General features: G+C 39.9%; 2 protein-coding genes and 1 long non-coding RNA gene across 12 annotated transcripts; 1 reads left to right on the top strand and 2 right to left on the bottom strand.

Moving 5' to 3' along the window:
- Window positions 1-7,252: 7,252 nt before the first annotated feature.
- Window positions 7,253-19,449, bottom strand: LOC127395563 (uncharacterized). Its single transcript, XR_007891825.1, has 4 exons — window positions 19,367-19,449; window positions 17,953-18,052; window positions 14,881-15,280; window positions 7,253-7,656 (listed from the first exon to the last, which is right to left on the bottom strand). It is a non-coding gene; the product is annotated as an uncharacterized LOC127395563 (long non-coding RNA).
- A 6,960-nt stretch (window positions 19,450-26,409) lies between these two features.
- IL6ST (interleukin 6 cytokine family signal transducer) lies at window positions 26,410-62,999 on the top strand. Of its 6 annotated transcripts, none has more exons than XM_051641965.1 (16): window positions 26,410-26,540; window positions 33,295-33,375; window positions 34,482-34,793; window positions 36,566-36,698; window positions 38,453-38,613; window positions 38,944-39,095; window positions 40,887-41,046; window positions 47,656-47,738; window positions 48,915-49,134; window positions 50,026-50,202; window positions 50,905-51,006; window positions 51,418-51,564; window positions 52,467-52,607; window positions 53,809-53,905; window positions 55,217-55,298; window positions 56,986-62,999. In XM_051641965.1, the coding sequence occupies exons 2-16, from the start codon at window positions 33,309-33,311 to the stop codon at window positions 57,709-57,711; spliced, it is 2,760 nt and encodes a 919-aa protein (XP_051497925.1). In that variant the 5' UTR covers window positions 26,410-26,540; window positions 33,295-33,308; the 3' UTR covers window positions 57,712-62,999. The 6 variants fall into 6 exon arrangements, with proteins under 6 accessions (XP_051497925.1, XP_051497928.1, XP_051497929.1 ...); XM_051641963.1 differs by lacking the exon at window positions 26,410-26,540 and adding an exon at window positions 27,006-27,399; XM_051641966.1 differs by lacking the exon at window positions 26,410-26,540 and adding an exon at window positions 27,658-27,678.
- Window positions 63,000-72,824: 9,825 nt separating this feature from the next.
- On the bottom strand, window positions 72,825-111,337 carry IL31RA (interleukin 31 receptor A). 5 transcript variants are annotated; one of them, XM_051641970.1, is made up of 19 exons: window positions 111,266-111,337; window positions 110,479-110,671; window positions 108,030-108,079; window positions 106,713-106,873; window positions 100,872-100,953; window positions 98,804-99,100; window positions 97,327-97,447; window positions 93,207-93,388; window positions 92,259-92,410; window positions 89,767-89,932; window positions 89,089-89,171; window positions 88,323-88,539; window positions 86,692-86,874; window positions 84,547-84,648; window positions 83,092-83,238; window positions 79,211-79,351; window positions 77,796-77,889; window positions 76,709-76,787; window positions 72,825-75,904 (listed from the first exon to the last, which is right to left on the bottom strand). In XM_051641970.1, the coding sequence occupies exons 4-19, from the start codon at window positions 106,719-106,721 to the stop codon at window positions 75,272-75,274; spliced, it is 2,688 nt and encodes an 895-aa protein (XP_051497930.1). In that variant the 5' UTR covers window positions 106,722-106,873; window positions 108,030-108,079; window positions 110,479-110,671; window positions 111,266-111,337; the 3' UTR covers window positions 72,825-75,271. The 5 variants fall into 5 exon arrangements, with proteins under 5 accessions (XP_051497930.1, XP_051497931.1, XP_051497932.1 ...); XM_051641971.1 differs by lacking the exon at window positions 110,479-110,671 and having other exon boundaries at window positions 111,266-111,328; XM_051641972.1 differs by lacking the exons at window positions 110,479-110,671; window positions 111,266-111,337 and adding an exon at window positions 108,449-108,513.
- Between the last annotated feature and the right edge of the window lie 12,143 nt (window positions 111,338-123,480).

Here is a 123,480-nt window from a genome sequence, read left to right as displayed (position 1 = left end):
TTGCTATCAGCTGAGATGCCTCAAAAGAGGCAGGTCACATGCTGCAACTACATTTTTTCCTGAGTAGAAGGGAATCCTCATTGCTATTATTGGCTTGGAGAGAAGGGGTAAATTTCTCTCCTCTTTTGTGTTACTCTGCCTGTCCAGGGACCTAGGGCTGCATAATGGCAATCATATAAAAGCTGTGGTGGCACCCGTTTGCTGCCAGCTGTGGTTCCATGCTGGAGACAGAGATATGGGAGCAGTCTGTGTTGGCTCCCAAGGAAGCCTGAACAAATTTCAATTGTTTCCAGTATTACAGCAAAACAGAAAGGGAACGAGACATTCCCCCATGCCTTAGGCTTGACACTTCCATTCCCAGAAAGGAAGTAATCAGCTTTCTGGTTTTTCTATTCAGCAGTTTTTTATTAATGCAGCATGGGCAGACAAAGCTGAATAATGAACAATTTCTGATCAAAGATAACACTGTCTTTCAAATGAAATTCCTTCAAAAATGCAGAACTTCAAGTGCGGTCACTTGAAGCTAGAAGCACACATTACCACTGCCTCATCCCTATACAATCTGTTCGCAAGACAGAAGACATCAGCTAGCTGATTTTTTCCTATAATTTCTCCCTTTTTTCCTCATCTTTTTCTAGGAAGGAATGTTTTTTTCCCTTGGTCTCTAACCCAATAAATACACGTGTTTTAGTAAAGGAAAACAAATCTAATTGCCTCTTCAAAGGTAAGCATAGAGTACAGTACTTACCTAACCAGAGATAGTCTTAAATTAGTGACAATCTGAACCAGGATCCAGGTCACTTCTCTAATGTGTTTCTTTTGTAGACCATCAATAAAGAAATAGTTGACCATTTACCAATGATAGATCTTTGAAAAATTAATGCTTATAGAAAGCACTAAAACTTATTCTCAGAAATGTTCCCACCAGGAACTATTCTTATCTTTTGGGTTTGACAGACATTCTGCTGCAAATAAACAAGTTAAATTAAGTTTAAGTCTTCCACCTCTGGAGGACAGCAGACTGTTGACTGCAGCATACTGCATGAAAGATAACAAATGAACCAGTACCTTCTTAAACTACACTGACCTCTTGCTCAGATCTTTCCTGGAAGATAATGACAGGAGAGACAATAAAAGGCTAAAACAGCCGATTAGCAATTGCCAAGAAATGTCTGGTCAGTAGGTCATGACAGAGATGTTTCTTTTCTCTGTCTAGTGATTAAATATCTCTGGCATGTTGTTTTGTGGCACTAGCTGAGTGTTAACTCCTAGAGTATTGCAGTACTCAGGTGTCTGGGGACTTGGGCTTGGCACAGAGAGCTAAGAAAAAAAAAACAACTAAATAAATGAATGAATGAATGAATGAATGAATGAATGAATGAATGAATAAATGAATGTAGAGGGTACATTTTCTGACCAAAACACAATATTCTTCCCCACTGGAACATACTTTATATTTCATGTATCATTCAAACTAACATAGTTTTAAAATACTTTAAAAAAGGGTGTAGCCTTTATTCCAGTGGGCTTGCTTACATTGGTACTGAATGGTCTACTACATAGTAAACTATGCAGGAGGTTAGCAGTAGTCCATTATTTAAAACAGAGAAACACTTTCTTATGTAAAACAAAGGATCACCCAGTATTACAGGGATTTTTCAAAGGCTCTTCTATTGATAAGCACAGCATCTGATGAGCAGGCTAATTTTCTTGTATAAATACCTAAACAGGAAGCTATATCCTCTAAAATTCAGTCTTAATAAAGCATTTTAGACACCTCTCCAAGTGCCAAAATTGGAAATATCTGTCTCTTCACCTCAAATATACTGCATTCTTCTACCATCACCAAAGAGGAGTCTGCACAATCCATGTATTTTTCAGTTGCTAAACACCAGAAGCATCATAGTTCCCACCTGGGGACATAAAAGCATAGCAACTTTCCAAACAATTTAAACAGGGCTATAAGAGCTCATCTGATTATATTGTCGTAAGTAGATAGACCTGATACTCTGCATCATAATGATTTCGAAGAAGAAAGAATTATTGAAAGTATACAGTATTTGCCTTTGTATTTTATAAGTGGAAATTTCTTCTGTTGTTTTCATAGTTTTCCTATGTTTCTCAGTTTCAGAGAAAGCAAAGATTTTCCTATGCTGTCCCTATTGGTGGAAAAGCTCAACTTTAAGACAGAGGCATTTAGACAAGAGGTTGTCAAGCATCCAGAATCAAAGCCACTTCTAACTGAGAGCAGTGAGTTGTTCTTGATGTGAAGCAGCTGACACAGAGCCAAGAAATAAACTCCCTCCCTGCCAGCCAACACTGTCAAGGGCCTGCCTTCTGCAGCAGCTGCTGAGCCCAGTAAGGTCTGCAGACACCTATGTGCTAAAGCCTCCTGCAGTAATTTTCCATTTCCCATCTCACTGCTTGTGGTGCTCTAGGGTAACTGGCACATGGTGTGACCTTCTGTTGCTCTGCAAACACCAAAAAGAATGTGCAGAGTCAATACCTGTCCAAGAGGAGCACTTGACTCTTCCTGCACCTTTGTGCATGTTTCTGTGCTCAGCATGTGGGATCCCAACCTTTGGAAGAAGTATGCTGTGTAGTTCTTTGTATCACACAGGAGCAGACTGAAACTGAACACATCAATGCACTAACACCATCCCTGGATGTGTTCAAGGAAAGGCTGAACGTGGCACTTAGTGCCATGGTCTAGCTGGTGTGGTGGTGTTAGGTGATAGGCTAGACCTGATGATCTTAAAGGTCTTTTCCAGCCTTGGTGATTCTGTGATTCTGTGATTCTGTAATCAAAGGCTCAGGTCAGTGCTCCAAAGGTGTCTCTGTAGCCATCACTTCTACTACAAAAGACCCCACAGTCATAGACTTCGCTATCAAGATTATTTAAGGAAGATTAGTCTGGTAAGAGAACAAGAGTGTAAGGAGCAGGAGAGGCATATCCCCTGCTTACACAGTGCCACAAATTCAGCTGTACTTTTAGCTTGCCAACTGAGCTTAAAGTAGCTTTGTGCATATACTGAAACCGATGGAGGGTGACCTTCCCACAGTGTATTAATAATTGACTGCACTGAAATGATAGAAAAGCAATGGGACTGTATGTCTCATACGCAGATGTTGAGAGTAAACATAATTCAAGGAAGAAAAAATACAAGGTCTATCCAAAAAGTCTATACTAAATATATAGCTGTAAAGAGTTCATTTCCAGTTTTTAAAATATGCCAGTCCTGTCCTGTTTCTGAAGTGACTATTTGTAGTAAACTCTTGGAAATAAGGCAAAGATTTACTACTAAGAACAGCTAACCCAAACTGTAAAATTATTACTTAGCCCAGAGGCAGACTTTTGCCTCCCATTCTGTTCAGCTCCTAGCACCAGACAAATACAATTTTTTCTGACCGTTTGGAGCTTCTTCAAGGTTCATTCAGCTTCCAGCTCTCCAAAGAGACATCCTGTGTAGGGAATTTATCAGAAAGGTGTTGGATGACTTTGAAAATTCTAATACTTAAAACACAAAAAATAATTTTGCACTTCAGCCTCTCCTGTTACAGTGCCTCCTAATTTTTTTCATAGTTTGCTATGTTGTCATCTTACTGAGATTTTCCTCTCACTGTTGATTTAGGCATTTTTTTTCAGTATGTCCTAGAAACTATGGACTGAAGCAATCTGAAGTTTGTCATTGTCCCTGCAGTCTAAAACATTTTCAGAAGATTGATTTTCCTGTAAATAAATTTGCCATTTTATTGTCACTGTGGGTTCCAAGACATATCTTTGGAAAGCTGCTTCTGATTTGCTGTTGCTTAGGTTTCTTAATGAGACACAAAATCATGCCCACTAAAACATTTCATTACAATTAATATGCATAGACATTTCCACTAAGAGATGTAATAATTTGTTAGTGGCATAGGACATGAAAAATCTGTGCCCTTTTACTTCCTTCTGTTGAGGTTTTTTTTTGCCTAATGAATCGACATCAGAATTTTTTGTTTTCACTCTTACATACATGCCTACAGTACTAATCAAATGCTGCATTTATAGGCACTTTAAAAGCACAGATCACGTATCTCCTACACTGTTCCTGATGCAGAACTTATACTACTTAGTTTCAGAAATGCAAAAACCAATGTGTCAGAACTTTCAGCTATATTACTCCTTTTCTTGGAGTAGTCATTGAGAATTCAGACACCACCTTCTTAATCATGATAATTGTGATGTCCTAAGTCTCTTGGTTCACAATAGCGAGAAATGTGGTTCTGAATTCTTTCTCACAAAGAAAATGTCATTTGACATCAATGCTGTCAGATCTATCAGTGTCAGTTTTCCATGTTACTTTTGTAAATGAAAGATCTGCACGTCAGGCAAGTGTCAAAAAGAGACTATAGAGTTGTGGCAGGAACCAGGGTAACCTCTTTATCTAAATGAGAGAAAAAGCAAGCACCAGTTTTGCCACGCTTCGCTTCTGCTCTCTGGTAAGGTGGTAAACAGGAAGATACTCTGTTTTCGCAGAAGTTTTATTCTCCTCTCAGCTTTTATGTGACAATAGCACCTGGTTACTAAAATCCACAGAGATCTTGTAGCAAACTGGGGGATATTTTTATATGTTTTAATGAAATGTACTATTTAAGAAAAAGTAATCATCACTGAAACCTTCCCAGTAGGCTAGAAAATATTTCCAGTAGTGGCTTCAGAGAACTAGAGTTATAGGGTTATCTTCAGTGCTCAGCTGCTAACCATCCAAAATGTGGCTTCTTCTTTCCCTCCTTACAGGAACCTGATTGTGAGTGTTCAGTATTTATGACAGTCAGGTGGAGAAATGCCGAAAGCAAATTAAGGGCTGAAAAGATAATAAACAGGTCTCCTCAGGGCATAGCAGAGAGAGTCTGTCTGACAGCAGATCTTGGCCACTGATCTATGCTTATTCTTGGCCAAAAGCCACCTTGGCCAGCTTAGCTGCAAAGCTCCTTTCTGCTGGCGCGTGTGTAGTCGTCACAATGCTATCACTGACAGTCTGAAAATCAACATTATGGCTATGGACAATTCACACAGGATGCTGGGGATCTTGGCCAGGAACCACAGCACCAGAGCAGTAGGAAAGGACTGGGAAAGAGCCTTTATTTTCAGGAAAATTAAGTGACAACCTTCTTCATGGCAATTACTTTGTGTGATTCCCATCTAAGGTGGGAAAGGTGTAGAGCTGCACTGGATAAATTATCTGCTGGTTGAGATTAGCTCTTCCTTTGTCTCCTTGCTCCTTCTTGGTTTTCATACCTCAATCTCCTTAGAGGATGGAAGGGAATAGGCAAAGATTTCAGAGTCACAGTACCAGTCCGCTATCCAAAACAACAGAAAACAGATTAAACAAGCTAATATATAAAGAACATGTTTCAGCTGCTCTCCTGACAGTTTTTGTGAATTCTAACTGAACTCATCATACAATACCTACAGCAGGTTTTCTGCAATAGCCACTGAACACTTACTTTTAGCACATTGGAGAGATGGAGCTGTTCTCACTGAGAATGGTTTTGTTTAACAATCTCTAGCTAATCCAAATCTAAGTGATGCTGCCCTCTAGTACTGCCCTTACAAATCTGGTAAATGAGGTCAGCACGAGCATTCTTGAGCAGCATCAGTTGTTAAGCACCTTGGCACATCTTTTTCACCCACACAAGATGGTGGGTGACCAGCACTTGGGAAGGAGATGTATTTACAGGTTAAACATAGGAAAGGGCTGAGGAGGCACTTGCCAATGCTTGCAACTGTCTTCTGTGAGCTGAACCAAAATCATAAACTCAAACCATGGAAGCCACTGGAAAGTCATAGGATGAGTTCAGTTCTTACTGACACACTCTGTTTCAGCCAGCAGTCTACGCCAAAGTTTCTTGTATTACTCTGCCACCCAGATACATACAGCCACAGAAATAAAATTCACATTAGCGTAACTCCCATGCTTAATGTTTTGAACTCCATAATGCTAGTTTACTAACCTAAAAGTTGGTTTAAGTATCAACAGATAGGCCAGTTCTAACTAACAAGTACAAATTGTTTCAAGTGATGATTTCTCCTAATTTAAAACATGAATAAAGCCTATAGACTTTCCTCTCTGCACTAACCTTCACTTCTTTATGGTGGTTTTCTTTTAATATGACATTACATGAGCAGGCACTTTACTCATCTCCTGGCCCATCTTCTCAACTGTGTCAGAACACCAAGCTAATTCTCACATTCATATGCATGTCTGTTAGTTTGCAATCTGCAAGAGCCTGACAAATTCTGCATTCCAAACAACAGATTTTAGGGTGGGGGTTTTTTGTCACTTGCTATGCATAACCACATTGTATTATTTAACTACATAAACAGTATTAAATTGACAATCAAGTTTGTCAATTCCAAAGCATTCTTCAAGAAAAATATTTCTCAGCCACCTGAAGCTGAGAGGTGTCAGAGATCTGTGTCAAAATGTTCTCTAAATAGAGACCTTCCAAGAAGTGCTGCCACAGGTGTGAACTACTTCCTTTCAAGCATATCTACCAACAATCTCAATCCTAAATCTAAGAAACCAACTCTCAATCTATTTTCAAATACATTTTCACAACAGAAATACCTCAGTTCAAGAGAGAATTTTTAGAGAGAAAAACATTCTAGTGACATTTTTATTTGGCAGCCATCTGGATTTTTTCAAGAATCTGAATTCTGCTAGGGAGTATTCCTTTCTTCTGTTTAAGTGGGATTCTCTGACAGCAGTGAGCACTGACCCTCCAGATGTTGAAATGTTATCCACATGGTAGGATGAACTGTATTAACTCCTTAGTGCCATGAACACTCAGTAATATGATGCATTATTGCAAGAGATAATACACATTATATGAACTCTCAAACAGCCATGTCACAACACCAAATGGCTGTAATTAGTTCCAGTACATCAGGGTGTGGTGAACCACCTCAGTGTAATTAGATGTATTTGTTCAGGTGTTTGGGGTTTTTTTTTCTGAAACTGTCAGTCTGTCATTTTTCAACTGATTACCCAATGTTCCTGGGCAGGTCTCCCAGAGTGTGTAGAGTGTGTACGGAGAATAAGAAAACACTGAATAAGAATAGTTGGTGGTGTGGTGTGTTAGGTGTTTTTTGTTTTGTTAAGGGTAAAGAAGTGTGAGCTGAATTATGAAAGTCTAGGAAAACAAAACCAGCTACCTCAGATCAAGATTTTGTTTCTGCTGTGTACTCTGAAAAAAAAAAACACAAAACAACAACAAAAATTGCTTTCTTTATTAAAATGGTATGTCATCTTCACTGATTTCAGTGACATTCTCAATAGATTAGTAAGGTACATTATTTTTAGTCAGAATTTGCTGAGGCTTACACTTGCCACCCCAGACTTCTGCAAAGAGGAAATGGTAGTGCCTAGTTTGGCACCACAGAGTAGCATAGCAACAAAATGTATGAAAGATGACAAGAGTGTTGATCTCTGAGTCCTGTGTGCTCACACAAAGGCACTCTGGAAAGCTGGTGACAAGGGGGAAGGAAGGCACTGAGGAACAACCACATGATGCCATGTTTCCAAGGTGAAGCTCACAATGTGATCTGAGCTAAATCAAAAGCTCCAAGGAGATATTCACAGTAGTTCTGAAAGCAGCTGTTGTCACTAGATCCTAAGTGAATAGCAAACATATCAAGATAAGACATTCATGAGAGGCAGCAGCATGGTCTTGGACTTGATCTGATTATTTTTCAATTATATCTGCAGGGTTATGTTCTCTACATATAAAGAAACAACAGTATAAAGTTGCAGTTTCTGCATTCAAAACTGGGAACCTGCTTTCCAGGCAGAGCCAGAGAAGCTTATTCCTTTTCTTCCCACTGTCATCCCAACAGTGACTCTCCATTTTTTGGTGGATTACTGGCCACCCTCTGTTGTGAACTTAGATTTTCACGCTATCCATCCTTACTGGCCACTGCAAACATAGCTGGCTCAGGAAACACCTCAGGAATGTGTTCTGTAAGCATGCAAACCGTTTAGCATTGTACAGCTGTGCTATATAGTGCCAGGTCTGTAGTAGCAGTTTTGACTTTCTGGGAATACTCACCTAATTGAAATTAAGATCTTACTGGTCAGTACTCTTAGTAGTCTCTGACAAGAGTTTAAGAAAGTAGACAATAAATACATTTATGAGAGAGTGGAATGACGTTGAGCAGCGAGGCACATGGCAGTAAACTGTACTGGGGTTTAGAAACGAGAAACCATTTTGGGTGTGATTTGTGTGGTTGGCTTAAACAGCAAAAAAAATATGCAAATTCTATTATGCAAAATATTCTTTCACTTTGCAGTCAGCATAACTGGAAATACAGCTTGTGGCAGAAGCCAGCATTGCCTCAGACTGCAACTGTCCTCTCCCAAGCTGCAGACAAATCTTTTGCTATTCATTCTTGTTGCATTAGACTCTTAATTGCACTGAAGTCCATCTGTTCCACCTAAGATGTGGCTACTTATTGAACTGTTCTATTTACTTCTATCACAGTAGCACCTGGACATTTCAGTGAAGATTTAAATCTCAATGTGCTTCTTACTGTGCAAGAGTTTACAAGAGATAGACCTTGTAATCCCAAAATTCAGACCTGAAACAAGGAGGCTACATATAAGGTAGTAGAAAGAGTAACTGCAGCGGTGAAATGAAACAATTTGGTCGAGGTGATACAGCAAGATGGCTGAGCTGGTTTCTTGATTCAGCCATATGTATTGTTAGCAGCTTTCTGAAGTAGAAAATTTTATGCCTGTTCACTTTTCGTGACTGAAAATGGTGGTATTCTCAAGTCATTACCCCTTTGTATCAGTCACTTTGTTTGGTTACCAAAATGGCTCAGCAGGAAATTAAGCTTGCAGAGTGGCAGGGAGTGGTTTTCCTTTTATCTCCTTGGTTCAGATCCTCCAGCAGTAAAAGATATGATCTACAGAGAAAGGAAAGCTAAGCTATCCATTTCTGATATCCGTTAATCAGAACATTTGATGATAATATGTTGTAAAATTCACCCGTTTCTCCATAGAACCATAGTAAGAAAATCATAAAAGTAATTAACTTCATTCCCCATTGTGTTTTCTTTATGTGAACTCTGTGAAACAACATTCAGGAATGAAATTAATGGTGCTTCAAATGACACTTTGATGAAACCATTCAGGTGTGAAAGGTCTGCTTTCTCTTTCTTACACCTCTGGTGGCTGTTTTCCCTGTAGCACCACTGTCTTGGGGCCTTTTAATTCTCAAATAGACTGAAACCCTTCATATTGGTATTGCAACACTACAGGGTCTTCCAAGTAAGATGAACATCCTTGCTATTTGATTCTCATAAGCTTACGTTCACAAGCATATTCTCATGTTATCTACATGTGGGATTACATCAGTTTTACAGACACTGCATGTGCACTGCCTGCCCTTCCTAGTTATGTACTGTGCATACAACTTCAACTTTGTCTTGTGAAATTACATCTGTGAAATGATGGATCTATTAACACAGATACATGCAACCCTATAGTGCTGGTAAGCCCCTTTTAACAGTCACTGTGCTTCACCCTTGGAGAAGGCTTCAATTTAACAGTAGATAAAAATAATATTCACATATGCACAACTTCTTAGGCTTTATCTATTTTTTAAATTAATAACAGTCCATGCTCCTCCAAATATGTCAGCAACATCTATAAACTAAGAAATCTATGTTCTTTCAGTAGTTACATAGCCTCACTCTTGTGAAGGATCTTTTACACAGGGTGCTCCTTTAATCCTCCTGCAGAGCATCTCATAACCCCTTACCTCATTGCCATGACTACTTTTAGAAGCTGGAGATTTAAATGTATTCTCTCTAAAATGGAAGATTTCATTTGGTGTAGGACAGATACAACAGGCCAGTGGAAAAATGCGGCTTCTTGGATTCTTGCACATGCTAGTGTGAAATCACTGTAGAGCACATTGGGCCAGTCAGAATTAAATAAGTGATTTAGCTTCAAATGTTCCAGTCAATTTTAAAATACAGTTTGTAGAGCTCTGGGATAATGCTGGACCGCAAAACATAACAGCAGATAAAGGCAGCAGAGCTTTCAGAACTCTTTTTGTCTCATGTCACAAGAGCCTCAAGATATATTTAATATAAATTCTTGATGCTTTGTTAGTATCCTAAAGCATTTAAAACATTTTTATATATAAATACTTGAGATTTTTAGAATTTTAAAACTCCTTTTTCAGACTCACACTTCTGAAGTCAAAAGAAAAATGAAATACGTGACAAACCCATTTGCAACAGTATTTACATGAGTGTTTGTATTAGAGAAGAGTATGACAAGAAGAAAAGAGGAAATATCATAATCAGCACCCTAAAGCTTTGAATGATTTAATGTAGAAACTGAAAATAGAAAGACAAGTATCTTTTTCCCCAAGTATTTCTCATCTTCCTTAGGACAAACTCCAATTTTTATCTGAACAATATTTCCAATGTTGTTCAAGTGTTGATATTAAAAAAAAGATAAATATCACAAATATATATATTAGTGCTTGTAGAAAAAGTTTCTCTGTCACAGCTTGAAGCTGAAGGCCAGCTAGAAAGTGTAGCAGCTGTTCAACAGCTATTTGAGGTAGACAGAGGTACTTTTATACATGGAAATTCACTCCTCCCTTTTCAAACCAGAAGAACAGGCAAGATGCCAGGAGCTAGAAGTTATGAGTATGTTTGTGAAGGGGGAATTCACCTGCCAAATCAAGAGCTCCCTGAGAACTACACAACCTTCCACACACACTCTTCCAGAACACACTCTGAAACAGCTTCTGCCTGTGTTGCAGCCTGGAAAGATTAGACCATGACCTATTCCCATGGTCTGTTCCTGGACTTTCCACACTAATGTTACTTGAGCCTGTTCTGCGTCCTGCATAATAATTCTCTGCACACATACAGGGGGGCTTACCATATAGCTGTTACCCACAGCCTCTCTTACCATAGATGGAAAAGGTTAAGAAACCCCTATGGCAGCTTTCTTAACTACACTGACTTCACTCTATTCAGAACTGATGCAAGACCTGATCTGGATTAATCAGCTGATGAAAAAAACTGGGAAGGCAGACTTGCTGCTACCAATAATTATTTAACCATAAAGTTAAGATTAATATAGCTATTTTATTTCTTATCTGTACTTTCCAGGCTTGGTACCGAACTGTTTCACTGAAAACACAGTGATCTGTCTGCTGGGAACACTCCTTAAAATATATATGGCAAAAAATGTATAGTGAAAAGCAGTAGGTTTTCATATTTCTGACATTACATTACAAAGGTGAAGTACAGCACCATCCTCATCACACTTAACAGTAAACCACTTCGTTGTCAACAAAACTGACACAGCTTCACTGGTTTCACAACACTACTAAGTGCATAGTAAGTTTGCACTTTCCAGCCTTGCATAGCATTGATTCATCTACTTAGAATGTAAACCCTGTATATGTTGTAGCAGAGGGTGTGAAAGCCAGGCCAGTGACAAAAGCGATACCAAAAACATACTTAGTGTCTGTAATTTAAAGCTTCTAGAAGCCCCCATAGCATGCAAATTTGGCACTCTTCCAAAGCAGGAGAAAAACTACAGATAACATTGGTTTGTTTTGCTTTTTTAGCATTTACTGTCTTGGAATTGAGCACTATTTTACTCTTCCTGTAAGTTGGAGCAGTTGTTTGTTTTCTGAATTTTAAGTACCAGACAGGGTTAGCATGGTTTTCATGAATACAGAACTGTAAGAGGCAGTAAAGAAGACTTTGACTGCTTCTTCAGAGCAGACAGACTTTCCAGAATACATTTGTGCTTTTATGGCATAGTTGAAGCAACATGAGGTAAGATGATGGACAGTGACATCGAAGAGATCTCTGAAGTCACCAAGACGTGCGAACATCAAAGAAACCCCTTATGAAACATATTATTCCAGTGGTATCTTGTTCTGTTATAACCCCAAAAAAGAAATCAGCATTCTTTGGAAATGTGCTGAATCTGAGGAAAATAGAACACTCCTCCCCATCTCCTGGAAATACTCTAAAGTAAATAAGGATGCTAAGTACTGGGCAGAAATACTGGAAGTAATTTTTTAAAATAACAAAAAAGCAGATGCCAATGGAGGCCCCCAGTCGTCTTCCTAGGCTTAGCACTGCAAAGAAATTATGGTTTGGGAAACTAAATCTACAGATAGCTGCCAGACGGTTAATCATGGTTACTGGAGAAAACAAAGAGCTTTGCTTGATGATTTGGCTTAGCAAAATAACAGATGTCCCAAAAACCTGAAAATTTGACAGATTCTGAGAAGGTCAGGAGTCAACTAAATGTAAAGTCTAGCTTGCAAATTCAAACCCTTAATTTAAATGCATGACAGATCTCACTTAAATATCAATTCTTTCCTAGGAAATATAGGCTGCTAGGAAAAGTCTTAACAAACTTGTATCTGAGGGCAATAGCGCAGGGTTTGACTCTAGTACTAGTATCCCACAACCTACATTACACTGAGAGGATACAACTAGCAAATCTTACTCTTGTGTTACTAGACGCTGGGCTAGGAAGCATCTACCAGACCACCACCAGGCAACACAACTTTTGCTGCACCTACTATAGTCACCTCAGTTCTTTAGATGCTTTAGGCAAGTACTACCTTTGGCAAGAATTCAAAGAAGTAACCGAGGAAATACAGCATAACAATTATAGAAATAGGTTTGTTTTTCACAGGAGAGTGAGTTGTATGCCCATTTTACAAATGCAATAAAAAACTGGCAGAAGCCCCAGAGGTTTTAGTGTGAGAAATAGAGAACACTGAAATATTAAAATTTTATGGGTTTATAAAGCAATTTATTGCTTAAAGTAACTTATTTTAAGCAATTTTTAACATTCTTTGTGTAAGGTAAATAATAAAATATATTTTTTCTTGCAGAAGCTAAAATTTATACACTACTCAAAATATGTCTGACAGAGAAACCATGTCCTGTCTCTTCAATAATCTTGATACTTGCCTCTTCCTCCTTTTCACCTTGACAATTTTTGACCCTTTTCAGACAACTTACTGTGCTGTTATTATCCCTAGTTCTATATTTAGCAATAGGGTTTGACTCAAAGAGGAAGTGGATTTGCTGTGTTTCCTTTCCTTTCAAGCTGTGTATATTTCAGTCAGTCAAGCAGTAAGCATCCTGTCCTTGTTTTTCTGCTTTTCCATTTAACTTCACCATTATATCGGAGCTTCATTTCAGAAAGGAATTTACACCAACACTATCATCAATATTCCAAAAATCAGCAGTCACTGAAAAGAGACACACTATAGAAAAAATGTACTGTTAATGGCTCAAAGTGTAGAAGACCCCCATTACTCTGAGTTTTCTTTACATATTTTGTTAGATCTCGCTTACTCACCTGCGTAGCCTGTCTTTTAAAAACCAAAGATCAAAATTGACATTGTAAAAGACAACAGGGAAAAAAACAAAACAACTTCAGTGAGATCATAATCTCCCTCTACTTCTTCTTTTCTACATTAAGCTTTTCCAAGGAAACTTGTTCAGTCTCCATTGGTACACAGGCAACTTTCACAAAACATTCTTTGGGCATTATATTTTTTGAGCATACAACAGATTAAATTCTCTTGCAGAAAATTAATTCTGTCTGCCAGAAGGATGTAATTTTTTTTCTTCATTTTAGACTCATCTGCAAAACATTAGTTCTACAAAATAAGCACATATAGATCAACCTCCTTTAGCACACCTACACCGCATTAACAGTATAAAGTCTTATATAAGAAGGTTGCTGCTGTAGTAGGGATTTCTCTGACCAGATAGGCTTAATATATTCTAGAACATTTTTTCTCCTCAGTTAACCTTAATATGGAGTGGCTGCCCCATTCCTGGAAGTGTTCAAGGCCAGGTTGGATGGGGTTTTGAGCAACCTGGTCTAGTGGGAGGTGTCCCGGCCCATGGCAGAGGGGGTGTAACTAGATGATCTTTAAGGTCCTTTCCAACGTAAAATCAAATGGACGTAAAAAGGATACTACCGGATCTTTGAATAACATAATTGTGTAGCAGTATTTTATAAATTTTCTTAAATTGTTCAAGGTACTTTTATTATGATCCCATATGTCTGTAGGTAATTAAAAATGTCTTGCCTGTTACAATTGCAAGAAGTATTTTCTTCTCATTAATTTATGAGCAGCAACCTGTCTTAAGAGCACAGTGACAGGTTTATTTCCACCCTTTCATGAGTCTGAGTTTCATCCTCCCTGAAGTTACTTTGGAAGGGGATACCAACTTCACTTTAAGTATGGACAATAAGCTCTAAAATCTTTTAGCTGATTGATTAATCCAAGCTGTAAGTTAAAGTTGAAATAAGATAATTCTTATAACAATTTGCAGTCTTGAGTATTTTCCTCTAGATTACTATAAAGTCATAGTACTGATCACTTAGGTTCCATATAAACAAAAGAGGTTAGAAGATGTCAGCAGAACCCTGTAGACTTTGACAATGGGAGTTCAGTCCAACTCTTATTCAACTCAATAGCAAATTCCTATTCACAGAATCACAGAATTGTCAGAGTTGGAAGGGACCTCTAAAGATCATCTAGTCCAACTCCCCCACTAAAGCAGGATTGCCCAGAGCACATCACTCAGGGTTGCATCCAGGTGAGTTTTGAATAGCTCCAGAGAAGGGGACTCCACAACCCCCCTGGGCATCCTGTTCCAATGCTCTGTCACTGTCACCATGAAGTTTTTCTGCATATTTAAATGGAACTTCCTGTGTTCCAGCTTGTGCCCATTGCCCCTCATTCTGTCAATGAGAACTACTGAAAAGAGTCTGGCTCCATCCTCCTTGCACCCACCCTTTAGATACTTACAGGCATTAATTAGGTGTCGTCATGCGTGAGATGCTCCAATCCCCCAGTCACCTTTGTTCCCCTCCGCTGGACTCTCTCCAGTAGTTCCCTGTCTCTCTTGAACTGGGGAGTCCAGAACTGGATGCAGTATTCCAGATGTAGCCTCATCAGGGCAGAGCAGAGTGGGAGAACGATGTCCCTTGACCTACTGGCCACACTCATCCTTAGGCACCCCAGGATTCCATTGGCCCTCTTGGCGACAAGGGCACATGGCTGGCTCATGGATAATTTACTATCTACCAGGACTACCAGATCCTTCTCCTCCTTGATTTAAATGGAATCAGAATGACTATACATTCATATTTACATTTAACTTTCTTATAGTAGCTGGAGATTTAATTCCTCGGAGAGCATCCTTATCCTACAGAGTCAAAAATAAAATACTCATTAGCATTGCTGGTCTAGAATTTTAGCAGTGTTTCACTTCACAGTTCAGGAACTAAATCACTAGGCCTTAATATGTTGAAAATCTAGCTATGATTCTTCAAAATATTCATACCATCATGATGACTTTATGTTACCACAGTAAGAAGACTTAAAACATACCGGTCACATTGACTGACTAGTTTTGAGAAAAAAATATAACTTATTACCAATAGAATTTTTCCTCCTAAGAGCCAGCATCCATTATATGAAAAAGCACTCAAAACTCCTAAGTCATGATCTGAAAACCTAAAAAGCTTCTACTTAGATTTTTTGATTATTTTTTTTCACATTAACTGTTAGGGTATTATTTTAGGCTACATTCCTTTTCTCAAGAAATGCATAATTGATTAAAGAGCAGGCAAAAAGTTCTTTCTTCAGCTGGCTGGAAAAGTGCTTTCTTACAGCATAGTACATACTCACAAAAGAGATTAAAAGAAAAAAAAAAAAAGTATGCCAATTACCACTTTACAGCTATCAAGCTTACAGTGTGTGAGCCAGTAAGCCTAATGTCGATCTGGATCCAGCTTTGGATAATTAACTTCTTCCTGCATGCAAAATCTCCCTACAGAATCAGCTGGATGTAACTGAAGGCTTCACATTATTAAGCAATTGTTACATTCAGCCCAGACATGGCTGAATTCAATCCTCTGTAAAAGGGACTTATTACACACAGAAATGAGACTGAACTTTCTGTCTCCAACCCTGTTTTTTTTGGGGGGGGCTTTTTTTTTTTTTTTTAAGCTGTGGACAAATTACTGCTTATAAAGAAAAGAACTGTGTGAACACTGAGAATAGTTTCCTCTTACCCCTTAGGTACAAGGGTCAGCAATTTGTCATGGATTATATGTTGGATTGTATTTTTCTAAGTCAGTGGTTGAACTTTCTGGAAGGACCCAGCAGGAGCCAGGAACTGCTGCTTCCCAAGGGGCAAGATCCCATCACCATAGTCAATACCTCATCTGTAAGTGAGACAGTAGCCTCTGGTCACCACCAAATTCTAACTCAGGCCCTGAGGGCAGTAGCTTTTTAATCACACCTTCCTTTTCTTCCCTATCTGTATCCTTTGCTTCCTGACACTGAGACTTGCCCTGGACAATGCTAAATAAAGCCAGATACAAAAGTCAGGAGATGGAAATTTAATGTAGCAAAGAAGGAAGAAAAAAAAAAAAAGCTCTAAAGAAAGACAAGGCAGGAAAGTGAGAGCCTGACACCTAAAAACTCTGCAGGATATCAGAGACAGCAACTACCAGGTCATTCCTGAGAACACACAATGTTCTGAGAAACCTTGAGCTACAAATAACCTGCAAAGCAACATTAGACCAACATTAGACTGTAACTTGCACAACATTTGAGTAGTTTATCCAGCGTTGGGAGTGACACAGACAGGGCCTATAGGCCAGCTTTTTTCAAAATGAGGTATGGAATACATTTTTACACTAAACATGTATCCGCTCCTAAGTAGATGGGTATTTATTGTGTATATATTGCTATATTTCCAGGCATTAATGGCCAGCTGAGTCTCTATAAAGTATGCATATTTTCACTGATGCACAGTTAAACTTGTAGTAAGATATGCATAAATGTAACATTACGACAAAAAATGACATTTAATATATTCCAGTAACCCTATAAATAGTATGCATTGGACAGTACATGGACTAATAGTTTGATCTCCAGTGATAAGCTAGTGATTACCATAAAATTGTAAAATCATTTAGGAAAAAATTTAGAATGAAAGCTCTGAGGCACTGTCATCTAGCACTCCTCTCAAAGCTCATATTGTCCACCTTCATCTCGTGGGAGAACTGTGCATTCAACACAACCAGAAATGAGATTACCCACCTTCACACTAATGTTTTTCAAACATTTAATTTAAAAGAACCTGCATATGCTACAGCTGTTACATGTTGACATGCATGTAATATACAGTATGAACCTGCCAACAGGAAACTAGAAGGAAAATGTCAATGTAATCTGAGAAATGTTAAACTAATCCAGTGAAGTAAAATTAATTTGTTAATGGGTTCTTTTGATTAAAGCTTATCAGGCAATTCATGAGTGACATCATGAACTATAAGCATTTTTATTCACATTGCTAAGGTCTACACATAAAATATCAGGATAGTGCAAATGTTAATGCTTCTTGTTTAACAAACTATCATTGGTGAATGAATTATTCTTTAAACTTCTATTATCGCAAATAGTCATATAATAAAATTCAAGTAATACTTTATGAGTGGTAACTTTGGAGCATAAAGAATCTATTCAGAAAAGGCACTGAAATATGAAGAGGAGCAGCCTATGCGGTTCAGGATATATTGATATGGACATGACTTGAACCTGATCTTGAGTACATATAAATCTCCAAGAAGATTCTCCTACTGCATAACTTACTATAGAAACAATATACTGAAGTTAACCTTTACTGGCAGAATGACAAGTGCCAACAAATAACAGAAGACAGAAAGAGCAAAAGAAAAGTGGAGAGAAAGTGACAAAGAAAGGAGTATACAATGATAATGTAAAGAATGAGGGAGCATTAGTCTATGATTACAATAAAAATGTTACATCTCCTGCCACTAATACATGGCTGCCTTTTTCTTTAACCTTTTAGGATCTCTGATTCGGGGAGAAGGTCTGCATTCTTCCACATCTTTATACACCAGCAAGACAATGAACTCCTAGTCCAGCCTGGGCAATCTGAGTGCTGCAATAAAACCAAAAAGAAATCATAAAAAGTACAGAATTTTGTTCTTGGAAGTTAAAGATTGATCACAAATATTGATACCAGAGTTTCAAACAATAATGATAATTTCTGAACTGGGGCCTTGGCTCTAGAAAGAATGCTTCACAGGTCAATGTAGGAGATGCTTTCAAGCTATGATTCATATCTCTCCGATTTATCTCTTAAAGTAAGTTTCTACAGGAGTTTCAGTACTGAGAAACTGTGCTTCATTTTGCTATGCCTTATGCATGACCACTGTCATTTTTGTTTAATAAAATCTGACTGTAAAGCACTCATTACTGCAGGTGGTGAGAGAATGTTATTTCAGATTTTTGGCAGAATTTGGCTTGTTATCTAGCTGAGTTACAGTATAAATATGGCACACAAATACTCTTACCCAATTAGCCTTCTCCCTGAAATCACCATTAAAAGGAATTATTCTAATGGATTAATTCTGGACAAGTTGTAAAGGTAACAGTTACATGTAAGGTAACACTAAAGGGAGCAGAGGAAAGTGGAAGAGATACGAAAGTAAGGTCGGCAATAGAAGAGAAGAAAAAGAGCACAAAGAGATAAAAAAATAAAGAAGAACTCTTAATAAATTGTAGAGGAAGCAGAAGAGAATATACATCAGCAAGACAAAAAATGTAAAATGCAAAGCAGATCCTCAAAGGTAGTGAGGCATACGTGGGCAAAGCTCTTTATCTGTATCTTTGTACCACACAAAGTTGCAGTATGAATTGGCTAATACAAATCATATTGTTCCTTTTTATTTTCCAGTGAATGCAAAAGTTTCTTAGATACTTAAATACATTGTTCACTCCAGATTATTAATTATTTATGGCCTGTAGCTGATGGAAGCTATATTACAGTCTAGTATGTGTTAGCAATGGGAAATTACCACAAAAAGCCTATATTCTCCTTTTTCCTTTTTCATTCTGTTGATTACTTCATGCTACATACAACCCTTTTGGGCCACAATTTAATGTACAAATTCCTATGCTCCTTTTCATATCTCTTAACTGAACATTCACTCACAAATATACCTGGCATGCTGAATTTTGTTACTGTTTTTTCAATTGTTCCTATTCTCAAGTCTTCATTCCTTCATCGTATGTACTCTTTCTCATGAATTCAGTCTCTTGGTGGCATTATCAGTAAAACACTCAGAATTTAATATACTTTTCTATGCACAGCCTTAACTGTTCTGAATTAGCATCAGTCAATTTAACCGTAAGACAGCAGTGACAGAGGGATTCTCTAATGCAGAACTTAGCTTTAGTTTTACTCATTTACCTCCTCTTGAGTCCCACAGCCTTCACTTGTAGCACCAATCTCCAGCCTTTTGTGCTTCATAACAGCTCAAGCACAAAACTGCAAGCATAAAGACATCAAGATCCCTTTTTAAAAATGTGTCAATTTAAGGCAATTAACTATATATCATTGCTGATGGCTCTCCTCCTGGAAGTCAAGTGGTATCTCGCTGTATTAATGTCTGACTAACAGTAGGTATAGCATGGAAAAATACAAGGGAGGATTTGCCTGTAGCAGATTTCCCCTCTGTAAGCTCCACACACAATGTTTCTTCAGTAAATCTCCACCATTCTATACCAAGATGTCACAACCTGTAGTATCAGAAAGCCACTGTTTCCAACCGTAACAACAGCTTAATTCATACACATCATGCTACAACAGAACAGATCTTCAGAAGCTGGGTGTCACCCCAATGTGTACATTCACAGGACACAAATGTATGGTTGTTAAAGAATATTAAGATGAACTATTTTCTACTGCATACACGTTTGTATACCAGAGCCATCCTGGTAGGCACTTTCCAGTATTGGCATGGCTAGCAGTTATGAAACACACCAACTTAAAGCACAAAGTTGTTTGTTATTACAGCTTTTCTCTGCCCGGGAATGTGCTGGCTGGTACCTCACTGCTGAAGTTATAGCTTTTTTTTTTTTTTTTTGTATTGTCCTGTGATCCTGTTCTCCCTATATACATTAAGAAATACAACTTGCAGTTAGAGAAAGGATGAAAAGGCCAGTGATACCTCTTCATCTTTACAGTCCTTCCACTACTGAAGACCAACCCTCACACAAACGAGTATTAGCCTTAGTGTGGAGAACTCCATCGTGATGGAGTAACCACAGTGTAGAGCTTGGAGACAGACAACCCCTGTTCTGTCCCTGCTACATGCTGTAGTTGAGGACCAAAAACATGAGATCCATTTGCTGAAGAAGAGGTGACACAGTTCTTTTGTTTTGATTCTCAGGAAGAGGAACTGCCACACCACAGAGCAGCAGCAGGGCGTGTGGAATAAAAGAAGAATGGTTATAGCCCACTGAAAAATAATGGCACATCCGACAGAGAGCAGCAGAACCGAGCAATCTGCCTGTTTTTCTGAAGAGGATATTGTACAGCTCACATTATTTTAGACCTAGGCTGGAACCTTTGACTGACAGAACATGTTGCTAGGTGGTGGCTTTTTTTTCCCCACAACATAGTGGGCTAGACAATCAGAAAAAAAGGGGTCTGACTTTCACTGGAGGAGCAAGGCCAAAGCTGAGACAAAAAAAACAAAGTGTCTTCTAAACCAAAGAAAGCAAATACAAAATATAAATGAAAATAAACTAAAAATACTGAAAACTACGACAATCAAATGTAGAAAATGCTTATGTTAGAATGAGTAATACAGTGAAGTTGCAGTTCACTGCAAGGAAATGCTGATTCAGACTGGTAGCTAAGATGAGCTGAAGGCATTAGGACAGGCAGCAGCCACTGATGCCGTGTGTGTGAGCTGCTCATGAGTTTACTATACTTTGGCTAGCTACTAGAGCTAAAGTGCCTTTGGGGTGAGTCTGCATACACAGACCAAATAGTAGATGTGTTGTTGGACAAATGCTTAAAGCAGAACTCTTAAGACAGTGGTCCAGAAGACCTAAGTAGGAGTGGCACAAGACGGCTGAAAAGGAGAAGAGGGAAGCCTCAGAAAGAGTGGGATTGTCTTTCCTACCTGGCCACAAAGACTTTTATGAGCAGTATGGCCAATAACAAATATGCCAGAAAGTCTAAGTCAGCTCTTCATTGCCAAGGTAATCTAGCATTTGGACAAATTGAGGCCATGTGTGAAGAACAGCTGAACTGAGCCTGAATATGAGCTGACAGAAGTGAAATTGGCAAGAGAAAAATGTATTCTGAAAACTCGAGGCCATGGTTCAATCTCCTTTATTATAGAATGTATATTCACAGCCAATCTGTGTTATATAGATATAATTGAGCCAGTCTTCCTTCTATTCCACACACCCTCCTACAGTATCATGGTGCTGCTCCCCTTCCTGAGAATCACAACAAAATAATTGGGTCATGTTGTCTTCAACAATGAAAGCTTCCCTGTCAAGTTCATCACATGTAGAAGAGTCAACTATCCCCATTTCTAAACTGCTTCCAATGATTACAAGATTTACTTGAGCTGCTGAAGCACAGTTACAGCTCTACAGACACTGACTGAATTTTCCAAGACCTTGTCCTGAGACTCAGATTTTAGCAATCTACTGCGGACAGCAATGCTAAAGAATGAGGATAGCCCTGTTGCCATATGCATCATTCACTGCTTGGTGCAACAAGTGCCATCAAGTGGACTAACTCTGTCCTAGGTTGTACATATTTGTTTGGTTGCAACAGTGGCTGCTTGGCTCGGTGAAATTTTACCCCTTTGTAACAAAGACCACAAACACCTTCTTACTCCAGGGAAAAAGCAATATAATCCAATCTCCCTCAAAAGGAAGTAATGAATACTAACCCTGCTTTTTGCTGCCACTGAGCAGCTTGTGTGTGGTAAATTATAAAGATGGTAAATGCTGTAGCCCCCACTAAATCATTTCCAACAGTTACATCATCCATTTTTTCCTTGCAGCTGCTTCCCATCCTGCCTCCTCCCTTCTTCTGCAGGAGACTTTACCATAACTTCATGACCTACAAGACTATGGCTTCAACACAGAAGTCTGCTCTGGCCACCCAGGCCAAAGGACTAGTCCCCTCTAATCCTACGGAAAAAAAAAAAAAAAGTGATTATTCTCACTGTTATAGAATGTCAGAAGGTGGAGATCCTTCTTGAGTGTAAGGGCGCTGAACACCCATATTCCTAAGTTCAAGTACAGGACAGTGATACAAATTGAGATAACATCATCACTTCGGCAAGAGGTCTGGATGTGTCACCAAACCTCCCAGATGAATACTTCCATACAGTGATTCAGCCACCTCACAGAAAATATCTTTCACTTGTCATGGGTCAGAACACTGCCATTAAAGGGTCTTGTTCAGCTTCTTCATGACTTATAAAATCTTTCCCAAAATCCCTGTTCTGACAGAAACCCATTTCCAACAAAATAATGCTTCATGTCCGTATACCAAGGTAACAATACACTCCATAAAGATCTTTTCCTCTCCCTGGCATATCTATTGTAGTATTAAATAGATTTTGTATGGACTGTAGACTTTGTCACAACTTGTTACAAAAGTGCTACAATGATCCATGAAGAGTGGTACAAGTTTTGTCCCAAGGCAATCTGTAACAGCATCTCAAAAAACATCTCTGCTCCCACAGTACAGCAGCTACCCAGAAACCTCTGCCAAACAGAATGCTTTTGAAATGTTACTGCCCATCTCCATATTCCCAGGCTAAACCCTTATTCCTGAGGCTGAAAAAACAGAGGGTGTGAAGGCACCCTGTACCTACTTATATGCTAGCTGTGGATTATGTAAACTTGGAAACACACTGTATAGCCCTGACCTGAGCTCTGTGTTGGAACACAAAAGAACAGATAATTAATCTCAAAGACCTTCAAATTCCTGGCAATTTACTTCCTTTTATTCTTGTCCTCACATATTTAGTGAATTCAACAGACATATTTCATATATTGCTTAATACAATGTGAAGATAAAAATGTTGGCTTGCAGGAATTTTTTTAAAACGTGGCCAGAATTTTTAATATCTCTGGCTACTTGAAACTTAAAATTACTAGTGTTTATATTACCTACCAGTATACTGCATACACATATACAGTACAGTATACAGCAGTGTAATGTGTATCAGTAGGAAAGAATATAATGCAATAAATAAACCTGAAGTCTTTCAGTAAATCATCCATCTGCAGAAAAGGCACTTTACAACATGCTTGAAGGGCTTAACTCCTCTCCTTACTTGGGATATCAAATGCCAGTCATAATGCTATTAACTTGGTTTTACCAGCTTGCACCCAAAAAATGTCTAATGATGTTTTAAGAACAGTAAGATTTTTTGTGTGCCGCTGAAAGTACAGTCTATGTACTTTAAAAGGCCAAAGTCCAGACAATTTATTTTATACTCCAGGCTACAAGACCCCAGGCCAGAATGTAAGCATTTACAGTTCCCATGGACCATGTTGTTTATGCGAGCAGAAGTTTTGGCCCAGTGTTTGTGACCACAGTTCAGTTTCAAATTCATGAACAAGACTCAAAATGAAGCACTTATTACTAGATAAGATGCTGACACAGAACTAGAAATCACTGCAACATAAGTAAACCTCCTGTCAGATTGAAAACCTAGGTTTCATAAAACAGAAACTCAATCCACCAAGTGATGTAGCAAAATTGCCCAAAACATTAAGTCCTGCCTGCAAAAGAAGGAAAATATTAATAGGAACAATACGGGGGGGGAGATGGGAGATGGAATTTAAGAAAAATAACTCTTACCACATTTAGTTCCCACTTACTTCCATTTGCAAGACGGATGTCAAATTTCCTCTGAGTAATTTAAGGCAATACAAACAGCAGCTCTGACTGAGAATTACTGGACTAACAAGATCAACAAGATCAACTAAGTGATCAATAGGGGCTACCACAGCTGTCTGTAGGTCATCCACAAGGACAGTGACTACCCACCATTGCAATTAAGAGCTGATGGAAAATACAGGACTGACTTATGCCTGCTGCCTGATACCACAGGTAAATGGAATTCAGTCTGTCCATAGGTTTATCTCCTCATACCTTTGAGATATCTTTCGATGCAGCTAGACTTTGCAGAAGGTTCTGAAGGGGAGATAAGGCATATAGGCAAGCATGCAATCATCACTTGCCAAACATACAAAAAAACCTCTGAGAGAGCAAATCATCTTAGAAGAGCTTACGCAATACTGAATACAGCAAATGAATTGTTCTTTGTATTAATGGTATTTTGTCCCAATACATAAAAATTAAGTACTACTGCAAACCAATTGTTTTGCTCTGTGCAGCTTCAGCTATGTGGAAACAGTTTTACATTGAGTCTATAAATAGCCTGTGAAATACAAGAGCTCTTGCTTGTTTGAAGTATTACAATACATATCATATATAAGTGAAGCCTGAGACTGGATTGGTTTTAAAGTAGGGAGTGCCGTTCGGCAAGTTCTGGCAATAAACCAGGAATTGCTTCAGGCTATGGGATTTCGGAATGAGAATGTCACAAGAGGCTTTCTGCTGGCTGGGGGAAGGGAGGAGAGTTGACCGTCTACTCCTGGAATGTCTGTTGAGCAGCAGAACTCTCATGATCTTACAGCAATGGAAGATATGCTAAAACAAGATTTAAACCCCCCACATTATTTTTGCAGTCCCTCTAGTTGCAGTCTGCTTCCACTTAACCTTTTGTTGCCAAACACGTATTTTTTTTTTAAGGTACTGGAGATATCTGTACAGACTAAAAATCTACCAATCACAAATTATTCTCAAAATACAATCCTACATCAACATAAGCACAAACACACCAACCGTGACAAATTGTAATGCTGAAGTACTCTTCTTCATAATTAAAAAACTGCTAAAACTAATTCCCCAGGTATCAGTTGTCCTGATACATTAAGAAGGGTTTAACCATCAAAAACACTCTTAAGAAAAGGTGGACAGGGCTGGGTCTATTAAGTGTAAAGTCATCAGTGTGGGAAAAAAGCAGCACTATGAGCATCTAAGACTGCTAGAAAGAGCATCAGCTGTGAACAGAAGGACATGAAGTAATAAATTTAATCTGCAGGTTAGATAAATACCTATCAGAAACAATTTACATATAACCGATTTTTTCCTGAGAAAGTGGAGGAAATAAATCACCTCTGAAGTGCCCATCCGGTTCACTCTGTTACGTACAAAATACACAACATTCTGAGTATCAACACTGTTTTTGCTGGGAATATTAAGCCACGTCAGAAAGTAAACCAAACATACCCAGACACGTGACAAATAGGTTATCTCCCACTATCTTTTTCCAAAGTTCTTCATCTTTTTCTCATTAGCAGCTCATGCCTGCCAGCGTTTGAAACACGATACGGGGACAAGATGCTCTATTTGTCTAGCCAATCTGCCTGTTCCTCTAACGATGTAACTAAAAATATAACGCAGCTCATATCCCACTCAAGACCAAAGATAATCTAAGAAGCAGACGGGCTATAGCCTAAAGCACAGGGCAGGAAGCAACCTGGACATGCATCACCGATGTCTGGTACTTTCCCGAGCAGAAAGAGCCTCCTTTGACACGGAGCGTGCTGTGCTCGTGGGTGTGGCACTGAAACGTGTTCCTTCTCACTCCTTAACTGGGAAAAAGCTAATCCGTAATAACGCGGACATCTCGGAGCACACGACTGTGCCCCGTTTTACAAAAGTACTCTTTTTAGCATAGCTGAATCCAGAACGGGTAAGAACAAGGGACGCCCGGGCTTTGCCCGGACCCTGATCACACAAGCGATCGGTGCTAAGGACCATGTCCCAGCGCCCTACGGACCGCCGCCGGTAGCCGCCCGCCGCCCGCACTGCCCTCGGCCGCAGCCCGCTCCGGCCGCCCGCGCTTCCCGCCGCGCCCTGCGAAACGCTGGGAAGGCCGCTCAGCGCCGGGGCTGCCCGGGAGCTCGGCCCGCCGCGCCGGCAGGCCCGGCCCGCTCCAGCCTGCCAGAAGCTTCCAGAGGCCTGGCGGGCGGCGGCCGCCCCGGGCGCCTGGCAGCCCTGCGGGGGGCGGGAGGACGGCGCTCCCGCCCCGCGCCCCCCGCTGCGGGAAGCGCAGCCCCGCAGCCCCCTCGCCTGCTCCTACACACCTTGAGGGGGGAGGAAAAAAACCTCCGGGCAGCGCTTCTCCGAGGCACCGCGGCGGGGCAGCGAGGGGCAGCGAGGGGCTGCGGGGCCGGGCGGGGCACCCCCCGCACCCCCCGCCCCGCGCGGCGGGCTGCTGGCACGCGCCGCCGCGTTACGGGAAGCCCCGCCCCCTTTCGCTGGCGTCAGCCGCCCCGCGCGCCAATGGCGGCGCGCGCCGGGCGGGAAGGGCGCGGGGTGGAGGGAGGAGGGAGAGCGGCGGGACGCGGGGGTCAGCGCGAGCGGGTGCGGGGCTGCGCGTGCGGGCGGCGCGCGATGGCGCGGCGGAGCCGTTATCTAGGGTCTGCCGGCCGGGCGGCGTGAGGCGGCGGCGGCGCCGCAGGTAAGAGCTGCCGGGGCAGCCCGCGGGGGCGGCCCTCCGTCCCTCTCCCTTCCTCTTCCCTTTGCCCCCCCGCCCCCCCAGTCCTCTCCCCCCCGTGCGCCCTGAGGGGCTCCCGCCGGCTGCGGCCGCCCCGGCCCGTGCTTCCCCTCCGGGCCGTCGAGCGGGCTCGGCGGGCCCCGCGCCACGGGCGGGGAACGCCGGGGAGGGCGGGTGGGCGCTCGGCCAGGGCTGGCTGGGAGACGGGGGAGGCTGCGCCACTGGCTTCCCGGGCCGATCCCTCGCCTTCCCACCGGTGGCGTCAGGCTGCAGTCATTCCTGGGCCGTGAGCGGCCCTTCCCCAGGCCGGGCCCGGCCCAGCGGGCTGTGAGGGGGCGCGGGTGCCGCCCGCCCTCCGCGGCCGCGTCTCGCCTCTCCCGGGCGGCTGCTGAGGGAGCTGGCCCGGCGTGGGGCTTTAAAATGCCTTATGGCCTTGACCGCTGCCGGGCCGCCTGCGGCCTCCTCGCCGCGGGGGCCTGAGGGGCTGTCGAGTCCCTCCGCTCGCCGGTTTGTGCAGTACCGGCAGCTGCGGCTGCCCCGTCCGCCGGCGGGCCCGTCTTCGTGCGGCTTCGGGGATCCGCTGGCGTGGCGCGGGGGACGAGGCGAAGATTATCCGGGCGTTTTCTCTAGTGCGGTGGTTGTTAATGCCGATTGTCTGAATCAATAAAGGTGCTGTGATCGGCGCTGGACTCACGTCTTCCGGGCTTTTCCAGTACTTTGATGCGCTTCATGGTGTTCTCGGCAGGCAGGTTTCTTTGGGAAAGAGTTACGGTTTTTTGCCTTCGCCACAGGTGGTCTGTTCTTGTTGCCTGCAGACCAAAAGGTAGAAAACGTCTGGTCTTTGAAGTTGTCTGCGACTTTCGATGTGTTCCTAAGTTCCCAGTCATCTTTGCGTTGAATTTCTAACGCTCTTCGTAAAGAAAAAAGGTGTCATGATTTTCCTCTTGTAGATACTGAAACTGAGGCACAAAGGAAAGCGGTCTGCCAAGTATGTGGACTGTGCAGAGGAGAATAAATCCCAGTCTCGGTTTTCGTCGTTGTTTTAGGCTGATGAGGTGATTGCCAGCTGGTGGCTGATTCTTACTGCTGAGGAAGAAATCTGGTAATAGAATTATGTGCGAGTCATTAGCAATCTGTCTCTAAGAAGGGGGTGGAAAAGAGGGATCCAGAAACTTTCAGGAGCTAGGGGCTGCTTTTTTTTTCTTTCACCCTCTTTTCCATTACAAAACCTTAAATTGATCCTTTTCTTCCTGAGTACCACTACTTTAAGAGGAATAATCATAATCGTATGCAAAAGGTACTTAACAAGTACTGGACTTAACAAGCATCTAATCTGCATGTATGATTAAAAATTTGAGACTACTTTCTAGAAGATAAGCATTAAAAATAAATATTTTGATCTTGTTATGTATCTAGAAATGTGATTTCTTCAAGTAAAGCCTATGTATACTTTTTTGTGGCAGATAGGAAAGACACATGCATAAGTGTGTACACAAAATGGAGAAACACTGTCTCCCATACTCCTTCTCTGGAGGGTTAGCACTAGCACAGTGGTATGAAAATGAATAAACCTCTTGGTCATTTTTTTTAGTGATTGTTATATTAGCAAGAACTGTCAAAATTACAGAACCAGCATTGTTGGTTTTCTATCTTGAAGGTTTGGCTTCAAGCTGAGAACATGGAGTGCTAAATCAATATTTTGTATAAATTTGTGTTTTAGCCTAAATCTGCTTGCTACCTGCAAAAGAGAGAGTGATCTGCAGTTTAAGAAGGTACCAGAAAGAACCTGATTCTTGCAATAAAATATTTGATGCTGTTATCGAGGCCTTTCAGTTAGTTTAATCTGTGCTCCTTTGGATTTTTTATTTGTAAGTGCTATACTATAATCCTAGAGGTAGGGAGAAGCCTCCTTCTAAGGACAAAGAAGTGAGTAATATGACAAAATGACTTACCTTTAGGTGAAAGGGATAGAGATAATATTTATATGTAGGTATTTCAAATATTAAAATTAGTTTCCGAATATTCTGTGCCTATGATCTTATGTAAGATTTTTCAGGTGATTCTCTTAGAGGTGTTTGGGGGTTTTTGAGTCTCATAAGTATTTTCAAGAAGGAAGTGAGCTTGGAGAGAGGAAGGAAGTAAGCTTGCAGATTAAATACTCCTAATTAGAAAGCAGCTACAACTGGAATAATCAAAATACCTTGAGGATAGTTGCAGCTTTTAAATGGGCTTTAAGTACTATCTGGCTTGTTATAAAACCTCAAGCAGTAGCTGCTATGTGTACTATCACTGTTATGTATTGGTTCCTTGTGCTCTTTGCCTGAGCTTTGTGGATTCTTAGTGAGGGATTACTGCTTAAAGCTGTAATCTTAGCTGTTAATTTTTTTGATGAATTTCTGGAAATCCATTTGCCAGCAACCACTGGGCTTTTGTGATTGATGTTATGATGAGCCTAAAACACCTACCACCTTCCTGTGGTGGTTGTGGTGTTAACTATATTTCCTGCCTTTCAAGCTGGCATCGCTGGCAAGAATATGTTGTTTGCGCTATACCCTCTTGAACTGAAATTGTCATTTGTAGGTCACTTAGACAGTAATTGTCACTTCTCTGAAACTGAGAGGTGATAACTCATCATATGACATGAATCTGTATTCATTTGGAGGTAATAATTTCTGAAATTAGATTAATTTGTTAGACTTCTCTCTGTTGCTGGGAATAAGTAATAATGTCCCTGAATGCCTGAGCTGTCTTCAAAAACTGTTATTCACAGGTTCATCATTAAACTCAATGTTACTACTTTTTGTGTATATACTTGAGTTTAGGGTCTTTATTAGCTTTTCAGAAGCCACTGCCTGAAGATCACTTTAAGATTAGTGCTTTACTTTCAGGGTGGAAGCAGGATGTGAAGAATAATAGAAGTCTCATAAGACTTAAAGATGGAATGGGGTGATCTCATGCCGTATGAGTTTCCGATGTCTGTCTTTACGGAAATAATTTTAATAGGCTTTTTTCACTTTTTAAGATAACTTACGTGCTTTGAGTTAGGGACTGTCACCAGGAGCAGTTCTAAATCGACCATATTTTTTTACTGTGTTGTATCTTAATGGACTTTGATTCTTTGCAACTTTGGAAGACTTAACTATGAAAGTTACTTCACAAACTTCTGACATCAGTTTCTTTCTCTGTCTTCCTTTCCTCTTCACTAAGTGGTCCACATGATCTACATAATATAGATAAAATTTTGATTTGGCTTTAAAAAAGCAAACAAACAAAACCAAAAGCCTGAACTGACTAGCAGCTTCAATATTTGTTCAGCTTTATGTTGAACTTTCACCCTAGATTTCTAATACACTAATTCCTAGTACACCAGTCTGTACAGCAGAAGACTTCAGGCTCTGCTGCGTAATTGCTGAAACTATTGAGTTTTCTGTTGTCCAGACTTGCAACTTAATCTAACTTATAGTAGTTAATGGTGAACAATTGGTGTTTAGCACCATATCTTTTGAATGATGGCACTAGGTTTTGAAGTTTTGGTGTAGTTTATGTGCAAGGTTTTCTGCACCTGAGCATCTTTATCTGCTCAGTTTACAAAACAATTTTCCACAGAGGTGTCTTCCTCACTTCGGTCTGAAATGTAGGTCCTTGTTTTATTAGTTATAAGCCCCACCATATTTTTTTCTTATTTTTTTATTGTTTTCATATTTGCAAGAGGGATGAAAGTGCTTAGCCTAACTCTGGTACTTTCCTCTAGAACTAAATTTCAATTAAGTATCAGTATTATAAAAGCTAGAGAGACTAATGTGTTGTGTTTTGGGGTTTTTTTAAAATAGCACATATTAGAAGGGATTTCAGTAGCCTCTCTGTGGATTCAGTGGTCTGTAGCTTCAGTCATCTTCAAACTGAGATTTGGACTTCAGCTTTCTATGTGTGAAAGAAACTGCTCAGGACAACTAAAATGTTGTATTTGTTGGAAGATCGTTGAATACAGAAATGGCATTTATTTAAAAATGCAAAGTAATCTTACTTTGATTTCTTATGAAAAACATTAGAGCAAAATCTTATAATTCTGCATTATTGTTTACCTCTGTTGTGTTGGTTATTGCTTTTTCAAGTGTTGGCTTTTGTAAACCTTCACAGTGTTTCTTTATTAATCTGAGCCATACTTAATGTTTTTAACACTTGCAGTTCTTGAATAGTTTTGTGGAAGTGTCACTTAACCTGAAATAAATAATTACTAAAAAGAAAACAAATATTTTTTAATAATGTATAGCTTAGCTGACACTGACATAATTCTAATGTGGCACCAATCATGATACCACATGGGAGAGAAATGCTATATTGAGTATTCTTTTAAAACCTTTTGTTTTTACCTTTTAACATCTGTTCCACTCTGCTTCAGTGTGAAAGCTGCTTCTGCTGCTTTTCTATAGCCTTTGGCATGTATTATGGAAATGGAGGTGTTGCTTCTTTCCACCTAGCTGGTAGTTACCCTCAGGCTTCTCATGAGTTTCATTCAGATCTGCCAGGCTCAAATTGTTCAACTTAAATAGTTTTAAGTGGATCTTGCTTGACATAGCAAATCTGAAGTTTAATCCTTAACAGAGGACAGCAAGCTTTATGTAGCAAGTACTATTTCTGATGAATGTTCAAGTAAGTCAGGACACTTAAAATGGTTTCCTATGTGCTGGTTTTATTCAGTGTCTGAAGACCTAGATCAAAAGAGAATGCTCTTAGGAGTTTTATTGTATTCACCATGTGAATTTATTAAAATTTGTGAAACCAACTGGGGTTTTAAAATGCAGAAAGGCATGGCTGGGTAGAAACCCTGTTTTTCAGATATTGGAAGATTTTACATCTATAATAAGCAAAAATCTGCTGGTTTAGTTCTCTTAGTTTACACTTGTAATAAATATCTAAAGATGTATTGCACTTAAAACTGTATAGTTGTTTTCATATCCAGCCCAGTGAGAATATTTGAGTGTAACACAGAAAAAATTAGCATTTTGATTCTCAACTGCATAAAACTAACGTCTGATTATAAATAAGTCTTGATATTTAAAGAAAACTACCTCTGCTGACTAAAGTAAATGCCTGCCAACAGAATTGTCAAATCAACTAATCAGCAATATTTGTAGTATAAAATTTCTATATAGGAAATTTTTGTGGCCTTTGAGTAACGAATTTACAAGTATAGGCACAAATAAAGGTACGGCTGAATGATTCTGATGGCTGTTGGTTTAGTCCTAAGTGGAACATAACGACATTGATGAGTCCTACAAAGACTCTGCTGTAAAGTTGGTCATTTCTATTTATTGTGAATATTTTCTTTATAATACACTGTTCAACTTGATTTGTAAAAATAAACTTGGATGTGCTGATGCCTGAGGCATGAGGTTCTAGCTTGGCATTGATACGTCTGTGCTTAAATTTCTTGTATAGTTTTAGTGTTCTATATGAAATGCCTTGCATTTTTCTGCTGTTATAAATTCCATGCAGTCAAAGTAAAGTTGTACTCCTGTCATAAATTTCAGATTCTTTTCCTTCTGATAACGGTAAATGTAGCTTTTAAGTTTTCCTTTCTAGGCAATACTATTGAATTCCTTTAAACTTCTTAGTGAGTTGCCTTTTATAGGGGTAAAGCTCAGAATACCAGTTTCCAAAAGTTTTGTCAGAAGGTAAAAATAAAAAATCAGAAGCAATGCCAGTATGGGCAATCTCATTTCACATCTTAGTAAGCCTAGAAATTCTGTGCTTAGTTTCATGCTTCTAGAAATCAGATTGCAGACTAAATGCCTTGTTTGACTAAGGCAATCTACGTGTTCCTGTACATATGCATAAATATATTTTAAAAATACTATGGTTCATGTGCTTAGTAGAAAACGGTTGCTTGCTTTTAGTGATTTAAGGCTGCTTTAGAACTGCAATTTGAGAAGAGACTTAGTGGCTTCAATAGAGTTGGAAAGGAAGGTACTCTCAGTGCTTCGGTTTCTCTAAACTACTTTGTAGAATTTTCAAAATGGAACAAGTGAGCTCTGCTGCAATTCAGAAATAAAGAGGATGTTAAAAATCTCTCCAGCTTTATGAGGAATTACAAACTCCCTTGTAAGGTTGTCAAGAATTAGTTAATGCTTTTTCTGTAGTAGTCAACAGCTCTTGATAAAGAACCATTGTGCTTTATAATTCTCAAATGTACTTTAAATCACTTGTGTGAATGAGACACATGGTTTTGTGGTTCATTGTTCTGAATCTTGTGCAACACATTTATATCAGTACCTTTGAAAGCTAGGTAACTATTGTAATTCTTGAATTCATAGATTTCTCTCTTAAAACCTGAGTCACAGTGTTATGCTCTGCATTCTAACTGAACCTCCAACAGAACTACCAGTGAAAGTTTGTTTCCATATACCATGCAAAAATATTAAACCTGATGCATTGCTTAAATTTGTAACTAAAGTGGCTTTAAAATATATTGGTTATCTTAAGCAGATAGTGATTTTGCTTTAGCAATTAATTAAATACAAACAATATGCCCATTCTTTTTCTAGAGTGAGAAGTTATTAGCAGTTTTAGGAGAGTAAATGTGCATATCTGAGAAATTGTCATAGATCAAATACAAATCTGACTTTAGCACTAATCTAAATCTAATTTAGCAGTAATTACATAATTAATCTAAATTAATAGTTGATTTATTTATTTTTTTAATCTTTCACCATTACAGGAATTCTGTGCAGTATGTTTTCTCAGTGGAACTGGGTGGCCCATGGCTTGTATCTGCTGCTGAATGTTTGTTATCTTAAAGGTAGGAATTCTGTGCCTCAAACAGAAGAGACCTTTTGAACTTTAATTGGATGAAGTGCATACTTGATTTTTGTCTAGATACTTGTGGGGTCGGTGCAGATAGCAAGGTGTATTAGGATGGAGAGACCTAGTCTAGGCTTCTATGGTAATATAATGCATGTTGAACCAGTACTTGTGTCTGCTTCTATTCATTGTTCATCACTGTTCAGGGATAGTGAAGACTGTTTTGGTGGAAGGTTCCTTTTCTTCTACTGAAATCACTGGAGCCCGTCACTGTAGCAAACTGAAATTTAGGTTGACATATGCTACATGGTATCTAAATAAGAGTGAACATGTCTTGGTCTGACTAAACACTGTTGAAGTGATAAGGTACCAGCAAACTAGTGTAGTAGACTCTAATCAAGTTGGAGTCATGGGCCACTGCTGTTGTGTAGCAAATGGTCATCCTCAGTATGTTTAGCATGCCTATTGATTCAAAGCAGTATTTCAGTCATGTAATTTATCTTTAAAACTTGAAACTTTGTGCCTCTGTAGCAATTGCCACAGTGTTACTGTTGTGTGGAAGGTCTTTTACTGGAAGAGTACTATTAAGTGTGTAGAGTTCACTATAATTTACAAATATGTTTACAGTTTACACATGGAAGCTTCTGAAATGGACAGCTATTAAACTTTGCTTGCAATTCTTCTAAAACTAGTCCACCACAACAAAGGTGCATGGTTATTCCAAATTTTTTTAATTGTGAACATTTTCAACAGAAAATACCTTTTTTGGCTCAAGTGTATTACCTCGTTCAAAACATACTAAACATTTAATTTGTGACTCTTTTCTCTCTCTCTCTCTCTCTAAAGGCCCCTATTTATTAATAGAGCTTTTCTTGCTTGGTGAAATACTTTTTCAAAGCCTAGGGATCACTACAGTGGTTTTGCCCCTTAAATATACTTGGTGGTCCACTAATGCACTTGAGCATTGTAGCTGACAAGTAACTAATTCATTTCCTGCTTAGACACATGTAGTATTTTTAACATTACAGTAGTGTTTTATCAGCAATATTGATTACAAAATGCTTGGTAGTTTTTAATAAAGATGCAATTCTTTTTCTCTTTTAGTTTCAGGTGAACTTGTACAGTCATGTGGTCACATCATCCCAGAGTCTCCTGTATTGGCCCTTGGTTCCAATTTCACGGCATTTTGCATTCTGAATGAGTCTTGTCTTGACTTTGGCAATATCTATGCTAATCAGATTATCTGGAAAATTAAAAATAAAGTGGTACCTAAAGAGCAGTATCATGAAATAAACAGAACAGTTTCCAGTGTCACATTTAATGACACTTCTTCTCTGGCTACCCCTCTGACATGCAACATTTTGGCAGATGGACAGTTTGAACAGAACATTTATGGAATTACAGTTACAGTAGGCTGTAAGTACCAATTTTCTTGCCTTTTGTTATGATCTTAAGAAAATTGCTCTGAGAAACAGAAAAGAGAATGCAAACAATAGAAAGTGTGCACATTTTGAGACACTTCAACTCCTTCAGTTCTTGGGTAGTAGTATTAAAACATGGTCAAATTACATGCCATCAAAACTGGTAGGTATGCACAGAACAGTTTTCTGAAAACAAAAATATTCCTGAGTACTTTAGTGTTGAAATAGGAAGAAAACAAAACAACCAGAAACAGGAAAATGTTGAAGCAGGAATATTTAAACTACAGATAGATGTGACTGTAACTGAAATAAATGCTAGGAAATTCACTTTCCTTACTGCTTGCTTTTTTTTCAATGCTCAAGGAAATACAGTAAGGTTGTATATCCTGCTCTGATAATAACTCTATGAAATTAATGTTTTCTTCATTAATGGACTGATAAGTCTTTAGTACACCTCTCTCACTAAAGCTGACCTAGACTGCCTTAAGGATGAAACATCTCTATACATCACAAAATATTTTAAACTAGTTACAGGCTTTCCTTGTTCAAGCATGATGGCACTTGCATAATTCTGAGGAAGTGGTCTTTCAGACAAGACTGAGGTCTTAGGAAAGTAGCATGAGTAACTAAATATACTAGTTAATTATTTGGTGGACTGTTTGTAAAATAAGTGCTTAAGTGTCCCTAATATTGGGGTACGAATAGCTGGTGAATTATGCTTCCTCCTAGTGTTGGCAAAAAGTATTGCAGTTGGTGCATGGTCTGTATACAAAAGGCTGGGTTCACAAATTAATGTACTTCTAGCATGAGCTACAAAATGCTTTCACAGAAAAAACAATGTTTCCTCTTTCAATTTCTGATGAGTAATTTCTCACTAGAAAAAAAGATGTGGAAGGGTGAGGACAGATACAAGATCCTAAGATGATAAAATGAATGACAGTACAGATAACATTCTACAGCTGAAATTCATATATGAATCTTGATATGCATGTGTATTTAAAGCTACTGTATTTTCATATTGTCAAGTGAAGAAAAATCATGCAAACAACGAGGAAAAACAACAGGTTTGAGAAGAATACAACTATTCAGGAATAAAACTTCAAGGTCCCTAACATAGTTGTGTTGAAAATAGCATTCTGCTTTAAAGAAAAGAAGATTCTTCAAGTACATTATAGTTGTGTGAATAGTGATGTTTTAAAAGCTAGAAACAAACTCTTTGTATACTATGTTTTGGATTTAGGAAGGAAAAAAAATCAGTTCAGTTGCACTCTAAAAAGTTTCTTGCACACTATTAAAGTGCATTAATGAAGAACCCATATCTTTCTTCTAGGTGTTCTCAGTGTCCTTTTTGCACAGCTCAGGTGGAGAAGACACCTGTCACAGTTGCCTTAAAGTTTCAGTTATTGGCAAAGTCAGCATATGCCATTCCAGCTGTAATGCTCATTAGCATTTTTTCAATGTAAATTAAAATAGATGAGAGGTGGTTAATACCAGTTTTTCTGCCTTGAAGAATGAGAAATCTTCTGTGCTTTTCCTTACTGTCAGGTGCTTGTTCCTTATAGAGCCTACTGTTTCTGAGCAGCTGGTTAAGTTTCTTGATGTCCATTACTGGATGGTATCTAGCACTTTTTGCCCCCTCCTTTAGAAGTAAATCTGGCTATAAATACTATGGTGTTCACTGAAGTTGCTCTGATGGGTCACTTAGTGTGATTCTTACTAGGTTGAAATGTGTGTCTAAATTAATCATTACTAACTTTTCCTGTACAGTGCCCCCCGAGAAGCCCAAGAACTTAAGTTGCATTGTGCACCAAGTGTCAAAACTCACCTATCCTATGACTTGTACCTGGAACCCTGGGAGACATACATTCCTGGACACTCACTTTAGATTGAAATACAGATGGTAAGTAGCCCTCTATAGAATATCCAAATAATTCTGAAGAGTATTTGCATGCTAAATCAAACTCTGTTGAAATCCCGTGATACTTTGAAAGAGTCCTTAACTTAAACCCAGTTTCTGAAGCATTGCTGTCTATTTTAAGGAGAATGGAAGAATTAAAGTTCATATTTTAATTAATTCTATGTCAGACATGAAATTTTGTTGCTGCCCTTGTTTTGGAGTAACAGATATGTCATATTTTTCTATTCTTCAAATACATTATTAGTGTGGCTTGAGTACAATACTGCTGTTCATTAGGTGACTGGACACAAACTTTATAGTTTGTGTTTTTATAATGAGTATTTTATACCATTCTAAATAAGTAGATGATGTTCCTCCACACCTCAAGCCCTGTGTGCAGTCTTGGGCACTGCAGTATAGGAAGAACATTGAGGTGCTGGAGAGGGTGCAGAGAAGGGCAACTATGCTGATGAGGTGTCTGGAGAACAGGTCTATGGGGAGAGGCTGAGGGAGCTGGGGTTGTTCAGCCTGGAAAAGAGAAGGCTGAGGGGAGACCTCATTGCTCTCTACAACTACCTGAAGGGAGGTTGTAGTGAGGTAGGTGTTGGCCTCTTATCCCTAGTGACTAGTGATAGGACAAGAGGAAATGGGGTCAAGTTGCACTGGAGGAGGTTCAGATTAGGTATTATTAAAAAATGCTTCATTGAAAGAGTGGTGAGGCTTTGGAACAGCCTGTCCAGGGGGTGGTGGAGGCACCATCCGTGGAGATGTTAAAAAAAATTGGTGGACATAGTGTTTCAGGAGGTGGTTTAGTGGTCATGGGGCTGTAGGGTAGACTGATGGACTTGATGATCTTGAAGGTCTTTCGCAACTTTGATGATTCTATCATTCCTGCTCATTGTAGGAGATTTGGACTAGATGACTTTTAAAAGTTTTGTCCAACTCAAATTATGCTGTGGTTCTAAGTAGAGAAACCAACATACAGTGACTGGATTTTGTAGAGGTATTATCTACTGTGTACTTCATAAGAACTCAGAGCGGTGTTTGTCCAGTATTAATCATAACACAAAAGCTTCAGCAAAAGCATTTCTCCTGTGAAAGCAAATTAACTTCAGTATTTTTCAAATTCTTCAAGCGGTCTCTTGTGGTTTGAAATGGAGTAGACAAAACTATTTCTCAGCTCTGGAAACAGGAATGATTGCTTCATTGACTCCGTTCCATTAAAATGTTTCCATGTAGTAGAAGGTATGGATAGACAGAAAACCTCAATGCTTGCAAGTATCCTGATGCTAGGGTAGCCAAAGATGGTGAACAGAAATGATATGTTACAGCTCTAACACTGTACATTTGAAAGGCGTGCAGGTAATACTGACTACATCTTCTGATATATGAATATGCTTCCAGGTACTAGCCATATTGTTCTTGGTAAAGTGTATCAGTGTTGATCTTTATTTTTCAATCTAAGTTAGGTTTGTATGGAACTTTATAATTGCAATACTATGGCTTTTGCTTTTGATATGTGACTTGAAGTCAAGAGATTTTATTCTAGTATATATTCTGATGCAATCAGGCATTTGTGGCTGAACAAGCCATTCTGATCTCTTCACCTTTTCTTCCTGTCCCTCTTCCTGCAAAAATAATGGCAGAAGGGAAACATATAAGATAAAACAATTGATCATTCTGATCTACTTGAAAAATTATCTAAAGGAAGCCAAATTTTCTGCTTTATACCTTGTTTTTCCTTCTCTTTTATTTAGGCCACATGAGAGCTTTCCTGACTGTATACCAAAAGATGTAAACAATTCTTGTACGATTACTGATGTTCAGTTCTTTGTTAACCTGGAGATCTGGGTAGAAGCAGCAAATGCTCTTGGAAAGGCTGAATCTGATCCTCTTGTTCTTGATCCCATTGAGATTGGTAACTATATGCCTCTTAATAAAGCTTTAGTAGTGCATAACTGCTGCTTTTGTGCATGTTGCTGAATTGGTATGTTAATGTTTCTTCACTATAAAAATTAACACTGCCAAAATATTGTTGACTAGAACTCTGCTGGACAAACGTAGGGAAGATGAGAGATTTGATCACAATTCAGATAGCAAGTTCTTGTTAACTAGTCTGCTTTAGAAACTAGTGTCAAGTAGCAACCATTTGAACTTTTGAAATGCTGTAATAGTAGTGCTACAGCATAGCGTACCTAGAGGCATGGTAAAACACAGCTGTAGAGATGACTAACTTCTTTTCTTCTAGTTAAACCTTTGTCTCCACACAACTTATCAGTCAACTCAGGAATACTACCTACTGTTCTGAAGCTTTCCTGGGAGAATCGGATTTCAGGAGCTGTGATGAAACTGAAATTCAATATTCGCTATAAGATCGTCGGTGACACAAACTGGATCCAGGTAATACCACTGACACAGCAACGCATGTAATGCTAGAGGCTTAGAAAGCTGCCCAGAGGAAAAGGACCTGGGTGGGGGTGTTGGTCAACAACTGTCTGAATGTGAGACAGCAGTGCACCCAGGTGGCCAAGGATGTCAACAGCATCCTGGCTTGTATCAGAAACAGTGTGGCCAGCAGGGGTAAGGCAGTGATTGTCCCCCAGTGCTCTGCGTTGGTGGGGCTGCATTTCAAGTACTGTGTTCAGTTTTGGACTCCTCACCACAAGAAGGACATTGAGGTACTGGAGGGTGTCCAGAGAAGGGTAACAAAGCTGATTAAGGGTCTGAATAACAAGTCTTATGGCTGGGGTTGTTTAGCCTGGAGAAAAGGAGGCTGAGGGAAGACCTGCTCGCTGTCTACAACTGCCTGAAAGGAGGCTGCACCAAGGTAGGTGTTGACCTCTTCTCCCAAGTGACAAGAGATGGGATGAGAGGAAACAGCCTCAAATTGTGCTAGGGGAGGTTTAGAGTGGGTATTAGGAAAAAAATTGTCAGTGAAAGGGTTGTCAATCATTGGAACAGGCAGCACAGGGAAGTGGTTGAGCCACCATTCCCTTGTGGTATTTCAAAGGTGTGATGTGATGCTTAGGGACATGGCTTGGTGGTGGACTTAGCAGTGCTACGTTAGCACTTGAACTTAGTGATCTTTAAGATCTTTTCCAACCTAAATGATTCTGTGATTCTATAAGCTGTGGTTGTCCTGCAACCATGCCTGAAGTCTGATGCAGTCAAGGAGCTGGAAAAGAGTAAGACATGCACCTTGCCTATGGTGCTGTGTAGTATGTTCATGTTACAAAGAGTAGTGTGTGTTTTCTTCTGTATCAGTCTATGAACAGGTATTCAGTAGCTTCTCAGTTTTACCTGTCTTTAAGCCTTCTCTCAGAGCAACAGTGTTCCAGAAACGCTATTCATCAAGATCTTCCCATTTGTTGCAGTACAGGGGCCCAAAAGTGTTCTGAATTACATGACTTGTCAGAAGAAAGACTGCTTTGATTTACCAGAATATATTTAAAGCCAGTAGCATAACACAGCTGCTTGTGATTAGTGCAGTGTATTCCTTTGGAGGAACATTTGAGCTTTAGATGCAGAGATTAATTATTAAGGTCACCTATTTTAAAGAACACTGTCCTGCACAGCTTATTTTGCAACCCCAGGATCTGTTGGTATGTTGACCTATTGAGTCCTTTCGGCTTGGACACATGTTAAAAGAGCAAGACAAGACCATTGAAACAGTAGCTTCTAAAACAACTGAACTTGCTTAGCTGTGGTAAAGTATGACTACTTTGACAATTCCTTGCACTCAGGATTAACCTTGTCAGTGTCCTGCAGTCCCTCCTCTTGCAGGGTTGCTCACTATAAAAACCTCTTAATGGTAAGTGGAATAACATGGTGGAATCAGTATGTCTGTATGTGTGTGTACCTAAATTTATGTGCATCACACATCTGTTATATACATAAACAGTAAGAATATTCTCTAGCATGAGGTGGCTAATCTAAGATAAATGAAAGTGTTTGTAAAAATCAACTCATGTATTAGTAAAAGTAATAACTCTAAAACTATTTCCAATGTTGAATAAGAAACACTGTTCTGTATCAGTGGAAGCAATGTTCCTGAGTTCTCTAGCTTTATTGGAGGCTTCTAGCACAGGTATTTTGCAATCAATAATCAAACAGATAACTTAGCAACATTTCTGAAACATGAGGTGGGATCATTTTTTGATAATGCCTCTAAAAACTTTCTTCCTTTTACAGGTTCCTCCTGAAGATACAGCTTCACCTAGAACTTCATTCAGTGTTCAAGGGCTGAGGCCCTACACAGAGTATGTCTTCTCGATTCGTTGCATGAAGGAAGATGGAGTGGGCTACTGGAGTGACTGGAGTGAAGAGAAAACTGGGGTTACCACTGAAGACAGTAAGTAATACATGAAAGTAGGTGACTGACATTCTGATTGCTCAGCAATTCGGTAAAGGCAGCTGAACTTGTGTATCCTCCCTCAAGCTGTTAGACTATACATGCAGCAAGGCTCTCCTGCCTTCCTCTCAGTACTGGCTGACTTGACTCATGCATTCCAAGGAGCATAAGACCAGCTTTCTGTAATGCTAGTCTAGAGGTGCTTCCTAAAAACATTTTAAACAGGAAGTAGGAAGGAAAAGCTTTCTTCACAAAGTTGTGTTCTCAAAATCTTGTAGAAGAGATGCAAGCTGTATGCTTGGGTTTGTTTTGTTTTGTTCTGTAGGTTATCCTTTGTTGCAAGAGCTGCTCTGGTGTATGAAGGTTGTGGGGGTCTTTGGTAGACAGACTGCTTTAGTTTATGAACTGCTCTATCTGGGAGGCTCTTGGATAGTTGGGTAACCAAGCATCAAAAAGTATGAAATGGAACATTTTAGTCATACAGAGTATGTAAACTTTTAAACTTAGTAAATCAAGGATGTGAATTACTGTGGAAGCGTGGCCTCTTACACATAAAAGTGTAAAACACTGATTTAACTTATTCCAAGGAATTCTGCACCTTCAATACTTTCTTACCTGTCATAGTCACTTAGAGCTGCTTCTGTGCTGTCTTGTACCCCCTTGTTTGCGATATTCTGTGCACAATTACCAAGAATCCTACTGCTCATCACTGATGGTTGTCACTGGGGGAGGCATAAGAGTGCGTGTTATGTATCAACTGGTGACTTGAAGCAAAACGAAGTTTGTGTGGAAAATTGTTTTATTTTGGCTATATTTACAGCAAAAATCACTGTTGCCTTACAATTTCCCCTCTTCATGACATAATCATTTGAGTTGTCATCTGGTACATGTGGACTTGTAATATCCTGTCTGTTTGCAGGAGAAATGAACATGGAATTGTTGCTAACATGATGTTATAATGAAAACTTTCATCAGCATCAGCTCTTTGAGGACAGTATTTGGATCATGTTTAGTGTTGCACAAAAGGACCTTATCAAGCAAGATTTATACAGCTTCAAAGGATAAACTGATTACTAAAGACAGCATACTACTAGGTTGAGCTTTAAGTTCATAGCCTGGGGGAAAAAAAACTCCTTAAGAGACTCAGTAAAGTGCCAGTCTTCACTGCTTAGTGGAACAAATCCTCAGCATGACAAACTTGCTGCCATGCACCAAATCTGCTCACGCTACCACCAGCTCATTAACTTGGCTGGACTTTCAGCTCCTTGTGATGTTCCAGCCAGCTATTAACATTTTTTGTTTCCCTTGAACTGTATGTGCTGCAGGTGTGCTGCGTCACCTTGGACTGATTCCTTCAGGACAGTGGTACTGAGGATCTTACTGTGCTCAGTGTCTTCTAAGATCTCTGTCCAGTATATTCAACAGCATGTTTTTTTTAACTTGTTTTTTTTCCAGTTGCTCATGGGAAGATGCATTGGTTGAAAAATACTATAAAATTAAAGTAGCAAGAACTCATTTGCGTTACAAATTTCATTTACTTCACAAATCATGGAAGTCATTGCAGTATGACCCCACTAGGGAGCCTCTCCTTCAAGTTCTTAAATGCTGAGAGTGTGCCTTCTGCTGCTGAGTTGTGCCAAAACCACTCGTTGAGTATGTGTAGTGTTTTCTGTGACTGGGGTTTGGTGGTTTTTTTGTTTCGTTTTTCAGCATTTTATGACTTAGCAATTGTTGCGGCAAATGTAAACTTGTATAAAATAAAATTGCACAACAATAACTGAGCAGTAATTATTGGAACACTGACATCAATCACATCCATGCATTTGTTACAATATGAAAAATTCTATTCTCAAATAGTGGATTCTTACATTAAGAGAACAAAAAAGCATGTATGTTTATGCATGCAGTATCTATATAAACATAGCCTTGACCTGTGCTTTTGGCCCCTTAATTTGCTCACCAAATAAAGGCTCCAGGCTTTTATGTGTAACCTACCTTTCTGTGATCTGTTTTCCTTTTGTCATTAGTCTGAATAGCCCACTTAGACTGAACTGATACTAAATTAACATGTTTAATTGTAGAGGTATAGAATGGTTAAGACTGAAAGGGATGTTAAAGATCATCAGGTTCCAACCTCCCTGCTGTGAGCAGGGACATCTCACTCTAGACCAGACTGCACAAAGCCTGATACAGCCTGGCCTTAAATACCTGTGGGGAGGGAGCATCAACAACCTCTGTAGGCAATCTGTTCCAGCACCCTCATGATGAATAATTTCTTCCTAATATCTAGCTTAAATCTACTCTCTTTCAGTTTAAAGTTTTTACCCCTTGTCCTATCAACTATCTTCTCTGATGAAAAGCCCCTTCCCAGCTTTCCTGTAGGCCCCTTTCAGGTACTGGAAGGTGCTACAAGGTCTCCCTGGAGCCTTCTCCAGGATGAACAGCCCCAACTCCTGTCTTCATAGCAGAGGTGCTCTAGACCTTTGATCTCATCTTCTGTGGGCCCTGTCCTACAGCTCCAGGTCTTTTCTGTGATGAGGGCTCCAGAGATGCTTGGGAGGTGCCGACTGGCATCTTCTCAAAACTGAACCTCTGTTGGTGTCAGAACACCCTACATCAGTGTCTTGCTTCTTGCTGAAGGTCAAATTAACTCATTTCAGTGGGCAGTAAGCTTTTGAGAAATAGCTGTGCCATTATTTGTGATACACTGCAAACAGCTATACAGTCTGTTTTCTGCTGGTAGAGCAGCATTTTAACAAATTGTTGTAGCTGTTCTGCATAATAATAGGATAGTCACAGTTTTATGCCTTGCTTGCTTAATCAGTAAGCATTTTTTGCTTTTGTAGCAACAAGTTGACAGTAAAATTATTTCCTGTTGTGAGTTTGCTTACAGACAACTTCAAAGATATAGTCACCTCTTTCAGGTGTCTAATACACTTGCAAATTTACAGGATAATGGGGTAACTTAAATAGGAAAGGAGCTTACGAGGTCTGGGTTCTGATTCTTTTTGTATCAACTGTTGGGCTGAGACAAAGGATTTCAGGTTCCGATTTTGGCATATCTTTTGTCAAAATTTTATTGATTTCTACTGCACAGTTGCCTACTGTAAAGACTAAATGAAGCAAGCAAACATTGCATTCTTAAGTTACTTATACTATTATTATTGCCCTCAATCAAATTATAAAACTGACCTCTAGATGTTATGTTATGTGTTGTCCAAGACTGTGAGACCCTTATCGCAAAAGATTCCACATCTGCTTGCCTTCTGCATTCAGGAGATTTGGTGTTTGTCTCAGTAGTAAGCTACCAAATTACAGTTGTATTTGCCTCTGCTGTATTCAGAAAGGTAAACTTCTGTATTTCTAGATGGTTTTATCTAAATGTTTTTTTTTTTGCAAGTGTTCAATACTGTAACTATCAAGTGAAGTTTCAACAGAATATTTAAATGTAAAGGCACAGGTCTACAGTGATGAGGCTGAAGTGTAATCATCAGATTGCTTTGGTTGGAAGAGACCTTAAAGTTAATCAAGTTCAGCTATTAACATTGCCAAGTCCACCACTAAACCATGTCCCTAAGCACCGTATCTACATATCCTTTAGATATCTTTAGGGATGGTGACTCAGTCACTTCCCTGGGCAGCCTGTTTCAATGCTTGATAACCCCTTCATTGAAGAATTTTTCCTAATATTCAATCTAAACTTCCACTGGCACAACTTGAGGCTGTTTCCTCTCATTCCATCACTTGTTTCTAGGGAGAAGAGACCATCCCCCACCTCACTACCATGTCCTTTCAGGAAGTTGTAGAGAGTGGTAAGGTCTCCTTCAGCCTCCTCCAGACTAAAAAACCCCAGTTTCCTCAGCCCCTTCTTAAAAGACTTGTTCTTCAGACCCTTCACCAACTTTGTTGCCCTTCTCTGGTCATGTTCCAGCACCTCACTGTCCTTCTTGTAGTGAGGGGCCCAGTATTGAAGGAAGTATTTGAGGTGTGGACTGATACGTGGCCTTGCTGAATCTCATACATTTAGCCTCAGCTCAGCCAGCCAGTTGAGGTCCCTCAGCAGAGCCTTCTTACCCTCAAGCAGATCAGCACTCCCATCCAACTTGGTGTCATCTGGGAACTTAGTGAGGATGCACTCCTTGATCTCATCCAGATAATTGATAAAGACTGTAAACAGAAGCGGCCCCAATATGGGGTCCTGGGAATCACCACTTGTGACTAGCCACCAACTGGATGTAACTCTATTCAGCACAACCCTTTGGGCCTGGCCATCCAGCCAGTGTTTTACCTGTTTAAGTGTGCACCCATCCAATCTGCAGAAGCACTCCTACTATAGACTGAGGTGAAGAAGACATTAAGTATTTCGGTCTTTTCCTTACTCTTTGTCACTGTTTCCCCCAGCATTCAATAAAGATGGAGATTTTCCTTAATTTGACTTGTTGCTAATGTATTTATATAATTTTTTTTAATTGTCTTTTACTGCAGTAGCCAAATTAAGTAATGCAATTGTGAAGTCTTGGCAGTTGCTATACTACCAAGTTCTTACCAGGAAACATCTACTTTGTACTTCCAAACAGTGGCTGCAGCTAAGGTACTTGATATCCAGCAGAGAGGTTTGCTGCCTATCTGTGTGCATTACAATAATACTGTGATTTCTGGAGATTCTGTAATTCGTAAATCACCCTCAAAATGACTTGATTTGAAGACTTGTTTTGCCTCTTCCTGAATCATCAGTAGCAACAGCATTAGGAATTACTCAGTGATTTCTGACTTTAAACAGAATTAAACAATTTGACGATTTTACATCTTATTTTTCCAGGAACTTGGTTATTATCAGTTAGAAACTCTTCCAGTTCTAGGGTTGTGAGAAGTGAAACTTCTTTAGCTGGGTCTTGTTTCCATTTCATTTCTACTTCTATAGCCTGCAAAATTTGCTTTGTTTCTGGACTATAGTGATCCTACCCTATACGAAGCCCAGGAGTAATTGTGTGCTTGATACCCAGGAGGGAACCTACGACTGCGACAAATACTTGTAATTTCTGTTTAGCTTATAAGTCAGCCTTATTTTTTTTGTGTGTGTTTTAAAAAGTGTTTTAGCACTTCCTGCTTACACTCTTCCTGGTTTGCTTTCTCTACTATCCTCTTTGTTCCTTAGTGGCTTATGAGGTGCCCTTTTTCTTGATCAGTCTATTTAGCGCAGCATTTCAGTATATGTCTTTAAACAGAGTTAAATTGGTACAGGTTTCATTGTCAAAGCACCACTTTGTGCTTGCAGCTTAATTGCACTGGATCAAAAATCCTTCCTTATTTATCCTAATTGAGTTTTGAGTTAATTGAGTAATGAGTTTTGATTGAATTCACGTTACCTTATATTGGAGAAGTGAGAAAAAGATTGTAGATGTACCCTACTTGTTAAACAAAATGGAATTTATGTGAACCTAATTATATGGCTTCAGCTTTATGTAAAATGTACTTTCTCTGGAGGAGGTACTATAAAATACTCTTTAAATATTCTAGTCACCTCTTTCAACTCACTGTGACAGTATGGTTTTGTTTTCTGTGTTCCTATCTCAACCTAACAAATGAGGATTTCAGGACTGCCTGCGAATTTAGACTATGTTGCTGTTCTGCTGTGGTGACTGGCTTTGTGAAAATACTGATATCAGTGATTAAGTGCCCATGTCTTATATTAGCCTCTGAACAAAGATGTTCTAGTAGGAAATGGACATAAGGCATGTCGTGTTGCATTCATGATCTATATTAGGCAAGATGTACGATTCCATGTTTCATGTGAATGAAATCAGGGTACTCAGATGAAGTTTTTAAGAAAAAACTCCCTTTGCCTTAATTCCCAGTTCTCTTTCCCTCCCAATGTAAGGTGTAAGAGACAAGATGCATGCTGTAAACTTGTTAATGTTTTTTTGGAGGTAAAATGGCCAAAACCTCACAATGATTCATATAAAAAATGCAATAAAAGAGCTCCCAGAGAAAATACATTCTAGCAAGATTATAAATATAAATGCATTTTAAGATCATCTGTATTGTATTATTACACAAAAATACTGCAGTTCTGTTACCTGTTTTAGCATAGAGAATATAGGAAACATGGGGAATTCTAGCTGGAAGAAATTGGTTGTTTACTTCTCTTCACTTTCCTTTTTTAGGTAACTCCATATTGAGCAGTAGGGAGAGTGTTGCAGCTACAAAGCTGCAACATATAGCAAGATTTGCAGTTTACAGTTGTGTATGGCTGTGCCTCTGGACACAGGCTGTGTGGTGCAGTTTTGGTCATGTCTCATTCAACACTGTCAGCTTTAGCCCATTGTTACAGATGCTCAGACTGTTGACTCAGTTATTTTGATACTGTATGCTTAGAGCAAAACTGGTGTTCTATAGGAAATCTTTCCATGCAGGCATTCCACTTAATACACCAAACATTATTTTATTTGAGGAACTAATGAAGCACTTTTTGTGTATACTTTTATTTAAAAAAAAAAAAAAAAAGGGATAAAGGGATAAGCATGTAATGATAGTCAAAGGATAAATTCAGATAGATTAGATTAAATAAATATATTTCTACTACTAAGCTTGCATTGTTTCTTTCATCAGAACCATCTAAAGGACCAGCCCTATGGAGGATCATTGATGCATCTGATTCGCCAGCTTCCCGGACTGTGCATCTGTTGTGGAAGGTAAAGCAACATGATAAGCTGCAGGAATTTAGTATTCTTTTAAAAAGATGAGGTTTTAAGTGACAAAATTTCTCTCAACAAACTTGAGTAGATAGCTGGTATAGTAGAGGTTTTATTGATATGAGAAATTACTTTAGTATTCTTATTATCATAATTAGTTTTGAAAAATTGAAAGTAAAGATGTGAAGGCCTTCAGTTAACTGACAAGACACCTGTGATCCAGAGTATGCAGAATTCACTTTTACATTCCTGACATGCTGTGGAATTAAGCAGCCTATGGAACTGGAAATCTTCACTTGAACAAAGTAAACTTTCATGTTCTGCTTTCTGCTGTGCCCTGGAACTTCTGTAACCCTGTCTGGACAGAGATACTCCATCTGCAAATTCCATTAAACCAAACTTGCTAAATACAGCACTGTATAGTTGCATGCAGAAGGCTGCTGTGTCTAGTTGGCTGATTAGTCCAAAGCTGAGAAAGTGAATGCACTTACGGTCAGTCCCCATCTCCTGCTTTCTTTTGGTCTGTCACATTTGATCTAGCTGTCTTTCTTTAATTATTTTTTCCCTTCCGCTAGGTCTCTGATGTGAAGTGACATGTATATTGGTATGACATCATTTTTTGATGTAATTCATATGTCACATGCCACTTCTGACATTATTTAGCTTAGAATTGGAAAACTGGTGTTACTTTACAGTTTCACTAATTTTCTCTTAAGTTATCTGAAAACTAATATTGTTACACAGAAACATAGTGGTTTTCTGTGTTACTAGATAACAGAAAAGATATTTTTCCATGTGTAATAAAAGAAAACTACTCGGGTTCTTTTGCATTCAGGTCTCAACACAGCTTAAGATGTGAGATTCCTTTTATGTAATTATTGTAAAGTCACATAAAATGCAGATTTAATCAGGATATGGTCTGCAGTCTTTACAGAATAGCTTTTATTAAGCTAATAGGTAGGACTGTGAGCCAAGAAAAAGAGGATTTAAAATGGAAATAGTTCTGGAAGTTACTGCTTGACAGAAGTTAATGCAGGTTTTTTTCACTTTCCTTAAATGTGCAGCTGTTTGATTTATGTGACTTGTCTTGCATTCAGATCTTCAGAATTACGAGAACAATGAAAGTTAAGTTGCATTTGTTCAGTATCAGTCTAATCAAAGATGTGTTTCTAACAGGCCTTGGAGCCATTTGAAGCCAATGGAGTAATCCTGCAATATGAAGTGACTATCAGAGCTAAATCATCTGTCTCCACTCCACCAGAGGAATACAATGTTAAGGCCACCAACCTTACAGTAAAGCTGTCAAATGGAACTTATGAAGTGACTTTGGTTGCCCGTAACAGAGTTGGGGCATCCCCTCCATCAGTTTTACTTATCCCAGCAAGTAATTCAAAAGGTTAGTGTCCTAGTCATGTCACTTTCAAATGCATCTGTGTGTTTTTCTTGTAAAATGATTCCCTATTGTTTCTTTACTTAGCATAGCAGACATTTTGTTTTCTTTTAAAAAAATCGATGGGTTGGGAAAGCAAGCATCCTTTGCTTCGTGTGTATACTATCTCGCCATGGTTCTTCCTTCTACTTTCTGATATCCCCCCTGCCCGTTTCTTCTCTTGTCCCACTCTCCCATATTTTCAGTATCTTGCTTGTTTGCTTTGTTATCTACTTCCACTGTATCCCTACTGTTCATGTTCCTTTTGATTATGCTCCTTTCATTGTGCAGTAGTAGTAACAACAGGCTGGTTTCTCCATACTTGCCACCTTAGAGAATCCCAATCAGGACAGGAAGCAAAAAATAATTATATGGACAGATTCTGTTTTTAGTGTAAACACCAAGGGGGAGCCACAGGTTCTAAAACTATTAGATTAACTAATTAGGGGTATGTTTCAGAATTGCAGTCAGAACTACTTTGTAAGGTACATGAGCTTGCGTGTTAGAATGGGAATTTAGAAGTGTCTCAAAGGCATGCTTTCTCTTGAAATAGACCTTTTCTTTTGCAAGAAACATAGTATCTCTGCAGTAAGGCAACTGCCTGTGTTTAAGAGCTGAGAAGCTGAGTCTAATTTCCAGTTTTTAAATAGCCTAATACTGCAGATTTTGTATCTCTGATACAAAGATTCACATGTAAGCTTCCAAGTTCAAAAAATTATTTTACATTTGGTTTGCTTTTGTCAAATTGTCACCAGTGAAATCACTCAAAAGTATCCATATTTGACAAAATAGCTATTACTCTTTATATCTAGTTGCGGAACTGTCAATGTGTATCACTTTTGTTTTCTTTCATCACAGCCCCTGTGAGGAATGTTAGAACACTACCTAAAGATGGCAAGTTGTGGGTAGGGTGGACTGCTCCTAACATTTCTGTTCTCAAATACGTGATTGAATGGTGTCTGGTGTCCAACAGCTCAAACTGTGTCATAGAATGGCAGAACGAACCAGGAAATGTTCAAGGAACATATTTAAAAGGTATTTAGCTCAGAAGTTTATGAATACTTTGTAAAACACACTAAAAACCTATGAAGTATTTTCAAAGTGAGGAACACTCTTATGCTGACTGGAAGTGCATTGTAGGAGAGGGATCTGGGATAATGCTGTGTGCTTTTCTTAGTTTATCATCAGAGTGGAAGTACCTGTATGTTTTTTTCAAATATGAAACTATCTAAGCTTACATTTTGAAATTAATATTACATAACAGCAAGGGCTTTATCTGCATCTTGGTTTTAGTTTTCTTATTCTTGGAAGCCAATAAAATAGTGAGAAGGCTGAGTTTCTTCAAAATCAAGTTTAATAATCCCTCTTTCAGTTCAAACAGTGAAACTTGATCAGTTTTACAGACAGTTCTTTCCAGGTAATGATCAGTAGTTAAGATCAATAATTTTGAGGTTCAGTGCTGCAGACAAAGGCTTTTTATTTAAAATAAATTAGAAAAGAACAGACTTCCATGATGTCTGTTTATTAAATTTAGCATATGACTATGAACTGTTATATTGTTCCTTTCATTAATATTTTGAAGTAGTATATCAATGAGCTCTAAAAAAACCTAGTCAGCTGCATTAGATATAGGTGCATCTAATAAAACTGCCAGAACCCTGTGTCTGAAGTAAATGAGAAGAATGATGATGAGTTAAACTGTCCATGAAACAATGCATTTTTAATTCCTTTTATTAGGTGATATAAAGCCTTTCAAGTGTTACTTGATAACTGTGTACCCTCTGTATGCTGATGGTCAGGGAAGTGGACAGTCTGTGAAGGCTTATCTTCAGCAGGATCGTAAGTATGAAGTAGTTGTCTTGGAGCGCATAAACTGACTTTCTTTGCTTTAATGTGGTCTACATTTTCAGCCAATCAGATAATTTGGTATGAGTTTGTTGTTATATTGGTTTAGTAGTATTCCTATGCTGATTTATTTTAAATTTCAAGTATGAAGCCAAGACTAACTGACTTCAGTTGAATATTTCATGTGATCTGCTAGTTACTGTTTTCCATATCTTTTTTCCTGGACATTTCTCTTTTAAAACATCTTTAGAGTTTCTGTGTTGTTTGAAATAATGCATTGTAGATGAGTTAGTCCAGCTATTTCATTGAAGTTTTTACACAGTAGCAATTCAGTGAAATTCAGTGATCATTAATACACTGATGTGAAGGCGCCCAACAGAAACTAATGTTCATCTCCCATTGCAGGTCCTTCAAAAGGACCAACTGTTCAGACAAAAAAGGTAGGAAAAGCTGAAGCTGTTTTGACATGGAACCATCTCACAGTGGATGAACAAAATGGATTTATCAGAAATTACACCATATTTTACAAAACTGTTGATGGAAATGAAACAGGTAACAGAAAGCAGAGGAGTGCTTCGTGGCATTCCATCTGCCTCCTTCCTAATATATGTTCCTGAAAAACAAAATACAGAATTGAGTGTGGCAGACAGTCTGTTCTGATGGCATAAAGCTGTTGTCTGAGGCATAGCTGTCCTCCATACCAAACAGAAAACTCTCTAATAAAGAATTAAGAACATTCAGTCTATGTATAGCAGGGTACTGAGTTTAGCTTCTGAAAGCTGATTTTGCAGTCATTGTTCTCCCATCTTTCTGTCTAAATACAGGGTGAGATGATGGTATAGCAAAACGAATCAAAACCATGCAAGATGTAAAGGAGTTGACTGCATTTATCAATGCTAAAGCCTTAAAAAAAAGGGGGGTAGGATTTTTAATCCTCCTGGAGCTCTAGACAAGTCTGTTACTGATATAAAATATCTTGTTCAAAGTGTGTTTTAGTTCTCAGTAGTGTGTATGACCATCAGGCATAACATGGGAAGTTAGCACTATTGCAATGTTTTATTCATCTAGATTTGCTTAAATTGGAAGGCCCAATTACTTACGCCTACCGAACTTGATATTTCTAGTTAACCATGTTTTTTCTAGTTAGCCATGTATTCTGCTTATTGTAGAACTTTAAGCCTCAACTTTACTACTAGTTTAGTTTGTAGCTACATTCTGAGGGGAAAAAAAACCCCACAGGACATTAACATATAGATTGCCATCAATCAAGAGACTAAATTGAAACACTCATTAATCTTAGTGTTTCTTGTACAATTTTGTAGTTTTTCTGTGTCTGTTGCACTTTCCATACACCCATGTATTCTACTAGAACTATCTTGTACATCTGAAGACATGATGTTCTAATGCTACTGTGTATGTGGAGAAAAGTGGTATAATTTTTTCCCTCTCTTTAGCTGTGACAGTGGATCCTTCCAAGACAGAGTACACCCTTTCTTCTCTAGCCAGTGACACACTGTATACTGTGCGGATGATGGCATACACAGATGAAGGCGGCAGGAGTGGCCCTGATTTTACCTTTACTACACAAAAATTTGGTAAGAAGGAGTGACACAACTAGTAGAAGTAGGAAGTAATGTTGCAGCAGTTTAGCAAGGCTCTGTGCAAGACGTGATGGGAAAAGAACATTATTTTACTTAAAAGAAAAATGTTTCAGTTGCAGCCATACTTACGGGGTGCATGATACCCAGATAGCCTATCCAGTACTTAATCACAAATAGAATTTCTTCTGATTGTACAGAGGACAAGCTATCCACTGCAGGTCTCCTGGATTGCTCTTTTATGTTGGCAAACATGCTGATTTTAGATGTGTTTTTTGTATACTTCAGGTTATAGTATACTTTTGCCCCAACTTTGTGTGAGTCATTAGGATTTCCTCAGTGCCTTTGTCTTCCCTACTGGTGTTTCATGGCTCCTACCCTGGTTTTACGAAGTCCAGAGTCTTTGTTTTAATCTGAAAGTTGGTTGGCCTTGAGGAGCTACAGAGCTGTGCTGTCTCTGATCTGCTCATCTAACTCACCATAGGCCCTTTCTCAGGTTCCACATTCTTATTCATATCGCTATTAAAGTTTGCTACAGTTCTCTACAGAGACTCATTTTGAAGAGTTAAATTCATTATATTTTCAGGTTTAGAGCAAGAGCAGCAACATATAACTGAACTGCTTTGTGAAAAGCACTTCTTTGGATTTAGGAGCTTTTTTTGTTGTTGTGGGCTGGGTTGTTTGTTTTCTGTATAGTGTTGCTCTTTCCTAAGTGTTCTGTAAGGTTTATGGCAGAATGTGTGTAACATGGGAAGGAATGCATAGCAGTAATGCAAGCTTATGTGTTTGCAGGCAGAGGAATTTTATGTGTACAGAATGAACTGGTGGGTGATTAGTGACATTACTGACTTGACTGTGGTGTTGTTATGGCAGACACATCTCTACCACAGATGAATTCACATAGATTTATGTATTGTCATGTCTGCCCAAAGTGTAAAATTACTTGCTCAGTCAGTGTTAGAGCTTCAACAGCAGCCTGCATTTTTTTGTTGATGCAAGGCATTTGATTGTTGGGACAGAGCTTTTCATGTTGTCACCCACAGGCTCTTTTCATATGATTAAAAGCTTCTTGTGAAGGTGAAGCTTAAGACTGAGCTCTGTGGGTGTATTGAGTTTCAGATTCTCCCTATCCCTTTGGGAGTGCATGCTGCTCAGTTCCTTAAATGTCAAACTGGCTATAGCTGCTTCTCTTTTTCAGGGAAAGGAGAAATTGAAGCCATAGTTGTACCTGTGTGTCTAGCATTCCTGCTGATTGTGCTCCTTGGAGTTTTGTTTTGCTTCAATAAACGTGACTTGTAAGTATAAATTAAGTCTTTCTCCTATGCTTCTGATATTTCCGGGCATAATAGAAAGATGGCAGTAATTCAATACAAAAAGTAAATATTCTGCAGTTACATCAGAAAAAGAAGGTAAAATACACATTGATTGGTGATAAACACTTCTGTGTTTTCCTTGAGAAATCAGGACCTCTTCTGATACTAATTTTTTACTGTTAATGGTTAGCATACAAACTAAATGTTCCATGACTTGAGCATGGAAGAAAATTCCCCCTTTTTTAGCTAGAGTTGGTCAGGATTAGGTTTTGATCAGAATGTACTGTCTGTGTTATTTTCTTAGTCATCATTTGAGAGTAGAATGATGGTCCCTAGTTTGTGAAGCACAGATCTGTTTACTGGCTGTATTTGAGCTATTCAAGCTTTACAACCCCAAAAAATTAAGCAGACATCTTATTTATCTACCTTATTTATAACCTCAGTCAAGCTCTGTGCCTATTTACTACCTGCTAGGAAACATCCTGCCACCTTTTTCCCTCTGCCCCAGAGCTCTTGTCTGTGGCTTTAGCTGAGAGCTTATTGCTGAAGTGTTCTTTCTGAAAATGGGCAGCACCTCTTCTGTGTCCCCAGTCAACTAGCTTTTTCTAATTAAAGACAGCATTTTGTGCCCTTTTTCTTCTGACCTCACTGCTGCACTTAAAATCAGTTGTTAATAGATGTCAGTTGAAAAGCCCATATTGAAATGCTCTTCAGAGTTCTCTTACAGAGGAACCATTGTTGGAGCCTGTTCAAAATGCACCAGAAGTTTCAAAGTTACTTTGGTTGGGGATGGTTTATATACAGAAACTTCTCTTGCTAAGAAACGGCTATTACCTTCTTAAACTTGCTTAGTCTTTCGTAAGTCTGAACTCTCAAGTTTTTATTGAAATATTTTCACTTTATTTTCGCTCGTAAAGTTGGCTTGTCTTTGGACACCTGTAATATCCATGGTTGTCTTAAAGAAGCAGCAGTGTATAATTACATGCATCATTGGAGCTTACCTAAAGAATTGCTCTGTAGATTATAGAGTTCCTCATTAATCATTGCCATTGGTTGGTTTACCTTCTGTTGGATGGCTTTATCTAATGTTGGGGAAGTTATAAGTGCAGTGCTATGTTTTGCTAAGTAGTACAGCTTCCTACAAAGGTGTAAAGAAGTGCAGGAAGCATCCCTTTTCAGAAATAAACATTCTTGCAAAATTGCTGTGTAAGGGAGCAGAGTCTTGACTTGCAGTCAACATAGGATTTTGGGGAGTGCATTTTGAAATTTTATTCTGGTTTTAATCCTTTACAGAATTAAAAAGCATATCTGGCCTATTGTCCCTGATCCATCCAAGAGTAACATTGCTCAGTGGTCTCCTCAAGTTCCAGCTAAGGTAATACTCATCTTTCTGTATCCTTTAGCTTCCTTGTCCACACAGTTTCAGACAAAGTAACCAGTGGGAGTCTTCTGTGTTCTTGCACACATGTGCAAACTAGAGAAGTGGGCCCAGGTGAACCTCATGAGGTTGAACAAGGCCAAGTGAAGGGTCCTGCACCTGGGCCCAGGTAACCCAAGATATGAATACAGGCTGGGGGAGGTCACACTTGAGAGCAGCCCTGTGGAAAAGGACCTGGGGGTACTAGTGGATCAAAAGCTGGACATGAGCCACCAATGTGCAGTTGCAGCCCAGAAGGCCAACTCCATCCCGGGCTGTATCAAAAGAAGTGTGGCCAGCAGATCAAGAGAGGTGATTCTGCCCCTCTACTCTGCCCTGGTGAGACCTCACCTAGAATACTGCATCCAGCTCTGGTGACCCCAGCACAAGAAAGATGTGGACCTGTTGGAACATGTCCAGAGAAGGGCTACGAAACTGATCCAAGGGCTGGAGCACCTCTCTTATGAGTACAGGCTGAGGGAGTTGGGGTTGTTCAGTCTGAAGAAGAGAAGGCTTCAGGGGGACCTCATAGTGGCCTTCCAGCACCTGAAGGGGGCCTACAGGAAAGCTAGGGAAGGGCTTTTTACAAGGGCTTGCAGTGAGAGGACATGGGTTAATGGTTTTTAAGTTGAAATAAGAGGTATTTAGGTTAGAGATCAGGTGGAAATTCTTCATTGTAAGGGTGGTGAGACACTGGAACAGGCTGCCCAGGGATGTTGTGGGGGCTCCATCCCTGGAGGTGTTCAAGGCCAGGTTGGATGAGGCTCTGAGCAGCCTGTTCTAATGGAAGGTGTCCCTGCCCATGCAGGGGAGTTGGCACTTGATGATCTTTAAGGTCCCATCCAACTCCATACATTCTGTGATTCTGTGATTTATTGGTTCTGTATTTCAAGGGAAAAACCCTGCATGTCAGGTTTCATGACATTGTGATACAATGTGTTTAGAAGACTTCATTGCATCAACAGATTCAGCATTACAAATACAGGGCCCCTAACACAGCTTCATAGTGTAGAGCAGGCTTTAACAACGTGAATTATATTCAGGTTACTAGTTGGAGTGGTTGTCCTAATTATTTTACGGAATCATAGCATGTCAGGATTAAGTAAACAGAATTCATTATTCCCATTCTTAAAACCCTTCAGTGACTGGTTTGTACAGTAAAGTCATGAATGAGAGATAAAGCTCAAAGAGTTCCTCACAGATGAGGAGAGGGCAGCAAAATTTATGCCCCATATGGAGTAAAGGACATCAAATTCTGTTCAGTTAACTGGGCTAACTTCTGTAAAGAGGTGCTGTGATGTTTGGAAGTACTTCCGTTACTGGAAGTAATGTATCTATGTACTTAATATAGAATATTCTTGTGCTGCACAGCAAATGTTTCTATGTCTACAGCTCTAAAAATAATTAAAATTAGAGCAAAGTTGCCACACCCACTATGGATTTAGAATAGCTGCATGATTTTGAGATATTGTATTGGAAACAAAGCTACATCCTTCTTTTTTGTATCAGATACTTTGGAAATAGTGTCAAACTTAATAAGGAGAAAAGAAACTTGAAACAATTACAGAGTAAAAATTCAGATATGTATTGGCATTTTTTATTTTTAAAATAACCTTCTTAGGCAACATCCATCTGTTTCTTTCAGCATAACTTAAGTTCCAAAGATCAGATGTACCCAGAAGGAAGCTTTACAGATGTAAGCGTTGTAGAAATAGAAGCTGACGACAAGAAGTCTTTTTCAGAACAAGATCTAAAACCATTTGACTTGCTTAAAAAGGAAAAAAGTACTTCAGAAGGGCACAGCAGTGGTATTGGAGGATCCTCGTGCATGTCTTCTCCTAGGCAAAGCGTCTCTGACAGCGATGAAGGTGAAACTATGCAAAACACTTCAAGCACTGTACAGTATTCAACTGTAGTGCTTAATGGCTACAGAGACCAAACACCTGTACAAGTCTTTTCAAGGTCTGAGTCGACTCAGCCACTGCTAGATTCAGAAGAGAGATCAGAGGATCATGCTGGAGGAGGTGACAGTACAACACAGAGGCAGCAGTATTTCAGACAAAATGGTGGTCAGGATGAAACCAACATAGACAGGCCATGCTTTGAAAGAACAAAGCAAATTCCTTCTGCTGATGAGGGGGATCTTGTTGGATTTGCACAACTGCAGATCTCAGGTCAGAGTTCACAGCTGTTGGGCCTTGGGCTGGAAGGAAGTACCCAGGAAGATGCTCTGTCAGATGTTTTACAGGGAAGTACTGAAGGACAAGCTGTGAGACCTGGAACAGGAGAAGGAAATTCACTGGCAATTGATGAAATGCCAAAAAGTTACCTCCCACAGACTGTGAGACAAGGGGGCTATATGCCTCAGTAAGAGAAGAGACTGGCTCTGTTTAGGCCTTCATTAGTGCCTGTTCACACTTTCTCCTGTGTTTCTGATAATTTAAGCTAGGTATTTTTATCTGAATGCAGATTGAAATACTGAAGTTAAGTGAAGAGTAATTTGACAAAGTACAATAAGGACTGTGTTTTTGTGGAAAATTTGCAATCCAGACCCTCTGGAGACTTACTTTTATGCACTACATAAAATCTTATGTCTGGGTAGCCAAACAAGCCTTTGTGCTACCCTGTTTTTTTTGGTGTCTTGTCGTATCAGATTTATACATGATTGAAAATGGCAAGTTTCAATTAATCACATCAGCTGATAGACCTCCTAGAAGAAATACTTCAATTTGTGACAGTGTACAAGCCTAAAAAGTTGGCTTTAATTGCTTGGAGCATCTCTGTGCAAAAGTAAGACTGAAGCTTAGTATTCTAACATGGAAGAATACTCGCATCATGTACTTTTCAATAGTTTCATAGACTTCCTGAATTTTGACTTGGCCCAGTGTCCCTGTTTTCAACTTAACAGACATGGAAATCATGTTCATCCCCTTTTAAAAATTATAAAAATTAAATAGAACTTGGTGCGGTGTGCAAATAAGAGAGCACCATGATTGCTTGACTCTGAAGGCTACTATAGTAATTGATACTCTGCCTACATTTAGATATGCATGCACATGAACTATATTATGATTAGGCCTAAAAATGTGCCTTGCAACTTGATGCACAGCACATTCAACAATTTAAAAAATCCAAATGATAACACAGATTAACAGCTATTTAAAGGTTTTGTACCCAAATCACTGTCTGATTATACCATACATCTCTGGTTATATAAATTGCCTTTGTTAATATGTGCATCTTTGCTGTATAGAGGTAGAGAGGCAAGTAAGGAGCTCTTAAGTTTTAAGCATTTTTCTAACTGCTCTGGAGAAAAGGGAATACAACCTCCTTCCTGATTGTCTACAAGCATTAGTGTGCTATAACCTCACTGCTAATGCCACAGGACCTCCTTGAAGCTGAAAGCAGCAAAAACCAAAGCATTGAAGTCACTGAAGCTCTTAAGAAGAAAAAAGCAAAGCTTATACCCTGAATTTGAACATTACTGGTGGTATGTATCCATTAACAGTCATGAGCCACAAATAACACTTACAATGTTGTTAAAATTCCTTATTTTACTCTTATGTCTCACTTCTCCACTCTTACAGTTTGCATTTTGTTGAAGAAGATAAATATCTTGGAGACTTTCTCTGCCCGGGTTTATAGAAAAATGAAATTACATTAAAATAAACCCATTCTCCAATAATAACTAGAATTTTTATGGCACTCTTGTAGATTTGTTTTAACCTTAACTTAGTCTAGTTAGCTTTCTAATCCAACACTAATGAAACCTTAATTCAAGACACTAAATGTTGTGCTGTGAGAATAAAACAAGGGTTTTGCTTCTCCTTCAGCAGAAGAACTATGTATTTAAGACCATCTGAAATCTTTTGTGCTGTGACCTCTGATGCTGCTATTCTGCAAAGCATTTGCTTTGGAAAGGCAGATTTCAGTATCATTTCAACTTGCCTTGTCCTTATCTGCCGGCTTGCATGAAAGGACAGGTATACAATATAGACGTATACATGTCTCTTCTGCATTTGTTACAAAGAAATTCAATGCTAGAATATGTTTGTAAGATTACCTCTTGAAGTTTGGACTATTTAAAGCTGATAAAGGATGCAAAATATTTAATAACATTTCAGTATTCCACAGTCCCTTTTTCCCAACGGTGTTTTTTGTATTTGAGCACTTTTTTAAACTAAAAGGCCATGTTGCAGCTTACCATAACTACTCCTTTCTTCAATCCAGTCCCCTTCCTTTTCTCCTCACTCCACCTCAGCACCTTCAAATTCCCTCCCAGAGGGCAACGGCATAATGAGAACTATTCTGTCACAAGACAGCAGAGACTGTCTTTTGGTATTTCAGAGGTTGACAGAACATTCCTTTGTCAGAACACATTCCTCTTGGAAAATAATAGCAGTTACTTTACTTGGGGATGGGCCACCTTCTCTATGCAAACCTCATACTGATAAGAAACTGAAAGAAAAAGGGAAAGTCTCCACTGAGCAGTGTGCATGCTTATTAGAACTGCTCTGCATTTAATCCACCTCCTGCTCATCTCTGAAATACTCTGTGGGCCACAACCTGGCTACTTAGTCTGAACATTGCTTCAAAGGCCTGGATGTTTTCAAAGTAATGATATTTTTTTAAAATGTTTTTTTATAATCCAGTGATACTAAGTTTTGGTAGCATGTGTCTTATTTGAGGGACAACTTCAGTTATTCCTGAAGTTGCTCTTTGCCTTTCTGTTGTGTAAAGGAAAGTAATATTGTTCTCAGTTGCTGTTAATCATTATGCTTCCAGCATTAAACAAACAGCATCAAGAGATTCTCATTTTTAAAGGTTTGTGCTAAAGTTCTGGCCTGTCACTTCTGGTATCTTTCTTTATTGTTTTTTGTGCCAGTGGTAGTAAACTCAGAAAGTTGTTCAGGAAGAGTATCCTAGAGAGAATTCCATCTGTCTGCCAGAGTTATGTTCTATCTTTCAGGATTGGGCATTTATCTAGGGCTACAATACTAAAGACTAAGCAGGAGATACTTGTGGGTGAACTGCTTGTAGAAGCCACATTACATATAACTAACAGGTTTACAGCTTGTTCATAAACCTATGTGCCAAATATTATATCAATGCAGTGTTCAGGGTTTAACTTGATTTTGTACTTTAAATCATAACAATCTGATTGTATCAAACAGTTGCATACAGGTTTTTAGAGTGTCTGTCATGTAATTATAGCAATCCACTGAAATTCTCTGAACTTGGCCCTAATGTAGTAACTAAAGAAGAAGCTTCCCCCGGCTCCCAATAACTATGGTGCACTTTACAAAATAAAGGCATTATTATAATAAAACCACACTTCAGTACTGACACTTTCATGTCCATCTTGATTACCTGGACTGGAATTTTTCAGGTAGGGGTGGGAGAACAGTTGTAAAGATCCTTTTACTTTGGTGGCAGGGAAAGGGGAAATATAAATTATTATGCAGGTATTAGCATGTTTGAAACATCTCTTCGGTGCAGGGTGACTAACTGCTCTTCTGTTTGCAAGAAAAGTGAATATATAGTTCTGTTGTGGTGGTTCTGTCAGAACAGGAGGTTGTTGGGGTTGTTTATGGGGTGTGATGGATCGCTTTCCAGGCCAGTTAGTCTAGGAATATCCTCTCCCACTGTAGTGAAAGTCTTGGGATTATGTTTCATATGCGGTACTGTAGTAAACCAAACTGCCTGTTAAGACATAACGTGGCAGCACAAAGCACAGCAGAGCAAGATTTTTTTCTAAACTTCATTTGGCATGTCTGTTACTATCATGTGCCTATTGTGCTACAGCAGCCTAGCAAAACGCTAATTGTCAGGACTGTGAAAAGCTTTGGCCCTTGGAGGAGGAGGGAGCTTGTAGGCAAAGGCTGAGTCCCATTCCTGCGCAGTAGAGAAGTCCCATGGCATGGGGTGGCATTTGCAGCTTCCACTTTGACTGTAAATCATGAGCACCACCAGGTGGTGCCCAATATGTGGCATTAGACCAGTGTGTGCTCATTTGACTTCAGTAATTGAACTTGTTTTAGTGCCAGGTCTTGAACATCGGAACAGCCACATCAGTGTGTGCTTCTGCAGTGCTGACTTCAACAGTGGGATTTGAAACTCCAAAGACTCTCCAGTTACTAGTAGTCAGCCCAACTCCAGGGCATACACATATTAAATTGTCTTTTATGTGCATTAAATGGGACTAAATATACTTTATTTTTAAATATACTTCCTTTTCCCTGAGACAGTTGTTGAAATTGAGATTAACTGTTACTTCAATATGTTTCTTTAACTATGTTAAAAAATTCTCTAGACTGATGGATTGTAAAAATTGCTTAATCCCCTGTAACCTCGTGTCTAGGATGGATACCTATAGCCATTTCAAATTCCCAGAGTTGCTTACGTTATTTGGAAGCAGTCAATAAGAAAAAATATTTAGTCTTTTGTCATGAAAGAGCCATTTGGGAATTACAGCCAGTACCACAGTCTTCAGCTTAGGTCTTGATCCAGAAAACTGCAGTGGAGGCATATGTGCAAAAGTTTGGGGAAGGGTAAAATTAAGTATCTTGCAGTGGATTCATAAATTCTCATTTCTTTAGAAGTGAAAGGATCAGTTTAAAAAAATTGAGGTAAAACACACGTCTGTCTGCTTTCACTGTTCTTTCCTTTGTATTACTTGTGCAGTCTGAGCCATTTCAAAAAACTAAAGCAGTGCTGTCTTTATGCACAAAGGTGCATTTTTAAGGCCACAAAATTTGTTATGAACAAATGTAAAATTAATGACTAAGGGCCAGATCTAACAACTGCCCATTTCCAAACCCCTCCTGATTTTAGTGCAGAGGGAGGGTGGGCAGTAAGTACCTCCCAGAATGCAGCCTTAGCCAGTGTTTGTGTTTATCTGCAAAGACAACTTTGAAGGGGATATATGCAATAAAGTCATTGATACTCTGCAGAAGCACACTTCTGTAACAAAAGATGAACAACACGTATGGCACAACTGTCGGCAGACAGCTGGAAAGCTCCATGCCCTCCTGCTCAGACTGAGGCATCTTCTGCACCCTGCACTGGCTGTTCTCCTGCGGCGACGGCAGGCGCGGCAGATGAGCCTTCTCTGCAGTGTTGAAACTGGTGACACCTGTTGCTTCTCTTCATACCGAAGCACATTCGTCAACGGATTCAATCAACTTGCTGTGGTTTTTTAACACACCAGTCTTGTTTACAGTGTCACATACAGCCTGGCACTTGGATACAGCGATGGATCGTCTAGTAACCAAGGGCTTTTATTTGGGGATAAAGAGTCTATAGTCAAGGTTACTGGTCACTGAACGTTGCTGTGCAGTTACATGCATCTGGGTAAGCAGAGGCATGGAACACAGGAACAGACATACGGACAAGGAAAGTGCCTTGATGCTGGATCATATGGCTAGTGAATGTAAACATTAAGTCAAATTTTGTATGTACTTTAACTATGGCTTTTTAAGCTACTGGTAATTAAGAGTGCCAGCTTTAAAGGGCTTGCATACTCCAGCCAGAGGTTAAACTTGTAATTGCTGCATAAGCTGTCTCTATATGGAAATGTGTTTTAATACCAGTGTGCTATCTTCATTCTTTTGCAAGTTGCATGTTTATTGTCATATAAACTCTACTTTCTAGAATTTACATCATGGTCGGTTTTGAATGCTTCTTTGTTATCCAAATGAGCCTCTGTGTTGCATTTGTCTAGTACCTAGTATACAAGAAGAAAACAAAAAGTTCATACTTGCCTTGTGTGCTACAGTTGGTGTTTTATAAGGCTAACCTAAGTCTGACAAAAGAGAGGAATCTGGGTGCTACCTAATAGGCAAAAAACAAAGAGACATTACCAGAGGGAGACAACCATGGTATACTAGGACAAAAGTCTGCCTACTTGGGTGTACTGGGCAAGTCCAGAAGAGATGAATTCTCTTCAGTCCTCCCTTTGTCTTCATGTAAGTAGGTGTTGGCTGTGACTGACTGACTTTGGTGCCAAGACAGGCCATTGTCTCAGGGACCCAGTTTTGTTCCTGCTGCTGGCCAGGGGTTTGTACATTCTGTGCTCCAGGATGTCACCTGTAAAGGGGTGTCTGTGCCTGCCTCTAGCTACGGGCTCTGAAAATACAGTACTGGCACTCCCAGTAGGATTGTTTAGGTCTGTTTAAAATTAAGAGTGCCCAAAAATCCAGTTCTAAGGAACACTGGGAGTCAAGAGCAGGGTATAATGCCGCCTGCTGACACACTCATTTCCAAGAAAGGAATCGGAGATCTGGCTGTGTCTGACATAGCTCTCAGTTTTACCTGGTGTTGGTTCTTTTGTTTCTAATGGGTGGAGAACCCTTGCAGGCCTTCGGTTAACTTGTGTCTCAGTATGGAAGAAGCACAGTTGGATCTTCAGAGGACAGTCATATCTGCAAAAGGCTTCAAGGGTGGCAGCTGAGGAAAGACAGCTTCTCCTTCCTGGCTAAAGTTCTCAGATTCAGGTAGAACAGGTGGGTGGTGGGAGGTGGATAGGAGTGTTACATTAGGTGTCACCTACAGCACAAAAAATTGTTTCAGTCAGTGCCGCAGAAAAGCCATTCCAGACATCAAGCCAGTTAACACTTTCTTGTGCTAGATTAAGTGCAATTGTAACACTAGACTCCTTTTCCAAACTGTTATTTCACTGCACAGTAGTTCACTTACCACCGTTTTATGTAAGGCCCCTGAAGTTTCTACAGAAGTATGGGGGGTTTTTTGCATGTCCTTATCTGAGCTTGCAGCTGCTGAGCATCAGCACGCTCGTGCTTCACAGCAGCAGGGTGAAGCAGATGCAGAAGAGGCCTGCCTCACTGCTGGCAGAGCAAGATTGCTGCCTGTAATGTAAATACATTAAGGAAACAAGGCTGGATATCGAATTATGGGAATGCCCTGCCTTCCACAGGAGACACACTTCAGCAGTGTACTCATCAGCATACCAGAAGCTGCCAGATTCCCCCTAGCAGCTCTACATCCCCACGGCCAGGGCCAGCAGAGCCCACAGAGGAGCTGTGAATGCATCTAATTGTCTGCTAGCCTGGGGGCAGCCTGGGTTTGTCCATCCAGGACAGGGCTACAGATCTGCTGCTCTCAGTGATGCAGCATGGCTCCACTCCTGGCTTTCCAGGTGTGTTTCTGGGAGGTCTTGGCCCCAGCACCCCAGGGTCTGTTCAGCCCACTGGGGCCATGTTAAGAGATGACAGCAACATGTTGCCTTTAGCAGCTAGACAGGCTTACTGCTCCAGCGCCAGCTCTACCCACAGCCAAATTACTCCTGTATTTCTTTTCTGACAGATGAGCAAGTTCCCTTGGCTTCTCTCCTGCTTCTCCCTTTGCCAACAGAAGCTCTGTCATTTCATACTTCCATAAACTGCAATCCTGAGTGGGACATTAAATCCAGTTCTTGGGCAGGCTCAGTGCCTGTGTGCTGCCAGGCAGGTCAATGTCCCAGTGTCCTCAAAGGCACATTCCACACAATAGCTGATCCACATGAAGCATGCCCAGAGTACTGGCTGTGTCCCTGTGGGCTCACTAACATGCTGGGAATTGCTAACAGGAAGCGTGTTCTCACGCATGGCTGCGGCCTGTTTGTTACCAGTACACATGCCATGGCTTTGAGAACAAACACGAGGCTCCTAAAGACCCTTTCTGGACCAGCCCTATGGCAGCAAAACTCTTCCTGCTTGAAAGGATGCAGCTTTTTCCCCTGTTCTGAGGACATTGATGATTTGAGAAAAAACATGCTTGGCTGCGTGTGCACCAAAGAGCCACGCCAGGGTCACACGCGGCGCTGCCTCACGGGGGAGCGGCCGCTGCGGGACGTGTCTGAGGGTGGAGGTTAGAATGCACCCCCACCACGCTCACAGATTGCTACTGAGATCAATGTCTAGTTTACGAATTAACTGGTTTATTAAGGTTTAGTACAAACTAAGGCACCAAGGTTCAGGAGAGGTAGGCTAGGGATATGTCAGGGAAATAATTCAAGGGTACTATGGTCTTATTAGATGTACAATCAGAGTGAGGGGTGTGGAATCGATGGAGTAAAAGGGTAGGAGCTGAGCCCGGCAGGAAAGGTAGACAGAGAGTGTGTGTGTGTCTGTCTGTGTCTGTCTGTGTCTGTGTGTTTCCCCGGGGGGCTCCTCCGGGAGTCGCTGCCGGCTCCAATCCCGGGGCAGAGCGGCAGGCGGACCGGGCGGGCAGCTGCGGCTCCGGTCCGGTTTGGCTCCGGTGTTGGGCTCGGGCAGCTCCAGCCGGGCTGGCTCCCCGCGGAGCGGGTACAGGTGCCCCCTTCGGCTCCTCTGGGCAGCAGGGCTGGGGTTCCAGGCAGCTGCTGGTGCTGCAGCAAGGTCTCCCCCAGGCAGGCAGAGAGCCTGCAGAACTCACCCTCCTTTATAGGTCAGAAATCACTGTTAGAATTAAGTACCGCTGTCAAGTTAGCCAGTTACACTGGCCAGGTACGTACTCTGTCAGAGACTTCTTTAACCTATTGTCCATTTTCCTGCCAGTTATCATAACCCTTATGCTCTTTTCTTGCTGTGAACTTATCTGGTAGAGCAAGGGGCCTGTTCCAGTCTGTCCTTGGCTACATCAGCAAAACACACACAGCAAAACACTCTTGCTTTGCTGGCTTGAAAGGCATTTTGTTTAGTCTTATGTGGGGGGAGAGAAGATGGACCGTTCCCCACACAAGGCAAGAGTGCTATCTTGATTCTAAAGCATATTTCCCTAGATGGGTGTACTGTAGTAACTTTTAAAACATATTCCAACTTCCATTTATCATGGATCACGTGAAGCTTACTCTGTGTTGAATCAGAGACACCTGAAGAGGCTCCCTCCTTACCTCCCCATTTCCCTCTCCCAGATATTTGTCTAGACCACCACTTGCCAACAGCCACAAGACAAAAGCAGCTGCCTCCAGAACCTTCTCAGGACTCTTTCAGCAAGTCCCTCTTACACTCCATTTGCTGCATACGTTTCCACTCATGTATTGCCTGGGTGTCTTCCTTCTTTAAGTGAATCTAGTAACACTCCTGTCTGAGTCAGAGAGCCTTTTCTTTTTACTTCTGCCATTTAGGTAGATAGAATTGGAATACGTAGGTACACATCTGTAAATGAAAGCAAATTTAATCTTTACCTAAGTACAAAAAATGAAGGAACTCCTATCGGCCTTTAAAATTAGCCTGATCACAATGTAGGAAAAAGGTCAGACTGTGAAAGTGAGTCATTTAAATGGGGAGTAATTTAAATAAGAGCATAAACACAAAAACACACACAAAAAAAACATACACTGCCAGAGCACAAACTCCTTTAAAGGCAGTGAAACTGATACCCATCAACAAAAGCTGGAGTAAACAGTCACATGACATGCTTTTTAATCCAGAGAGAAACTCAAGTTAGCTGGTCCTATCGCTAAAGGTCAGTCCTTACAAGAGTAAACCCCAATGGTGGGAGCAGAACAAGCACAAGCTGGAGACAACGCATCTGGGATTTTATCTGAAGATGTGGCAACAAAAACCACTCACCTCAAAGCAAGTGGGGGCACATCAGGAATTTTCTCTGAATGCCTATGCTCCTGTCTCATATTAGGGGCAGCAGTGACAGCTCAATTCACTGAGAAGTGAGCAACCTTACTCCTGTCCAAACTAAGATCAGGAACCTGGGCCATGTCTACAGACTACAGACCTACTACTAAGTCCAAGGATTGGGTAACTTTGCAACAAATTGTTCAGTAGTTTTGCATTGACAGTCACACAAACTGATGGCACAAGGAAATCACACAACCCTAGGAACAGGGGGCTAGAGAAGTGGGAATGTGCACAGGAAGGCTGAAGAGGGATGGGGGGAAAGGAAGGGATCACCTCTATTGAGATGAAGCATCTGCTCTCCCTTCACACCCCCCTGTATCAGGAGATGTAGTGCACAGCTTAAATCCAAGATTACCTTTTAGTTTATGTAGACAGTACTTACAGAGACCCAGCCTCATGTGCTTGAAGAAGGGTGAAAATTAGCCAGATCTAAACTCCTGTGTGTCCATTTTCACCCAAAAATAATTCAACCTGCTTTCTTCCCCTTGCAGCCCAGCATGAAACCTTGTTAGGTTCATAAGCTGCAGGTACCCTTCATCAGAAGTGCAAAAGCAATAAGCCCTTCTGAAAATGAAAACAAAAGAGAAATGCAGTCCCTGAGGGCTTATTCATGAGCCAAGCTATCAAACTGTAAAAAAAAGAAATTGCAGATGAAAGGAAATGCAGGTAGAGTGTTTGAAGGAGCCATAAACTCCATGGGAGAAAGCAGCTAGCACAGGCAGCAAGCCATGAAGGCAGCTGGATATCAGGGATTCTGGGCAACTAGTCAGGAAAATGCTTTACAGAAAAGCAAAGACAGTCCCCCACTTTTTAATTCTTCCTTTGTTCACATTTTCTAAGTAAATACCTCTGATGCTAGTATAAATTCCTACTCCTAAAAGAGTGTGGGGGGGAAACCCGCAAAAAACAACAACAACAAAAAACAGAAAGAGGAAGCAAAAACTAAGACCCCCCCCAGATCATAAAGAAACCAGCTAATTGCTGCTGGCATCGAGGAAAGTAACAGAAATATAACCTAGAGGCCATGCCCAGACTTAGCAGACACTGAGTATGAGAAGAAATTCAGAAGCAGACTGTGCTCATTTAGTATAATGAATAATAATACGAAATTTCTTGCATTCTCTTATAATTTGCCATAGTATTATTTTAGAAAGCCTTTGAAGCTCTTTTTTTTCAGAATAGTGCATTTTGTTTAGTTCAGTGATGTTCTAAGTGGATATCCCAGAGGATTTCCTCCAATTATAATAATATGCTTCTTGTTTCTGTCATCCTTGAATAGTTTTGCATAATTTTTCCATGATTAGGAAGCATGTTACTTCTTTATCAAACTCTATCAGACAAACAGTTACTGACACAACAGTGAAACTTCTGCAGAAGTTATGCTTGGCTAGGTCAGGACTGCACTCTGAGGATAACAATGACAGACCTACGAAATCTAAATATGGCTGTTTTTCTCAGAAATAAGTACTCACTTCAAAACTTCAGTTCTATCTAATCAGACACTGAAAACTAGATAATACAAAGGTTGGCTCAGCAGGCTTTTAGCAATGATAAAGGACTTATAGCTCATCAGTGTGGGGCTAAGCAATGCCCAAAAATCTAAGACACTCCGAGAGGCTGAGAAAAATGCTGGTGGCAGACATTCAAACTTGAAAGTGTTGACCTCCTTACTCAGTAGGTGTTAAAACAGCATTTCTGAAATTGAAAACACCATATCGTGAAGAAACCGTAGGTTTTTTGACTGCTCACTTGAGGCTTACGTGGACTATTCTTTTACTGAGCACACATGGGGCTGCAGCAACTCTCCCAGCATCCTCATCTGCAGCAAACGACCAGCAGGGCAACCCTCCTCCACATTCCAAAAGCTCACCCTAACAACCCAGATAACTCAGGACCATTAGAACAGGCATTATTAAGCTATAGTTGGGGCAGCTCAGGGCAGCCTGTGTGCTGATGTACTAATCTCTCAGACAAACTTAGATAAGTAACTGGTTTAAAAGCATTCCCCTTCCCATCTGGGGAGAGCAGTTTCAACAAATGCCTGGTATTTTGAGAGCTGGAGAAAGCAGAGCATAGGAATTTGCAGCATGAAATAATCACTCTGTGCTTAGTTTTCAAGTGTCCTGTTCTAAATACTTAGGACAACAAGTCTACTTCACACATATACACACCTGTTTCTGCTCATGTTTTAATATTCTGTCATTTCACAGAAGAGTATGTTGCTAAAACATCTGTTTCACAGTTTGGATTCTCACCATGTTTATGTTCTGAGTTCAAAAAACCTAAATAAAAAAAATAGTTTTAGTTAAACGGTGAGGTGGCAGTGAAATTATTATTTACTCTTGGAAAAAAGGGCAAACAAAATAATTTCAGGAAAGCCTGAAATTTGCCTGCTGAAAAGAGCAGGCAAATTAATTCAAGTTCACTAGAATAATTACATTTCTGTCAAATACTGAAAACAGGATTTCTGCTAAGGAGGAAAACTGATGAAAACTAAAAGATATGAAGGATTAAAAAAACAGTAGTTTTCTTGATGAAGTGAGGAAATAGACTCTATAGCCCTGTGAAGCTATAAAGCAGGCATTCTTTATTGCAGCACTGGGCGTGCAGGGGATCGCTCCTCCAAACACACACGCCAACGGACAAAGACAGTACGTATTTATTTACTTAAAAATATACATATGCATTACCTAAGAAAGAAACAGGCAGGATTAAACAAATTAGTTCCAAAATTTCATTATAATATTTAAATCATTTCCCAGAAATCATTAGAATAAAATAACACCCACTCCCGCATGCACAGGGCCTCTCGGTGGTCGTGGGCAGGGGTCTCTTGGAGGAAGGCTCACAGTCTTTCTCGCTGTGCACTTTTCACCTTAGGCCATATACTCCATCACTCTGGCAGGTTGAGTCCATCATTCTGGCATATTGACTGATGAAGCAGGCATGGATAGGCATGGACAGGCACAGCCTCATCTGGATCCTGTTTCATGGGCTCTCCGGCAAAACACATCCTGTTCCTGCACAGTATCTCTATTAAACATTAACATTAGTAGATTCTACTCTCTAACATTATATTAATCTTAAAATGTTAACCCTTAATTCATAGACCCCTAATATTAAAAATCCCTTAATCAATAGGTTCCCTAATATTATAAACCCCTAAACCACTAGGCCCCTTTAATCATGAAGCCTCCATCCAAGTTAGCGGACTAGGAAGCATACCATACACACAAAAAAGGTAGAGTGGTATTTTGTAAAATATATGCCTAATAAGCATTATTACTAAGAAAAGTTTGTACTACGAAAAGAATGCTTAATATTTTTCTGTTGGCTCCATGTAGAGATGTCATCCTTTGTATACAGAAAAACACAATTGCTTTAGGTACACTCTGGTTTTCAGGCAAGGGTAGCGTGTTTTCTGATAAATAGCCCTATTACAAATACACCACAAGACCACTGTGTATTTTGCTTTTGTCTTGCCTGGAGGCAGAAGAAGTTGTTGTTAACAACTACCTGAACTTGCAGTCATTCCATACATTTATGGGCTGAAAACTTACCTACATGGAGGGTGTGCCCTGCTTGCTGCTATCAGTTAGGTGAACGTCAACACCGAGGAGCAAAAAGAGTATTTCACTATCTTTGCAGTAAATTTGAAACCAGAGCAAAGCAACTTCAAACACTAGCTCAAATTAATACATATTTGAGCTGTTAAAAGCAAGTTTTGTATAATTTTGAATAATTTGTGGTATATAAGCTCTACTTACTATGAAGTTGCTGGAGGAGGGGAACTTCAATCCATCCTACTCCAACCAATTTGATGCCAGTGTCAGCAATAGATGCTAAGAGCCTGGAGAAGGATCACATGTCCAGTGTGCAGTCAGCTCTTCCCTATTTTGTATTTTGACATCTAGGTTACCAAAGTTAAAATGTTACAACCTAATATCTCAAACCTCCGTTCCAACAAAGCCCATTCATGCAAATTCATCAAGGGAGATTTCAAAATTAAAACGTTTGGTGGGTTTTTTGGTAGCAGGGGAAGGGCCCCAGGAGTGGCTCCAGTAAGAGGGGGAAGTGGCTTGGTGAGCACTTCTGCCAGCTCCCTCAGTACCTCTGGCTGGATCAAATACAACCCCATAGACTTGTGTATGTCTGAGGCTTGTAGCAGGTCCCAAACCATTCCCCCCAGGATTTCATGGCAATGGCAAATGGCAGCTCCATTCTTCTCCCTGTCACTGCTGTCCAGTTCAGGGGGCTGGGTGCCCAGAGAGCAACTGGTCTCACTACTAAAGACTGAGGCAAAGAAGGCACTAAGTACCTCAGCCTTTTTCTCATCCCTTGTCACTGTGTTTCCCCTGCATCCACTAGAGGACAAAGATTAAACTTACCCTCCTTTTGTTGCTATTGTGTTTATAGACCCCTTTTTAATTGATTTTTACAGCAGGAGACAGATTAACTTCTAGCTGGGCTTTGGTCCTTCTAATTTTCTCCCTGCATAACTTAATTACATCCCTGTAGTTTCCTGCCCCTTCTTTGGGGCCAGGGTTTATCTTCTATCTTTGGAAGAACATAAACACTCCCTTTCTTTATGAGTCCCAGCAAATCTCCCTGTTCACCCAGGCTGCTCTTCCCCACCAGCTTGTCTTTCAGTAGAAAGGGATGTCCTGCCCTTCTGCCTTTAAGATTTTATTATTGAAGTATGGTCTGCCTTCCTGGACTCTTTTGCTCTTTTTGCAATGATAAACATCAAAGCAACACAGAAACACTAGGCCTCTGGCATCACTGTGCAAAACTATTAAGTAGGAATAGTAGCAGGACTGTTGAAATTACTACAAAGGTGGCATGAACCCATTGGCTGAGCAGGAACAGAAGCTGCAAGTCCATTGCACACACTCCGTGCTCTGATTAGGACTCCACTGCATGCCAACATTTACCTCTGCTACATGAGATACCAAACTCGGACTAGTGATGCAGCTCTCCCGTGTAACTTGTCACTCGTGAGCGGAAGTTGAAACACCCATCTTGAGAAATCAGCAACCATCTCAAAAAGAGAGATCTAGTTATGAGTCTTTCAGAGACATTATCTGTAATGAAGTATCTTTTGTGGCAAGATAAGCATCAAATAGCACCAGTTGGGTCAGACCCTCTGCCAGTCCATTTACTCCGTTACTTCAGCAGCAGCTGCATCATCTCCGGGGAAGCATGCACTGACCAAGTGAGTGCTAACTGGAGGATGAAAAAAGCTTCCTTTTCTTCACTGCATTAACCACTAACATTCCTCTTCCCCCCCATCTGGGCAATTGTGCAGGACATGAGCAACACAGAAATATTATAAGTTATGTAGTATGGAAAATTTGCCTATAATATGTTACTCATATTGAAGAGTTTCCTCTTCAAATAATTTTAAATTCTGGAGAGTTAAAGGTAAACTCAAGTAATAAAAGGTTGAACATTTACTTTAGTTAAAAAATCTGGTAAGTGAAAAACATGGCCTATTAATAGTTTGCAGGGCATAAGCCATAAGGTCAGAAAATAGTAATTTGTATGATACAGGGAAAAATGACAACTGTGAACATGCATCAATATCTTATTGAAATTATGCCAGAAGCTGATCTCTATTAACCTTGCAAAGACCCATACACCGGAGAGAATAATTTTCTGCATTTTAAGGAGTGGAAGGAATGGGAGTTTTTCAGATGTGTGATTATGAAATGAAATCACATCTAGGAAAACCACCCTCTAGGAATAATGACACCAGGTGTTCTATAAAAAAATATACCAAAAATGCTAAGGTATTGTCATGTCCAACCTGCCGTTGCCACTTGACATTATAAAAGTGGAGTCACTTTTCTAAATCAAGAAGAAAATCTAAAATGTCTAAATGGTGTATTTACTATAACTTGATCAAAACTTTTCCACATGCTCTCAGGTTTATTTATTTTCATGGTTCACAGCATTATTTGGAAAGACAAATTGTAAAAGGTCAGAAAGTACAACTTTGAATGAAAACAAATTCCAAGAAGATGCTGTTCCAAAGTGCAGGCAAAAGCCAACCCTAATTTCTGAGAGGTACTAAGCCCACTTATTGCATTACACTTTTTCAGAGAAAATAATGTGCAAGGAAATCAGAAGTGAGAAGCAAAAAGCAGAACAGCAATAGGGAAAGAACTAAAATGAGATGGAAAAGCAGGTTATTACTTACCCTACAGAAGCTAAGGAATGTTGCAGGGAGACCCTCTCCAAACCACCAAAAATATCCCCTTTCTAATGATTGCATTATTTTTATTTTTTACCTGACTCAATCATGCAACTCAGAGGATGCAGCTTTTGTATGGCTGCTAAACAATTTCTAGGCAGGCCTCAAAATATATCCATATCTATTTATTTTTCATCTTGTGATATTAAAAGAAATACTGAGATTTAGGGAGAAAAAGCCTGCAGTGGCTGAGGTGGTGACTTCTGAATCCTAGGAGACAGCAATGTAGCTGTGAGTCAGAAGCCCAGAAGGGATCACAGCAGGAGGACTGATCCAAATAAAGCTGTCCCCCATGCTCATTTCAGAGTACAACTTACCTAAAAAAGCAAGAGCTTCTAAGAACAAATGTATATTTTGGCTTAGAGAACTGTGGTTGGGAAAGTGACCCAACAAATTTGGGGAGGAAAGGAATGGTGTGTGGAAATCAGTGCTGCTGTACAAGGAATATTTGCAGGAATTGATACCTCATCCTTTCCTGGAAAAGGAACAAACATTGCCAGAAGTAAAAGCAGCTTCCAAACTATAGATGAAAAGCCTATTCACTTGCACTGTCTTCCCCAACACAGTGCAAGTAATAGCCAACACACCCAGGGTAAGGCTCAGCCTCCTCATTCCCTCTGGACAATATATTCTGCATTCTCCCACCCCTCTTCCTGCGCAGAAAAGAAAGGCTTTCTGTTCCTATTCACATTTGTCTCTCCTTTTTCTATCCCCACAACTCCTGTATCTTTTTCACCCCTAAATAAGTTTGTAGTTATGCATAAACAAGACTGATGATATCAAGCCTTTAAATACTGGGAAAATACTTTAAAGTCTTAAAATTACTATATGCCACATGTAATACTGAGCATCCCCTTTTAACACATTTTACTTAAGAGTTGACTCACCCTCTCTTTTTCTTAACTTGCCAAAGTAAATATTCTGATAAGAAATTTACAGTAATTGCCTCTGTTAAAAAAAAAAAAAAAATAGTGATGAATAGTTTCATGCTTAGCTCTTGCTGTATAAAATGGAAACTACAAGTACTTTTATGACATCAAAGTCATAAAACAAATGACAGAAGTTATAGCCTTCATGCAGAAATCGCTAATCCTAAATCAGTTACTAGAGGATCTCTGGGATATTTTGTAGATTTAGTGCTTTTCCAATACCTTCCGGAAAATTTTTTTCCTAAATAAAAACTCAGTCCTTATTCCAAAAAAAGATGCTCTACTTAGTTGAATTTTTCAGTTCTAAATTTCAAAAAATTAGAACTCTGGGAAACAGAGTTTTAAATTGGGAGAAATTAGAGGCAAATAAAGAAGAAAATAAGAAGATATCCTGCTGTAAACAGTTTTTAAAAGCAGCAAACAAATAGGAGACAAAAGTGGCACAAAATGCAGACAATTATTAAAAACACAGGAGAAAGGGAAGGAAGCAACAAAGCAACTCTGTGTTTTCCAAAATGCAGATAAGTCAACAGCACACACATAACAAGTATCATCTCATTAAAGACAAAGAAACTATGAGCCAAGCCACTGATTCAGGAGTCAGGGTGCAAAACGACAATTACTGAAATCTACAAAGGACTTGCAAAACAGGAGGAACACTATACATAAAACTAGATATAAAACAATTGAGGGAAGTAAGAACAGGAAAGTGTTCTACTGTATGTAGCTTAAGGAAGGATTTGGTGGATCCTGGTTCTGCTCCAAGTTGGTCCATATATCCCCAGCAGAGTTCAGACAGGGAAACTGATTGCCTGGTTGGAAATCAGTGAGCTGCTTGCACAGCTGGCTACTCCCGCGGTGAAGATCAGCTTGTTTTAGCAGACTGGTATGGGAGAACTAAGAAGAACTAAGAAAAACTACTTCCTTTGCCTCACTGCTGCCACATTAATCTGGTAAAAAAACCAAACCCATTCCACTCCACAGTGAAAATGAACCCTGATGGGTACAAACACAATGAAAAAAAACAGCTTCACAGCTGTTCAAAGAAAGGGGCTGTTCTCATCCAAATTAACTGAGATCAGCCAGAGTGGAACATACAAATACATATGAGCAGCAGGGCCAACATGTATCTCACAAGGGGACTTGACAAAGGAAAGGTTTTTCACACTCATGAGCCGTGGCCAGCCCAAACATGTCCAGTGTTACATAGGATTGTCCTGCAACATTTTGTTGAAAGGAAGGTAAGACAGCTGACTGGCTTTTGGGTTCATTCTTACTGTGTTCTGGCAAGTTGTCAGAAATAAGAAATTCCCTTGTTTTAACAGAATTTTTTAGGTATGGATTGAACCATGCTTTTTCATTGACATCTTCCAGCTTTAAAACTTCTTCATTATCATCTTCAGTTTTATCTGAAGTCTGTTGAGATTCACATGAATCACCTTCCAACATTTCGATCGGTTGGAATTTCTTCACTGGCATCAAAGCCAAATGCATTTCACTTCTGATATCTTGGTCAGTAATCACGTAAGTCATGGATGGTGAAAAACCTTTATCAGCTTCTTTTTTTTTGCTAAATGGTATCTTTATATCTCCATTAGTCATGCCTTTTGTATTAATACCACTACATTCAGAAACATAGTTTTCACAATTCATCAGCAGGAGCCCTTCCTGACTTTCCTCAGGTGAACAATATTCCAAGACACTTATGTCTTCAAAATCTGTGATTTTAGCCTCAGATGGCACTCTCTTAAAAAATGAATTATCCTGTCAATACAAAAAGATACATTGGAAAGTTATACATGAATATATAATGTATTAATTTGGGGGGGGATTTTTATTGTACAAAATATTGTCATTCGGACTCTGTCTGACTCGATTTTATAAGTGCATTAATAAACAGTTCTTGTGCACTTTGGCTGGGATGTATTTGTATGAGACTGAGTACTAAAAATGACAATGCTATTGTGTCCATTTGTTAAATACTTTTATATTAGGTTTTCTGTGCTTAAAAAATTGAAGGCTTGGAATCTGGCTCTGGCTGTTTCCATCTTTTCCACTCTAGCCAGCCATTTTTCAGACAAAAGTTTAAATCCTATTCTTCACTTTCTGTGTAAACCTGATCACCTCCATTTCACTCAGATACACATCAAAACTTTAATATGGAATAATTATCCAACATTTAAAAAGACAGAATTGTTCACATACTAATTTACCAAATCATATTATACACTGCATTATGTGTTTTGTGGAGAAGGGGGTAGGCATCCAGATGTAGGAATCTAACACAGTAGACTTGATAACCTGAGCAGATTTAATTGACCTCATTTAATAAACCACATCCACCAATCAACATGTAACTATTAGTAATTATTGCATAAGAATTTAATTATTATACTTTATTCAAATGCATCTTTTCCATTCGTTTGAAATAAAATGAAGTGCATTTCCTAACACTTCAGCAGAAGAATAAAACTCAACAGTTTTTTTCATTTAGTCATAAAATGACTGTCAGAGAAGGACTTGTCTCCATTTGAACCTTTCCTTAATACATAAAACTGCAACTTTTACCTTAGGTGCATCAAAAGGCCATTCCACGGCAACACTCTCTGCAGGATTGGGTATATCAGGCCAGCAAGCTTTTTTAAACCTAGAATTGAGAAAGGAATTGTAGTCAAGTCATGAAATAATTACATTATTAAAAATAAAATCAACAAATCTCCAGAAAGCCCAAGACAAGGTTGCTTGAAATTCAATCCAATTTCTCCTTGAATACTTCCAGGGAGGGGGCATCCACAGCTTCTCTGGGCAAATTGTTCCAGTGTCTCACTACCCTCACATGAAATAATTTCTTCCTGGTATCTAACCCAAAACCTTCCTTCTTCCAGTTTAAAACCATTACCCTTTGTCCTCTCGCTACACACCCTTGGAAAAAGCCCCTCCCCAGCTTTCCTGTAGCCCCTTCAGGTCCTGGAAGGCCACTACAAGGTCTCCCCAGAGCTTTCTCTTCTCCTGGCTGAAGAAGCCAAACTCCCTCAGCCAGTCTCCATAGGAGAGGTGCTCCAGGCCTTTGATCATCTTCACAGCCCCCCTCTGGATTTGTTCCAGCATCCTGTGAAATGCTTTCACATTATGTAAACTCTAGTTTCTTCATTACTTCTTTACGGCTCAAGGGAAGTGTCACAAACCAACAAAAGCAGTATAAATACAGCTAAGATAAGCAACAGGTATTATGTGAAATCTGTCCTAGTGTTGTACTAACATACTAAGAGAGTACTAACATACTAAGGGAAACTTTATTTTTGGTATTACTAACTTTTCAGGAACTGACTTAAAGTACGCTCACCTCACTTGGCCAACCACAGAACTGCAACTGGCATGTAGTGTTTTCCATAAACTGAGATGGTGATATGCAAAACTCTTTCTCCTATTTCTCTTGTTCTGATTTAGTGCATGTTTTAAAATTTACTTTTGTGCTACAGCACATTAACTTCAGTTACAAAATAACCTGTACGCATACTTACTTCTAACTCAGCTAGCTTATTTTCTTTATTTTACATTGTTTTGGAACCCAACAAAAGATATATTAAAAGATTGCCTTTTACCAGTTAAAATTAACTGATTGAATTCTGTTTTAGAAGGTAGAAAATGTACTCACATGTGTTTTTTCAAAATGCATATTAGCCAAAGGCCTAGCAGGAACAACATGCTTAATCCAAGAGGCAGAGCAATGAAAATAATATCTTCTTGATCTAAAGGGGAAAACAAAACAAAACCCACTGTTTTTTTCAATTTCTTCATGTAGTCCCTTAAGACAGATAATTTTCAACATCTAAGTCACCTAATAAACACAATTCTAAAGATCTCTGTCAAAACCAGGCAAATTTACTCTCAATTGTGTATGGTGCTCATTGTACAATGTGTCAAAAGATGAGTACTCTGAACCCAACAAGTCACAGTTACTGAGCTAGGAAAGCAGCTCATTATAAGACTTCTCAGGGTACCTCAGGAATAGATGTATAAGCTTTTAAAAATTCCTCTATTTCATAGAATCACACAATAATTTAGATTGGAGGGGACATCTGTAGGTTATTTTCTTCAACTTTCACATTAGAATCAGGTTGCTTAGGGTCATACCAAGCCAACCTTTGAAAGTAATGTAGGATGAAGAGTCTACCACCTCTCTGGGCACCTGTTGTTCAGCTGTCATGAAAACCTGCCATATAGTGCCACTTCTAGCTGTTACTACAAAATAAAGAGTAAATTGAATGCAGGAGATTTTAAACACACAAAATTACAGTCACTCTGACAGAAACAGTGCAAAGATTTCTGAACTAGCTTCCTGAATATCTACCAGAGGTAAGTACTGACAGCAACAGAGACCAGACCTCAGCATAGGCTAGCTTACCTTGCATTTGAGTAGCAAACTAGCAGATTACTTTATAGCTAAGAATTAATTAGCTTTAAGTCCCATGACAAATCTGAGGACAGCTCATGCGCTTTTTTTGTATTTCAGTTTGGCCACCACTATGACAATTTATATATGTATTGAAAACATTCTTCCAGAAGCAGAAATGAGGAAGTGTCTGAGCTCCTGACCTGCAGCCATCCTACCAACCCCCTTGGTGAAATCTGGCTAGAGCAAATCATAAGAAGTAGGAAAAGATATTTACACACACAAACTGGCCAAAACCTCTGCACTCATTAGTTAAGCTTATATACCCAAAAAGATGCAACTCAACACAAAGCTACTCTAAATCTAGTATCTCAGGTGGAAATATCTACTTTTTAACAAACTGTTGGGGACCCCATCCCATAACAATTGCTCCCACAAACATACACAGTATTCCACAGCATACTTGAAAGCAAAATAAAGATGATGGGGATTGACTTCTAAGCTTAAGGTTTCAGTTTGCAAGATGATCAGTGAAAGTGAGTTAAATTCAGATAGTGTTGGTTTAAGACTAATTAAAAATAAACAAACAAACAAACAACAAAAAAACAACTAAAAATGGTTGCTTAACCCCAAACCAGTTTTTAAAATATTAATAACAAACCTGGCATATTACTTACTGAATTTCAAAGTTTTAAAGGTTTTTGGCTCTCCATTGGTTCCACCAGCTTCATTGCTTGCCATGATATAGACAGTATATTGTGTATTAGCCTGCAAGGATTTCAGTCTGTATTGCAGAACATCAGAGTTCACTGTTTCATCTTTTTAGGAGAAGATTTATGTTAATAAACATAAAAATTTATGTTAGGGAACTGTGCGCTTATTTAGCATCTTTTACAATGATTGCCCACAAAGTATTTTAAGACAAACTGAAATATGAAGCAACTCTATCAGCTCTTTGAGAGAGAAAAAATAAATTTCCAAACAAAGTTTATAAATGCTCCTTAAAAGGTCAGGGGGGGAAAAAGTACACTGTTATGTATTTACTTTCAAAAAGAAATGCACTACTTTTTTTTTTTACTTTTTTTTTTGCTAATACTAAGGCAGGCAATTTATTATCTCCTGTCATTTATTTTATCATTGAAAACAGTGCCTTGAGAATGTTATTTCTGGAACCTAGGCTAAGACATTAAGAACATAAAATATCTGGCTCAGGAATTAAGAATTTAAAATAGTTTCTGCTGCTTGTGAACTTTGACTTTTAAGACACTGATCGTCCAAAAGTATGTGACCTGCCGGAACTGGCATACCGCCAAAATAAAGTCAGATGAAAGCCACAATCATCAGAAGTTTTTTTCTAAGTTTCAAAATGTTTTTCTGAATGTCACTCAAGTTTTCAAATACCTTCTCCGTAACTGTAATTAGTATGATGTTCTTCACGTTCAATTTTTTTTCAACAAGGGCATTTATCATAACATTCTACATCTACAAACAGTATTAAAAGCATGTACAAATTATGAAACTAAAGTCACTAACATTTTCTTTTGCATAAAGTCAAAGCCACCTCATGTCATCATTCAGTTCAGTTCAGAAATACTCACAGAATCACACAATGTTTGGGGTCATCGAGTTCGACCCCCTGACAGAGTAGGACCAAAAACTAGGGCAGATCACTCAGAAAGGCATCCAGACAGGTCTTGAAAGTCTCCAGAAAAGGAGATTCCACAACTTCTCTGGGGAGCCTGTTTCCCCTCATGGGAACCCTCACATGGTTATAGAAGTTCTTCCTCATGTTGAGGTGGAACTTCCTATGCTCGAGTTTGAATCCACTGCCCCTCGTTCTGTCACAGGGCACAAGTGTAAAGACCTTGTCCCTGCCTTCTTGATGCCCAGCCCACATGTATTTATATAATTAATTAGATCCCACCTCAGCCTTCTCCTCTCTAGGACTGACAAGCCCCAGGTCTCTTAGCCTTTCCTCATAAGGCAGGTGTTCCAGACCCTTAATCATCCTTGTAGCCCTCCATTGGACTCTCTCAAGTAGATCCCTCTTCCTCTTGAACAGAGGAGAACCTCCTTCAATCTGATGGAGACACTTCTCTTAATGCACCCCAAGATACCATTGATTTCTTGGCCACAAGGGCACATTGTTGTCCCATGGATAACTGGTTGTGTACCAAGACTCCAGGGTCCTTCTCCACAGAGCTACTGTCTAGCAGATCACCTCCTAGCCTGTACTGCTGCATTTTGTTGCTCCTTCCCAGGTGCAGGACTCTCCATTTCCTCTTGTTGAACCTCATCAGGTTCCTCTTTGCCCAGCTCTCCAGCCTGTCCAGATCTCGAGAATGGCTGCACAGCCTTCAGGTGAATCAGCCAATCCTCCCAGCTTCGTATCATCAGCAAACTTGCTGAGAAAATGCCCTGTCCCGTCTTCAAGGTTACTGATAAAGATGTTGAGCAGAACTGGACCCAGCACTGATCCCTGAGGGACTCCACTAGTTAAAGCTCTCCAGCTGGACTCTGCACCATTGACCACCACTCCTTAGGCTCTATTGTGTAGCCTGTTCTTAATCCATCTCACTATCCATTCTTTTATCCCACATATCCTGAGCTTGCTCACAAGGATGTGATGGGAGACTGTGTCAAAAGCCTTGCTAAGATCAAGGTAGGCTACATCCACTGGTCTCCCTGCATCTAGCCATTCAGTCACAACATCATAGAAAGCCATCAGATTAGTAAAGCATGATTTCCCCTTGGTAAATCCATGCTGACTACTCCTGATAACCTTCTTCTCTTCCATGTCCTTCAAGATGACCTCCAAAATTAGCTGCTCCACCATTTTTCCAGCAATGGAGGTGAGCCTGACTGGCCTGTAATTTCCTGGAAACAGATATGCTGCAATATGCCCCAAGATTAAAAAATTGAGCTTCTCTTTAATCAAGGAGGGGAAAGTGAAGTTCTTGAGTTAAAAGGCCATCAATAAAGTCACTTTGGCACAAACTCCTTGATCTATTCCTATAAAACAGATGTGACATCAGAGAAGCCTCAAAAAACATCAGTACAGTAGGGTTTTTCCTTTTAAATTTAACTCACTTGAATTGCTGCTTAAAACTAATTTCCTAAATAAACTAATCTGAACCCTAAAATGGGCAAAGTCTGTGTTACATTATTAAGATGGAGACATACGGCTCCATAACACGAGGCTCTATGTCTTGAGGGTGACACTGCACAAAGCAGTCAACAGTAATCAGAAGCCAATATGGCAGGAAAAGCAGCATGTAGAGGCCTAAATCTGACAGAAATAACCAGCTTCCTCTTTCCAATTTAACAATTACCAAGAATACTCTTGCCCTGGGCTCCAATCTGGGTAGTCAGGAGCAACCAAAGACATCACAAGATTTGTAAGTTTGAGATTTTTTAAAAAAAATATTATATTAGGTGTCTGCTAAGTGATGTCTATTTATGAAGCACTGGATGATCCAACAGCATTCTTCATAAACTATACAGGAAGAACAAATTTAGGGCACCAAAATACTTCTCATAAAATACTGATGAGATTGAGGCTAAAGAAGTTCTGAACTGAGAGAATTATACTGAAATCTTGTATGAATACTACTTCTGAGGCAGGGGATTAAGAATATGCTCAAAAAGTTATGTGATCAGTCTCCAGAGCAGAAAAGCAATACCACACACAGAAAATCAAGCATATTTGAAGAAATTTATCTAAAAACTATGTCCAAAGAATCTACCAGCACTTTATTTTAGCTTCTGGGCTATTGTTTGCTGTTTTGTTTTTGTTATAAAAATGACTATAAAAACATTTTAAGGAGAAAATTTCCACCACACTGTTCTGGAAACTGAGGGGATGGGAAAGGTATCCTCCCAAAGACATGTGTGGAACTTAAAAATTCACTGAGCTCTCACAAGCTTCAAATTAATGACTTGCACAGGATCTACAACTCTCCAATATATTTTAGCTACTTCTGGCCATTGGTTCCAGAAGTGTGTCATGATGGAAGAGAGGTTTGAAGATGGAGGGAGAGTAGTACTAATGTAAAAGAGGGAAATACCAATTATCAGATAAATAATACTCTCTAATTTGGCATAATCGTGCAAAAAAAACCAAAACATTTTTAAACTCTTAACAGACAACAATCTGCCCTAAACTGACTACATTTATCACCTGGAGGTCCATCAGATTTGCACCCAAGAAACAAAAAGAATTATGTGGTCAACAGGCATGGCCATACCATAGGTAGTACAATACTAACAGTAAAACAGGTTGAGAGCAAGCAGTGCTGTACAAAATAAGTTCAGAACAAAGAAACTGAACAAGTATACATGTAGCATTAAAGCAGGGACTATTCACTAGAACACCCCTTCATTTTAATTAACTCAGAAATTTTTTTAATCTTTACATGAGCCATATTTTAGTACCAGTATTTTCAGCCATATTTATAACATACAATAACAAAATGTGCTAATAACTATAAAATAACTCTCTTCAGACAGCAGATTGTCATAACCCTGTTGAAAGTGTTGATTTTTAATGTGTACTTACTCAATTCTTTTCCATCTTCAGGTTTATAAAATATTGTGTAGTTACTGATAAATCCATTTCTTTTATCCTTTGAAATCTCCTTCCATTTTATTGTAACTTCATTTTTCCCTGGAACACCTGTGTCAACCACAGGTCCTTCTGATGGCCCTACATAGAAGCATTATAAATCAGAAAAAGTAGTAAAATAGTCTGTAATGTACTGTAATGTTATCCATCTGTGATACTTCACACATACCAGCAACATTAAGCCCAACAAACATACAAGAAAATCTATCATTTTCATGCTCTGATAATGCCCTTAACTCTTCTCAACCTTCTTGAATGGTGATTTCTTCTGATAATACTTCCTCTTCTCTCTTCTGATGTTTGCACAGTACCCAGTGTTACCGTATCCGTATACCTCAGGATCATTAAAAGGCTCAGAGCAGAGAGAGAAAAAGAGGTAAAACATCCTTATGTGCTCATGGGTGCACTTGGGTGCAGTTACAGTGTCTGCAGAACATCTCTGGCTAAGCTGAGATTCAGCTGTGGTCTTCAGCACCCACAGTCTTTGCCCATTACCTTAGACAAAGCCTTTCTACTTACACAACACAACCTCCCATGCATTGCTTGTAACTTTGAATCAATAGTTCTCTGTGCTTCAGTTTTAAAACAATTCTCTTCCCATTCTCTAACAACCGTTAGCACTGTCACAGCTCCCTACAAACAGGAAAGCACTCAAACCAAAAGTTCTAACTGTGGTAGGATTTCTCAAACATACAATGCTCCATTACTTCCTCCTAATAATTAGAGCAGTTTAGCAGTGCACTGTTGTACGTTTTTGTGCACGCTGACATACACCTGTGCATGTACACACACACAAGTTGACACTTTCATCTGGAATCTTAAAATTACCAGTAAAATACATTCCTACAGCTGGCTCTATAATTCACTGAATTCACACTGAACTTTCTACCAATAAAGAAACCTTCCTCCCTCCCCTAAACACTACTGCATGCCGTTTCTATCCTATCTCAGACATCATGGCTTATTTCCATTTTTTACGTGCAGGACTGCAAATATTTTGTTACATTATAAAATTTAACAAAAAGCCAGCTTTTCAAATAATCCATTTTATTCTGTGGGTAGAATTTCCTCATATATTAGGACTGATAAATGCAGTCATGCATTAAAATCAAGTCAATTTCACGTTTGTAGCCATACTCTTTCCAAGTACTTTGTACACAGTATGTGAACTTCTAAAAAATTAGTGTATTCAAGTGTCAATATACCTCTCCTTACTGAACAATTCAGTAGCTGATCTATGAACTGAAATCAGGAAGCCCAAATCCTGCTCTTTTTCGACATCTACATCTCTCGTTCAGTAATGCAAACACAACATTGCTTGAAGATAATACACCCTGAGAGACAGATTACAGCACACCTTTCACAACATCATTAGTTTAAAATACGTACTTTTTTCTTGAACATAAGTTTGTATGGAATATGGAGCTGCTACTTTATTTTCACAGAGAGGATACACTGAGATGTTATAGCATATAAATGGTTTAAATTTTTCTGTAGAGGGAAAAAAGGAATATTTACATACAATTCTCTATGCGAGATTAATATAATAAAAGTAGAATAAACTACAGAGCAGTTTTAAACTTGCTGTTACAGACCTCTATTTTCTTCAGCTTTTTAGCAAGTACAACATATATTTCTTGCCTTGAAGGCTCATTACTGCAATGCATTTGATTCAGTAGTATTCATAAGAGCACTTGGTTTCTGACTCCCACGCTAGAAGTACTTGGATTGGGTAAATATACCTCAGCCTTATAAAGCTTCCCTGCAGCAAGCCACTTCCTTATCTGTTACTTAAACTAACAGCTTAAGGTTTTGGAAGAAGTTTTTATTTTCAAATAACCAGTATAAAATGATACTTCCAGAAATATATTTTATTTTATGTACCTTTCGGTTTCCTGCTCTGCAGAAAAGAGTGTTGTCTCCTGCATTAAACAGCTTAAAAGGCACAACTGAGCCCCAGCTCTTAACCATGTTGATGTTTCAGTTATGCCAACTGCAGATCTGCTTCTAAACAGCTAGGCTCAAAAGTACAATTGCACAAGTGAAATCTCTGAAGTAGAATTTTGTATGTTTCAAGACATAGTTCAAGATGCTGGAAATGACATTTTGAACACTGAAAAATCCAGAAGCCAAGTAATGAACAGGGTGCACCCCCTACTTACAAGCATCTCTCATCAATGCTGAAATAACACATCCATGGTTACAACCCACAAATGAAACAAGTGCAAAAGGTTTCCTCCTCCAGCTCTGCAGCTTGTTCAGCAAGAATAATGGCCATCAACAGATCCCTGCATCCTACCAGTTCTTGGCTGCTTTTTCAGCCCCTTTCACCTATTACAACCCAGCAAAAGTCAAGATGGCATCTGTTTTGTCCCTAAAATAATTCCACAGACAAACGCCAGAATCAGGCCAAAATAACAGGAAGCCTGAATCTGCCTTGACATTTCTAATGTCATTTGTACTTAGGGCAAACAAAGATCTACTAATGCTGAGAAGGAAATGTTTTTTATATATATTTTTTTGGGAACAGCTATAAACAGCATTTATTCCTCACAGTAAATTGCTGAAATAGTGCAATTTTCAGCATAAGATTCAAGACTCACTCATCTCAGTTCAATGTGTAAGAAACTGCTCTTGAATTTTACTTCAAGTAGATTTTTTTTTTTTACTATAGCACAAAATCAGTATTTTAATCACTATTGTTTGAGCTAGTAAGAGAGATTTCACAGGCAAACTTAGCTATATTCACCATTAATGAATTAAGTGTCCTTTTCATTTTAGGAAATAGAGCGTACTTGTTTTCTGAAAACACAGAAAAATCTTTTCCCTCAATGTTGGCTTCAGAAAAATCCTTACATTAACAAGAACTGCTTGCAAGAATAATAACTGCTTGCAAATTTGATAAATTTCACTTCACTAATGGAAAACCAAAGAACTAATAATCCAAAATTCATTTATCGCACATATTACATATTTTATATTAAACATTTTTGCCGTTATTCCTGCTTTTCTGGGGAAAAAAATCCAAACTTATAAATTAACGCAGATGCATTTCATTAACTAAAGGTAATGTGCATAGGATATGCACATCAACATTTACAGTTTTGCTTTTGTATGTATCTCTTCAACTCTGCATATTGTTTCGTTTTTCATTGAAACTACATGCACAAAGCTGAAACACTATGTCTTAGAGAGATCATCTGTTAAAAAAGACAGCCTCTAAAACAAAAGTGTGAGCAGATACCTAAATAATCAAGACACAGAAGTGCTTAAACATGAAATCTGTAGCCCAGTCTTATATGGGAACAAATGCCATCTTGCATGTTGCATGAAAATATGAGAGTTAAAATTGCTATTAAATAACATAGTAATATTTCAATAAAGCATGTAACAATCCTGTTATTTTTTAAAATGGCCTGAGGAAAGCTGGATGAGTTAATATTTGTTTGTTCACTCTCATTTGCTATAAATAAATACAAACAAATACACATAGGTATGTACATTGTTATAGTTGTAACTGATAAATTAACATACTTTTGTTAGCTTTCCAGTTTGTAGAGTTTGATACATATTGCCATGATCTACCAAAAGGATCAGTTTCAAATTCCTCATACCACTCAACTACATATTTGGTTACTTCTGGTCTGGAGGCTATCCATTCCACAACCACTTCTTCAGTTGTTGTAAAGGTCCTCACTGTTTCAATAATCTGATAAGCTAAAAATGTAACAGAACAAATCAGCAATCTCATTGTCACAAAAACAACACCAAGAAAATTATTCAACTATATCAAGTTGAGACTGCTACTTTAGAAGAGCATGGAACTTAGTCAAGGTTTAAAAAAAACACCCCAAACTGAAAAGTTACTTTTTATCTATGTCCACATGCATGTACCCAAAATACTTAAAAAATTAAGTAAGTAAGAATTGTTACAATGAAAAGGGGTGAGGAGGGATGAGGAAACGATACTCAGGAGATTTACACATACAGAAGTCAAGACCAGTCTCTCCTTTAGGATTTTAATTTTAGTTTGTAAAATTTTGTAAACCAATTTACTACCAGTTTTGATGGAGATGACAAAGGCAATAGGAAAACAGTAAATCAAGCCAGCAAGGTCATGAATGGCAGTGAAGCAAAGGTGAACCAATAACTTGCAGATCACAGGTAATGAAAGGCTGAGTGAAAGTCAAGCCTGGCAAAGCGAAAGGAAAAAGAGCTGGTGAAGCAGAGGTAAAAATGCTGTATGTAAGGGAAATAAAGCATGCCATAACGTGGAAGAATCAGAAGAACATTCCTTGCGTGATACAGAAGCAGACAAGAGAGGCACTCAGCAACCTCCAAGACAAGATGACATCACGTCTACATATCCAGTTTTGTGACTAAACTGGAATTTGATTGAGCATTTCCAGGGGAGCTCTAGCACTCATTTAATAAACAACTGATGCAGAACAAGTGATTCATGTGTGTCAAATGCAGCCCCTCTCCCAGACAATGTGTAGGCAGCAGGATGTTGCAACACATGGCTCACAAAGGTATCATATTTAAACCTAAGAGCCAAAGGGCACAAATACAGTAACAGAGCAGACCAGCTCTCAGACACCAGCAACGTGTGGGCAAATAAAGGGAAATAAACACAATGCTTCCCTTTCTGGCTCCACGGATGCATCTCACATAAGTCTATTAAACACATATTTGAATAATGTTGTTAAATGCACTGCAATAATGCCCTGTGGTTACCAATTTTATGACCTGGTAAAGGGATCAGACAGAATTGGGTGGCACTCTATAAAAATTCATTTGAGAGGTCCAAGGTTAAAAAAAAAAATAATGAAAGCTCCTCAGGAAGTAGTAAAATAGAAATATTAACAAGACTTCAGAAAGTGCTGACATTTTAACACCTACATCTCAAAGCAAAAAACAACAACAGTAGTCTGTAACAAAAACATGGTAAGTGATAGCAAGATACAACAAGCAGTTGATTTTTTTTCTAGAAAGAAGTAATGGACTAGACAGCTTTGTACGTAATACAATTCTATATATAAATGGAAAACCGTGCTAAGGACTTTTGTCATGCCTCCACTGTAACAGAACTTGGACAGATATCAGGAAGATAATTTTTTTTATCTTAATGAAAAAAAATACATCACAATGTTAGGAAATCTTACTTTTTTCATTGGTGGATGGAATCCTCAAAATAGCTTTAGGAGAATTTCCAGCAGAGTTATAGGCAGTAACAGATATTATATATGCCTCTTCATTTAAATATAAGATCATCTTCTCAGTGGTAGAGATGTTTGTTATTTGAAGTGCAAAATTGCTTTCTGTATAATAGTGTATTTTGTAGCCTAGAATCCTCCCAGAAGGTGGAAAGCTGTTTAATGGCTATTAAAAAAAATATGCAGTAGTGTTGCAAAGTGTTATTTGTATAATCAAAAGTATGTACTGTATTAAAGAGTCCAGATCAAATTACAAAATTATTATACTATATTTAGAAAACCAAGGTACTTTCTTCAGTCTCACCATCATGACAATCAGCTGCAACAATTTCACTGAAGGAAAGGGTCAAAAGTCAAATACTGAGATTTGAAATGCAAGGAGCCACTGGTCACTCTATTAGAAGATTAAAGTGAATTTAAACACATCTTTGCTAAGCAAATTTATTTAAAAGCAGTTGTAAGGACTTTCAGTCAGACTTTCCAGTTACCTGAACACAATTAAAATCTTCCTTTCCACACAGATTACATAGCTCTTTTCATCAATAGATAGTACCCAAAAGCCTTTTCCATTCAATTCTGCTTTATTCAGTGGGGTCTTTTTCTGATAACAGCAAAAACCCCTTGCAGTCTTATATCCTACAACACCAAAATACTTGAGTGCACCACCACCTGCAGGATACCAATATGATTATCAATTTACAAAAAGAATATATACCTTCCACATAAGATGTACACATCTAGCTCCAGCTGAGTGTGAAGGCTCAATTACCCGCCACAAATCCACCTTTTCTGAAGGAGCTATTTGAAGACATAAAAATACATTTACATTTGCTGTTATATTAAAAAGAAAGTGTAACATGCTAAAAACAATCACACCGTTTCAAAAATAAAGTCTTAGAATAATTTATTTAAAAGTTTTCCCTTGTGTAATGTCGTGCCTATTTCCCTAATTGGTACAGCTTCTTACTTTAAGCCTCCTTCTGTTTTATTTTATTTGTTAAGTCCTAGAGGAGGTTTTCTAGTCTTGTTTTATAAATGGTAAGATAATTTCTCTACTAAGTAGTTTTATTGGACATACTTCCTACACTCCATTTCCGCTACTATCCCACTTCGCAGTGTTCAGTTTCCATCTACATCCCTAATTTTCTTCTCTGTCTATTCACCCATTTTCTTCCTTACCCCTACATTGTTTGTATCACCTTTCCAATCTCCTTTCTCACTTGCTCTTCTTTTTCAGTTTTCCCTCTTCTATATTCAAACAAAATATACATGTTCTATTAAAACAACAGAATTTTAAATTCAACAGACTCATAATATGCTGCAAATACAGTTTTCCATATTGCACTCTAATGCCCCAGAGTATTACCAGAGAAAAACTGATAGAACAGCTTACCTCTCTCCTCTGTGCTTGCAGATTTCTCCCGGCTCCAGTCACTCCAGAACACTGACACGACACTGCGACACCGAACGGCAACTGAATATTCTGTGGAGTCCCACAGACCTGTGAGATTACATGATCCTGTTTTCTCTGCAGAATTCAGTGGAATCTGGACACACTCCTGAAAGTAGATACATGAACAAAAATTTTTTGCCCTTAAATTGCCTGCAGATACATGACTTAGCTTTTAAAAAAACCACAAGGATGCAGTTTTCATCTTCCCCAGCTCACTCCTCAACATTACGTGTTTCAAATTCCATTTTCCTACATAGCATCTTCATTCTTCCAGGGTTTAAAAAGCTTGAGCCTGAACTATGTCTGTACTGACCGACCTGTGGCCTGAACTGTGTGCAGCCCACACAAAACTCCACAGCTGCCTGTGGGGGCACAGGAGGTGCTGCATGACTGAAGTTTCCACTGCTGGGATGCAGCTGGATATTGCTAAAGCCAGCATCACCATAATGTCCTGGATACAGCTCCACCTCACAGCAGCAGCAATCACCTGCAGCTTGCAAGTCAGCTGAGCACCTGTTTATTTTCTTGTTTCTCTTCTGAGCTACAGGGTCTTCTAGCTCTTAGCTGTGTAACAGTGTGGCTGTAGGACATCCCAAAGATTTTCAGCATATGATTAAAATGAAAAGACCAATGAAAACAGGAAAATTCTGATACCAAGAGAAAGCAATAAAATGGAGCTTTTAAATGGTGAAGGAAGACAAGAGTGTAAGAAATAATGGAAAAGAGACTACAAGGTGAGAAATTTCTTCATCTTAAAAGGGGCTTCACTGATAGAAGCCAGAAGCTAGATTCTTGTTCTGAAACAAAAGGTGAAAGAAGAACTGAAAACCAGGAACTGGAGCTGATGCATCAACTCAACTGGGTGGACAAGGGGAAGCAGAAGAAAACAACAGGATTACAGAAAGATTTAAGTATTTGCATACAGAAAGACTGTTATAATCACACCAACATTAGTGTTTTCTCTTCCAAACTGAAAAAAAATAATGAATAATTAACAACTCTCAAATTTCAGATGACTGAAATTTGCTAAAATAGAAGCTAAATTCTAAAAAGGTCAGAAAGGTGTTTTAGAACAAGGAAGATTCCCTCTTGGGAGTGAAACTGAAGTCGTATTGTCATATAGATTTACTTTCCAATGAAAGGTGAATCAAACTACAATAAGACAGAATAGTATAAGCAAGTAGAAAAATACATTATTTGTTTTTGTTGTCGAACCTGACTGACAATTGTGCAAACTAAATTGTTTGCTTTGGTTTTTTTTCTAGAGTGTCTGTGGAAAAATGCAGGTAAGTTTTGAGGAAGAAAATTGATATAGACTGTATTTGATAGTGAAAAAGTAGACAGGTGATTTCTTACACCGGTGCTGACAAATACACACAATAATGCCATAATTTCACCAAAATGTGAATGTTTTCAACATTTGGGATGGATCTCACAAGCATCATGAGAAAATCAGGGTCTTAAGTCAAAAGGGAAAAACACCTTTAACAGGTCTTTTAAATAAACATTAGCTCAGTTTCTAATATCCTAGGTGGACCTCAGCCAGCCTGCCTATCAGATAATCCCAAATACTATATACTAAATCAAACAATTAGATGTCAAATCCATAGTAAAGGCTCATGCCATGAGAAGGTGAGGAGGATGCTAATTAGAATCACCTTCAATACTGGGAACTTTTTTTGAAAGCTCTGAGGACTATTATTAATTATCCTGATATTTTTTTCTCTTCCAGAATTACACATTTAATGTATAAAGTAGTAGGGTCATGGCAGACACCTCTGTGTAATTAATTTATTTTTTAAAAAAGCCAAGCAACCTGGTCCATTCCTAACTTTGGACAAGCAAATGGTAAGACTGCAAACAGAATCACTTCCATACTGATGAGCACTGGAATAGGCCATCTGAAAGAAGAAAAATACTAAATACTGTTTTTTCTACAGCAGTTCCATTTAAGTGTCAGAAAGACAAATCCAAAAAGCCCCCCAACTTATCTTATTTTTCACCTTGGAAAATTTATACTTTAGTTCACTTGAAATTAATGTATCATTAGTCCCATATTAATTTGATTTGACTGTTGTGGCTGGGAGTAAATGCTATTCTCACCACTAGACTACAACAGGAAAGTAAAATATTTTTACTGACTGTGTATGTAATCCCTCAAGCTAAAGTCATCCCTTTGCCTCTCACAGAAATATATTCAGAAGTACAGTATGTACAAAACCAACATTGACCCCAAGGAAAAGTACAATTAATCCTAGAAAACAAAACAATCATTTTAAGGTAACACATACCTAATTATGTATCCCTAAAATAACAAGGTTTTAATCATTATTTCTAACTCCTTGTTGCTTTTTTTTCTATTTAGCCTTTTGTAACATTAAGAAGTGAGTCACAAAGAAGCTAACACTCAGAAGAACATTTATGTAGCTTACCGATGAGTTTGAATACAAGTTTCTGTATTGAACCTGGCAAATAAAATCTTGTGAAGGGATAATCTTCTCAGGCATTTTCCAGGTTACTGTAAGCAACTGCTTTGTACCAATGATTTTTTTAACTGAAAGTACTTCAGGAGGATCAAATTTCTCTAGAATGGAAAAATAAAAATGTTAATGGGGGAAAGTGCTTCTACAAAAGTTCAGAATTGCTCCATCTATGTGTGTTCCGGGAATTTTAATTATTATCCCACTAACACACATCCTATCAGAGTATTGACATGATTTTTTTTTTTAATAGACATAATTCTTTATATGGGAAGTTATCTTTCAGAAAGATTGCACACGCAACTGATTTGATGCTGAAAAACCCACTCTCAGATGTGCAGATATCCTTCATCCACATCAGCACTGAAGAATACCACTCAGAGACAACAGCTGGGAAACAAAATGAATCACAGCTGGGATGCCAAAGTCAAGCTCAAGCTGCAGATGAGGGACAAATTCAGTTGCAAAGGACTGGAGGAAAAGTGTGAAGCAGCCAGTGGGAAAATAATGGATTAGCACTGAAAAAAGAGATGGCTGGTACAGAGGAAAGTGGAAAATAACAAGCTGCTGCAGCAGGTCTGGACACAAGGAGCAAAGGAGCGTGTGGCTGGAGAGCTGACAGTGCTGCAGCAGAAATACTCCATTAAAAGGGTTGTTGACCAAATACACCAGAATGAACAGAGGAAAATGCAGCACAGCCCAGAGGCAGAAGAGGTAAACAAAATACTGTTAGTGGTCCTGGGAATTACAGAACAGATGTTCTTTTTCTCATTATTTTATTCTATGTCAACCAACTTGGATTATAGTTTGTTCCAGAATTCTCTAACATATATGCTATCAGGAGGGAAAAAAATGAGGAGGGTGCAGTCAGTTCAACATATATTGCTTTATCTTAATTACCTATTTTCTCCATGGGTATAGGAACACAATCTGATGAGGCTTCACCCACAACATTTTCAGCTTTCACCTGGAAACAAGAACTACTACTGTATGGAGTATCTGGAAAACGAAATGAACATGACTCTGTTTTGCTTTGGCAGGTGCCCACTGTATTTGGAAGAGTCACCATTCCTTCTGTCATCCTAAAAAACAAGAGAAAAATAAAAATAATTAGAAATTATATTATTTTCTTAGAATAACTCGAACTGATTGTTGGGTTACTATTTAAATTGGCATTTATAAGCTTTTGAGATGGCTGGGCATTTTTATCAATTAGTATCTCCTTTGATCATTGAATCATTAAGGTTGGAAAAGACCATTAAGACCATAAAGTTCAACTGTTAACCTAGCACTGCTAAATACAGCACTAAACCATGTTCCCTAAATATCACACTACAAGTCTTTTAAATACCTCCAGAGATGATGACTTGCCCACTTCACTACGCAGCCTAATCCAAATCTGACAACCCATTCAGTGAATAATTTTTCCCTGGAGTCTCTGGAGACTTTCAAGACCTGTCTGGATGCCTTTCTGAAATATCTGCCCTAGTTTTTGGTCCTGTTTTGGCAGAGGGGTTGGACTCGATGATCTTTGGAGGTCCCTTCCAACGCCTAACATTCTGTGATTCTGTAATACCCACTCTAAACCTCCCCTGGCACAACTGAAGGCCACTTCCTCTCATCCCATCACATTAACTTAGGAGAAGAGACCAACATGCACCTCACTACAACCTCCTTTCAGGTTCTTGGAGAGAGTGATAAGGTTTCCCCTCAGCCTCTTTTCTCCAGGCTGAACAGCCCCAGTTCCTGCAGATGCTCCTCACAAAACTTGTTCTCTAGACCCTTCACCTGCTTTGTTGCCCTTCTCTGGACACGCTCCAGAACCTTGATGTCCTTCTTGCAATGATGGGGCCAAAACTGAACACAGTGCTTGAGGTGAGGCCTCACCAGTGCCAAGTGCAGGGGGATAATAATTTCCCTGCTCCAGCTGGCCACACTATTCCTGATGCAGGCCAGGATGCTGTTGGCCTTCTTGGCCACCTGGGCACACTGCTGGCTCATGTTCAACCAGCTGCCAGCCAGCACCCATGGGTCCTTTCCCAGCAGGCTGCTTTCCAACCACTCTTGCCCATGCCTATACTGTTGCATGGGGTTGTCAAGACACAAGTGCAGGACCCAGCACATGGCCTTGTTGAATGCCATCAATTGGCCTCAGCCACTTGATCCAGCATGTCCAGATGCCTTCCTACCCTTGGGCAGATCAACACTCCCTCCCCACTCAGTGTAATCTGCCAACTTAATGAGGGTGCACTCGGTCCTCTCAGCCAGGTCACTGATAAACATACTAAAGAGAACTGACTCCCACACTGAGCGCTGGGGAACACCACTTGTGACCAGTCACCAACTGGATTCAACTCCATTCAGCATGACTCCCCAGGCCCAGCCATCCAGCCATTTTTTAAGCAGAGAAGCATACACCCATTCAAATCATGAGCAGCCAGCTGCTCCAGGAGAATGCTGAGGGAAACAGTGTCAAAGGCTTCACTAAAGTCTAGGTAGACAACATCCACAGCCTTTCCCTCATCCACTAAGCAGGTAACTGTCACAGAAGGAGGTCACGTTGGTCAAGCAGGACCTGCCTTTCTTGAACCCATGCTGACTGGCCCTGATCACCTGGTTGTCCTGTACATGCTGTGTGATGGCACTCAAGATGATCTGCTCCATAACCTTCCTCAGCACCAAGGGCAGACACACAGGCCCCTAGTTCCCCAGATCCTCCTTCCAGCTTTTCCTCTAGACGGGTACCACATTTGCTCACCTCCCGTGAACTGGGACCTCCCCAGTTATCCAAAACTGCTGACTGATGATAGGAAGTGGCTTGGTGAGCACTTCTGCCAGCTCCCTCAGTACCTCTGGCTGGATCCAATACAACCCCATAGACTTGTGTATGTCTGAGGCTTGTAGCAGGTCCCAAACCATTCCCCCCAGGATTGCATGGCAATGGCAAATGGCAGCTCCATTCTTCTCCCTGTCACTGCCGTCCAGTTCAGGGGGCTGGGTGCCCAGAGAGCAACTGGTCTCACTACTAAAGACTGAGGCAAAGAAGGCACTAAGTACCTCAGCCTTTTTCTCATCCCTTGTCACTATGTTTCCCCTGCATCCACTAGAGGACAAAGATTAAACTTACCCTCCTTTTGTTGCTACTGTGTTTATAGACCCCTTTTTAATTGATTCTTAAAGCAGGAGACAGATTAACTTCTAGCTGGGCTTTGGTCCTTCTGATTTTCTTCCTGTCTACATGACATCTTTGTAGTCTCCCTGAGCTGCCTGCCTGTTCTCCCAAAGGCCATAAATTCTCATTTTTCCTGAGTTCCAACCAAAGCTCTCTGTTCAGATGATGTTTGTGAAAACAAATACTCTTTCCTAATCACACTTCTCCTGCAAATGCATATGAAATACCCTTTAATTGTAATTACTAAGTCAACTTTCCAGAAGCAGTTATGAAGAGTAAAAGTGCCTTAATGAGAGATCCACATGCTCTTATTAGTTTAGATTAAAATTTCAAAAAGAAGGGAGATAATGTAACTCCACACAAAACCTCTGTTAAAAATATATGTTGATAGATAAAGCTAGCAATACATTCCACATGGAACTACGTGATAGCAAGTTTTTATTCATCTTTTAGCATTTAAATACTGAAAAAAGATAAGTCAAATTGTACCACTGCCAAGCTATTACAGAGTAATATAACAGATTTTCCTGAAAGAACACACTGATAATATGCCATCTTTATAGCATCTGTTTCCATAATAAGTAGCGTGGGATGCAAAACTAACATTTGTTTCATTTTATCAACCCACAGAGAAATCCTTCAACAAATAAAAACTCATATATGGGGCCTGCATTCAGTACTTCTTATTATGAACTAGATGAGCAGATCATTCACGTAATTCAAAAAACAGTCTGAGGCTGGTGTTTCATGAACATTTGCAAGCTAGTTTAAGCCTGCACTGCTGCAAAAGGACACAGTCCTATCTTCCCTAACAAGCACGGCTGTTTCCCCCCAGTGCTTAAAGAATTTGGGCTGGTACAGGAAGGAACAATACTGAAACTTACTTTCAATAGCTGTTTTAGTTCCACAAACTCCACTTAGTTACAAAATGTAGAAATGCCAAAAGGAATAATAAAGTTCCTCTTAATGAAGGTGGAAGCCTAAAATAACAAGCCTAAAACTGAGATAAAACTGAAGATGTTTTATTGTCCTACCATTTAAATAAAAAAGACGCCATATGCTAGCTTAACCCACAACAAGGTAATGTCTCCTTTGGAGTCTGTGCTATCACCTTCAAAATTGTTTCAGCACTGATTTCACCATTTTCACAGTTAACTTACAAAAAAGCTCCAAAACAATACTTAAATGTAATTGAAATCTAAAGGATCAGGTATTTATGCTTCTATAACAGGGTCAAAAAAACCCCACTAAAAAGCATGAGACTACTTACTTTGTATTTGCAAATACAAATCCCCAGATGTGAACAATCCAAAAAGAACAGCTACCTTTGGATTCTTCTGCTGAAACTGTATGACTCCAGAGGCCCCGAGGTTAAAACCTACTGGTGTCAAGGAGAGTTAACAGGGGCTTTCATAGTTTTAATTCAAATTGTTTAAAGTAGAGTAGAGTCATCCAAAATGAGCACAGTTAGCATCACAGATAGCTTCTGGGTAACACTCCCACAAAGTGCCTCCACGTTCCATTTGTGCTTAGGGTCACTCAACTTTTGATCTAATTGCTGACGTTACTTCAAGGAAGCAAGTATTAATTCCCATGTAAACATTTGTCTGCTGAGTACTAGGTTGAGAATGTGCATTTATTTTAAAGAGAATACTAAAAAAAAAATACAAAATTGTAACTCTTTTCAACCACTACCAACCCCAAATTAACTGAATTTATTAAGTAAATGTCATGATTCTGAACTCCATGCTGTTTCTAAGTTTTCTTTAAACAGAATACAGGACATGAGAGAAAGGGAGCTGGTGGTCTAACCCCAGCAATCCAGTTCCAAACACATCCTATACTTACGTTTTTCGGTAAAGAGTATAGTTTGTCAAAAGATTTGTTTCTCTTCCAGAAGTCCAGTTGCAAGTAAGTTCAACATCGACACGATAAATACAGGAAATATTTCTTGGTGTGTCTGGTGGAACTATAATGACAAAGGTTAAAAAAAAAAAAAAAGCAAAAAAAAAAAAGCCAGTAAAAATAAGTAACTTCAATGTATAACTGATTTTGTTAGTCAAAAAGCAGATTATAGCAAACTTCACTAAGTGTCTTTCATAGCACTTTATTTTTCTTACTACCCTCGAAACTTCTCACAAAGCCAAAATCAAAACCACTCCTTCCCCCTTGGGGAGAAAGGGAATTTTCTCCAACTATTTCTCAGAAATACTGAATATATTTTTGCAATAAATAATTCACTATCTTGTATCAAACCACTACATGTATCGTCCTTAACCTCTAAGTAAAGCCCCTGCAACATATCCGCAGCTGATAGCAAGTCCAGAAAGTAAAAGAAAAATAAGGAAACGGCACAGAAGTTCAGCAAAAGGCATTATCTGAAAGATAAAACTCTTCTTGGTTCCTTCCCAGAATGTGTAACCACACAACCTATGATAACCCCTAACCCGAGAAGCCTGCACGACTTCAGAGTGCAGAAGACAACATCCTAGAAAACATATCTATACAACCTTGAAGAGATCACTAACTCTGGACTCTCCTTGTCTCATAAGCAAGATAGTGCAAAGGAAACAATCCTCTGCAATCTCCATGGTCTCAAGTAATCCATAAAAACACTCTCAAAGCCTTCTTTGTTAAAGCCAGATTTCTTCATTCCACAAAAGAAACAGGAGTTCAAAGAAAGAGAACTATGCCCAGTGAAATAAACTGGTTAAAAAAGCCCTCTATTCAAAACAGTACCTCAGAAGGTCTTTCTTTTATTGACAAGCTTACAGCACAATAACTGTGCAGACAGGCAATACCTTCTGACTTTTTTAATTCCACAAATGTATTTTTTTCTGCATTTATGGCTTCTTTAGTAGAATGGGACCCACAGACACATCTCAGAATCATCTGGACTTATACAAATTTTCTAATATATTGAATTAGATTAATATTTATCCTGCAATGTTCTTCATAAGATACTGTAATTATAATGTCCTTGAAGTTGAGGATTAGAGGAAATCCTTCTTGGAGAAAGCTAAAGTTGGCTAGGCTAGACGAAAGACATAATTAAAGGGACAGACTAGTGAACTCAACAGAAAACCTCCACTCACTTGAGCTGGCTAAAAGTCAGGGTCAGACAGGTTACAGACCAGTGTCATTACAGAATGCCTGCAATTTCATGCTTTATGTCAGAAAAACAAAAAAGGAATACTTGAAAACAGGTGTCTTACAATGCCACAAGCTAAAAAAAAAAAAAAAAGTTTTAAAAGTACTTTTAAAAATACTTCTTATCGTGTGTTATTAAAAATGTTAAAATTAATTTTTCCACGTTTCTACTTACATCCAGATTTAATTTCAGTGTGAACCAAAAGTTGTTCCTTGTCTAAGTACTTGGTGAAACACTTCACATGAGCTTTACTGTAAGTGAAGTTATGGATGGTTATACTCGAGACAGTCTCATTCACAATGCCATAGTTTTCCTGAGCAATCAAATCATGATTCAACTTCCAGATGATGTGGCTTGCATTTCTGTGAGGAGCATAGTGTTTTCCAAGAACACAGAATAGTTTCAGAGTGGATCCTCTTTCAATTTCAGGAGATGATGGGAAAATGTCAGCATCTCTGATGGAGTTTTCTTCTAAAAACAAAATCATAAGATATCACATGACCTAATTCTTTTAAAATACCACTGAAAATTAGTATTTGGATATCTAAAGATAATTTAATTAGATTTTTTTTTCATATGGAATTCAAATAAAATGCTCAGTTAGTAATTCTATTCAGATATTGCTGTTTGGAAACTCAGTTCACATTAATTACTATATTACCATAGGTATTACATCAGAATTATGCTTCTATACCTTCCCATAAGTAACAGAGAAATTTTGATTATTTAAATTATTTTTTAATAGCTGTAAATGAAGAAGAAAGACTCTTGTCTTTTAAATCTGTTTTTAAATAACATTCCTGTATGTAAAAGGCATACAAGCCATTTAGGTGTTACCATTACCAACTACTTAACCAGAAAACACATCACACCGGCAAGTTTAACATTTACAGCTAAGCTGCAATATATTTCAGTATCTCATTAGTACATTTTCTGCTTAAAGAATTTATATTCCCAGATACAAGGCAGGAATTGTATACAAAACACATGTTAAAGGCAAGCACAGAAGCAGTGTGAATGAGTGAATTCAGCAACAAAAGTTACCCAACACTGCAAGAGGCACCCATTAAGAGTCCTGAAGGGAGAAAGCTGTTTATTTTTTTGGCTGTTTCTTATTTCCTGAAGCCAAATTTAATAAATACTGCACAAATTGTATCAGTTGCAAGCAATTACCTGGACTGTTGCATACATTGTTCAAGCTTCTACAAATACATGCACTTGTCTTCCATGTAAACCCCAAGTAAAACACAAATACCATTACGTAATTAATTTCTGTTGTGCATTAAGTTGCATGCAATACATTGTACATGAACTTTCAGTTGCTGTCCCAAAGTAATTATTTCCATCTGTCCTTGTGATTTCTTACTCTGACCTATACTATTCAATTTAATGGATTTAAAGTGGCACTATTGTCACAAGAAGCATTTTTTAATCCCCAACCACCCATTCGCTGCTGTTATCCCCTTTATGTGCCAGAAGCAGCACCACTGCAGTGAGCCAATGGGAATCCAACACAGATTAAAAATAAAAGCTTGGAAAAAAAAACCCATCAGATTTCTCATCGCTGCATGACCAGGCACAAAGATGCACTCCAGCAGAAGGAGAGGGAGAGGAGAGGGAGTGAGGAAATATCTGCTCATTTCTGCAGTTACTTGTGCTAACCTAAACTGTGGAACTATTACATTCATTCATTCATTCTTAGGGGATTTTTAAAATTAGGAATGAGAACATTAGTAGTCACTGCGTGACACTGTGAACATGTAATATTGGACTCAAGAATCCAAACCCAGCAGACATTAACTGCATTTTAAGTGTTCATGCGTTACATGTACATTAATTTGTTCCAACAGCAGATCTCCAAGGTTACCAGCCTGTACAAGTCAACAAGAATTGTACCATTATATGACTTCAAGGTACAGATTCCCCTTCTATATCCTGTGCAACAGGGAAACAGTTAACAAAGCAGAGTTTTAAAATACATTTGTTTGCTCATATTTTAAAAACAAAAGAAAACATATCCAGGCTATCATGATCACAACTAACATTCCACAAGAAAACATCAAGAGTGTTATAAATTCATTTCTCTTTCTGTACTGTACATGCTTAGTCAATCACCTCCTGACCTGTATTTTCAATATCCATTTTTTTTATTTTCAGAACTCTTCAAAATTTCATTTGGAGAAGGTCATCCTTTGGAAAAGTGTCTTATGGCAAGACAGATGCTAATAATCAAGAAACATACCTGCTATAGAGCCGCAGAGTAGGACAAACATCCAAATCAAACAGTTGAACATTTCCTTTTCAGTAACTATGGGCAGGAAATGCTGTCACAAAATAAAAACAAAAATAATATATTTCAAGTAAAGATACTTCTGTAATACTTTGTAAGCATCTGTATAACAGTTAATGCTATTCAGCATTTCTCACTTGGGTTCAAGTATTGCTTTGTCTAAGTGTTGCATTCCTACATGATGAGAGATGCAGTTTTCCTAAGGTAAGTGTATACATTTTCTAGAAAGAAGAGGAAGGTAAGGCACCTGAAATCCTTCTGAGACATTCGACCTAAGGAACTTGCCTTCCAAGGACTGTGTAAAGAACTGGTAAAAAAATACATCTGCATCCACTTGAAATCCAGCCTGCCCTGCCATATTCTGAGTAGATTCACTTAGCAGTGAATTAGTTTGAAATGGAAGGCTGTTGCAGGAGAAGGAATGATCCACGTCTCTTGTGCATCACCACTTCATAAAACAACTGTTTAGCCAGTGGACAACAGTCCCAGGTTATCATCCAACCAAGACAGAGTGAATTCACATTGGTTTTATCCCAGGTAAATGTGCCAGGCACCAGACTTGAGGACACTCTACAGATGCAAGGCATGGCACCTCTCTTTGGCTTGCTCTTTGAAGCTGAAATGCTATGAAGTTAAAAAAACCCAAAACTCTGGGGTAAGAAGGAAGAAAGCAAAGTAGAATGATTTCTTCTATAGGTACAACTGAATCTAAGGTTCCAGATGAAAAATTACAGAAATCAAACAGCCTCCCTGCCTCAAGCACTGCTGCCATCACTCCCAGAATCACAGAGAGGATGAGAATGGAAGGGACCTCTAGAGGTCATCTGGTCCAACCAGTCTGTCCAAGTACAGCCACACAGAGCCAGTTGCCAGTAGCATATCCAAACAGCTTTTCAAGATCTCAAAGCATAAAAAGCCCGCAACCTCTCTGGTCAGCCTGCTTCAGTGTTTAGTCACCCTCACAGTGAAAAAGTGATTCCTGACATTCTGAGGCATCCTCCTGTGTTTCAGCTTATGCCCATTGGCTCTTGTTCTGTCAGTGGGCACCACTGAAAAGAGACTGGCTCTGTCCTCTTTGCACCCTCCCTTTAGATATTGATGAGATCGCCCCTGAGCCTTCTCCAGGCTGAGCAGTCCCAGCTCTCTCTCAGATGCTCCAGTCCCTTACTCATCATTGCGGCCATTCATTGGACTCCCTTCAGTATGTCGATGTCTCTCTTGTATTGGGGCGTCCAGAACTGGACATAGTATTCCAAGTGTGGCCTCACCAGTGCTGAACACAGGGGAAGGATCACCTGCTAGCTTTCTTTGCCACAAGGGCACGTTGTTGGCTCACAATTCTAACTAGTGTCCACCAAGACCTTCTGGGCCTTTTCTGCAAAGCTGTCCCAGAGCTGGTCTGCCCCCTGTCCTTACCGGTGACTCGGATTGTTCCTCCCCAGGTGCAGCATTTGGCACTTCTCCTTGAATTCCATGAGGTTCCTGACGTCCCTTTACTTCAGCTTGCCAAGGTCCCCGTGGGTGGCAGCATGACCCTCTGGTATATCAGCCACTCCTTCCAGTTTTGTGTCATCTGCAAACTTGCCAGGGCTAGTATGCTCTGCCCCACATTCCAGGTCTCTAATGAAGATGATAAACAGGACTGGATCCAATATTGACCCCTGAGGTACACAACTACTTACTGGCCTCCAAGTAAACTTCATGTTACTGACCACTACCCTCTGGGCCCATTTGTTCAGCCCATTTTCAGTCCACCTCACTCTCTGCTCATCCAGCCCATGCTTCATTAGCTTGCCTGTAGCAACACTGACTGTAAAGGAGCCCAACTCCAACATGAAAGTCAGAATATGCTGCAGCCCAGACTGCTCCTTTGGCTAGTAAGTAGGAGATCTACCTGTAGAAAACAGAGGTTTCAGACCCCCTTCAGCAGCTGAGGGCCTAGGGCCTAATATTCCTACTTACTGGACAAGTAGCTCTAGCTTCCATGTTCACAAGCAAAAGGTTGACATTACTGTTGCTGTAGTTAGGTAAAGTACATGTTTCACATCAAGTTTTCAGATTTATCTGAACTGCTGGAATTCCAGGTCTCCATGCAAACCTGCATTTCAGGAGGTCTTCAGGCAAGAGACAACTGCTGTCTAGCTAGAAAAGGTACACCAGAGGCTTTCAAACCAAACAAGAAATCCCCTCATCCCACAGGTTTGGACAACACTAGGTAGGAGGTGTGCAACAGGTCACTGCACAAGACAAAGATTTGTAAGTGGGATATAGGCAGAAGGGGGTTTGCTACAAAATGAAGTTTTACAGTAATTAAGAGAAAAACATAGTAAAAAATGTTCTGTGCTCAGCTGCTCTCAGAAATCATCTTAAACACTAGTTTTAGACTTTCTCAGGAAACATTTTAGAAAACTGGGGTTATGACAATGCAAAACAGAAAAAATAATAAAAATTTAAAAAGACACATGGGATGAAAAGATAAATGAGGGAGGAGTTTGCGCAGTGGCACAACCTGAAACAGATCTGTAGAAGGACCTATCAACAATTACAAAATGAGAAACTATTACCAATTTAATTATCTAGGGTGCAAGTTATTTTTCTCAAAGCAGCAAAGATAAATTATTCCACACCAGTAGGTGTGGAATTCAAAAACGGATGTGGATTTAAAATTATTTAGATAGTTAATTTCAAATTTTAGAATTAATATGGTCCATAGCAATGTGGATGAGATACCAGAAGTTCCACTGTGCTAATGTGAAATCTATTTTGTAAGCACTGCAGTGTGTGTTTATTCGTATTATATTTTTTAAAGTTTAAGAAAGACATAGAAAAAAAGAAAATTCCCAAGTCATGGCTACGAGTAAACTACATTCAATTAAAATATAAAGAAAAATAAAAAATCATGATGTCTCTAAAAAAGGTCATCTTTGCCAGCTTCATAAGAATACACACTAATGACTGCTACACAGCTGTGTTAAAAACTGATGTAGTCAGTATTTCATCAGCCAGCAGACTAGTAGTTGCAGATAGGCTTCAAAGATCAACATAAAAAAAAAAAAAAAAAAAAAAAAGAGAGAAATAATCAAGAGCATTACAAGATGATGTGCATAATCAAAACACACAGGAAGAATGCTGAACCCAAGGTAAAACAATAATAAGCTATAGATAATACACTGGCCTAACCATTTTCTTAAACATTTAAAAGTGAGTGATTTTATTAGTCAAATCAACTGTTTTTGCAACAGCTCTGTGCATATGGCTTTAATCTTGGAGGACATACTCATTAATGAGAATACCAAGCCCCAGGTGTAGCATGTGAAGATAAGCAAATATAACTGTTTACAGAAAAGGCGCTTTACATAAAAAATAAAGTTCCATTATTTCTTTTTTTGCATACTTAACTGCTAGCAACAAGCAATAAAAGTTCACTGCATATTCTGTATTGTAAAGACTTCATGAAATAAAAACAATAATTCAAAACACAGACTTTCACTTGTTTGCATCAGCCGTAGAATATAAGGTTTACATACTATAGCTGTGACTAATTAAAGCATTTTTCCTAGTCACTGACATCTTCCTTAGATTCACTGAACATAATTACACAACAACAAAAAACAGTTAACTCTGCCATCAGACTAGGTAACTGTTTGTCAAGAAACAATTGCTTCCAGATCATAAAGGCAGCAGCGCCATTTCGAACATATGCAACTATAAAAGAATTGAGCAAACAGAGAGAAAAGCAACCACCACAAAGCAGCTGTCAATACTGAATTTGATTACACTGTTCTTCACAGAAAGTGCTAATAGGTTTTCCTGCTTTGTGGATTTCTCAAAAAAATAAAAAAGAGGGAGAGGGAACACAAAGAACAAAACAAAGATAACTGCTCTCCACAGGCAGAATATGCAAAGTCCCTTCCAACATATTATATAATCAACTTATGTAACAATTTAAATAAAATTAATGCTCAATTTCCATAGATCTGATGCATAAAAACCACAACCATGATATGATATGGACACTGACTTTATCTGGGAGCAGCTGCCTTTCTTCTGGAGATTGTATTACTGTATAGATCTTTGCTGAGAATTTGTGAGAAAAACTAAGACAGTATAAGCTTAACCCTGGCCTTGGTTAAAGCATATTACACTTCAAAGGGTGCAAAACTCTACCAGGGAGACAAACAATCTCCTAGATAAAAACAAAAAAAGTAAACAAAACAAAACAACCTATCAAGTTTACCAAACACTTCCTGCTGTCTTTGCTTACAACTTGGCAAAGCTCTGTTTCTGCTGACACTCTACATATGCTGGTCTGCTATTTTTGAGGACATGATAAAAAGGCTGCATTTCAGCCAAAGCAGTTCAGCTATTTCCAAGAATTAAGAACACATTTTTTATTATATTCCTTAGAGTAGCTCCAGCAATACCACACTTTTTTAGCAAGGAATTGGAACTCAAAAGCACTGGGAAATCATAAAAGCATTTTTAAAACTATGCTTGTGCCAAAAGTATGACATATCAATGTATATTCCGCCACAATGGGGCATAGTGGTAAAAGACCAAGCATGGCCATGCTGCCAAGCTTCAAGCCTTTGAAAAGATCTAGTTCCACATGCTCACTAGAAAGCTTAAACAGCCAGAGATCCCTTCCACCCTCAGAGAACATTACCTATCCTGAACCCACAACTACCTTTTCCCCCTCTTCTAATGCTCTTCACACTTCTACTTGCTAAAACAGCAGAAAACTAAGCAAAAATGTATCTGTGCTACCTTAGCAAATGTAAGCAACTTGCTACACGAATTGACAGGCATCTAAAATGGGAAAAGAAGCTAGGACTGGGGAGAGAGAGCTCCAGGACATTTTTTCCCACCTGTGAGCTGTTAATTTGGTTCAGTCCTGAAGCTGTGTTTCTCCAATGCCAAACAGCAGCCAGCTATTTGACGTGGCAGCTGCTAGTCACTGCTTGACAGAGACCAGGGCAGGGAGTCAACGGGTTACAAGCCTATTAATGTCTCACTGGTTTGTCACTATGTTGGTAAGCAACTAAATAGCGCTTTGGCTGCTTACTTAAGAGATTACACATGTAAAAGTGATACAAGAACATTCCTCAGTTAAAGTCACACAATAAATTCAGAATTGCCCCATTTAAAGACACCCACAAAAGCTAAATAGTGGTTAACAGAATGCTAAACAAATGGCATGAAGAGAAGTGTCTTCTTCAAGCACTTAAAAAAACTGATTCACGAAAGCCTGATTCCTTGCAGGAAGGGCCAATCTCAATGATGGTCTCACTAAATAAATAAAAAAATGTGTAACATAGTTGATGAAACCAGACTTTCTCAACACCAAAACCTCTAGTTTTCCATTAAAGAGTTAAAGAAGTCAGAGGAAAAAATCACCCAAAGTAACTTTTCCCTGTATTTTCTTTAGGACTATTTCATAGTCACTCTTCTCCCCCATTTCAGGACAGGAAAGCTTTTTCTATTTTGCTCCAATTCTGAGGTTGTTTTTAACTACACAAACATACTTCAGCATGCAGTGTAGCTGTTACACCACGGACAAAGAGCATGGTACTTCTACAGATGGCAAGGCAGTACACCTTTAGCTCAGTCATCTTCAAGAACTTCTAATCTCTTTGCTGGAACCTGACAGGACATTCTTTCCTGCTGTCTCTGACACTCTTCTGATAGCTACGGAAGTGGAAAGAAGCTGAGGAGCAATTACTGTCTTTCATTTAGTCTTTAGTATCAATTGCTAAAGCTCTGTCATGCAAGCTACCACATGGAGATACAGACCTTGCCCATCACTGACCAGTGACGAATCCCAGGAGCTCCCCAGCCTGAGCTGAGGTGTTACACCACCTGGCTGTGATGTTACACACAGATGCCTTTGGAAAAGCTGTTGCCATTGGTTTTCAGGACTCCAAGATTCAAATCCATCTGCATTTACACAAATCCTAGAGGAAAAGAGGACATTTCATGAAAAGGATTAAAATATTAACTTAATTCTCCATCCTAGATAACAGAGTGTAGAAGCATCATCTTGCAGAATTGGTCAGGATTCGTTCAAGAAGAAGAACCAGTAAGCATCAGAAAAGGAAACTAGATGTTTCCCTACATAGGTCAGAGAAGATAATGACATGAAAATAGAATGGAAGAAGCAGTAAATGTGAAGGACAGCTAGCTAAATGGCTTTTCCCAATTCTCTAATCCCTATAAATCATACACTGACAAGCTCATCCATGGGAAAAATGACGGACACTGTACTGAAAGATCCTGAGAACACTGGTTTCAATACCCATGGTCCTTAACTAAGCTAAAAATAGTCAGCTGAGCCTTAGGCCAGGATGAGTAAGATTTAAAGATTTAACATTTAAATACAGCTTGATTTAATCAAGTCTTAAGCGGGTTTTCTGTTGAAAAATACACCTATTTAAATGTGAAATTATGACAGCCTACCTTAAAACCTAAGGCTATAATAATCTACTAAAATAACTTTAATAAATTGAAACAACATGTATTTATTGAAAGACCAGAAACCACTGATCTTACTGATGTATCTGGAGAAATAGCATGGAGCAAAGCCCCTTGAAACACTGTTACAGCTTTTGACGGCAGAAACTTGATTTTAAAATGCCATAGTGGGCAAAGAAAAAAAAAACAGAATCAATTGCAAAGCTGCAAACCAACTGGAAACTGAAAAAGCAGAAAAGCATTTTCCTCTTTTAGTGTCTAAATAATTTTTTTTTAAAAAGACAAAAAACTATAAGATATTTTTGTTCTAAAATCCTGAAGGACATAGTGACTAGAAGAGGTCAGTTCTGCTAGTAACTGCTGATAACAGTAATTTTGTTTAACACATCCTACAGTTACAGATCCAAAAAGTATGTTGATAGACCCTTCCTTACGTTATAAAACAGTATTTAACAGCATACTGAATATTAATGATCTTAATATAAAATGCTGTACATTGTATTTAAATTCAAATTTTTATCTCAGTGCAGCTTAGTACTAATAAAAGTGGATGGTCAGGGTGGGAGGATCCATGCATTCAGCTTGAAAGAAAGGCAGAACTCTCACCAAGAGAGGGTGGCCAGATCCAAATCTACTTACAGTTGACAGATTTGGGTAGCTGTAACCAGAAGTTTACACAGAATACACACCTGTCAGAAAACCAGAAGGAAGATTACTTCAGAGTAAAAGCTGACCTTGTCAAGCCTTGCCTCTTAAACTAAGCCCAATGCCAGATGTTCCAAAGTAAAAGACACATCCACTTACTTAATGTTAGTGAACTGTGTTTTGCAAAAAAGCAAACAAAAACTTCCCTGGACTGTTCAGCAAACCAGCTACAGCCCCAAATCACAGGACATTATTACAATCCTTGCCCTACTGCAGTGCTGCAAGAGTTACAGAAACACAGGAAACAATGCAGGTAATCCTGTGCTCTCACAGACCCAAGAAGCAAAGAGAACAGAATGAGTGCAAAACCTCACTATGACAGAGAAGGGAGACCATATAGCAACTTCCAGTACCTGAAGGGGGCTACAGGAAAGCTGGAGAGGGAGTTTTCACCAGGGAGGGCAGTGACAGGACAGAGGGTAATGGTTTTAGTCTGAAAGGCCCAAGATTTAGGTTAGACATTAGAAATAAATTCTTCACCATGAATCACAGAATCACAGAATCTGAGGGGTTGGAAGGGACCTCGAAAGATCATCTAGTCCAACCCCCCTGCCAGAGCAGGATCACCCAGAGCACATCACACAGGAACATGTCCAGGCAGGTTTTGAATGTCTCCCGCAAAGGAGACTCCACAACCACAGCCTCTCTGGGCAGCCTGTTCCAGGGCTCTGTCACTCTCACAGGAAAGAAGTTTTTCTTATGTTTACATGGAACCTCCTATGCTCCAGTTTGCACCCATTGCCCCTTGTTCTATCTCTAGACATCACTGAAAAAAAGCCTGGCTCTATCCTCCAGACACTCACCCTTAACATATTTGTAAACTCTTAAGGGAGATGTTCCACTCCCTCAATAATATTTGTGGCTCTGTGCTGGACTCTTTCAAGCAGTTCCCTGTCCTTCAACTGAGGGACAAGTAAGGTAGTAAGGCACTGGAATAGATTGCCTATGGAAGCTGTTGATTCCCCCACCACCAGCCCCCAGAGGTGTTGAAGGCCAGGCTGGATCAGGCCTTGAGCAGCCTGGTCTAGTGTGAGGTGTCCCTGCTCACAGCAGGGAGGTTGGAACCTCACGATCTTTAAGGTCCTTTCCAACCCTAATCATTCTATGATCACTCAGAAGAGTGATCACCATGATCCCACAGCTTATCTGTACACATAAGTAACAGTTTAGAAAGAGATTTAATCGTATATTCTACAAAACATAATAGACTCATTACAGACCAAGCTGATGTTGAGTTTTGTGCTTGTACTACAACTACATTACTTATTCTTGGTTTTAAGAGTCAAGTTGGAATGCAGACAACATCTAGGCACTATTTTATCTCCTATCTTTTTCATGGGGATTAAGAAGCTTGCTTACACTCCCATCAAATATCCTGCTCCATATTCATCTTAACCTTTTAAAAATGTAAAAAGTGTACATTAAGTCCTCTTCAAACGGACTTGTATGTATACTTTCTGTTTCCTTTGGTTATTATTTTATATTTTCTGAGGGTTCTCCAGTATTTCACAGCCCTCTTGAAGTGTGGACCTCTGTATCTGAATACTCAGAGCTGGATTTACAGAAGTGAGCAACAGCTTCCTTTGCATTAATGCAGTGAATGTACAACATGACAGGGAACCCTTTGCACAGTTCACCTTCACCAATTCCTTACCACTTTTCACTGCTGGGTGCTAAACACCTCACACACTTTGTTACAGAAATATCAGATCATCATCAGACACTTACCTGCTATTCCTATTACTGCACATCTAAGAAGAACACAAGTGGTTTGTTTTGTTCTTGGGTTTTGTTTGGTTTTGGTTCGTTTGGGTTTTGCTGGGGGTTTTTTGTTTGTTTGTTTACCCCCAACAGAGCACACAGTCATGTAAAATGATCTTCATGTTACTGCTTACCAAGAATTTTTTGCCCTGTTGAGGATCCTCAGAATTCTTTGATCCCAAATATATCTACCTTGTTGTTGACCGGGTAAGACAACTGCCATGTCACCTTGCTAATTCTGATCATCCTGTAAAGGTTATATGTCTTCTTTTGTTTTGTTTACTACCAACACTATAAACTTTACTCTCAATATTTTTGTGTCTTAGACAAAACTGCTGGCTGAAACATGGAACGATATGTGAAACTAGGCTCCATGGGACCTACTAAAAACAGCTATGTTTTGACATCTCCTAGTATGGCATTTTTTAATTTACGATGTTCCCTACAAGCACCAAACTACGTAAAAAATCACCAGACTTACATGATGATTGCAGAAAAATCAGTATATTTAACCTTCAACACTGCAACCTCTACGATACAAACTAAAAGATTTTTTTTTCCCCATTTTTAGCCCTTTGAGACCCGTTTTGTCACAGATCGGCCTCTGACAGAAAAATCTAACCTGATCATTCTGTTCTTTTGTCCCAATGCACGAAGTTTTCTTCAAGCATTCGCTTGTCCAGCGTTTTAATTCACAGATGGGGGCTAGAAGCTGCACTTCAGCTATTTCGGGCAATCACCTTTAAAAGACAGCGCCACACAGCCCACGACAGACGGGACGTTCAGCGCGGCTGGCTCCGCTGAAGCCTCAGTGCCTGTAGGTGGAACGATGGATGTGCACGGCAAGACAACAACACACAGTTCCGAATCCCAGGAGGCAGAGACTGTGCGAGCACAGAAGCTGCACGGGGCCAGCGTATTTAAATCTGCCACGCTGCTTGGGAGAAAATCCCGAGTGACTGCAACTGAAGCGGCCAGCAGTCAGGAAAGCGCCTTCACTGCCTGTAAGGACTCTGTACATGGCAAACATTTTGAGAACCAACACACACCACCGCACACGCAGAAGAAACCACTGCCAGGCATCTGTTTCTTCCCAAAAAGAGACAGATGCAACCCGCTCAGTAGGAAGTTTGAATTCTTACTGCCTCATGGACTTGCAAGAAAGAAACCGAAAGGATTTGCTTGGCTCGGGACAGAGGAGCACGCGCTGCCTCCAGGCGGGGATGAGGGTCTGGAGAGATGCGGACGCCCGCCCGCACTGCCGCTGGGACAGGTCCCCTCGCGCCGCGCTCCGGGGAGGAAGGTCGCACTTTCCCAAGCTCCATATTAGCAAAAAAAGACCTAAGGGACCTCCGCTAAAAAAAAAAATATAAATAAATAATAATATTTTAAAATCGCTTTTCCCTTACCGCAGCTGCAGAATGGGCTTAACCGGGGCGTCCGCTTCCCCGCGACCGCCGACGGGAGTCACCACATCGGAAATCACCCGGCTCAGCACACGTAACACTTCTTCTCGTAATTCTGAACCAAGAAAACACCGCCCCCGACGCCGGGACTGGCGGGCAGGGGTGTCGGCTCCTCCCGCGCCTGCTGCCGCCGCCGGCCGCGCTGCCCACGGGAGAGACGGGCTGCCCGGGGCTCGGCGATGATGCTGCCCTGCCCAGGGCGGATGCCCGGCCGATCCCTCCTTCGGGGGACCCCCAAAGGCTCCAGCGACCCACACCCTCGGGGAGACACAGTCTCCTCCGCGCCCCCCAGCCCTCCCCGAGCCCGCCCGGCCCCTCCCCGCCGCCTCCCGCCGTGTGCGGGGCTGCGAGGTGCGGGGCTGCGAGGTGCGGGCTCTGCCTCCTGCCCGCCCCGCCATCCCCCGGCCGGGCGGGGCTGCTGAGGGCAGGGCGCGGGGGGTGCCGAGCAGCCCGGGTGGGGTGAGGCGGCTGCTGATCCCGGCTCGCTGTCCCCAGCGAAGGGGCAGCCCGCAGCTCCCCTGTAAATATTTAGGGCGTGCTGGCATAAATCCCACGGTCCTTTCAAAGGGCAGTAAGCAGTCGTCTCTGGAGTGATGTACAGAGCAACATTTAGGTGCAGATGAGCCAGTTCAGTCTGTAATTGCATAACCACGCACAATGAAACAACAGGAATAGGCAACAGCCATCACCAAAGGGGGGTTCATACACATGGACCTCACGCATTATTTAAGGCATCAGCACCGAAAGAGGAATACCTGAAGGTACGATCCCTTTTGAAGCTAACAAATGTATTCCAATTGATCACTTAGGGGAAAACTGCAGCCATTAATAACATAAATAAAGGGATAAAAGGAATGAGGCATAGGATTATTGCAATTAAGAGGGAGCCTATGAAGTTAGTATGTGGGAATCCAAAGCCCCCAGTAATGTGCCTCTTACTAAGCACCTCTCTAAGCAGTCTCCAAGAAAAGATAATGCATTATAATGCTTTAATCAACACAGACATCATTCCCAATTCAGGAAGAGATCTATAATCTTATTTCAAAACCAGTGAAGTTTGGGCTGGCACCCTGACCAGTTATCTCACTTAGGCCCACCAGCCCTTCCCATCAGGGTGACGGCTGCTGCTCTGGGAGGGTTGTGCTGGCTCCCTGATCCACAGCCACTCACTATTACCAGCCCCAAGGAATACCAGCCAAGGCACAGAGGCTCCCTCAGCATTTGTCTCCATGTATCTCTACCATCTCCAGGATGTCTCCCCACTTGAAGACCTTTCTCCCCATCTTCCTGCCTCACCAGCCCCTGGCTTTCCCCCATGATGGTCTACATGCAAAGCAACAAAGCATGATCAGCCTACTCACTGGCTCATGCGTAATCTTTAATGGAAGGATTCAGGAAATGGCCTTTTGGCTAAGTTCAGGTGTTACAAGAGGTCACCAGCAGCCCTCATAGCTGCAGCTAGCAAGCAGCTGCTTTTTACTGGAGAGTTCAGTTTCAGACCTTCAGCCTACACACACACCACAATTACTTGTGGCAATTACCGGCTTTGATTTGTCGGGTTTTTTGCCTACTGCAACTACCCAATCCAACACTCCCAGTCTGTAACTGAGCAATCTGGCTGAGAGCAAAATCACCCAAGCACAAGCCTCAGGCTCCCAGGTTTCAGGCCACTCTTCTGGCAGACTGATGCTCACTTCACTGACTCACTCCTGTTGTTGTGAATTGTTCAGCTCATGGTTTTGCATGTCTCTTTCCCTCACAGCAGCCTTTCAACCCACAAGCTCAGCACCCTCTCCAACTTCCAGAGTACTTGTTAGCCAGCCTTCCCCCTTTGTAGCTAATAATCACACTCAGCCAGGTAGCCTGTTGATTCCATTATTTTTTGAATGATGTTGCCATCTCCTGATCATCCAAGACCTCTGTATAAGGCTGCACTGTGAAACACTTCAATTTTTTCTTAATTCCCTCTGATATTTAGAAGTCCTGTAAAACATTAGCAGGTATACCAACACTTCGAAAATTTTCATTTATTTTCCTACTAGATAACACGTAACACAGGACTGAGATTCAACAGAAACAGGCCCAAACTGTAACCTAAGCTCTCCTTGACATACCGATTTTTTTTTTTTTTCGCAAGAAGGCAAAAGGCCACATGAGTGTGTGTGTGGTTGAGGGGGATCCTCCCATTGAAGCCACAGGATTTCAGACTACAGCTCCCTTGCTACCCAGCAACCGCGGTGCTGAGCACAGCTGGGCAGCAGGCTTACATCCCAGGAGTTAATCAATGGTTTATGTGTACAACCACTCCACAGCATTTGTCTGTCCCACTGTCTTCAAGTGAGGCCTGCCATGAGAGGAGATTCACAGAGTGGCAAATACAATATAATTAAATATAAACATCAGGTAATTTACTAAAGTGACAGGTATAACAGTTTTGAAATAGCCATTGATAAATGCACTGACTACAATGGCACTACTAATAAATGTTAATATTCCTAGTAATAATAATACAAAGTATACTGTACACCCAGGGATGCTTCAACCCCTACCCAAAAGGTGGAAGTCAGAATATCTTACCTAAGGAGGCTTCCCTGCCTGAGGGGAAGGAAGAGAGGATTAGGCCCATCAGTCTGTTTCAGGGGAGCTGGTCTTCTCTCCCCAAACAATGGATTCAAGGACCAGTTTAACCCCTATTGACTTAGGTCATAGCTAGTGTATGGATTGATTCTTTACAGATTAAAAACCTTTATTATTAGGAAAAAGGTCAATGAGACACCCAGTGCCCACTTCGTGTGTAAATTCGTCAGGTGAAGTCTCAAAGGCTTTGATTCTGGCTACAGAAGCTTCCTTCACTTTGCATGTAAATGGCCAGACTCACACCTGATAAGCAGCCAGATGAAGTTCTGGCCTTTACCACACAACCTCTGATCATGGAGCCTTCATGAGTCCTGCACAGTCCAGCTTTGTAGACAAAGACAGTGTTGCATTCCCTCCAGCGAGCAAGTCTGCCCCGTCCTCCTTGGCAGGTATAGATGAGCCTATTTGCTGAGTACAAGAGCCTAATGCCAAGCACTGCTTAACTCACACTCCTTTGCCCAGAAAGCTAAAACAAAGCACAAGTTTTGGTTTTCCCATGCTGAGCACGAAAAAGAAGGGAAAGACTTGTCCCTTTCATTTTTCTTTTTTCCTTTTTTTTTTTTTTTTAATTATTTGGATGTGTATTCCAGACTTGGTCTAAGAGCTGTCTGTGCTGACAGATTAATATATTGTTTTAATTTATTTAATGAAAGATGGCTGCTCAGTCTTACAAAGTGACAAAAAGTTGCACCAAACCTGACAAAAAGTGCTTAATTTTTAAAAACATTGAGTCATTCTTCTGACTGCCTCAGGACTACCTACATACTTAAATAAAAGCTCCCATAGTCTTAAATACTTTGGAGTGGACTGGGCTGTAGCACCTGGGAGACTCCAGGATGCAGAGAGCACTTAATGCAAGCAGCAGTAACTGTTCCAGCCACCACCATTTGTAATGATTTAATACTAAAGGCAAAAACATCTTACAAAAGAAGGTGATGTGATTTACCGAAAGTGATTTGCCACAGAAGGCAGGAAACCTTTAGAGTGTAATAGAAATAATGCAAAAAATGTGTTTTCATATCGACATTTACAAATGCTTTTATCCAGTTTGCACATGAATGCTCCATAAGGACAAACCCTTCTGTGCTGAGGGTGGAAGGAAAGTGCTTTCACTGCTTTCATTGCCCACTTCTCTCTACCAGTGTTCTGTTGGCTGGTGATTCAGGGATGGCTGCTCCAGGAACTGGTTGATCCCAGATGTTACCTACCCCTTCCTGAAGGGACACTTTAGCACTGTTACTGTTGGCAAGACACTGCAGAGCTGCTGCTAAAAATCTGACCCTCATTGCACATTAATTTGTTACCTTGGTGTAGCTCAGTTTTGGAAAGCATTTATACTCTGTATTGTGTATGATGACACCCTATGAAGTTACCATTCACTGTATAATTACAGTGAGAATGCATAAACTAACACTTTGGAACAGAAGAGAGAGTTCTGCAGTTAAGTGGGAAAACAAGGTGCATTTTCACTGGCCAGTCTGCAAATTGACCTTGCAGCACTTAATAGCATAATCTTGATGAAAGCAGGTTAGATGGAAAACACGCACATTGTTTTACTTCAAGAACTGACAAAATTGGTTTAAACCATGAAATAGCTAAAGACCTAGTCATATTGATACCTTGAACACCTGGCTGACACCTTATATGATACGCCTGGATGGGAATGGTTAACTCTGTTCCTTGAAATTTGTGCTTCGTTTACTGAACTATGGTTTGGTTTGTTGTTTGTTTTTTTTTTTTTATTCAGATTTGGCTAAAATGGGCATGACACTGTCCAAAGGTAGTATTCTGAAAAAGTCTCATTGTTGCACTTGTGTCTGATAATAGCTAAAAGTCAGCTCTCCCTGTGTCACCCATGTCTGATACTTCTCTTTGTTTCACTTGTACCTTGTATTTGTGTTATTAAAGTGAGTCATGTATCCTCAGGAGGTGGCATTACCAAATATGCACCATTTTAGGATGTGTTTTGGGAAACTGGAAGAAGTTTGGGAGTAATCTGTTACCTGGAAAAATCTGATTATATATTGTAATGATTGGTGACCATTATACCCAGAAAGGTGGGGGGATATGGCCATGGTTTGGAACTATTATTTATAAAAATATTATGTTGTAGTTAATGTTGTTTTGTAAACGTGATGTCCATTGGGCCTGTACCAACCTTGTGCAATTCAACAAGGCCAAGTGTAAGGTCCTGCACCTGGGTTGGGGCAATCCCAAGCACAAATACAGGCTGGTTGTAGAATGGATTAAGAACAGCCCTGAAGAGAAGGACCTGACGTTGCTGGCTGATGAGAAGCTCAATATGAGCCAGCAACGTGCAGTTGTATCCCAGAAAGCCAACTGTGTCCTGGGCTGCATCAAAAGAACCGTAGACAGCGAAGTCAAGGGAGGTGATTCTGCCCCTCTACTCTGTTCTGGTGAGACTGCACCTGGAGTGCTGTGTCCAGTTCTGCAACCCCCAGCACAGGAAGGACATGGAGCTGTTGGAGCAAGTCCAGAGGAGGGCCACAAAGATGATTTGAGGGCTGGTGCACCGCCCCTATGAAGACAGGCTGAGAGAGTTTGGGTTGTTGCACCTGGAGAAGGCTCCAAGGAGACCTCATAGCAGCCTTCCGGTACCTGAAGGGGGCCTACAGGAAAGCTGGGGAGGGCCTTCTTAAAAGGGTGTGCAGTGGTAGGGCAAGGGGTATTGGTTTTAAGCTGTAAAAGGGTAAATTTAGGTTAGACACTAGGAAGAAATTCTTCACTTTGAGGGTGGTGAGACACTGAAACAGGTTGCCCTAGGGGATGCCCCCTCACTGGAAGTGTTCAAGTCCAGATTGGATGGGGGTTTGAGCAACCTGATCCAGTGGGAGGTGTTACCCATGCACTAGGGCTGGAACTAGATGATCTTTAAGGCCCCCTCCAACCCAAACCATTCTATGCTTCTATGAAAATGGTATTATATAACATATGTGGGTGCTTTTATGACTTTAACAAATTATTATGGTACTAGAATGAAATATAAGTTCTTAAATGTGCAGCCTGCAGCAGCAAGTAAGGAAGGCTGTTGTAAGTTGGTGTAAGGGGATAAGAATGTAGGTGATGTGCAGCTGTTGGTACCTTTAGCTTCTCCTCTCTACCCTGGCAATAGAGGCGGGGGAGAGTGGGCAATCAGAGGATACAGATTTAAGTCCTGTGGTGATGGCTTGGAGAACTGTAGAATCAAAGAGTGGTTTGGGTTGAAAAGGACCTGAGGAAACTGTATCCTGCTATTCAAGCCCATTTAAGTCAAGAAGTCAGGGTGGAGGGACAACTTGTTGATGTGCATGTCCCTTTCAAAGCATCACACCCGTTGAACTGGAAACAGTTTTTGGGGCTAATCAGGAGAAAGTGGTTGAGCTACTCAAAACAATCATGGTACTATAACCCCACTTGGGGAATATCCAGGCATTTTTAGAAATCCTCCTCAGTAATGAGGAAAAGCACATAGTTGGAAAAAGCTTAAGAAGGGGAACGTAAATATCCACAAGATGACATTAACCATGTTTGAGGATGACACCAAGCTGGGAGGAGTGGCTGACACACCAGAAGGCTGTGCTGCCATTCAGAGAGACTTAGACAGGCTGGAGAGTTGGGCGGGGAGAAACATGATGAATTTCAAGGGGAAGTGTAGAGTTTTGCATTTGGGGAAGAACAACACGATGTCCCAGTATAGGTTGGGGGCTGACCTGCTGGAGAGTAGTGTAGGTGAAAGAGACCTGGGGGTCCTGGTAGACAGGAGGATGACCATGAGCCAGCAATGTGCCCTTGTGGCCAAGAAGGCCAATGGCATCCTGGGGTGCATTAGAAAGGGTGTGGTTAGTCGGTCAAGAGAGGTTCTCCTCCCCCTCTATTCTGCATTGGTGAGGCCGCATCTGGAGTATTGTGTCCAGTTCTGGGCCCCTCAGTTCGAGAAGGACAGGGAACTGCTGGAAAGAGTCCAGCGCAGAGCTACTAAGATGATTAAGGGAGTGGAACATCTCCCTTATGAGGAAAGGTTGAGGGAGCTGGGTCTCTTTAGCTTGGAGAAAAGGAGGCTGAGGGGTGACCTCATCAATGTTTACAAATATGTAAGGGGTGAGTGTCATGAAGATGGAGTTAGGCTCTTCTCAGTGATGACTAGTGATAGGACAAGGGGTAATGGGTGTAAATTGGAGCATAGGAGGTTCAAGGTGAATATCCGAAAAATTTTTTTTACTGTGAGAGTGACAGAGCACTGGAACAGGCTGCCCAGGGAGGTTGTGGAGTCTCCTTCACTGGAGACATTCAAAACCCACCTGGATGTGTTCCTGTGTGATGTGCTCTAGGTGACCCTGCTCTGGCAGGGGGGGTTGGACTAGATGATCTTTCGAGGTCCCTTCCAACCCCTATGATTCTATGATTCTATGATTCTATGATTCTATGATTCTATGTTATGCCCAGGGGGACCCCAGATTGGAATCCTAACTCTGGAAGTGACCTGGACAGCCTTAAGTGATACCAGCAATTAATTTTGTATGGGGTTCAGAATGGGACCCACAGACCAAAGCAAAGCAATTTGTGTATGAGGTTAAACAGGGGTGTGACAAGGAATTTTCAATCTCTTTTGAGAGACTATGTGAGCCTGCTAGAAAATTGATACATTTGGACCCTGAAGCTAACTGTAAAATCTTTAACATGTTGTTTACATGGCGGTCTGCCCCAGAGAGCAGAATGCATGGCCAGGAAAAAGCAGAGGCCAGGGCAGAGCAGAGGCCAGGGCAGAGTGAGACATGCAAGATCATTGCCTACGAGGATAATTGAAATCGAGCCCAGTTGGTGTTAAATCCCTGTGTATACTGTAAACAAGAAGGGCATCAGAAAAGAAGTCCCCAGGCTCCTGGCAGAAGAGGAGTCTCTAGGTCTAAATTAGATCTTATCTCCAGAATAGTGACAATGGATCAAGATAGGGACTCAGATTGACAGGGACAGGGGCAGAATTAAATTCCCTAGCAGAGTCCCCAGTTACAATAAAGTTGGGGAAGGAGAGGTTTAGTTACTGGTGGATACGGGAGCTACTTATTCTGTTCTAAATTCTTGCAAGGGACCTTTCAGTTTTCTAGGCCAGTTGTTGGTTCAACAGGGAAAATAGAAATGAAAGCCCTTTTTCTAACCCCTCCAGTGTGAGCTGGAAACACTGACTCATGAGTTTTTGTACATACCAGAATGCCCATTGCCACTTTTAGGGAGGGATCTGTTGACCAAATTAAGGGCTCCAATTATTTTTCAAAAGGGAAGTTCACATTTCCGAGGAACAAGCCTTGGAGATGTATGTATTTGTTTTACTGAAGCAGGAACAAAAGCAGAACCTGAACTCTGTCCTGGGAGGATGTGATGAATGCCAGTAACCCCCTCGTGTACAGGCCACTGACACACCAGGGAGAGCAAAGGCTGTGCAGCAGGTTTGAAGTCACCAAGGGAGAGAGAAGGTTAAGAACTAATAAAAAAGATCAAGTAAGCAAGGGATGGCCTTCCTTGCTTTCAAACAGTGGCAGCAACAGTGTAGCTAATGCAAGAGGCTTGGAAACAAAGAACTTTGGGCCAACACCTTTGTGCATGTATGCAGTAACTGCTATACTGGAACAAAATGGACACCACTGGCTGTCACCCAGTAGAATAATACAGTCAACCCCTCCTTACAGAACAGGAAGACATTGAATTGAAAGTTAACTCAAGAGTATTTGCAAATAAGTGAGCAGGTATACTCCAGCTGACCAGACCTGCAGGATACATCCTTGGACCAACGTCACTGCAGACGCGGAGGGGGAAGCTAAGCCTCTTCAAATGAACACATCAGCCTGAAAAGCAGAAGTGATCACCTTAATCCAGGCATTGGAGATGATCAAAGGAAAATTGTGAATATTTGAACGGACTTTAAATATGTGTTTGGAGTAGTACATGCATATGTAACCATTTGTAAGGAAAGAAGACTATAAAATATGTGGAGCTCATTTTGAGATTGCTACAAGTAATAAAATTGCCCAAGAAGGTAGCAATCATCCCTTGCTTGTCCCATGGCTTTGGAAGCATGTGAAGAAACTGGGAACCTGAGGTCAGATCAGGCCACAAACAGAGCACTAGAAACTTCAGAAGTTCTGGCTTTGGTGCTTGAAAACCACCTAGAGACAAGTGAACAGTGATACCTCAAAGATAACCATTTACAAATAAAAATTTGAAAGGACACTAAATTAATTGCATTTGAAACTGATGCTAAATCAGTTTCAGATTCAGAGTGTATATAAGGAGCCATTTTCTGTATTGTCTTTTAAGAGTAATATTATCTTTTTTTTTCTATAGAGTTACACTACTGTTCTGTAGTCCAGCAATGAGAGAAGTATGGTGGGTAATGCCAGAAAAATGACTCATTGTGACATCCATAGTAATAAAGGAAGCGATGCAAAGAGCTCATCAACAAATGCACATGGGGGCAGAAGCTCTAATGGACTTGTTAAAGACCTACATTATTGGAGCAGGGAAGCTCAGCATAGCCAAAAGCATTACCAGAAAGTGTGAACTATGTTTGAAAAATAAACATAAAATCCAGCCAAGGCCACAACTGGAAGAGGTAAAAAGAGGAAACACACCAGGAAATGACTGGCAGACTGAATTTCCTGAACTACCACAGCACAATGGGTACAGATATTTTTTTGTGCTAGGAGATACCTTCTCAGGTTGGCCTGAGGCCCTCACATCTCGCATCAATCAAGCAAAGGAAGCAAGTGACATTTTTTTGAGGTAAGTTATTCCTAGATTTAGAGTACTTATGGGAATGTCATCAGACAGGGGACCCCACTGTATAACAAAGGTGATAAAAGACTTAGTGAAGGTTCTAGGGATAAACTGGGATTTGCATACCCCCCTGGAGACCTCAGTCCAGTGGTAAGGTGAAGTGGATGAACTATAACCTTAAGCAACAGCTTGGGAAAAAAATTGTCAGGAATCACAGAATCACCACAGCTGGAAAAGACCTTTAAGATCATCAAGTCCAGCCTATGACCTAACACCACTAAGTGCCACATCCAGCCTCTCCTTGAGCTGAAGTTCCTTTCCTTGAAGTGTCTATGATCTGGATACAAGTGTTACCCTTAGTGCTGTTAAGGATAATAATCCAGCCCTGTGGGAAGGGTAATTTAAGTCCATATGAGCTACTGTATGGATGGCCTTATCAAGCTCCATGTGTGCCATGTACCACTCATACAATGGTAGTGCTAAATTTTAAGACTTATTTAATATCTTTAGGGAATACTGTACAGGAATTCCAGAAATACATGACATCAAGTAGACCGTTGGAACTTGATACACCTGCACACCATTTCCAGCTTGGAGATTGGGTCTGTGTCAAGTTGTGGAACACAGAACCGCTGACAGGGAAGTGGAAAGGGCCATTTCGGTTTTTGTTAACTACCTATGCTGCTGTCCAGGTTTGGAGCAAAGGCCTGTGGATCCACTACTTGAGAATTAAGAGAGTACCCACTCTGTGGACAGTGGAACAAAAATCTCATCTTAAACTGAAATTAAAAATATTATGATAGGGTTTTATGTTGTATCCATAATTAGTACAGTAGCAGAGAGTCAAGTTTGGCAAGTACCACATTGGGATCAAAATTTGCACCTAAATCTGGTACAATAGAGATGACTGGATTTGCACACACAACTCAGAATATTCAAAAAAGGGTACTCCTTTAATAAGAATTCCAATTCCCTCCAACATACCTTGGAGAGAACTTTGGGTAAATACATCCTTTCCTATAGAAGACAGAATAAGAGGATATTGGAACCTCACTATACTTAAATAGTAGTTCTCCATGGCCTGTTCCAGAGAGAACAAGATGGTATTGGTTTTGTGGTAATAAAGCTCAAAAAAAACCCCAATGTTACCTCCTGGATGGTTTGGGAGACTGGCTGGGTAAGAACCTTTCTTAAGCAAACAAATAGAATGCACAATGCTATTGCAGACTATTCTTCAGAGTTCCATAGTTTTGCTAGATGGGTCCTCCCTTGGATTGGAGTAAGTGAATTAGAAAAAAACAATTACAAACATATCTGTCATAGATAAGAATATTGAAAATAGAACCACTGATGCTATATGTGTTCTAAAAACTGAAGTATCCGCCCTGTGATTTAGCTTATGTGTGGGGGAAATCCAGTGAAAATAGTCAGATTCTGTTATCAACTTCTGAGTATGAACAACTCTGTTTTTCTGTAAATGATTGGTCATCAGAAATCTACTAGCATCAATCTCTATGCAAAGGGTGAAAAATTAAGTATGTCCTCCTTAGATTTCATTTTAGAACAATATAAAAAAAATCCACAACAGCAGCACCATCAAAACTATGCTCTTAAATTACTGACTACTACAGCCTCAGTTTCAATGCAATACACCAACCAAGCTTATGACATTATCACTGAATAATCACGAATAACGTGCAACAACTGTATCATTTTGACAGTTTTAGATGCCAACCTACACATTTTCCAGATCTAACAGAAGAGGTAAGAAATGTGGCAATTGCTATTGTGCAGTGAGCTCAGATTTAATATATGCAGAAAGGTTTTAATGGCTAAGTGTAATGATTTGTGAAGCTTCTAAATCTCTGTTCTAGAGAGCATTTATTCTTCAATAAAAGAATTAGGTGTTTTCCTAAGAAGACCACAAAGCCATTATCCATTTCGGAATAAAGAACTATGCAATACTTCCTTCCTGTCATATCTTTCTTCACAATATTGCAACACCATAACATCAGCTGTACTTGCAATCTGTTAAAATGCTGGCAAAGAAGGGATGCTTTATCTCCTGAGTGCTGCCTTCAGAGGTTTACTACAGAATTTTCAAAATGCTTTCACCCTATGGTAATTCAAGCTTCCCAAACCTTTTACTACAATTACAAAGGCAGAGAAACAGAATTAAATCCATTTCTACAAAGGGAATTACTGAAAATCCCACATGGCTTTGAAAGGAGGACTACAAGATGCCACTTCCTGTAGTTTTCCATCCCAAGACCACAGCAAGCAAATATGCCCAGTGATGACCACAGCCAGCACAAATTACTCCTGACAGAGTCACAGTACTTCATAGTAACAACCTCGTGCATTGAAAGCCAGTTTCTCACAAACATACATTTGAACAAAGACCCCAAAAAAAGAGCAAAAAAGCTACATAGCTGAGAGCATATACAGATATGGTACAGGTACAGATATTCCTTTCTTCCCACTCACACCATGTTCAGCTTTGACAAGATTCACAGTATTTCTGCAGCCAGCATCTTTCAAAGGCAATATGCCCCACAGCACCACGCTTCTCCAGATGAAAGGGTAGGAAATGCAACACCACAGAGGTGGTATATACAAAACTTCCAAGAGCCAAAATAGCCTATTCACAGGGAAATTGTGTTAATTATCAGATCTGCAAACTATTGAATCTCTGCTGAGCAAACCTCCCTGCTGAGCTTGCCCTCAAAAGACAGCAGGCTTATTAATTCTCA

The sequence above is a fragment of the Apus apus genome, chromosome Z, assembly GCF_020740795.1.
Source record: "Apus apus isolate bApuApu2 chromosome Z, bApuApu2.pri.cur, whole genome shotgun sequence".
Classification (NCBI taxonomy): domain Eukaryota; kingdom Metazoa; phylum Chordata; class Aves; order Apodiformes; family Apodidae; genus Apus; species Apus apus.
This window is presented reverse-complemented; position numbering and strand designations above follow the sequence as displayed.

Bases quoted from the DNA above. Each gene is read 5' to 3' on its own strand.
- IL31RA (XM_051641970.1), bottom strand. The intron at 92,411-93,206 runs GTAATTAAGATA...TTTCCATTCTAG, and splicing joins TATACCCATGGAGAAAATAG to AGAAATTTGATCCTCCTGAA. The intron at 88,540-89,088 runs GTATATATTCTT...TTTTTTTAATAG, and splicing joins GTGTACATCTTATGTGGAAG to CCATTAAACAGCTTTCCACC.
- IL6ST (XM_051641963.1), top strand. From the start codon at position 27,297: ATGCGCTTCATGGTGTTCTCGGCAGGCAGGTTTCTTTGGGAAAGAGTT. The intron at 41,047-47,655 runs GTAAGTAATACA...TTCTTTCATCAG, and splicing joins TGGGGTTACCACTGAAGACA to AACCATCTAAAGGACCAGCC. The intron at 53,906-55,216 runs GTAAGTATAAAT...AATCCTTTACAG, and splicing joins TGCTTCAATAAACGTGACTT to AATTAAAAAGCATATCTGGC.